This window comes from Falco biarmicus, chromosome Z, assembly GCF_023638135.1.
Source record: "Falco biarmicus isolate bFalBia1 chromosome Z, bFalBia1.pri, whole genome shotgun sequence".
NCBI classification, from domain to species: Eukaryota; Metazoa; Chordata; class Aves; order Falconiformes; family Falconidae; genus Falco; species Falco biarmicus.
In genome coordinates this window covers 55,308,222-55,427,151 of record NC_079311.1, presented here as the reverse complement: position 1 = coordinate 55,427,151, position 118,930 = coordinate 55,308,222, and the positions used below count along the sequence as shown (strand labels likewise).

The 118,930-nt window shown below is 39.0% G+C and overlaps 2 protein-coding genes across 16 annotated transcripts; one reads left to right on the top strand and one right to left on the bottom strand.

The window, feature by feature from the left end:
• The first annotated feature begins 3,994 nt into the window (after nt 1-3,994).
• Nucleotides 3,995-95,695, top strand: JAK2 (Janus kinase 2). 15 transcript variants are annotated; one of them, XR_008819442.1, is made up of 28 exons: nt 3,996-4,154; nt 4,875-4,941; nt 16,420-16,502; nt 39,379-39,523; nt 44,233-44,483; nt 53,674-53,797; nt 54,573-54,690; nt 55,261-55,406; nt 56,752-57,073; nt 59,393-59,512; nt 62,935-63,092; nt 64,473-64,584; nt 66,289-66,475; nt 67,923-68,050; nt 68,597-68,731; nt 70,232-70,319; nt 72,385-72,512; nt 73,324-73,462; nt 74,748-74,899; nt 75,948-76,098; nt 76,783-76,919; nt 78,095-78,284; nt 79,210-79,334; nt 83,724-83,896; nt 85,083-85,200; nt 86,989-87,102; nt 91,545-91,760; nt 94,969-95,695. XR_008819442.1 is itself a non-coding variant. In XM_056324713.1 (28 exons), the coding sequence occupies exons 6-28, from the start codon at nt 44,264-44,266 to the stop codon at nt 91,650-91,652; spliced, it is 3,393 nt and encodes a 1,130-aa protein (XP_056180688.1). In that variant the 5' UTR covers nt 3,996-4,154; nt 4,875-4,941; nt 10,012-12,059; nt 16,420-16,502; nt 39,379-39,523; nt 44,233-44,263; the 3' UTR covers nt 91,653-95,695. The 15 variants fall into 15 exon arrangements, 14 of the variants coding, with proteins under 14 accessions (XP_056180697.1, XP_056180698.1, XP_056180688.1 ...); XM_056324713.1 differs by adding an exon at nt 10,012-12,059 and having other exon boundaries at nt 91,545-95,695; XM_056324722.1 differs by having other exon boundaries at nt 3,995-4,154; nt 39,379-39,427; nt 91,545-95,695.
• A 14,537-nt stretch (nt 95,696-110,232) lies between these two features.
• Nucleotides 110,233-113,225, bottom strand: LOC130142562 (relaxin-3-like). The gene is made up of 2 exons (XM_056324751.1): nt 112,943-113,225; nt 110,233-110,772 (listed from the first exon to the last, which is right to left on the bottom strand). Exons 1-2 carry the CDS (start codon nt 113,172-113,174, stop codon nt 110,405-110,407), a joined length of 600 nt encoding a protein of 199 aa, XP_056180726.1. The 5' UTR covers nt 113,175-113,225; the 3' UTR covers nt 110,233-110,404.
• Between the last annotated feature and the right edge of the window lie 5,705 nt (nt 113,226-118,930).

Sequence of the window (118,930 nt, the reverse complement as noted above, 5' to 3'; positions counted from 1 at the left end):
AATAGTGACAAAGTTTCCTTCAAGGGTGTTCCTTATTACATGTATTCAACGAAAAAGCATGGGTTTTCAACCAAAATACATTTTCCTCTAAGGCTGGGTGTACACAGAGAAGGAGAAAACCCACCACAACATATGTACTTAAGCATTAAGTATTTTACGCCCAAAAGTAGAAAGAAAAGTGAAATACATGCAGACAGTCAGATTTCACTGATTTTACTTAAAATAAGTAACTTCCTTAGCCTAATTTATGAAGGTTTTACAGATAACTCCCCCATCCTGAATACAGAATGTGCTTTGATTTTAATTTCAGCTGAAAATGATAGATCTAAATCCAACTATGAGAATTCTTCAAGCAACTACAACAAAACTGCTTCTATCTTTTTAGCTGTTTGAATATGGAAATAAAACAAAATCTATTTCCTGGTTTGTAAGCAAATCTCAAAGTTGGAACACAGGAGTACTCAAGAAACAAAACTAAGCCTTTTGCACATGTGGCAAGTTTTAAAATTTGCCTTGAAAAGCAAACCAACTCTGAAAGGAAGTTATTTCAACAGTTGTAAAAATCACATTTTGTGTATAATTAGTAGTATTTCTGTCCATTATTTGGGGATATGTTTACTAAATTTAGTGTTTTACACTATGTTTACAATGTTGTTTAATTTAGGATTCTGTGGGTATGCCTGTGTTAACTACATTGTTCACATATCTGTGTTTCACCTGACATGAATATGTGAAATGAAATGTGCAAACAGGATGACATTTCAATCCCTTTAATTTCCCACCTCACAGGCTGACAGTTCTACATAAGTGCATTGACATTCAAACGTATGGAGACTGTGTATGGTCATTTAGCAAAGAAAAAGGAAAGTGGGATGCTTAAATGGTAATAAAATGCAAATCTGAGACACTGACAGTTTTTGGGTGCAAGCTGCCTTTGAAAGGACTTGTTAAAAAAATAACAGAGTAGCAGGAACACTGCTGAAAGTAATGAACAACCCTGAACAGACTAAGGGTATTTCGTAGGACAATAATGTTCCTTGCTATACTATGCTAAAATGTGTTTAATTATTACAGAAGACAAACAAAAGTAAAAATGCCTGGTATCAGTAGATAAGCTGTAATGTTTGGAGTCCCAACACAGATAGGTCTTTTACAGCCTTGCCAACTGATAGCGTCCTTTACCAGTTAAGATTTTAGGAAGTTTTGTGAGTACAAGTAAACCTGAACCTATCAAAACATTGAAACTTAATCATATAAGGATTTCCCATCAATTTCAGCAGAATTCTTTGCATTTGCAGGGTTCTGTCCACAGAGATCTTTATGAGCAGAGTCTTAGATATGCAGTGAGCACAACCAACCTAGTACACTGCTCTTCTAGTCTTTTAAGTGGTCTGGATAGTGGTGGTATAGTAAGTGATCCTATTTCGGAAGATTCAGGACACTTTTATTTTGCAGTTTATTTCCTTTCCCTGTTTGCAAGTTTTCAGTGTCACTGCAGTACATGCTTGTGTAAGTTTTCCACATTGCAGCCTGGAGAGACATTAGAAACTAAAATCAAATCATTAGAGGATGTAATACTATGGAAAATGTTCAGTGAGATCAGGGTCTAGATATCCTAGAAGAAAACATGCTGTAATTGACTTTATTTCAAAATCACCAGGTGTCCTTTTGTAGTGGGTTTTCATGGCAGGGCTTCGGTAGCAGCAGGGCTTTCCAGGTGGCTTCTGTGAGAAGCTGTCAGGAGCATCCCCTATGACCGATAAAGCCAACGCCAGCCAGCTCCAAGATGGACCCACCGCTGGCCAAGGCCAAGTCCATCAGCGACAGTGGTGGTGCCTCCGGGATAATGTATTTAAGAAGGGGGAAAAAAACCTGCTGCGCAACAGCAGCCAGAACAGAGAAGTGAGGCTGTATAACAGAGAAGTGAGGCTGTATGAGAGCAACAGCTCTGCAGACCCCAAGGTCAGTGAAGAAGGAGGGGGAGGAGGTGCTCCAGGCACCTGAGCAGAGATTCCCCTGCAGCCTGTGGTGAAGACCATGGTGAGGCAGGCTGTGCCCTGCAGCCCATGGAGGAATTCACACAGGACCAGGTGGATGCCTGAAGGAGGCTGTGACCCTGTGTAGAGTCTGCTTCTGGCAGGATCTGTGACCCTGCTGGGGACCCACGCTGGAGCAGTCTGTTCCTGAAGGACTGCATCCCATGGAAGGGACCCCATACTGGAACAAGGCCAGAGCATGAGGAAGGAAGTGCAGTAAAAACAATGTGTTATAAACCAACTGTTAACTCCCCTTCCCTGTCCCCCTGCTCCACTTAGGGGGAGGAGACAGAGAAGTTGGGACTGAAGTTGAGCCCTGGAAGAAGGGAGGGGTGGCGGGAAGGGAAGGTATTTTAAGTTTTTGGTTCTCATTATCCTACTCTGATTAGAATGGTAATAAATTAAACTGATTTCCCTAAGTGGAGTCTGTTTTGCCCATGACAGTAATTGCTGAGTGATCTCCCTGTCCTCATCTCGACCCAAGAGCTGTTTGTTAGATTTTTCTCTCCCCTGTTCAGGAGTTCAGGAGGGGAGTGATAAGAGTAGCTTGGTGGGCAGCTGACATCCAGCTGGGGTCGAAAACCACCACACCTTTAAACTGCATGTTCAAGAAAACCAAATATGCAAAGCAGTGTATGCACTGCATTAAATTCTAGTTTTGAATTGGCATAGATTTTGTTTTCTGTAAGATGATGTTATGGAACACAGATATACTCTTTTTGTGTGTAAAAAACCCGCATGTTAAGACTGCAGAGATGACAGTGATTAGCTTGTCCTTGAAGAATGATATGACAGCACCAATTTGTTAGCTGACAGCAGCTTGCTTTTGCATGACTTAAAGTTACAAGCCTGAGTCTGTTGGTAGTTTTGAGACTCATCTATCAAACTTTTACATGACCTTTTAGTTCTTCCCTGTCCCACCTTCTGTTCTTCCTTTGTCTCTGGATAAAGACTTCACAGTATGTATTTGTAGCTCAAGTCCTCTGACTCTGGCGTTCTTTCCTTAACCCTCATTTCTTCACGTCAGCAGTCAAGCTGTTTTCTCTTTTTGTTTGTAACAGACAGCCTAGGTCCAGAGCCTTCAGATGAAGCATGTTTATTTGGCATGGACAAGAAGATAAGGAACAAACTCATCCCGTAGGAAGTTACCAGAAAAGTGGGTATCTGCAAGGTTAATACTGTGCAATACATCCTAGGAGCTGGGTCAGAACTAGCACACATATGCGTTGTTTCAAAAGAAAAAAACAAAACCAGAACAAAACAAAAAACCCCCCAAACCCTGTGCATTTTTCCTTTGGCCCAGATAACACACGCACTACTGTAAACGCAGACCACAGCAAAGATGCGCTGCTTTTGTTTAGCACAGCTGAACAAGGCAAGGTCTGTCCCTCAAACTTGCGCTTGCTGGTCCAAGGCCCTCTGCCTCACTGCAGCTCGGGTTTTACCTCACAGCGGCTCCTACCGGTGAGGACAGACCGCAACTCGGGAGAGAGAGGGCGCCCTTGCTCCCCACAGGGCGGGGGGGCGGCAGGCAGCAACCGCCCGCGGGGAGATCCCCCCTCCCGCACCGCCCAGCCCCGCTGCCCCTCCAGCGCCCGCGAGGGAGGCCGCCGCCTGCGCGGGCCAGCTGCTCTCGGCTTGACCTGTGGTGGCGGCGCTGCCGGCAGCCGGCGGGGCTGACAACCGGCCCCAGGTCGGTTTTCCCCGGGGCGAGTGACACCGCGCCGATGGCCGGCAGGGCGCGGCGGCCGCAGTAGGCGAGACTCGTCGTGCGCCCCCCCCCGGCGCCGCCGCGCCTTTCCGGCAGGGGCGGGCAGCGCCGCCCCCAGCCCCGCCCCGCCCAGGCCCCGCGCCGCGCCGCGCGCCGCCCTGCCCCTGCGTGCTGACGGAGCGGCGGGGAGCGCGGCGCCCCGCCCAGCGGGAGGGCGGATGCCCCGCCCATCCCTCCCCGTCCGCTCCCCGGCGCGGCAGGGCGGGGCGGGGGGGCCGCGCGGAGGCAGCGGGCAGAGCGCGGCGCGGTTCGGCTGGGCTGGGCGCCGCCGCCGCCGCGCATGGAGAGCGAGCGGGCGCCGACGGGGGAGCTGCCTGCGCGCGCCGGTCTGCCCAGCCGCCGCCGGGGTGAGTGGGGCCAGCGCCGCCCGGCGGCCGTTGCCCGCTACCCGCGGCGGCCGGCGAGGGGGGCGAGTAGGCGGGGGGCCGGGGCGGCGGTTACGGCTCGTCGCCCTCCGCGCCCCGTCCCGCTGCTGGGCGGCCCCGGCGCCGCGTGTGGCGGCTGCCGCTGCCCGTACTGCGCGGCGCCCGGGGGCGGGGGCCCGGGGGGGCGGGGGCGCGCGGCGGGGCCGGCGCTAGGCAACGCGGCGGCGGGGCCCCGCGGGGGGCGGCACCTGGGGAGGCGGCGGGGCGGGGGGTCGCGGCCGGCGCGGAAGGCCCTGCGTGCCTGGCGGCGCGGGCGCGGGGCGCCGCCGCGTGCCCCCTGCCCCACGTCAGCACGGCCGCTCCCGGCTGACCCGGCCCGTGTGCGGGACCTGGAAGCCGCCCCGTCGCCGCTGGGCGCCGCACCTCCGCCAAGGTGCCGTGCTTGGCTGGCGAGCCTCCTCCGGAACCCGTACCGGTGCCGTTGGTGGGGGGTGGTCGTCCTTGCAAACAGTCACAGAAGCATCTGTGGTTTGTCTTTATATGTCTGTATTGAATTTGCTTCTGGGTGGGGAGGTGTTCTGTTAGCTGTGGGTTATGAATTAATGAATTTCACTTATTTTTGCAAGAGATTTTTTCTTTTTTTTTTTTTTAGAAGAGAATTGCAGATAAAACTTCTTCAGTTTAGTGTTTTTTGTTCTGCAGCTGAAGTCTAATTAGAACCTGATTGGCTCTGTCTTCAAGTTTTCCCTTCTAACCTCTGCTGTGACAGGTGAGAAAGTAACACTTTGCTTCAGTTATTCGTAGATTATTTGTCACCAGAGGGACACAGACTGTATTCTTTTTCATTGTTGGGCAGAGGGAAATATAACTAGGATGACTGTGATGGCTACTTACAGTTTCAAGTGTGATTTTTGCACTTGAGATTTGCTTAATGATCAATGTTTCTGACATCTTAGCCCTGTACAGCTTTCCAGTTTATCATGTACTAATCCATTGGTTATATTGTTAGTCAAATTTAATATATATGTAGTTTAGGTTAGAGAGAAATATTTCTAAATTTTGTGTTTTGTGAAAAATCAATACTGACTGGAGATTGTGGAGAGGTTATGTGCACTGTTGAAAAGGGTAGTTTGGATCAGTTGCATGGATTGACTTTTTTTGTCTCCTCCCTGCCCAATCTTCTTAGTAATTGCTATGGGAGTAACATTGTAGTGATGTTCCTTGGGCATGCACATTTATCGTGCCTTCTTAGGGTTGGTGCCTGAGGATTCAGTAGGAACACAGTAGCTTCACTGTCTTCTGCTTGATGACAATAAGTCCCAAGTGACTTAAGTGGTGTAAATGGAGAATTTTGTAGTAAACAGCTTCACTATTATAGTGTGAAACGATAGAGATCTTAAGCAGTGGTGCACTTTCCAGAGAAGCCTTATAACTGAGCTATTTACAGAGTCTTTCATTTTCATAAGTGCCTACAACAGCAACATAAGGAAGTAGTATTTGCTGCTGGGAGGGGAAGTTTAATGAGCAAGGAGTTCACAGAATGCAAAAAATGGTTTGACATTCTTGTTGATCAAATCAGATTGACTGGAACTGCAGAATGGAAAACGAAAGGAGGCTGCTGCTGCTTCTCACATGTAGCTGTTAAGAGTGGTGATTGGGCTAATAAAACCCAAAGTTCCTATCTCTTTAGAATAACCATTTCCAGACTATGTTGAGTTAATGTTGTGCATGACCACATAGTACTACTAAAGCGAATGTCACTGTCATCTTGTACTAGCAGTAGCGTGTTCTTCCTGAAGTTGTAAGAAAAGCAGTTGCTGAACAACAGGGTTGTCATTTTTGCTATTGGTCTTTTATCTCAGCCCTGGGGCACTTTTACAATATGACCTTAGGTGAACAAAAGCTAAGTGATGATGTTTGCAGTTACAGGAAATAACCTAGCATCTTGGCTGAAAGAACCTTTAGAGGGAAATAAACAAGATTCGGAAATACAGTAATATTAAACAGATACATGAATTAAACGCTGTTAGTTATGTATAAAAGGAAACTACTATCAAAAGTCACAAAACTTTCATTAAAAAGCAGATTAACATAATTAAACATGCAATATAAAAAATATTTGTTTTAATACGGTGTTTTGAAAAAACAACCAATGTGGAAGAAGGCAGCCAAAACCTCGTGGCTTTTTAATAAAAATTAACTGGAGCTTTGAGTAGGAGGTTGAAGTAGATGACCTCCTGAGGTGCCTTTCATCCCAAATTATGCTATCCTAGTGCTACTATGCTATTATAGGCTAACATTTCTGTTGCAACACACGCGCCACACACCAGACCCCCCTTCTTTTTACCTAGGCTTATATGCAAAACAACATTTTTAGGCAATGCACAGTTACATGTTTTCCATTTAACTTCATAGAGCTGCTTTTTGAAAGCCTCTGACCCTGTCTGTGCACTGATTTCAGTAGGTTCCCTATGAATTCATATGTCCACCCACAGGGTTCTCAGCATGAGCACAGCAGGATGACTGATATGAGTAAGAGTAGCATGATCTGAGTCAACATTTGAGCTCATGCTTGCATTTGTGTTTCTCTTAACTTGTTTCAGATGTGATTTCTTTATCAGAAGGTAAATGAGGAACTTTATGAATTTCTGGATAGAAGGTTTTGGAGATTATTCCATAAGGTAGATACGTTTTTATGGAGGCTTGAAAAAGAAAACCAAAAATGTGTATATACAATGAATTTTTTTCACAGCAGTTCCCCTGGAAGAACTGTAATCAGTTCTATTTGACACATACAAGTAGGTGCTTTTTGCTGCATGCTGTATTGGTTAGGGTGTACATTGTATCTCTCACTTGAATGGGCTGTAGGCCTTGCAATAATATAAATAAAGTGAGAGCTACAAGGTACAAGTATAAGGTGTCTTGTGTAAGAAACCTGTGAGATGCTGGGAGAAAAAAAGTGATGCTTCAGTCCAGTATTAAGCTCTCTGGGTTATGCATTACTGAATGCAGAGAGGTCTGATGCATGTTGACAATGATAGAATCCCCTTGAGTTTTTGTGGGTATTGAGGTACAGCTGATTTGATCTTTTAAAAGAAATTCCTAGCTTTTGTTCTGCCCTGTTGGCCTGTACTAGAAAGCAGTTTTCTATGGAGGAAAATCTTAAGTACTTCCTGAGTAGACAAGGAGAATGACTTGCCTGGAAGATAATTGTCAATATTAGTTATGCAGTCACTGTATCACTCAGTCAAACATGAATATTTAAATCTGATTTGTAAAAAAAAATATTCTGATGTAATGCAGCCAGCTATTGATTTTAAATCAATACAAGCATTGTCCTTTTGTGGTGTCAGTTGTCTCTGCATCTGTGTCTTTGACAGTCACTTCCAGATTAGTATTATGCAGTTCCTTTTGTTGTTAGTAGGTTGCTTTTTAGTCATGGTCAAACATTTCCTTGTATTGGGAGGAGAGGCATCAGCTGTTGATATTTCAATTTTCTGTACCTCTGTCCTTTCTTCTGGGCTTTCTTCTGGTTTTTGTTGGTTTGCTGGTTTGTTTTTGTGTTTTTTTCCCCACTAGTATCTTTAGTATTTGTCCATGGTTTTCAGTTTTTTCCTGTGATGTCACAAAAGACAATATTCCAGCTGAAATGAGACTGGTTTTGATCCTATTCTTTGCTCATTGGAACACTTTTTGTTTCTTATCTTCTGTATGCCTGTATTAAGCCAGAGATTCTTTTGACCTGCACAACCTGTGCATGGTTATTTTGTTTATCTGCTTACATTAGTCTTAAAATTCAATCCTGTGTGGGAATAGGTGCAAGTTATTCTTCCAGTAGTTTATTATTTTTATTTATTGATGCCAAATGTTATCTGTCTTCTGTTTTTTTTTTCCTTGGCTAGCTCTCCATTTTGATCCTGCTCAAGTCTCATGTTAACCAGTTATCACCAAAATTGGTTTTGGATTGTTTTTCAATACTCACTAGAAAGCTGAAACACATTTTCAATGCCAAGCCTAGGAAATAGAGCTGGAGCATTTTACAGACTTACCAAACTGAAGATTGGTTACTTACGCTGGGACTTTAAAATTGCTTATATGCTTGCATAAGTATGTATAGTGTAGTATTTCTTGCTCTGTGTGCACACCCATGGAGGAACTTTTCTAGTATTTACTTCAGTTCTTGAGCTCTGTGTTGTTCATAATGTAAAATTTTCTATTGACAGTCTAGTGAAGGTATCTTAGCTGATATTCCTGTTATCAGTTTGCTTATGTGCTCAGGCAGTTGCAGTAGATTTCAAAGTTTAAGTCTTTTACAGGCATTTTAAATAAATGTGTTCAAAGTGATGTGATTAAAACGATTTGTGTGCATAATTAAGAATTTTAAAATGTTTCTTCATGTGACTATTGGTCTTAATGATTTCTTTTTTTTAGCCTTTAATAAGAATAATTATTGAATCAGTTGAAATCAGTTTGTGAGACGTTTTCCTGCAAATACAAAGTCATCCTGTTTCCCAAAAACAGAGTATGAGGACAAGAACTTTGAGGGGTTTTTTTTGGTTTAATATATTAGAGGAATAGTGTTAACATTTCTTTGTCTAGCATTGACACTTTGCGTATATAAAATGAATCTTTAAGAACATGTCTAGTATGCCTTACATGAGTATTTTCAGTCTTTGTTCTACATTAGTCTTGGTTGACTACTAGGATTTTGTAGGTATGAGCAAGATGTTTGTCATTCTTTAATGTGTTGTCCTACAGCCTGGGTTTCCAGCACTGTGAGGTATTTTTAAAGTAAGAAGAACATTGACTTCTAAATGTGTAACATTTTTGATGTCTAAAACTCTTGATACGTATAGCTATACAGTAAATTTGGTACCTGTATTTCTTAGTTTTTAGAGGCCTCAGTTGTTCAAGTGCATTTAGATTGCTAGCCCTGTTAACTTCAACATAAGATGATGGGATTGCTTGCATGGATTCAGTTACAGAGATAGGGCCACAGGTGGTGTCTGAGTTGTACTGAACCTATTAGGTAAAACTTGTCTAGGAGGCTAATGCAAGGGCACCTGAGGACAAAGACTGTTGGAAAACAACCATTAAGTCTTAGTAAAAGAGAGGGTTTTGTGCCTTGAAAAGGTGCTTTGGAAACCTATTAAGATAGTCAAATAACATAGGAGGCTCTGAGGTTATAGAGACAAAAGCCTCTTAAAAATGCAGCTTTCAAGTGAGGGTTAATGTTGGAGCATGATGTTCAGAAAAAAAATGTAAGGTCTGTTATATGTGGTATAGTTGGTATACTGCATACTACAGTAGGCAGTGTAAGCCAGCAAAATTTTTCTCTTCGTAGTGTTTCCCATTTGTGAGGGATTCTGACATTCTGTAATGTCTGGTACTGGTTCTGCAAAATGTAACAATGTTGTGTTATGTTTGTTCATAATTTAACTACAATATGGTTGCAAGGGACAGCAATACCCAGCTTGCTCTATACTTCTTTCTGAAGCAAAGGAGCAAAAGGTTGCAAAAAATGCAGAGGGGAGGAAAAAAGGCTGCTTACATGATTGTTGCCTCCCATCTGTATGAAGGAGTACTCCCATGGTGCTCAGAAATGAGGAGCTGGAGCCAAATAGTGACTGGTCTGTATGAAGGGGCATCCCCTCAGGGACAAGCAAAATCAAAACCATTCTTCCAGTCCTGTAATCTACAAAGGTAAAGAAGGCAAAATGTTATCCTCAGAAAATGGAGGGAGTAAAAGGAGTTGAATTAAGTGAAACCTTTAAAACCCTTTCCTTGTTGTCGAAGGACTCAAATTTGGACACAAAGCCAAACTATTTCCATTTTATAGGTTATGTGAAGACTGCCAAGAGGATTGGTGAACCTGAAAGCTTGCATGTTTTTCAGCTTTATCATCAAACTACTAAAGACACTTCCTCACTATGAAATGTATCTCACATGGAGAAAATTGCTTCTTGTACAGACTGGTTTTGGAAACTTTAGCTGGCATTTCTGATCTTATTACTGACACTAGTTTGCCATACTTTGCAGCACTGGCACTACAGGTTCTCGGGATTCTTTTTTGAACCACTAGAAGTTTCATTTTAATATAGACTATTTTATAGTCATATAACAATATGTACATAGAAATGCCTTCAGTTTTTACTGTCTTGTAAAATCAGATTTAAGCCAGTTCTACAAGGTTTTACTATTTAGAGTCTCAGATTAGTTGTGAGATTGGAATGTCTGCTTCTGTGTGTTAAGGATAGTGTTAATATGCAGCTTTTAAGCAACAGATTTATTTTCATTATATTGACAAATTATCTGCTATGCATAGTTTTCAGATTTCTGCACTGAGTAGACCGGAGACATGCTTTTGGGTTTTACTATATTTTGATGCCTTGAGGTTTTGCTCTTGGGAGCAGTAGAAAGCAGGCTCTACCTACTTAGCGACCGATGGCTGAGGGACAGAATTCCTAAAGCTGGGGAAAATGAGTAGCAATCGAAGCAGAGAAAGAGTTTTGGCCTTTCTGTCAGGGTTTATAAACCATGAAGTTGCTGTACTGTAAACTGTGTCACAACTGTGACCCAAATTAAAATAATTTTTTTTTCTCTCTCTTGGAACAAGTGGCAGGAGGGAAGGGGAGCGGACAGGATAGCTTCTTAAGCTGGCCTGCAGTGCCAGAGAAAATGTTGTGTAACCACATCCTGGATAACCCCAAAGATGGACTGAGCTACAAAAGAAATTTTGGGTTCCCAGTGGGATCTGAGGACATGGGATTGCACAAGACCCAGATCCTCAGCTGTGGGCAATAAAGCATGTGTCAAGCCAACAGCTGGCTCCCAAAAGGTTGAGACTTTGGAACTGTTCTAACAACTGTGTAAATAGGTGCATGGTTATCTTTTAATTGCTCTATACCTGGGTCTTCATAAACCTTTGTAACTGTGCTGTCTATGAGGGATTTTGTGAACATGAACTATTTTGTGAACAAATACTTCTGGTTGCTTTTATCTTAACCTGGCTTCAGTTAAAGGTGGTTTCAAGGTAGCTGGCTAACATTAGGACATTCTGTTCTTGTGAGTCTTTTGACCCTTAGAACTGGAGCCTAGCACACTAAAGTGGTGGTTTGGGCATGGAAAGGATGATGGAGCTGCAATGAGTTCCAATGAGTATTTTGGAAGCATGCTTGCAGAAGCTGGGGAGAAGCATGTCAGGCTTAAGTATGTGATAATGAGAATGCTAAATTGTTAGGACTTAAGAGCCCTGTGCAAGGTGGGTGTAAAAAAATGAGCTGGAATTTTCACTTCTCATTGTTACACCCTGGCAGACTTAAAAGCAGTGTGATGAAATAGATGCAGGTCAAAGTGGCGAATAAATAAACCAGGACATTTTGGTTAAGGTTAATGAGATTACAGAGTCGGAACCAAATCAGTTTGAAGCTGTGTCTGCAATGTAGTTGCATGTAGGGTTGTAACACACATGGATGTACCTGAATGAGCTTGTATTTCAGCAACTGGAACCCACAGCAGTTTAAATTGCATTGGACACCAAAAATGTCATGTTGCTTTTGCTACTCAAGCTAGCTGAGGTATATTAACAGTGTTTAGAAGGATATCTTTAGGTTGCAGCAGACTAAAGCCATACCATAATTTTCTTGGGCTTTGGTACTTTTCCAAGTCTGTTTTCTAAGAGCTCTGCCACTTGCTCAGACTGATAGCTTATCAATATTTTTGCCTGTAAACTCTCAAAACTGAGTTTCAAATTAACTTTGCTAAATGTTTAAATGTTTTTACTTTGTTTTGTAAAAAAAGATTGTAATACTTGACAATTTCGTGGTGGTTCTCCTAAGTTTTGACACAATTTTTTTGGACTCTTGAACCTGAGATAAAAATTTTTGGGTAAGTTGATAATACGTGATGTCTGTTTTTATCATTGAAGATATTATGCCGTGATTAGAATACTGTGCAAGGTGGTGAAATAACATTTTTTACAGTCAGACTTTTTAGAAGGAAGTTTGAAGTTTGCCATTACCAGATATTACAGCAAGTTTGCTACGTGCCATAATATGGTAGAAGGTATTGTCTGTCTGGTTTCTCATTCCTGCAGTAGCCTTGTGGACTGCTGTGACTTCTATGAATTGTCTTTGAGCAGCTTTATATTTAGATTACTTGAAGCCGTTTCTGGAAATGCAGAAAAGCTTTACTTTTAAACAGCATGTAGGGCTTTGTGTTAATGTGTCAAACTACTTTTCTCCTTCCACATCTGAAGTCTGTCTTGGCTAAGAAACCTGGTATTGTTTTGACTTGCCACAGTGTAGCTGAAGTATTTCTGGCTGACTGTGCCTAAGCGGAAGTGACCTCAAATGCCCTTCATCATACTGTTAAAACAATAGGTTAAATGCATGTGAATCGTGGAAAAGTGGTGGTCTCTTTTCACGCTAAGGGGACCTGCTGATGGAAAACAAGAAAATACCATCCCTGATCTTGGGTGGACAGGCAGTTAATTTAGATAAACAGTAATTTCAGAAATCCTTTCGTTTTCGAGAAAACAGTTGGCAGTTATTATACAATTCTGCTAAGGCCTAAATTTAGTCAAATAATGTAATTTTTCATTAAACAGAGATACTGTGTTCATAGAATCACAGAATAATTTAGTGTGGAGAGAACCTCTGTAGGTTTCTGGTCCAAACTCCTGCCAAAAGCAGGGTCAGTAGTGGTGTCAGAATGGATATCGAAGCTGTATCCAGTCAGGTCACAAAAACCTCCAGAGACAGCACATCCAGTACTGGGCTGTCCTCAGGATGACAGTCTTTCTCCGTATATCCTCTCTGAACCTCTTGAGTTTCAATTTATGCCTGTTGTCTCCCACCCTGTAGAGAGCCTGGCTCTGTCTTCTGAATAGCCTCCTTGTTGGTACTGGGGGCTGCTGTTAGGTTGCCCCAGAGTCTTCTCTTCTCCAGGTGGGACAGGCCACACTCTCCAGTCTGTCCTCACAGGGTCTGTGTGACAGTCCCCAGCTACGCTGGTGGCCTTTGCTGTGAACTTGTTCCTGCTTGTCAGTGTTTTTTATGTACTGGAGGGAGGAGATGGGGTAGGCCTGGACACGGAAGTTTAAATTCAAGTAAGATCTGAATACTGGCAGAGTTCTGCAGAAAAGCCAGGACAGTAGGTGGTCAGAGACTTTTTAACAACAAAACTGGGAACATTTTCCTCTCCCAGTTTATGTACAGAAATAACCATAAGATGATGAGACACCTTGGTTTTAAACCCTTGAAGGACATTGTGACCAGAAAAGATCTGTTCAATTCAGATAATTATAGTGCTTCCCTTCGTTAATGAACTGCTCACTGTAATGAACTGTAAAATGTGTTCTGATAAATTTATTTGGTTATGTAGCGTTTCTTCACAAGTGTTGTATTTAATAATGTGAACTGTAGATTTTTTCTTTAGTTTTGTACATGATTTTGTTACATTTCAATTTTCTAAATGCAGCATGCCAGAAATAAGTTTAAAATTACTGTCTTGAAAACCATAACCAATGTGCTTGTTAGCATAATTTAATTAATTAAAACTCAAAGTCTAGATAGAACACATTAAGTTCTGTTGCTTCTTACATAAAAAGGCAACATAATATATCTTGTTTAATTAAAAAAAATAGTACAAAGAACTATTTGGCTGCTTCAGGGATTAAATATGCAGAACAACAGCTTAAAAAATAAACGTGCAAAAAGTGATTTATATTAAATGTTCTCTTAAATCTCAATTATAACTTAAAGAAGCTATTTTAAATTTATTTGAATAAATCAATTTGTCTTCCCCTCTGATTTCTGAGTACTTAATTATACATAGCTTATATGCATGTGATACTTCCCCCTGCCCCTGCTTTGGTTCTGTAAGATTCATGGACGGTTAAACTAGCTGGAACTTTTGGAGTCATTAAACTTCAACCAGTTGAGACCAATGCATTCTGTTGTGCTGAAATGTCTTCTAGAGCTAGTTGCTAGGGTATGCTGACGGTATTTGGTTCCTTTATCAAGCCTGGCTTCTTGAGTACAAGTTCACAAGTCAAGTTAGTTTTAATGTTTGCCTTTCTTAAAGTTGCTCTGTAAACCTTTTTGCTTACAAATAAAGTTAATTGTGGAATGTAAGTTTCTTCTGTTGGGGAACATCAATGGATGAAAAATCAGTATGCCATCTTTTGCATCATGTAATGATATCTAAAGTTGTTTAATAAAAGCTTGTACTATTGATATTATTTATTCCTAAAATTATTTGATTTCTTACTGATATTTACTCTTGTGCTTGAGAAGCTAGTTATATCTGTAATGTTAGTACACTTGCCCTCTGTTTCCACTTTTTTATATTGCTTTTTAAATTTCATTTTGCTGCCTCTGTCATCAAATTAAGTTGAGCTAAAATATTGAGCTGTTTGCTTGATTATTTAAGATTAGTTTAAAAGGCAAAAGAAGAATTTTTAAGAAATCCCTAATTAAGCAAAATATCTTTGTCTTAATTATTTTCCTCTCTCTGAGAAATATATATGTTCAGAAGCAGTAAGTATGCATGTATTACCTCCACAGTGTTATTAGTTGAAGCTGTCTTTTTTTTTTTTTTCCCCTCTGGCTCAAAATCAAATAGAGAGTCTCATCTAATAGTTAATTTGTTACAATCCATTACAATGAATTTAGCATACTTGTCTATTGTTTGGTGCAGTCTCTGTCTCATCTTGACATAACATCTAGTTACTCACTGAGCCTTTGAAGAAGGAAACAAAGCAAACAGAACTGATGGACATCCGTTTGCCATCAAAGAAATAAGAGAGGAAATCATCCTCCCTGATAACACCTTAAGGAGAAGAAAGAGAGAATAGGGGAACAAGAACAATATAAAAGCCTCCCTGGCAAAAATATACACCATGCAGCAACAGAGTTAAATGAATTTGTAGAGTCATTTCATAAGTTTACACAGAAGATGATAGAAAAAAATAAAAGTTTTTAAAAATTGTAAAAGTGGACTTTTTAATGTGAATGATAGAACACCACACACAAGATAACTCTTTTGAATCTGCAAATAGAAAAAGATGGTCTCAGTCAAAGGCACTGTCGGGAGAGCATAATATGTCCTTAATGCTTCTGAACGGTTGTTTCCTGTGCTGTAAGAAAAGGAATTGTCTTTTCCCACCATGGCAGAAATGGTGTTGGTTTCCTTCCTGAAAGTAGTAAAGCAAGAGATGAGTTTACAGGCAGAAGCTGGAACTCAATAGGATTCTGGAAATAAAATGGCTTAAAGTAAGGAGGGAACAAGTATGTAAACAGCTTTGTCTCTTCATCCCTCCAGATGCCTCTCTTGTTTACCTTCTTACCATCTCTTGACTCTTTTTGGTTTTTTTTTTCTTCCCCTCCAGAACTTTTCTGTCATGTTCCATCACAAGTCTCCTATTGTGGGTTTGTTGCTTTCTTACATTGCTTTCTTCAGTCCCATTAATAAAAGAGTCAAGTAGGTTTTAAGATCACTTCCTGATCTTGACAGTAGTCAAGGTCTGACCTACTTGGAACCAAACTTGAGGGCCCAGATCCAGCTAAGTATTTGGTCTTTCAGTTTACACTGGTGAAACAACCTTTTGTCTTTCTGGATCCATTGTCATCCTTAGAGTTGCTAGAGCAAGCTCCCCAGTCAAGTTTTTAGCATCTCTGGATGGGAAAATGGGAAGAAAATAAAATAACCAAAAAGCACATGACATAAAAGAAATACTAAGGTCAGAAACTATATGGTGGATACATTTGCAAGCTGGGATAAACTATATTAATATTGTCTGGGAGGTTGGGAAATTGATTTTCAATTGAAGGAGAGCTGTTGCTGGTTTTGAAGAGGAAATTAGTTTTGATTTGTTAGTGGAAGAAACAAATCGCTTGTGAAAAATTGTGAGAAGAGTCAGTTCTGTTCACCTCAGTGGGCAAGGGCGTGGTGGTGTGATTAGAATTTATTTTGAAATGTAGGGAGTGAGAAGAATCTGTTGTCTGGAAGGAAGAGAGACTGGCTTGGCAGTAGACTGGATGAGAACTGATGTGTAGTCTGAAGTACAGGGATAATGGGAAGAAGTTGAAATGTATTATAAATGAGGGGGGAAAAAATCCCGGAGGGCAAATGGGTAAAAAGGTGCAAGAAAATGTGTGGTTCTCTACTGGAGGTGCAGACAGTGCAAGTCCTTGTATGTGTCTTTTTAACCTTAACTGCTAATGTATATGTTCCATTATTCCAGCAGGTACAGCTTTTGGAAACTACTGTGTAATTTCAAATCTCAGTGAGGCTGATGTGTTGAGAACACAGAAGTCCTTTCTTGTGGTAAGACTTTGGAAATCTTTTGTAACCTCGGTATAGACAACTGGTGTATGAAAATATCTTCGTAGGCTTTTAGGCCTGCTGTTCATGCTGTGTTCAGAGTGTCTTGCTCACTTGATTCACCATGGTTGAGGGCCAGACACTCTGTTCTATATGCGAGCATTAAAAATTCATAACTTGAACTAAAATTATCTCTAAAATAAACTAGTATTAATTTCCCCAGCAAATTATGTATCTAACACATGTGTGCACACATTCATTAAACATTTTTCACCAATAGCTTTTTAGTTTCTTAATGGTGGAATGAGCAGAAATACCTATTTCAGATTGTGGTCCTTTCCTTATTTAGACTGTGTGGTGGAATAAAGTAGCAGTTTTAAGAAACCTTTTTGTTTATCACATTTCTGTTTTATTCTCACAGGTGGTGTACAGGATTAGTTTGCAATCATAATTTGTGATCTCTCCTTTCTTGTTTGTTCCTACATACTTTTATTTCCTTTTATTTTATCTGTGTAATGGGTCACGTCCTTTTGAAGGCATAATTATAATATCAGATTAATAACAGTACTAACAATGGGTAGTGAATTGTTACATAAGGCTAGGACTGTTTTAAGTTACTGAAACAGTTTTATATTTATAGATACCTAATTGTACATGCATTTTTTACAGTAAAATGTTATAAAATTATGATGTTTTATATGAGACAGAATCTTTAGTAGAGTATCATTGCATGCATTTATTAGTAGTTAGAATTGTAACATGGCTCTTGGTTATAGAATGTGAGAGTTAATCTAGGTCATGATTAGAATATTTCATATGCTTTCAAAATTGAATTAGAGCGTTGCAAATTTATTATTACTAATGTGACTGTTTCTGCTGGTTTCAAAACATCTGAAAAGTATTGAAACAGGCTGCCCAGGGAGGTGGTGGAAATACCATCCTTGGAGGTGTTTAAAAAACTCATAGATGCAGTACTTAGGGACATGGTTTAGTGATGAACTTGGCAGTCGTGGGTTAATGGTTGGACTTGATGATCTTAAAGGTCTTTTCCAACTTAAATGATTCTATGATTCTATTCTTGGTGTTTAGCAAGTAGATCATCAAAATGCTACTGTTGGACTAGTTCATGCAAAGTCTGGCTTTAGCAAATCTCATTATATGATTACAGCCATACTTAAAGTGTTAAATGGTGTGTACAAGTAATGAAAGAAATGGAAGGTCAGCTGTGGATTACACAGACTGTATGTAGGAGTGTCAGTTTGTTAATTTTTCTGGTTTTTCGGTTTTGCCCTTGTAACCTGTAACCTGTAAACCTGTAACACTGATGAGTAAAGAACATCATACTTACTGTCAAAACTACTGTGATAGACTATTTATTTGGAACATGCATGGTATCTAGACTCAGTATCAGTAACATCATTTGACATGTGCAGTTGTGTGTTTCTTTCACACAAAACAGAAGATGAAAGAACTTACGTGATTTTTAGCTTACTAATAGTGCTGGAAGTAATGAAAGTAACACTGTAATCTGAACTTGATCATGGTTTGGTAGAAATGAAATAATTTGCAGCATAGGAACATGAAAATTTTGGCAATGCTACCCCTTGATAGCATTAAAATGAGTTTTCTGGAACCTCTTTCTAGATATGTTTTCTATATATATATTTCTAGGCTTTGCATAAATTTCTGTGATAACTTATTTTCCCACTGGAAGTCAGTCTCTGAGAGCAGCCTGTTGGCAGATAATCCTGTCTTGTGAAGTACAGTGGTCACATGAATAGCCTGATCAATAATTTATACTTTTAATGGATTATTTCTAGTTACTGACTTGACAGCCGTTACACAAGAAGACATTGCAGATTATCAACTCCAAAAGCAACTTGTATGCTCTTGAGTGATAAGAAAATTAAATACTAGGGAGAGCTGGCTTCTTTTGTCTTCTGCAGAAAGACAAAAAAATCCAAAAAACCTCAAACCTCTCAAAGGGGCAAAATGATCTCCTTTGAGGAGTCCCGCTGCTAGGGGAGGAGGGAGGGAACGGAGAATGCCCAAAATAAACAAAGGAAAAGAAAGTTAAAGTGGGGAACTTTTACAAAATATAGAGTAGAGCAGGTGTATAGATTAAAGTGGAAAGAACAGAAGAGGGTGTGGGGTTTCTCCCTGCTGCACAACCCCCACCCCCCCACCCCCCCCATTCCCCTCGTTTTTTCCTTTTGTCTTTTTGAGGGTGCGGACAGGTTTATGATGTATGAAAGAGAAGGGAAGAACATAAAACCAGCAGAAAAAGTTAAAGGGGTTTAGCTGCCAGCATGGTTATAGTACTGCTGGACTGGAGGATCAGCTTGAGAAGCATTTTGAGCCTTGCAGGCCCAGTGTAGGCAGTATATATGCATTTGTCTGGTAAAGGGAGAAATATTTAGTCACTTGTCATGCTAACACACTGGAAAAGCTTGTGAAATGATGGGCCAGTAAAGAGGGGTCCTCAGCAGCTGAGGAAAGGTAATATGGGAAGGACTGATTTGAGAGCAACTGCAGCTCTTGGAAGATAGTTCAACTACATATGGGACAGCTTTGGGTTTGTAAAAGGAAGAAGATGTAATGACATTTCAGCTGTTTCAGCCATAGTGGAAAATACACTTGTTTCAATGAGTGTATTGTCCATTCACCAGTCTCTGGGCACTGGCATTGAAGCTTTTGACTGTCTAGCTCATCTAGTGGTGAGGCAGAAGTTGCCCTTCCAATATGTCAGCTACTCACAAACACATAAAGGCAAAGTGTAAACAGCCACAGGTGTTTACTGGTGGGTTTTTTTTGTTTGCTTATAGAGTAGAATTGCTAATAAGGTGAGGTAGGCAGTGTTGGGGGGGAAGGGTTTTGACAAAGCCAGGATGAGAAGGTAGGTCACCATTGTCACCACAAGCCTGATAAACAAGAGGAGTGACATCCTTCAGCAGAAAGCACTGAGATGAGAGGGGAAAAAAAAGAGAAAGGGTTAAATGTTTTGAGTGCTGACGCTTCCTTCCATGTCGGGCCTAGCAGACAGGTAAGGCTGTGCTGCTTCAGCTGTGCCTGAAGAGCTCCACAAGATGGGGGGTTCAGTGCTGCAAGGATCCTCTATTGATTGAGTGAAAGGACAACTGAATTAACTAGCGTTGAGTAGCATAGATGGAGAAGGCTAGTGGGTTTGTATTTAGTCATTGTTTTGTTTCTACTACTGCTACAGTGATGAAGGGTAGGCATTAAGCTGACAAAATCCTTGCACCTATTTTAGAAATATATTAGAAAGCACTAAATACTACAGTATTGTAGTATTTAAAAGAACTCAAAGAAATACCATTTTAGAGTTGCATATAGGATTTCATTAAAGCACTGATTCTGTTATTTGATTGCATTCAGTATAAAATAAGGTCCATAAAATGTTAAGAACAAAAGAACAGTCATAACTGCATATCTGATTACAGCCTTTGAAGCAGAATTTTAACTGCCTTTAAAGAGGGTCTGCAGCCAGATTGTATTTTTTTGCTCCTATGTATTTAAAAATAACCAAACACCTCTATTCAAAAGGTTCTGTATTATCACTAGAAACCTAGCTTCTGATGTTTGCGTAGTTTAAACTATGCAGCTCTTGGGACTCAAACTGAAAAATGCATTAGTTTAATATGCAAAAAACAAGTCACCAGACAAATGTTAGGCTCCTTAATCTGACTATACTGCTGCTTGTTTAATTTGATTTCTAATTTTTTTGCTGTCATGATTCAAGTATTGTTTCATTGCTTGGGCTTTCAGTCAAAGCCTTATGAAATCAAAATGAATTTGAATGCTTCTCCATTTTCTTTTCAAGCTATGTGGACATAAAGTATTTGAGTAAGATGTGACTCAGCTAGTAGCCAAATAAATCTAAGCAAGTTTTATGTAGCAAGAGTTTCATTTTTAATTAAGATTGGCTTCTGAGTAACTGCTGAGGTGATTAAAAGATGATGGCTCTAGACAGAAGGTACAGCCTTCTGGAGGCAATGACCAGTACATTTAGCACCCACAGGACTTGTTACTGTGGGAACATTTCTGTGTATCAGCTCTTGTTTATTATTAAAGCCTTGAAGTTCTTGGTGTAAGTTTTAACAAGCGTCCAGGTCCCAGATCTTTCTTGCGGTGTAAGCTGAGTGTTGTGAGGAGGTGTGGGAGAACTCTCATACCGATTTCCACTTGACTTGAACATTTCAAAGGTAACAGAGGGCTAGGGGCAGGAGGGCACAGAATAGACAGCATGAAGCAGGTGATAGTCTTTGCTTGTATTTACTGAGAGACTAGATTGCAGAGACAGACGAATACTTTGTTGTAGTTGCAAAGGGAAGAGAAGAATTTAATCTCCAAGCATTTTACAATTGGGAATGTCTCTCACTAAAATGAATTTTCTATGAGATGATTTCATTTTATTGAGAGTACTTACTTGCTGGCTGATGTAACCATCACATGACCTGTCCTGGTGAAAACAGTGTTTTTGAATCCTCTTCTACCTTTATGTAGAATCCAAAATGGTACTGTGCATTTTCAGGGGTCAGTCTGTTGCTATGTTAACTTTTTTGCCATGTACAGATTGAATTTGCTGGCCATTGGTGTTACATGGAACAAAATACAGGTTTCTGTCATGTAGTCTAGCTAAGCGTATTGTAGAGTACTATGAAACATCCTTTGCATTTGAAGAAAGGGATTGTCTCATTATAAAGTTTGGTCTGCCCTGCTTAAAAAAAATAATTATTAAATCATATGAGCCCAAAGACAGTTTTAAAAGTGAACCAGCCATTTGGTGTTTGTTTTTGTTGCATAGCAATGTTCCTGTGTAAGAGCAGAATTACGGGTTACTGTTCCTTCCTTCTCATGCAGGTCTTGCAATTGTTTTGCAGACTTCTGTGAGTCAGAAGCTCCTCCACCAAGTTCAGTGATTGTCAAGTGTGTACTTCAGCAGTAACAACAAATGTTTATGAACTAGTTTTATTCTTTGATGTAGTCTTGAATTTTTGCAAGTGTTAAGCATTTTAATATTTGTAACTTATTGTCTAATCTTCAAATTAGAATAATCTTAAACAAAATGTCTCTCCTGCAGGGACTATAGAACTGTATTTCTGTTTTGGATTTCAGCCAGGCAAAAATTGTCTTGATGTGTGATGACTAAGCCCCTTGGTTTAGATATATACTTTTTTATATATGAAGTATATAAGTAAAATTGAGTGTGCAGAATATTATACATGTTTGTGTATAAAGAAGACATAATTTGATCCATATGTATGGGTGGTGCTTATAAAATGTTTAGTGCTGAATTATATAGAAAATTTGTATTGAATTCATTCTGACTATATCAGTAGTTATTATAACTACTACTTTTCAGGGCATACTCAGTTATTTCTTAGGTGTAGCCTGCATTTTTCTTGGGTATCTAACTTTTCATTTGTGTCATTAAAATAAATCTATTTTGAAAGAACATTTTGTTTGAAAGGGCAGTTATTTTGTCTAATTGTGCTATTCCAGACCAGAGCTTCGTAGTACTAGGTCAATACTGGCATGCTGGAATGAGTCTAGTGAAGGAACTCCCAGAGATTAATAGGGATGGAGTACATGATGTATGAGGGGCTGAGAGAACTGTGTGCTTCCATTTAGAGGAGTCTGAGGGGACATCTATCTGTTGTCTTCAGCTACCTGATGGGAGGCTATAAAGAATATGGAGCTGGACTTTGTGTCAGGATGAGAGAAAACAGACACAAGTGAAAACATTGGAAATTTTTGTTAGGTATTAAGGAAATTTTTTTCAGTAAGAGGGTGGTCAAACACTGGAAGAAGCTGTTCAGAGGGGTTCTGAAATATCCAGCTTTGAAGATGGTAAAAATTTCAGGCTGCATTAACCTTCATATTTGAGACACTTTTTAAGTAAATTTGGTCCTAGAGTTAGTTAATAGTTAAATAATTAGAGTAATCTTAAGTTTTGGTGATGATAAAAAAGGAGTGTGGTTGGTTTTGCAGGCTTTCAAAATCACTTGAGCTGCTGGTTCAACCTAAAAGGTAGCTGTCTCTTGCAGGTAAATTTGCCTGTAAATGCATTTGGTTCAGTGGATTTTTATTTCTGTGGCATGTTTATACAACAGGTATCTCAAAGGAGGGTGTAGCTTATTAAACCCTTTAGAGTAGGAGAAAAAGCAGGCTAGTATGGATGTTGCTGCCATTTGTAGTTTTGTGTTGGTCTGTGATTAATGTCTGCTCTTGGCTCCTGCAGTTCTAAATAGTTCCGTAATTTGCGATTGAAATCGTGAATATCTGCAGTCAACATACACAATTCTTTTAGTGATAAATCCTTATATTTGAGTATATGCTTGCTTCTATTAATTTAAAGTTTCTTTGCTTTTTCATGGGGTTTAAAAGGTTAAATGGATCTGTTTATGTACTGAAAAGCTACCATATAGAAGAGTTAATCAGGGACACATCCTGAAAGATAGAGATTCCTTTGAACTTCATAAATTACATGTTGTTCCCCCATGTCTTCAAAAGATTTCATTTGAAGTTACGATAATGGTAACACTCGCCTCCCCTGCTTCCACAGCTTTGCCAACAGCTCACTTATGTCAGTACTGTAAATTGTGTTGCTGATTTTGAGAACACCATTTTATGTAAGAACTTCTTCAGAACTCTGACTCTTCAGAACTGTCTGCATCTTCTCATATGTCAGCAAGATGTGTAGCATTTGTATATGTGTTTTTGTGGGTTCAGTTTTGTTCTGGTCTATTTGTGTGTGTACCACATATGCATACCTAATATCCTTAAGTGCTGTCCCTACTGCTGTTCCTGTAAGTGCGCGTTGACTAGTGCCCTATTTGAGATGCAGACTTTCCAGTTCATGCAGCTCTCTCTGCTGGTCAACCTGTATAATCAGATGTGCTTTAGTAAAAGCACAACCAGGATTTTTCCTTTAGTATATGCCTGTCTTTTCCTGCTTAAGGGTCAGGAGGCCTTATTGGAGATCAGGTGCCTTCCTCTTCAAGTTCTTTCAAGATCTCTGAATACTTAAGTTGTATAATTCTGCCTCACCTCATGTTGTGTTTCACGGTGAGTCATTGTTCTTGCCAAATGGATTTGCAGTCCTGTCTAATCTCGCTGCCATGTTCTGTGCCTTCCTTTGAGAGGGAGGTGGCCTGCTTGCTTTCTTTTCCTTTCTTGCCCTACTTACCTAGTTATTTTAGAATGGAGTTGTTATTTTATAATGGCTTGCCTTACAAGATGCAAAGACTGCTCATGGTAGGTATTTTCTTGATGTCTGAAAGCATCTGTCAGATGTGCCACTTTGAGTTTGATTTCATGACTTGGAAGTGGACTTTTTGCGTGGCTGATAATGATTATGTGTTTTCTAAGTAGGATAAGTTACTATGATTCTCTTTGCCTTTTGGGTCACACAAAAAGCAGATTGCCTACCCAATAGGGTGCGAGAATAACATGCAGAAAGTTTTTTTCCTTCAGAGAAGATATGAGGGAGGTAACAGTAGAAGAGAAAGAGAAAATTATATGGGAATTGGGAACAATGTGGGATCTTAAGGTTAATCGTTTTGGGGGGGAAAGATAGCTCTAACTTAATGCTAGAGCTCAAATATGTTCCTGTCTAATGATTTCAATGTTTGAAGGCCAGAGGGATTTTCAGAACTGTCAGACATGCTTAACACCCATTGAAATAAATTAATCTTTGAGTGATTTTTATATTTTAATTCAGCTAAGTGCATGCTTGTAAACTTTTGCAAACATGGCAGAAGTTGGCCAGAACATTAAGCAGCCCAAATCTGTACTACACAATTTACAAGATAGATTAATATCTACCTGGAACATTAATCTAGCATAACAATGCCTGTCTGCATATTCCTGCAAAACATATTACTGAGATTTTTTTGTTCCCATCAACGTACCTTAGTGATTATTTCAATACAGAGTCATCTTTATCCTGAGTCTAATACTAGCCTTGTGTGAGAAATAAACACGGAATTGATCTGACAGCGTCGACAGAGGCCTGGAATCTTGCAGGTATAAAACCCCCTACAATACAGTTTTTCTCTTTTAGCATAGTACCACATAGGATTTCTAAAAGTGTAACCTTTTGTATGTCGTCATTATTATAAAAGCAGATGATCAAAATCAGTCCCATTCCATGTACTTCACTGTGCATGTTTTGTTTATTTTAGTTTACTTCTATTTGAATTGTATGCTTAGTTTGCCAAATGCTGTAATTCTCTTGTATCGGGAAAATGGATGAAAAAGTTGAATCTACTTTGCAGATTTTAAGTATCCCAATAGGAGTGTATTAGCTCTTGTTTTCTCCCTGTCTTCATTCTTCGTAGGCAGGGAAAACACATTTGTGGAAACTTAGTAGTGCTTAGATTTGTATTACTGGTCTCAAAAGGCCAGTGATTATCATCTGCCTTAGAAATTAGAACTGAATGTTTCATGCAGTTAGTTTTGTTTCAACTTGCATGAGAGAGAAAAAAAAAAAAAGAACGTGGTTGGTAGGAAATTGAAATATTGTCAGGGTGCTGTAGAAGTAAATGACATGTGGCAATTCATACATGTTTGGAACAAAAGTAAGAGTCATTTTAAATGTTCATATAAAAATGTCCAGTTCATCTTGGTGTTAGCATTTATCACTTAGCAGGGAAGCATATTTTTAAAGTTAAATAATTAAGGGAATGGGTTGATATATATGTGATTCATCCACCAATCTGTTGTGACAAATGAATCTAAGACTTAACAAATGTACTTACCTAGGAGAAAGCAGTAACTCTCATTTTGCTGCTCTCAAGCAGTTATATCTGTCCTACAAGAATTCCCTGAGCTTATTAGGTAGCTTTAATTCTGCAGTATTTTCCTTATAATGTATTTTTCTGGGTATAATCTGGTTTTGTCCAACTTCTCAAAAGCTCTAAACTTGCCTGAGGACTCTGCTGCATAGGTGATACACAAATCCAGAACAGAAAAATTGACCTAGACTCTACACACAAAACAGTATACAGCAAATATAGCTAGATGAGGAGGAAGGGCAAGGGGTCAGTAATGGTCAAGTTGGCAGGCAGCATTTAACATCTTTTTAGGTTTTTGGTGGTTTTGGTTTTGTGGTTTTTTTGGTTTCACAAGTGTTTGGAGACACAAGTTCGTGGAGATGCTGAAGTGAGGTGAGAGAAAGGTAAGAGTGAGAGCAGATGCTCATAATCATTCGTAGTTTGGCTGATTGTATGTTCCAGGTGATAGCAACACCGCTACTTTCCTGTCTCTCTGTTCCGCTTGAGAATGGCAGATCACAGAGTACCTGGCTGGAACCACAGGCATTAGAGCTGCTTTGCAGTTCTGGAGGAGCATGTTGCTACAAGTATTAACCATTCTTGTTTCTTTCATTAAGACTCTTTGGCCCTGGAACAGGTAACGTTTGTCAGTAGTTGAGACTCTAAATGCTCTTTATTTTGTCATTGGGAATATGCATAGCATATCCTCTTGTGCCGTGCTGGCTCAAGTTTATTGAGGAATAATAGTCACTTTTACTGGTAGTTTTACGAATGGCACAAACAGAAGGTTCAAAAGGTAATTTGGACATCTGTGTTAACTTGGTCTTTCTCAGGTGCTCTACTGAAAGACTCCTTAAGCCTCCTTTTTCCTCTCATGAGTCACCCCAATGGTCCATAATTTCCCGTAAAGATCTTTTCTTCCAATTCTTCTCATTTTCTGTCTAACATATGATTTTTAAAATGTTTCCTTTATTCTACCTTCATAAGAAAAAAGTCTGCAAATGTCAGCAACAGGAGGGCAGCACTTGTAATTTCAATGCTCAAAGGCATTAGCTGCCTTTGAGGTGTCTCCTGTTTACTCCCCATGCTTAAAGAGCAAGAAATGACTGAAATCCTTGGCTTAAAGATCCTACTCGCCACCCCTGAGGCTCAGCAATGTGAGCAAATCCTTTTCCATCAGCTTTTTCCAGCACCCTTAAGGGATTAAGTAGATGTTGCTTGGAGAATGATGGAAGAACTAAAGAAATATTTGATAAGGATTCAAATAATAATTTCTCATTCCCTCCAGAAAGGAGAGGGGGGAAAACCCTACCCAACCACCTGTGGTATTGTTAACAGCAGCTATTCCTGGTTCTTATTTCTGCTTACATGTAGTTGTGATTTGGATACCATGGGAATGGAAAATTAATGAATTTTTTACCCTGTGGTGTGGGATATGATCCTTACTGTATGCTCTGCAGTATGCGATTTGGTAGCCTGGGGATGCTGGGCAGACTCAGAGAACCTAAGGGAACTGGGAGAGTCCTTGGTGGGGAGTCAACATAGGATTCGTTTACTTGAGTGAGTTTGGGACCTGACTGAGGGGACCATATCAGTCAGAGATGGGAGGGGAATGAAAGAGTAATATATACTTGTTCTTACAAGTATGTAGATGTGCAGGAGATAAAGTACGACAAATACCTACCCTTTTCCTAGTTTTCTTGATTTCTGTCCCACATATGACTCAATGTGCAATCTCTATCTTCCACTTGAACTGAGGCTCCTGCTTTTACTTGACTCCTTTCCCATCATAGAGTATGTCATCCCTCTGGTGTCTGTTCCTGCCTCCTAGCAAATAATTGCTATGAGAAGGTATTTTCTTTCAGTAGTAGTTTAAACTTCTTACCAAGTTTTCATTTGTGTTCAATTACATTTCCAAAGGTTAAAACAGAATGCTTTGGCAGAAGTCGATTGTGGCAGGATGCCTTCATTTCCTTCCTCTTTTTTGATTTTTCTAAGAATCAAATGGAGTCCAGAGTTTTGGTCATTTTCAGTAGTTACTATGTATTTTCCTGTACTTTCTAAGATCAAGCAGGTCCCAGCCTGCTAGTTTTTTTTCATTTGCCTGTATAGAATCATCTGTTTCACCTTGCATGTATTAAGATTATGCCTGTCTAGCAGTCTGCTAACTTCTAGTAGTTTTAAACAAGTTTCATTAGTTTTTAATTAGTTTTAAACAAGGTGGATTAAATGCTAAGTGACTGAGGTTATTTCAGTTAAAATTCAAACATAGTCCTGTACCCAGTTATGCGATGGTTTGGGAGAGTTTCTATTAAAGAAGCTTGGCAGAGAGGAGGAATTGGAATGGGGAAAGAGGAGAAGCAGCTGTACTTTGAGATGTTTGGGCTCAGACTTGGCATACTAATCTATGCTTTTGACCTAATAATGCATTCCAAACTTGAGGACGTTCAAGCAACATTCAGGTTTTAGAGTAAGGGATTCTCAAGTCTTTGTAGAAGATTTCATGTTCTGCTGTAACTGTCAGTTTCTGATACCTGTCATCCTGTCCTCTTTTCTCTCTTGATTTCCCACCCCCTGCCAAGGATTTGCTTGTTTTTCTTGTTGCCCACTCTTTTTCTTCTTTCTGGCAGAAACTGTACAACACATAAAATGGGCTGAAGTGTCCAGGTGTGACTCAGCTGCTGTGCTTAACAAGATATAGTCTGAGAGAAGGATAATTTGACTTCAGGAAGTTTCCACATCGTATGTGGTGGAGTCCTTCACCAGGGGAGGAATCCTTCCATCACACTGTCTTGCTGTCCACAGAAGCATGCGGCTGGTAAAAAGAAGTGCAACGGAAGATTGTGTTATGCTTTACCAGTTCTTATATTATTTTGGCTTTAGGGGTCTCTAATGTAAGTCTTTGTCAATTATAAGTCATCAGACTACCTTAACTTCTTAAATTCTCAAAAAGAAACCGCTATACCATTTCTTCCAACTCTGACTGTGTCTGACTGTAGTGACTGACAGGATCTGTCTCAGCTTATATACTATCCATACATGTGGTCATGGTGACATATGCTGCTTATGTCAGTGGGTTGATGAGGTCAAGTGTTAAATGGTGATACTGTCTATGAACAGTTTTCAGGGGAGTGGGAGGGGAAGCATCTGGTAAATGAGATAAACTTAACTTCTTTTAGAAACCATCAGTCCTGAATGGGGGTGGAAGAATAGCAAGAGCCCATTTCTGTGACCTTGTTTTATTTACTGCTTGGAGTAATGCAGAAGCATTAAGTCTACATAGTAATGGCATTTAGACTGGGTCAGTACCACAGAGCCACTAAGAATCCTGTTTCTGTTGAAGGCATATCTTGGTCACCTATGCGGTACTGAACAATAAATACACTCATAGGTTTTGATATAGATGTTCATAGTAGTGTCACGTTTGTTACCTAATTCTCTTTTTACTGAACTCTAAAGAGTAAATGGGAATGTAAATCTTAGGCAGGATCATGGTGTTGTGTTACTCTGAGACGTGTTAAATATATTGCATCTGTGTCTTTCAGTCTTAAAGCTTTTTTTTTCCTTGGTGTGTTTTGTTTTTTTCTTACACATGCCCCTTGTATTGAACTCTGTGTTCAGAAGAGTTTCTTTTTCTTTCCCCTGCCTGAGGTTTCCTCTATACACTAAAACTGAAAAATGAAACTGGGACACTGTGTATTGGGGAGAGTTCAGTAAGGGTTGAGTTTTAAAATGGATTTTCTTTTGCAGTGTTTAAGCAGTTTGGAGATTTCAACAGCACTTCCTTTATGGTGTTGCTTAATATTTCAACTATTTACCTTCCTTGAAAGGAATTATGAGGCAGTTCTTTCTTACAATGAAATTTGTTCTATTTATTATTTTGTGAAACAAAGAATTGTGTGTATATCTGATCTACCAGCAGCTCACAGCATGGACTTGGGCAAATAGTTTAGGCCCTTGTCTTACGTCTGGAAAACAAGAAAGGTGACAAATGTCTTATATAAAGCACCATAGTACTGAAGTACAATGCAAACTGAAAATACGAAGATTACTATGCATTTGTTATGGGATTGTGCAAATAGGTAAAGATTACCTAGAATAGTGGAAGTGATCTGGTGGCACTGAGGCTAAGTTTGTTGCTGACAGAAGTATGCTCTGCCTTCTGCAGCCAAAAGCTGCATTGTAGGGTTTTGTTTTTAAACAAATTTGATACCAAAGAATGCTATCAGTGATCTAACAAATTAAGGCTATGGTCTGGTTTCTCCTGTTATTTGGCTGGGGTTTTTTTACATTTTCTTTATGTCTGTGTGCCAGTCAGAGGGGTGTAATTGCTCTGTGACCTTATTTGCTTTAACAAAATGAAACTCAATTCAGTTAATTGATGAGTTGGCAGACAAATATCTTGATGTTTAGTTTGGATGTAGGTGTGGGTGGACTATTTCTTGCATGTACTAGTGGTCAAAGTCCTTGCTATGTACCAATTAAGAAAAAAAACCCCATCTATTTAAAAGGTTGTTTATTGGTAGGTGAGCAGATGTGGCAAGTGCTTAAGGGCAGCAGAGTGTAGAGGGATATCCATTTATAGGTACTGGAATGCTTTGTCAGAAGTGGTCTGTTCAGGCATTTTTAATTCCTGCTTAGAATTTTAAACTGGATTTAGTTTGCTAATTGGAATATACATTTAATAAATCCAATAACTAGTAGTATTTATAGTAATCTGTAGTTGGTTAGGGTTTATCTTCAGGAGCTGAAAGCACACATAAAGAGAAGAAAGACCATTGTCAATTTTAAACTTCTAGTTGGTTTTAGCAGATCTCAGCAATTTATCTTACACCTGAAAATGTATGCACAAAAATCTCTTTTAGAGTGGCTAGTTCAGCTGGAGACATCTTATTCATTGTAGTTTGCAAGTTACAAAAAACCATGGCTGTCATACATTGTATTTCAATTCTATTCTAGACTTAGTTCCAGTTTATCTGATTAAAAGTGATTTTATTCAGTAAAATAATATCAGTGAGCCTGCAGTATCTTTACAGGCCTTTTGGGAGAGGCTAGCTGTGGTTTTTATTGCATCAGGGTCATAGCTTGGTTTTGTCATCTCTTCGTTAGCCACATGTTGTGTGGCATACACTAATATTTTTCTGCTTTGCCTTAGAAGTGGTTCTTGAGGTCCATGAAAATCTACTCCTTTGCAGCAGCTTATATCAAGCCCTGGCAGAGAGGTCTGAAATTCTTAGTTTGGCAGAGCTGAGGTGAAGCTGCAAATAAGTATGTGTAATAAGCTGAAAAGTTCTGTAGGAAACTGAAGTGGTTTGTGAGTTTGAGATTGATCTAGGAAAAAGCCCGTCTTGTTCTGTTATTTAGAAAATAGCATATCCTAAATTTTGAATAGATGACCTTAGGTAGCTTTGAATTTTCCATCCAAAAGTGGGTGGGAAAATACCACCTTTAGGCAAGACTGAAACAGTATGATTTCAGACTTGGAGTGGCATCTAGCAGGGAGAATTAATGTGTCTTGGTTTGCGTTACTGAGTTGATATATCTGCAGAACTTGCTGTAGAGTCTGGGAACTCATCAGAGATTGAAATGTACATGAAAGCCCTAGACATAAGGGCTCAGAAGCAAAGCTTATGTTGGAATTTGATTTATGTACTGAGAGACTTGAGTGTTCTAAAGTTTTTTCTGGTTTTCTGTCATCAGATAGACTTTTAAAACTAGTTGAGTAATTGTTCAGTAGGCATTTTGTAATGAAACTTTTTATAAACAACTTATCAATGTAAAAATACTGTCATTCTATAAATGTGTCATCTTTATTTTATAATGCCTTCTCATAGAGGAACTGATACTAGCGCAATCTATAGCAGCAGATTCTGAAATCCAAAAGAGAACACAGTCGTCATCTTCTCTGATCTTCTGTGTATCATAGACCAGTTACATTTCAGCTTTCTTCTGCCACCAAGTTCAGTAACATGAGTTTATCTAAAGGCTCTTTTGTAATAGTGCATCTAACCATGACGTTTTAAAATCAAGAAATACAGAATTTACTGCTTTCTTGACTGTTTGTTCTGGTAGTTTGATATTCTTGTTTCTGAGAGAGAGGGAAAAAATGTTTGTTTCAAATTTGTATTTATTCTACAACCATTATATCCCCTATTTAAATCATTATTTGCTTTTCCATTATGTTTTTTTCTTGAATCCATGTCAGATAGTGTGTTGGAGACTTTTGATCTATTGGGTCACAATTCTCATGTTCTTGCTTTCTGCAATTTCCATGTGCTTTTTTCAGATAAAATATCAAGAATAATGAAAAAAGTTTTGTGTCATTCTTATTTCAGAACTTGGGGAAATATGCAATATGAGTATAGGGAGCTCTTTCTAAGTGTGTCTTAATTGGGAATATTTCCTTTCTCATTAAAAGTAAAGCATACAATTGAACTGCATAATCCTACTTAAAACAGTTCTGTAACTACTGGACACATGACAATATGACTTCTCTTTAGGGAGGGGAAGCACCAGTCTATTTACTTTCTTTTTTTCTTCCTCCCCCCCCCCCCCTTTTTTTTTTTTATTTCCCCCCCCAAAAATGACAAGAAACCACACAATATTTGAAATATTACATTGTGAAGATATGGTTGTCTTAACTGAACTTTTCTTTTTCCCTGTGATTTTCATTAGCGTTTTGCAGAATCTCTGCTAATGGTACATTTTATGATGAACTTTTGTTTACTTTCAGAGCCCTGGGGTTTTTTGCTTTCATTTTTTTCTGACAGTCTGTGTTTATGGAGATAACGTGATCTTGGCACAGCATGTAGTGCTATATCTTTGCAAAAGCTGGCTGGTATTTCAGATAGGGAACAAGTGGAGAGCTCTCACGCCATTGATGATTAAGGAAGCATTAAGTAAGCTATCAGGCAAGTACATTTTCCTGAATTAAAAAGATAAAATGTCAACATTGCTATCATAAATTATTCAACAATATGAAACATTAAAATAGGGTTTAAAAAAAGAATGTATTCCTTTTTTGAAAATACTTCAACCCTTCTATCAAAGAATAGCATGAACTGCAATATTTATATATATGGTAATTGAATTCTAAATCATTATTTGATAGGCTTGTTAATGCCTTTGTGTAGTTTTGGGTTTTAGAGTATTAGTATTTAAACTTCCATTAACAGAAATCGGTTGATTCCAAATATTTCTGTGGCACTGTCTCACAAGATTATTGCTTGGATGTCTCAGAGGGTCTTTTTTATGTTTTGTTGTATCATGTTATGCGACCAGGCCATTGTTCTGTAAGGGTTTGTAAGTGTGGTTCAGTTCGTGCACAATGCCCTTTTGTAGCTAGCTGTGTTGAATCTGTATGGGATCTAAGTTGGGGGGCAAGGAGGGAGGTGTTGTGGTTTTGGTGGGTTTTGGTGGTTTGGTTTTTTCTTGGTTTCTGGGGGTTTTTTAAGGCAGTTTTTTTATTAGCTGTTTAAGAGCTTCAGGCTCTAATCTGGCCTAGGTTTTGAGCTGCTTCTGCAATACTTAAATAAAGAAAACTTTAAAAGTGCAAGACTTTATATATAGATTACATTGTATGGAATTATGTTTTCTACAAAGGAACATTATTTAAGGTTAAACTCTTATAAATAGTATTAGTGTTCCAGGTTTTTGTAACTGGTGTGACATTGTGAAGAGCTAGCTTTGCTTCCTCTTCACAGCTTCAAGCACTTTTCCAAACTGAGCAGGCGGGGAGGGGAAACCATACCAAAACCCCCTAGAAACCCTACACCTTGAGGAGGGAATTTGTATGTTAAATTAGCATCAGGTCTGACATATTGATACACAGTTTCTAAACTGGAAGCTGAAAATGAAGAGAGTCTTTCTGGAGAGTCCAAAGGAGACACTGGCACCTACTGCCCTTGGCTGTTCAGTAGAGATTGCTGGTTAACCCTGACTTAAAGGTTATCCTGTTTGCATGCTGACAGTTATTTCAGCAAAGGGCTAATTTGCTGTGTTTTCGGATTCGCTTCAGATAGTGTAAAAGCTGGGACAGAAGGAAGGGAATAACTTCATTTATCCAGATGTTTTCACATTTTTGATGACTCACATATACTAGCCTTGCCTTCCCCCACATTTTTCACTGGAAAATGTTAGAGGAAGCAGGGTCGTGCGTGTTTTATCATGCAGCATATTATGCAGTGTTCCTTTCCAAGACCACTTTACCCTTTGCTTTTGTCAGGTGGTGAAAACTGAGAGAGGAAAGAAAACAAAGAACACAGAGAACAGCAGGGTGGACATCACAAATATTGTGAGGAACGTAGTGGATCTTTTTTTGTTTTCTCTTTTTGGAGGCAGAAAAGGTAGTTGGGGTTGTGATTATAATCTCCATGGTACTTTAGCCTGTATGGTAAATTGTAAAGTGTACTTTTAATCTCTAAAGGTAGATGTTTGGAAGTTTGACAGAGAGGAGTAGTCTCTGTCAGATGTTCTGGTTGCTGAAACTGGAGACACCTTTTTATGTAGAGTAATATGGCAAAGAGACATAGAGATACTGTTCTGTGCAATTATTTCTCACTATACATAAGGTGACTGCAAATTTCTTTAATCCATCTTTGAGGTTTGGGTAACAGGGTTTTTTTAAGCTCTTCTGATACTCGGCCAGTAATCAGGATCTTTCTATATTTAATTCATTCCTGTTTTGCACCCCCCATCCCCCACCCCCCCTTTTTTTTTTTCCTGATGATATTAAATTCAAGCTGTGTTGGAAGAGAATGAGCCACAAAAGTGGCTTAACCCATGGAGGGGAAAGGTGGTTTTTAAGTGTTGTTTTGACACTTTGTCTTGTCTTTGGTTCTTCATCCTCCTGTGCACCTCCTCCTTGCCTGCAGGAGACTAGTAGTGTCACTGCCCTTCCTTCTGCCACATAATTACTCCTGGTTTTGGGGAAGAAAATTCTAGCTCTTCAGCCCTCGTGAGTTTCTGCAAACAGTGTAAACACCACATGACAGTTACTGTAGGGGCAGTAGTTTTATTAACCTCTGAGGAGGGAAGTTGCCAGACTGGGGAAGTGAGATAAGAGGGCAAGAAAACAGAGATGACAGAATTCAGAGGGAAAGTCCAAATGGGTTTAACTTTTTAAAATCCACGTCTCAGGAAAACTTCCTGAACAACCACAAACTGGGCAATTTATCCTAATAGCCAATGGCAACTGGAAAGAGTTATGTTTGTTTTCCCTCACAGAAACATTTGCTGTGAGAAACCCTTTATCTTCTGCAAAGGAAGAGAACCTTGTATTTTCTACCAGGATATAACTCCACTTGATTAAACTGTTGCGTTGTTATTTGCCTGGAAGATACCTTTTTTTATAGACTCGGCTCTAGCGCACTCCCATAGCTGAAGAGGATAAAGAACTTAATTGAAGGTCTGACACCCTTCAGAAGTACCAAACTATGGCAAGTGGTGGGTCTTGGCTGTTCTCTTTCTTCCACAGTTAAAGCTGTTGAGAGCAGACATTTACCTGAGAGATCCCTGCCTGCCACAAGAAAAATGACAGGTCTTTGGAGGCTGAGAGACAAGTAACAGTTTTGAAGCCTTTTCCATTGTGATACAGCTGGTGTCTGCTGTGCTGCTGTTCAGCGCTCTGACTGCAACATGGAGCATGTATGACTTCTGATAGCTTCGTGTAGCCTGCTTGACAGCATCTACTAAACTGGCATCTGTTTTGCATCTGTTGGGCGCTATTTGTTGGCCGTGCAGTACTGTAGCAACAACTGTTGGTTCATGTTTTGGTTGTGGTACTGGGAATTGCATTTGGAAAAGGATACCTTGCTTTTTCAAAAGTGTCTTTTAGCATGGCGTCCCCACTATCTCAGTCTTGCAATGTTTAAGAAAGCCAAGCAATTTGACAGACTGCTTTGCTGACGTTGCTGTTGTACTTTTGCTTTTGTTTACACTTTCGATATTTATTTTAACTTAATGGAGTATAGCTATAACTGTCATACATATTCTCTAGAGTTCATTGAAGAGGTTTTTGCCTAGATGGTGTTTTCAACAAAAATGCCTTTTAATAGAATTTTTTTTTCTGTTTCAGTGGTGAGTTAGAATATATTTTATATTTCAAAATGTGATTTTTTTAACCCATTTTTATTGTCTTTTAGTGTCTTGTCAATTCACTGGTAGTTGTTTTTAAATAGAAACCAGTGCTTGGATTGTTCAATGTAGGGCAGTGGTTCTGCGTTTTCTGTAACCAAAAGCCAAAGGCAGAATGAGACAAGTAATGAGCAATCCTCAGAAACACTTTTTACGTTGACTTAATTCATTCCATGCACACATGAGCATTGGAAACTCCTTTTTTAGGTCTTTTTGAAAGAAATCAAATAATCAATTTAGGAAGACCTATGTGCTACTAATTAACCCTTATTTATGGTCTGAGTTATAAAGCAGAATTCAGTTTTCACTACAGTTCACAAAACAAAGTCTAGTATGATGTGGCATATTTGTGAAAATATCGCTTAGTCCTAATTTTGCTGTTGTCATCTTTTATTACATCACTTTACAAGAATTTGAGATATACCAGTAAAGGAATCATGGAAAATCGGTGACATTTTTCATGCTTTATACAAAAGGTCTTTCTAACCCATAGTGGCTACTTTTCCTATGTCCTCTGTGCATACAAGGCTGTGCAGAATAATAGTGGCCCTGAATGGACTGAGGATCCTCACATGCCACTGTCTTGGGAGATAATCTTTGCCAAAACAATTGGGCAACCATTTGAATTGCTTGGAAATTTTCTGATGAAATAGTCTTTTGCTGAAATTTATCAGCATGGTGAAATTGAAATGTTTTGCAGATATGGACCAACTTGTCAAAGTTCTGATGGAACCTAAGCAGAGCTGTTGCTTGGTCTTTCATTTTATTGCTTTTCTGGCAACTTACCTACTTGGCAGGTTACTGTGGTTCTGCGGCTTCTATGATACATTGTCCTTTCCCAACAGCACCCCCAATTAGTGTTCTTCCTGCGATAAGCTAGAGCAAGGGCTTCATTCTGTTATGAAGAAGTAAGAAATCATACTATTTTTTTTATTTCTAATCAGAATGAAGAGATTACAATCCTTATATTAACAGCTTCTATCCACTTAGTCCCTGTGTATTGTGCAAGTGGATCAAGCCAGGATCATTACTCTTTCCTTGTGCAGAAGTTTATGGACTCTTGCTGAACTGCTGATACACGCAGTGGTTTGCCAAGTGAAAACTGTAAGCAAACGTTATCTTTACCTCTCCAGGTTTTTTAGCATATGTTTTGTCATTGATATGTTAGTCTGTCATCTTGCTATTGTATCTGCTTGCTACCATGTGCATTCAAATTTTGATATATTAAAAATCCTTGTGTGATACTAATGTATGGTTGATAAAATGGGAAAATTCTTTTGGAGTCTTTTTGCAGTTTTTTGTTTTTTGTCTCTGTAGAACTTGGTGATATTCTCCCATGACTACTGACTACTGTAAGACCTGTTAGCACTTTTTGTGAGTCTTTACTAGACTCTTACCTACAATCTTAACCATCTACCTACCATTACTTACGAAGGCTTTTGTAATTGATCTTTACAACGTTGATTCAAATTCCTTGAAAGAAGGATGGAAGCAGATGGCAAGTGCACATTTTTGTCACCTTCAATTTACTCAAGATGTCCTAGTCTACTGGCAACAAACATGTTGAGTTGTTGGGAGACAACCTATATCTTCAGGGCCTTACTTGTCAACAGAAAATGCTTTTATGGTCTTTCTCCTCTCGCTAGTAAATAGAGTATTCAAGATGGTGACACAGGCACAATAAACACTCACTGTATAGGAATTCTGAAGGCTTGCTGAGATGTGACTGTTTCGGGTTTTAGAGCCTCCTCTGCGTAACATTCTGTATTGTGTATTTTGCAGGTAATGGCAACTTGGAGAAGACTGACTAATTTATTTTGACAGAGTTTCATTAGACTTAGTTCATTTTGAAATTGGTCATTTAAATGCTTGCAGCTGCCAGAAACGTAAGGTGGTGTAGACTTGAACAAATAGGAGGGAAAGAGGTAGTGGGGGAGCTAGGTTGCTGGCAAGATAGTGCACTGTCAGGTTGGTACAGCTAGGAATGTAGGTAATGGTTTGTATATGAACTGAATGGTTTTATAAGGTATTGATCCAGATCCTATAAATACATATGTCTATAAATGTGTGCAGAAGAAAAAGTGGTTGACTCTCAAAAAAACCCAACCAACCAACCAAAAAAAAAAAAGTAGGGAGATGTTACTATAACCACTGTGAGCCTGTTCAGCTTGGAGTTTTTAATATCCAAATTGCCTTGCTTTTTGTCCAGAGCTATAAGCTGCTCTTTCATAAGCAAGTGATCATTGATCCATTTGTCATGTGAAGAAGAATAGACTTGATACTAGACTGCTTTATCCACTTTTTGCATTTGAAATGCAAGCTGTAGTGTCACTGAGCTTATTCAAAATATCGTGACCCTTATTCCACTGGGCTCTGCTAAGCAGAGAATAGAAGTGATTTGCGTCCTTAGCTTAACCTGCTTTGTCTCATAAGTTCAGTAGCAGCTGTCTCATATAGCTAATGATGCTACACAGTTGATCTGGGGTTTATGGAAAAACTACATAATTAACTACAGTCAGGTAAATCTTCATGCAGTTTTGTTCAAAGTCAGGAGCCTGACTGGCAATGATGAATGCAAGGCAGTTCTGAGCATGGAACAGTATGTTTAAAATAGAAGATAATTTGATTTAGAATACCCAGCAATGCCTCTTAATCTAAAACCTGCATGTGCAGGTGGTTGGTTCTGTGCTTCGTTTGAAGCTGGTGCTCTCGGATCAGTGTGCATACGATGTGTGCTCATAGGTCAGCAATGGACTGCTCTGCCCCAAACAAACCCCTCTCCGGCCCTCCAGTGCTTGAATACAGGTCTGGAAAACTTGCATTGATTGTACTGGGCTTTGGATCAGATCTTAATTAGCTGGCTAGACAGCATTTGAAGGAGAATCCCTGGAGGTGCATACAAAATACACAGCTGTCCAAACAAGGCAAACCTGATTACTCTAAAGCCAGTATTGCAAGGGGAGAAACACTAATCATTGCTGTAACAGTCAGACTTCTGTGGGAAGAGAAGCTGAATTTACTGCTCATTGAGATGGGTCGCTTTTTCTTGGGGAATTGATGATATGCTCAGTAGACACAGCACATGGTGCTGAGGAAACTGTTGATTTCCTTCTCTCCTACCCAGGGAGGTTTCTGTCCAATACAAAACTCGCAGAGCTCTCCCTGTCTGAATTCTGCCTCCTTTGAACTTCCATTTTATTTTTTTTCAACTCTGTTGACTTTTAAGGTTCATTTTTGCTTCTCTAGTGGGCCCTTTTCAATGTTGAGAGGGTCAAAACATAGAATTTATCATTTTTTTTGCTGGTACAGGAAGCTGCTGTTGTGTTATAAGTGCTTTCAAATGGTGTTTCTTGCAACCACGGAAATATTGTGCAAAGTGAGCAGGGGTGGGCGTGCCCTTGTTCCTGCTATCAGACAGTTGCTGTTAACTTCCACATGAATTGAAGTGGGTGCCTGTTGTCAGTTTTCAAATAGAGTAATTGTTCTGCCTAAAGGGAGTGTTCCTACATGAAGTAAACATACCATGTCTCTTTTTGTAAATACTTTTTCTTTTTTGTTTCTCTTTTCTTCATGTAATGCCATCAGCAGTTTTCTTAAACTGATACTGTATTTACAGAAAAGAAAAACATGGTGAGTGCAAAACAGTATTGGTAATTATATTTCAAGTCAGTATGTCTGACTTGTCTGACATACACCAGCTTCTTGCCAGAACTGAAGAGCAGTGTCAGTACCAAAAAAATGTGTGGGTTTTTTTTTTTTTTAATGAACTTTGTATTTAAAAAAAAAATTCAAAAAGTTATTGGCAAAGACGATGGGAATTTGGGCAAATCAGGAGTGGATCATTCTGTCTGTACTTAAACACAGATTTGAATTCTTCAGTAATGATGCATTATGTATTGGTCACAGCCTTTAACTTTTTTTTAATGTTAAGTATGTTTTTATTACAGGTACACTATGTTCCACCACTGCTTGTGTGCCTGCTTTGTCTGACCTCCTGTGAGTACCAGCAGCAAGTGGGTGACTTGTGATGTGCTTATTTAAAGGGCTTCATCACACTCATGTTTCATACAGAGATTTCTCAAGTGATAAAAGGTAATTAACAGTTGGGGATTTATCTGTAGTGAGACAATGCTCTGATGTTTGAACCTCCAAAGTTGCATGTTTGAAGTGGTATGGGTTAAAAACAAAAACAAAAACAAAAACCAAACCCCAACTAAAGGTGGTGGAGGATTATTTTCAAGAAGAGAGTTTAGATTTTACAAAACTGGTAGACACCATAGCTCAAATTGTCCGCAAGAACAACAACAAAAAAATTGTTCTGAATGGGGCTGTGAATGCTGTGTATTATTAAATCATCAGGATTTTGTATGTCCTTCACATTTTAATGAAATTTCTTGCATAAGTGGTAGGTTTCAGTCTCATTAATTTCTTCCTGGTTGACTTGAAAAGAACCATATGAACTAGTACAGTCTGATGTGGCTGGTAAAATTAGTCCTCAGATGCATTGGAGATACAGACAGTGACAATACAAACATGTTGCGTTGTAGGTGCTGGTGATTGTGCTTAGAGCAATACGGGGAATGATTAATCTCATCCTTTAGAAGCTGTAACTTGAAATATTATCCAGATTAGGGACATTAAAATAATCCTATTGGATCAAATACTCTGTTCATTAGCATCAGAATCAGAGCTTTTATAGTTAATAGCTTTGATCTCTAGATCAAGATGTATATGTTCCAGATTTTATTACACATTCTTGTTAATGTGGATAAATGGACAGGCCATTTTTCACTTTCACTGAGTCTTGATTATGTCAAACATTGACCTTCAGATTTGTGTAGGCCTAGCTCCTTTTTGGCAGACAATACCTCTGTGGTACTGTGGGTAACTTGCTATTCTGGATGTATTAAATTCATTTATACAACTATGGGAATTCTTTACGTGAATGTTTACATTGTTTACACAAACAGAAATTCTTTTGAATTACAGTATGATGACAAATATGTTCTGTATACCCCAGAAAATGATAGTCAAATATGTTCTGGGAACAGGTAGATTAATGTCTTCCCGGTATATTTAGTCTCAAATTGCTCAACTTTTACAATGGTCAAAAGAATAGGTCATATTTTAAATACTCTGGATGAGCAGAAATTACGTTTTTTTTGCCACGTGTAATGTTTCTGTTGTGCTGGGGCAATGGTCTCTGGATGGAGCAAAGAAAGGAATACACAGCGTGTCCAGCTGAAGGCTTGTCTGCTAAGAAGTACAGGTGAAGGCAGTTTTGTTGATGGTGAGCTCTTTCACACCGCTGCTGAGTGGTGATTGTGTGTTGCAGTTATTGCACATGTGAAGCTATACTTGGATGTATAGGGCAAAGGCCAAGAAAATATGTTTTCTGGTTTTCAGTCAAGCAACTGATTTAGGGGATATTTCTTGCTCTCACCTATCAATTTCATCAGCACTTTGACATAAAAGATGAACTTGAAACTTGAAAATTATTTAGATTGAGGTGGTAATACAATTATATAAATAGTGTCTCTGGAGATTATTCTCATTGTCTCATGGAACCTTTGAAATTAGTGCAACAAAAAGAGTTGAGTATTCTGTTGCAGTATTTACTTTGCTTTTTTTACTGCACTTTGTTGATACTTCACATTCTTAGGTATGATAAAGGTTCCCTGCTTAGTTTATGGAGTTTTTTATATAGCAACTAGGTGGGAATGGTGAGGGTTTTCTGATACGGCAAATGTATTTGGAAGTACACAAGCTTTATGAAGGAGAGCTAGGCACAAGCATGTCTGTTGAGTTCGCTTTTGAAGTTGGCCAGGTTTTCACTTAGGTTCTGTAAGCAGTATTTCTGCTTGGATAAGACATAATACCAAGTGACCAAGATGAAAGGTGTGTTGGGTCTGTCTGAGATGGAGTTAATTTTCCCACAGCAGTATGAGGGCTGCTGTGCTTTGTATTGGTAGCCAGAAAGGTGGTGATAACACACCAATGGTTTGGCTGTCCCTGAGCAGTGCTCACACAGCATCAGGGATGTCTAACATTCCCCACCTCACCAGGAGGCTGGGGGTTGGCAAGGTCTTGAGAGGGGATGTAGCTAGGACAGCTGACCCAAACTGGCCAAAGGGGTATTCCATACCATATGGTGTCTGCTCAGCAATAAAGCTAAAAGAAAGGAGGAGAAAGGGGGGCATTTGTTATTTGTGACATTTGCCTTCCAAAGCAACTGTTATGCTTACTGAAGCCCTGCTTCCTGGGAGGTGGCTGAACATTGCTGATGGGAAGCATTATCTTGGCCCACAAGTTTTTTCATCTTATTTTCTCCCCCACTCCCTATCCTGCGGAGGAGGGTAGCGATAGAGCAGCTTGGTCAAACCACCACAAAGGATCTCTCGGTTCAGGTGAAGGTTGTATTCTACAAAGGGTTAATGTTAGAGTATTTTAGAAAAATTACTGTGGTAATTAAAGAAGCCTTCCTCTGGGCATTAGAGCTGTGAATGTTTTGTATAAGTAAGTGGTAAAGCACAAACATTACATCTTGCATATTGTTGAGGTAGTGAGAAATCTTTTAAATACAGTGTCTCTAGGGAGGTAGTGGTTATTTTATTTGAAGAAAATACTTGTTACCTGTGTGTTGCTTTTTGCAGCTGAAAGCACAGATTTTCTCATTTAAAGGTGGCTGGCTGTATAAACGAGTCATAGGGAATCCATATACCCCCCTAGATCAGAGCCCAGGGAATCGTGTGAGTGACGCTTGCACCTCGAAATTCAGATTTGTAGGTCTGTGATACACTGGCTCTTTGTGTTGCTTAGTTTGGAAAATAACATGATGCGCCTTTCTCATGGTGATGGTAGTTGGTTTTTTTCTTTCTCCCAGAATTACCGTCATGGTAGCATAGTTTTATACTCATGTATGTGTAATTGATTATTTTTGTCTATCATGTAGCTCATTAAGTTAATGTTTTCCTCCTTTAAGGCGTTTAGCCTTTGCTGACTTAACTGTTGTGATCCATTTCTTTAGCACAAATCATCTTTAGCCCACAGAAATGTGTAGTCACACACTTACCCCTTCCTCAGTAATTGTAGTTAAGAGCAGAAAAACAACTCAAGTTCTGAACAGCTCTTTCATGATAAAGCGACATAGTTCAATATAAACAAAAGCTGTTGAAAAATGCACTTAGAGACTATAACACCCATCTGCCTATGCAAAACAAACATATTTATGAGTTAAACCATAGTTTGAGTTAAACCATAGCATTTTCATGTTCAGTGTCTTTATTATCTGTTCAATATCTTCATCAACAACACATAGTAGGATTGAGTGCACCCTCAGCAATTTTGAGGATGACACCAAGCTGAGCAGTGCAGCTGATGAGCTTGAGCAAAGGAATGCCATTCAAAGGAACCTTGACAGGCTTGAGAAGTGGGCCCATGTGAACTTTGTGGAGTCTGGCAAGGCTAAGTGCAAAGTCTGCACCTGGGATGGAGTAATCCCCAGTATCAGTAAGACTGGGAGATGAGTGGGTTGAGAGCAGCTCTGCAGAGAAGGACTTGGGAATACTGGTAGATGAAAAATGAGACATGAGCTGGCAATGTGTGCTTGCAGCCCAGAAAGCCAATTGTATCATATAAAAAGAAGTATGGCCAGCAGGTCAAGAGATGTGATTCTGCTCTTGTGAGACTCCACTTGGAGTCCTGCATCCAGCTCTTGGGTCCCCAGCACAAGGAAGGTGCGGACAATTAAAAGCGAGTCCAGAGGTGGGCCACAAAAATGATTCAGTGGGCTGGAACACCTCTCCTCTGAGGAAGGACTGATAGAGTTGAGGTTGTTCAGCCTGGAGAAAATGCAGCCCTGGGGAGACTTTATTGCAGCCCAAAACACTGAATCAAATCAGTGATCAAATCTTTATAACTGATGTCTTGTTTAGACCTGTTCCGCTTTTTTCAAAATATGAAATGCTGAATTCCAAGTAGTAGTTACTTGCTATCAATTTTAGTAAAAGCAAGCCTTATAGACCATGGTCAAAACTTTTATTTTAAGCATGGATTATACTGACTAAAATTATGATGGAGTCACACTAAAGACAGTCTTCAGCTGACATGTGGAATATGCTGTCAGTCTCACTTGTTAAAAAAACCTGGTGGTGTTTTTGCATTATCAAATATATATGGTAATATATTGGGGTTTTAGTCTCTTCTTTTCTTTGATTACATTTATCAGAGAAGAGGTCTTAGAAGTCCTCCCATTTGTAGATACAAAACAAGTCTGCTTACTTAAGAGTCTCACCTCAGCACGTTTTCTTTTAAGTGTCTGCTTAAGACTAAAACTCAGCTGAGAGGTGCTATTCCTACCCTTATTTTCATCGGCACCAGTTTGTGACCTAGGCAGTTCTGTCTTGTATGTTCTTGGTGCAGCTTTTGCTTTTAGACTGGGAATATAAAGAGTTACACAGATGTCACTGAAGGGATTATTTTGACTTTCAGTTTTCATTAACATGTTTCAATTGGGCAGGTGAGCACATGGTGTCTAAAATCCAGTTAAAGGTAATAAATCCTCTAGCTGGACTCCCAGTTAGTATCTTCTTTTTCCTGTCTGTGGAGTCTGTTACTTTTCAGACTAGGGCTGTGTAGTAAACAAAAGAAAAACTCAACTTTTAGTAAACATTCTAAGCCATTCTCCTGTTGTCAGCTTACCATTTTTACTGTGTCCGAACAGTACTATCATTAAATAGCAGTATTACAAGCAAACCCAGCAGATACAGTTAGTCAAGAAGTACTCCTTACGTTTCTTCTAGGCAAATGCTCTGAAAAGAACCAAACCAAACAATGGCCTGTCTTACAATGACAAATATGGAAGGTACAGCAACTTCTACTGTCCACCAGAATGGTGACATCCATGGGAATACCAATGCACCCAAGCAGACAGAACCATTACTTCAAGTGTACCTTTATCATTCTCCTGGGAAGACAGGAGGAGATTACCTTCAGTTTCCTGCTGGAGAATATGTTGCAGAAGAGATTTGTGCTGTTGCCTGTAAAGCCTGTGGTAAGTATGTATGCACCTAATTGTTTTCCTAATGAAGGAGTGAAATTCAACTTAATGCAAGAAAGTTTTTAATAATTCAGAGCTCATCAAAATGGTGCCATTTTAACTGAAATGCTAACCTGTCCATTCTTTCAGAAGTACAGCAGCAGGCTGCAAAACTGTCCCTTGTCAGAATGGTAGTGAAACTGAGATTATAATTGGGTGACTGCCATCTTTTTTCAAATAATTTAAGGGTATACTATCCTTTACCTGGAATTTTTCTTTCATTGAGCTGAGGTATAGTTTGGATAGTTAAATCACAGCAGAAGGAAATAGCTTGAGTTACATTCTGATGTGAGCCTGCAAACACAGATTGATCCTGGAGATTATGCATGTATTGTATATTATACATGCTTAATCATTTTGCACATGGAAACTCTTCTATTAAATACAACATGACTGCTTGTGACTGTGTGGTCAATGCTTTTTGTAATCATTTAAGAAATAAAGTGAGTGACAAGGTAGTATATTTGAAATAGAGAAGCCGTATTTATATGTAACAATGCCTTTGAATTGTTACATTTACTCAAAGTTTAACATGAACAGGTGGTGAAACCCATAGTAAAATAATTCAAATATTCTTTTTGTGAAGGTGTCTTTCTTTCATTGGAAAAGCAAGTTTAATTTGTGCCTTAAAAAAAAAATCAATTCCAATAAATTAAAGCAGTTCTTTTCTTGTTTCTCATGCATATATGCACACAAGCATATGTACACAGAGTCACCCTATATCTTATTTTGAACTGTCAGTGGTACAAAGCTGGATTTGGCTTTTAGCTTTCCAAATGCCGCATTTCAGGTATAAATGAATTTAAAAGAAAGGCTTGTAATTCCAAATCTTTATTTTTCAGTGGATCACAAATATGAAGCTGCTGACTCTGTACATTTTGTTATCTCCAAACATCTTATATCTTAGTGATTTTGTCCTTTGATTGCTATACTGTTACAAAATATGGTTTTAATACTTCTGTGAGCAATCTGTCAGTTTTTTCTGTGCTGTTGAATGTCTTCTACTGACTGAATTGCATTCTGTGAGTTGATAATTTGCTTGTATATGCTAGTTTCACAAAGATTCCTCTGGGTTTAAGCTGTGTTTGTTGGAGTTCTTTAGGCATGGCAGAGTCTAAGATCCAAGTCTTGCAGAGCTGCTTTTCATGTAATATTAGATCTTTATGGAGATAAGCACATACGCATTCAGCAGAAGCACTGCCTGGGATTAATTCTGGGGGACCATGAGGAAGCGGGTATGGTATTCAGAGGTCTGCAAAGTTCCAGCCATGTGAGATTTTGCTGCTGTAATTAACTTGTAGGTCTGAGTTTGACAGATGGACCTGGGAGTGTTCTTCAAGTTAACGTTATCTTTCACTGTGTCCCCAAGGTTCTATAGTGTCTTTTCTCCAGTTGAAGGAAAAAAAAGAGAAGTATTGTCTCTCTGCTTTAGAAAATATGCCCGTACTCATTTCTGTAATAAAGACCGATTTCTTAGCACTGGTGCCCATGATTTTGGGGCTTCAGTTTTGCCTCTGTTAGGTTTGTCTTAGTTCAGACTTTCAGGTACAGCATGTAAAGGTGTATAAGGCTTGGGGCATGGCAGGAAGTGAAGGTTCTTCACTTCCTGAGTGTTAAAGTGGTACTGCATTTTTATGTTAGGTGATAGTTAAATATGTACTTAATGAAAATAAATACTGTTGTAATCACTGAGGATATTGCTGAGGGAGTGAAACCAGAGACCAGTTTTACTAGATAGTAATGGGAAAACTTGCTTCTTTAACTTAGAAGTTCATATACTGACTTGCCAGAATATTAAACTGATGAGAGCTTCAGTATTTTCAAAATAATGGGGTCTTTGAACGAACATACTGTATCGTCAACCATGATCTCATGTGCCTTGCTTCCTTTGCTTCCTATCTGACTAGATTATTTTTTTGTGTGATAGGGCAATAACAAGTCATCTGAACACTAACTGAAAATATTTCAGTTAGTCTTCTAATGAATCAGTTAGTTAAAGCTCACCTTCCAGAAAATCTCCCAATCTAGTCTGAGTTCACTGGAATAGTAACTACCTTGGTAGTTGTATTAGCCGTTTCTACTGTTATTGCTGGTCTGTCCACGTTTTTCCTTCCTTTTTCTCTATTCTAAATATTCCTTACTTCAGTTTTCAGAAGTTTGTTCAATTTATGTTTTTCTTCTCCTTTCCCCATCCCCATCCTTTCCCCATCAACCTTAGGGAGATATTTATATGCTATAATCAAATTACCTTTAGGTTGTCTTTTTGTTAAAACCTGATTAAATAGGTTGATTCCTTTAGCTTGAATGTTGTTAACTGTTTTAATTTTTTGGCTGCCTTCTGCACTATCACCAGTTTCCCAGGAAAATGTGCCGCCTGGATGATACTGTTCTCACCCACATCAGAGACATACAAGATCCAGTCCTTGCTAATGCACAAATCCAGTTAGTCTTGTTTCCTGTGACATAATCTGAAGACTTCATACTCTATTGCTTTTTGTCTGACCTCACCAATCCTTCTCAAGTCTTCTGCCTCTTTAGGGTACCAGTTTCTGTTTTGCTTTTATGGCTAGTACCTAGCTCTTAGATGCATCCTCTTATACTTGACTGTTTTAAAAATAATTTTCTATGAATGGTACTCCTTATCGAGTTCTTATATTTTTCTATTGTTTCAGCATTCTTCACCAGGGTTTCTAAAGTATATCAGTAGTGACTTTGTATATTTGATTATTTGTATAAATAAAATAATTTATGAAGTTGGGCCTTTATCCTTCTAGAGCTGAGGTAGACAAAGTCTGCTGAAGAGTGATTTCTTAGCAGCTACTATGACAGTATTATAAAACCTTTTTTTCAAAGGAATTTTTAACTTCATTTCTTTCTAAGTTGGTGGATAAGGCTGAAATGGCTGCAAGTTTTTGTTCCCTTTTGTGAAAGTTGTTAGTGCTTAAATCATGAAGTATCACTTCTTATTTTCTGGTTTTTCTAGGAGGTTTTGTGGATGTACAGCAGAAATGTAGGTCTGCAAAGCTTGTACAGTCAAGTAATGTTTATGTTGGCAAGACTCCTCTTTATGAAGTATTCTTATTCATAGAAAGAGGAGAGTGGTTCAGATAGTAGGCATGTCTGAAATATAACAACTTGGTAATTGTTAATGAACTTTCTCTCTGGTCTGACTGTTGATAGCGAAGCTGGTTGCATTGAATTATGACTGGATGTTACGAGTGGCAAGCAGGACTGGATCTAGGCAATATTGGCAGTCAGAGAGACAGTATTGTTATGATCCTTTTGCACAGTTCAAACGATTGAAGGATTTCCAGTCTGTGCCGACTTGACTTTAGATCTCTTGTATATGGCATGTATTGGCTATATAAATAGTAGTCTGTCTAAATATTATTCTGTAATTGCATGCCAGTTTGAGGTATGCATGCAGAAGCTAAGCAGTTTCTTACTTTATTTAAAAATAACTTTCCGGTTTTGGAAAAATATAATAAATACAAAATTTTTTGTAGGTTCATGTTTTTATATAGAAAACTGTCTGAACATGAAACTGAATATCACGTTTTCTAAATAGAAATGCAAGAATGAAGTGTCTTGAAATTAAGTTTAAATTGACTAGTCACTGTCATTGTTGAGCTCTTGTATGCTAATCAGTATGTTAATTGTCATATAAAAAAATTACAAATGTCACACCAAAACCAGGGGAAGCATTTGTGCTCAGCCAAAGAGAGAAAGTGGTGTTAGAGGAGCTAACTGATGGTGGAAGTGAAATATGATGGAGAAATTGTTCTGGAGGTTACAGAACCATTGTGTTAGATGTGTCTTTTAAACTCAGTATCTGCGACTTATTTTCCTAAATCGTGGTTTTAAACCCTTTTATTTTCTCCACTCTTTCAAATAATCTTAAATGAAATTTTAAGCTGTTTCCTATGTGTTTACAATCTGTCTATAAAACTATCAAGCACTGAAGGCCATTTGAATGCAAGTAGTAGCTCAGGAAAGCCACTAGAGCTGGTGCGAAAGAGTGATAATGAAAGCTTGATGTGGTATTTTAGAGAACTAATAAATGACTATAAACTTTGTTTATAATTTTGGTTTTACTCAGTGTAAGTTATGAAGAAAATGTAGAAATCTGTGTTTAAAAATTAGCAGATGTAATTGAAAATAACATGAGCTGATTTTTGTTGTGGTATAGGTAAATCAGATACAGACCAATGGGAACATCTGAAAACTTTTTAACAATTTTTTGATTTATTCATCAGTTGAATAGTATGAGTAAAAAGTATGTGCAACACTTGTCTGTATAATCCAAATTGTTACTGAATTTAAGTTAACAAAGTTAAAAAAGAAGATATTTTTCTATTACATAGATAAGTGATTTGGTAAATGTTTTAACTGTGATTTACATTTATAAGTAAAGCATTGCTTTGGTGTTAGCCAAATAAATTTGTTCCGTGTTCTTGAAAATCTTAATAAATTAGAAAGTATGCAGAGCTGGTGACTTTAAATGAAACTGTAACATTTAAATAGCACACTGAAAAATGTTTTGGCAAAGGCAACCAAGGAGCATAGTTTTGTTTAGCACCTTGCATTTCTGTCATTACTTGTCCCCCTGGTGTATATGAACCCTAAATTTCTGTAGGATGTTTCTGACTTGATTAATCTCCTTCGACAGCTTTGTTTTCTGCTTTCGCCCCTCCCGCTCTGTTAAGACCATTAAACCCTGAACTCATAACTTCTAAGGGAACTGGAATCCCAAAAGGGAACCAGTTTGATAATCGTGACTGGGTTGCTGAGTTACAGGTGGCTACAAGTTAATAAAACACTTGAATCTGTTGGCTTCAGTATGTGTTAGTTCTGTTCGTTGGTTTTTGTTGTTTTTTTTTTTTTTACTGTTGATAACCTGAAACTCTGCTTTGGAACCTTTTCATTCCCACCCATCTGCTTTGCAAATAGATTGAAAGTTCCACGGTACTTTCCTTGAAGACTGTTGGTGCCACCCAGAAAGCCCTAAGACCACAGAGATTTTTAATTATACCGAAGTAAAAACACTGTTTCAAAACACTCAGCGTGACTAACCACTGACAGTGTCTGCAAACATTTTCAAGGGAGCAACTGTGTTGCATAATGTGATGATTGTGGTGATGGTAGTACCTCTTCGCTTGTGTGGTTCAGAGGAGTTTCCTTGTTAGTAGCTGAATGATTTTAAGCAGACTTATACTTAACATGTGGAATTTCCAGAATACATGTGGCTTAGAGTTATTGTTGATTCTAACTGCCCATTGTGGGGGCTTGGTGTGTGTGTGTGTGTGTTTTGTTTTTTTCTGAAGTGTTGGCTTTCCTGAAAATCTGCACACAACACACTGCTGGCTCCCCTCCCCGCCCCAAGGTGAGGAATTAATTAGTCAGAATTATGGGCAATTCTGCTTTGCCAAGAAAGGAAACACGTGCTTTGATGAACTGCGCAGAAAACACTTTGTTGATAGGATAAATACATTGAATGTGGTGTCAGAGTTCAGTAAGTCTCCAGTTTGTATGAAAGATGAGGGAAAGTAATATTTTTATGTAAAAAACCAAGCAGTTTTCTATCTGGTATGTGCAAGACTTTTTAAGTGTTAGATAGTTTACTTGACAGGTATGTGTGAGTACTGACTAATGTTTGTATTAGACTTTGAAAATTGTTTTTAATCATCAACTCCATGCATCTAATTGCTTTCATATGTATGTGTCTAATGACTTTTTATATGCTTGAACTGACAATTTCATAGGAGTATTTCTACTGCAGACTGTGCATGGCTTCGACATTTCATAATAGCTTTTTGTGATGCACAGTTTCTGGTTGTTTTTTTTCTTTAGAGGGACTTCACATAATGAAAGCATATTGTATAGGTGAGAGGGTACATAATGTCATTGAAGGAAGAAGTACAGAAAAACTTCAACTGCTTCAGGGTGAATGAAGTAGTGCAACTTGTCTGGACGTGGAGCTCTAAAATCACAATGAGGAAAAGAAGAAACTATGCACCTCATTCTTTTTTTAGGCTTGAAGTAGAAGTTTGAGGAATAAACTTCTGTGTTACAGCCTTTCATAATGTTACTTGACTGTCTGTGTAGCATTATGAGGCTCCCTTGTTTAGCCTTACATACTAAATAAAACGATTGCCAATAGATTGTCATGTTTTTGTCTTTTCAGTAGTGCAGGAAATTTATTCACTAGCTCTTGCTTAGAGAAGCAAAATGTAGAACAATTCTGCTTTTATTACGTCTTGAGTCACTCTCCTCTCCTAATTAATTATTGATTGATTGGATAGCATGGTTAATGCAGTGCAGAAATCCAGGGGAGGCTTTTTAGTACCTGTGTGAACAGCTTTTCTGATTTCACTTGTGTGGAAAATACATTTCTCAGAAATTTTCACTATTGTTGACAGGTCAGGGCTTCATCAGAAGACTTTGATTCCTCATCAGTCCCACCCCCAGTCTTGGTTTTCATTGCTTCCAAAGAAAACACTTAAATACTGCAATTATCATTCACTTGAAAAGTCCCTGCAATTAATAGTGCTAGTAAGAATTACATGAAAAGAGACATTTCTGGCCTCTCTGCTTTCATCAGATCTTTGAGGACAATTTTTAAGACTCTTATAAGGGTGTTTGCTCTGTATGTATAATTGTTGAACTTTTTGAAATGTAGCAATATTCTGGCACAAATGCATAATTCTTAAGGGGGAGAAAAAAAAGGGTAACTCCTTTTCTTGAAAAACCCTTTATGATTTATATGTCACGGAGCACTGGCAGTGAAAGGTAAAAGCTACCATTTGGAATTACATGTGCTAAAGTATGAGGGATGGATGAGTGCACAGTTTACGTTTCATACATAGGAAGACAGACAGCAAAGAGGATTTTTTCTTTTTTTCCCTTAATGCCAACATTTCTGATTTGTAGGTGTAATTCCAAAGTCATGTTCCTTGCTTAGTTAAAAGTTTCAAAATGGCAATGATATGATTTGCATATGAGTTTTTTGGTTTGTTTTTCTTGAGAGGGGGGTGGTGGGTTGGGGTGGGTCTGTAATGTATTTGGTGAAATATTATAACATTTGGATTTAAGAATATGACTTGGAAATTTTCTCTTGTTCAGTGTGCTTACATGGGTTTGTTAATACTTAGGGGAAGTGTGTCAGGGAGACTAGGTATTTAAATATTCAGCATTGTCTAGAATGGTGTTTAGCACCTAGTTAGAATCCTGAAATGGGCTGGTGAATTGTGTGCATAACACTGAATTGATCTGAAATTATTTGGGATACAAACACAACAGCCTTAAAACTGCTAAGTCAGTTGCTACTGATTTATAGACAACTGATCTGTAATGTAATCTAGTTGATCCCACTTCACATAGCAAATGAGAACCATGTTTGGTTGCATGGGGTTGGTTTCTTTTTAACTCCATAAAATGGAGTTAATTTGATATTTCTCAAAACCCTGATGGATCAAGTATGTCTTACTGCACCATAAATTTGCAATATCTAGATTTACAGCCAATCCTTCAGTTACTAATCCCTTAAGAGTTACTCATTTGGGGGAGTTTCTCTAGGTTTTGTTTTGCTTTGGTTACTTTATATAATGCTTTCCATTTCTGTAGTCTCCTGTAAATCTATGATTCCTTTCCATAGAAAATCATGTGTCAGCACCTATAGTTCTGGTGTATTTTGATGAGCTTAAGTTTAAACAAGTGTCAGATGATAGGCCTATAGATTTCAGCATTTTAATCTGACATATGCACAATAAGCCTCTTGTTTTTAGCCCTCTTACTGACTCCTTACAGAGAGAACTCCCATTTTGTAATGAATTTAAGCTATTTGTTATTTAACACTGCATTACTCTTTGTTCCACAAAATTATGCTGGTTTATATGTGGAGTTGATGGGGGTTTTCTAACTGATTGTCTTACATGCACTTTAGACGTGATGAAACAAATTTGGGTCTGCACCCTTCAGAAGTTACCTAGATGTTGGTCAGAGCAGGAAGAAAGGGTGTGGGTGTTGTCCCCCCACCCCCCTTGGTTTCTTGTGTGTATTTCAGTGATTTCATTCTGACTCTTTTGAGCAGGGTTGTGGGTACTTTGCATTTTCCCAGAATTCTTTTGTCTCTTAAGGTCATTTAAAGTTATTTTTGTTGTCTTTGTGTTATGTTTTCAGTATTTTTTGCCTTCTTTCCCTAGTATCTTGCATTAATGTGAACATAGTTTTCTTTCATTATGGCCTGCTGTGACTTTAACGCCACCCTTTTCATCCTACTCTCTGACCTCTAGACCTGTTATCTTTTCCTGTCTTCAAAGTATGTTTGTCAGTGGTTGAACTTCATCCTTTTGTGCTGTCAATTCTTGGGCATGTAACCTGTTTTCAAAATAGTAGCACTGGCATTGCATGGATGCGTAACACTACAGAAAATACAATGCTGTGGCATCTGTCTTATGTTAGGCTGTACTGTCAGCTTGGAGCCCAAAAGCCAAGGTAAAAATCTGGTGCTGCTGAAGAGTGGATGCTCAACCAATGTCCATAGTTTGTGATTAAGTGGGATTGCTTGTCAATTCTCATTACAACAATCCTGAATTGGGGGGGGGGGGGGGCGCAATATCTCCCAGTTTTGTTTAAGAATATATGTTTGGGTTTGTTCTCAACTGAGCTATGAAAATGTAAATGGCGGGTCGTTGTCCTAGTCATCATGACAACTTCCTTTGTATTGCTTTACTTCTTAATTTTTCATCTAAAATCTTAAAATCAATGCCCAGATCTGTTTTTTGAAAAAGTAAGGAAAAAGGTTATATAGCTGTTACTAAACTGAGATGCTAAGAATCCATTGTATTAAATGCTATACAGAGAAAATATTGTAGTCTAACAGTGAAGTACAGGATAACAGGTGAACACAGTCTGCAGTCAGAGAACATAAAGGAAGAATGAGAAAATAAAGCAGCAAAAACAGTCTGCAGGTTATGGGATGGTGATTTGCAATGCTGTTGATAGTGATAGAGTAGTGCAATGCATAGTTCGAGAACGTATGCCAATCTACTACTTGATCATCTACCATGATATTTTTTTTAAAATACGGTGGACTCTTTGTGAAAACCATTTCCTATAAACATTTATTTCTCTGTTCTTTGTTTAGGTATCATGCCAGTGTATCATAACATGTTTGCACTTATGAGTGAAACTGAGAGAATGTGGTATCCTCCAAATCACATCTTCCATATAGATGAAGCAACCAGACTCATCCTAATTTACCGGATAAGGTAATCTAAAACAAATATTAAGTACTTTTCATGGTAAAACAATACTATGTGAGGAAACACAACCAACAAGATACTTAGTTGAACTATAGTTTCTCTAAGAAGTTATGGACAGATGTTGGTGATACTGGGTAAGAGATAGATAGAAGTATCAAAATTATTGGAGTAGGTTTGAATGGCATTTTATCAATTGTCTATATACTATGTTTTCAATGTCAGACTGAAGAAACAAAAATGAAAAATACAGCAGAAGTAAAAATAACATTTTTCTTAGTAATGATACCTCTTACCTCCTCTGTGCTTGCCTATTTGAAGTTCGTGGTAGTTCTGAAGTGCAGAGTAATTATCCTGTGTAGCCAGGCAGATGACTGCAATAGAATCATTTTTCTCTAACCTGATTTTTGAATATGGACATCTAAAGCTACAGTCACAGTTTTGTTCGTTTACCTTGCGTAGTGTGGCCTGAATGTTTCTTTAGGAACTCTCTCAAAGGAAACTGGAAGACAGTAACACAAAATTCTCTATATTCTGATTGAGGAGGATAAGTTTGCAGAGCTCCTTATCCTTACCAGTATAGCTTATCACCCTTCTTAATTGCTGTAGTACTTTTAGACACCAAGAACTGGATCCAAAGCCTTTAGTTGGCTAACTGTGGCTTTATATTGATCCTCCAAACCAGCCAGCATGAATTAGATATCTGTCTATGAAAGCGATAATGTCTGGTGCTGGTAAGCGAAAGAATCTGTTCATTGATGTTTGCTTAAATATTTCCTAACAGGTTTTATTTTCCCCACTGGTATTGCAATGGCAGCAGCAGAGCATATCGGTATGGCGTCCTTCGAGGTGCAGAAAGCCCTGTTCTTGATGATCTTGTCATGTCTTACCTGTTTGCACAGGTATGATTTGCTTGTTTATTTTTTAATGCAGATTGGTAAAGCTTGTTAGTATTTATTCCCTTCCATGTCTTCTGATAGTAGCTGTGTATGCTCTTTGACAGCTTGAAGCCCACTCAAGATGAAAAATAAATTCCATGTCATATTGTGTATTTGGAGAGATGAAGCTTTAATAGCACTTGTGGGGGGGGGGGGAGTGTGTTGCTCCTTTCTTGTGCCACTACATTGTGGAAGTCTTTTCAGCGTGACTTGCATTTGGAACTGGCACAGGGTAGAACATCCTCTCCATATTGACCTTTTTGAGATTTAAAACGAAAATGCTTTGAAAACTGTTTCTAAACATGATGGTAGCTGATACCTATTATGAATATGTGCAGCTTTTTGTGGATGAAGGGGTTCATTCAGAAGAATGCTGTCATTACAAAAAAAACCCCAACAAAACAACCAACCACAAAAAAACCAAACCCAAACAAAACAAAAAGCCAAAACAAACAAAAAATGCCACACCACAAAAAAAACCTTTGAGCAGAATGCTGCAGTTTTAATTTGCTTTCTTGCCTTCTTGTTTCACAGTGGCGAGATGATTTTTTGGATGGATGGATACAGATGCCTGTTACTCATGAAACACAGGAAGAATGCCTTGGAATGGCTGTTCTGGATATGATGAGAGTGGCCAAAGAAAAGGACCAAACCCCACTGGCTATTTACAATTCAGTCAGGTGACTCCGTAATTCATAGTTATGACACCTATCTGATACCTAAACCAGTATTTTTGCATGTTAGCATCTAGGAGGAGATGTACAGCTGTTGACAATTGATTTATTCTGGTGCAACGATTCCATAAATTTACCTATAGTGTAAACTATAAATTAGTAGGAAAATTGTATCATGGTTGCCATTCATGTTTTTGGCTACCAGGATTTGATTCTCTTAATGAGAGGTAAGGCAGCAGCTACTCAAGTGGGAAAGGTTGTAAGCAATTGTTTGAGCTGGGAGACAGCTCTGGAAGTTATCAGATCCCACCTGTGTTCAAATCAGGACCTACTTCAAAGTCAGATGAAGTTACTCAAGGCTTGTCCAGTGAAGTTCTGAAGGTGTCCAGAAATGGCGATTCCACCGCATCTCTGGGCAGCTTTATCCTGTGTGTGATCACGCTTGCTGAGGAAGATTTTCTCTCTATCTAATAATCTCTCAGCTATGATATTGACTCTCCTCTTGTTGCCTCTTGTCCTTTCACTGTGCATATGTGAGAAGAGTCTAAGTCTTCTCCATAACCACCTGTTAGTTCAAGACAATTAGTAGAACACCATACTTGAGCCTTCTTTTCTCTGGGCTGAACAAATCAAGCTCCCTTATGCCTCTTCTGTCATGTCGCGTGGCTCTTGACCATCTTGGACCAATGTCTGCTAAACTTGCTTGAGTTTATCAGTTCACTTTGGTTAATCAACCTAATTGGTTTCCTCTCCAGCTGAGTTAATTCTGTCCCTGATTAGTACTTAATGCTTGATGTTTGTCTTTTAATGAAACCTAGCAAAAGTGAAAAACAGAATGAGACAACAACTTGGCCAGCTCATTGAAGGTGACAAAGTACTCTTTTGCCCTCTTCATGTAGAATACAGACTGTGATATAGGAACTTCAGTGAGAACCAACCACAAGTTCCACCTGCTGTATTTTCAGCCAGGAAATTTGTCCTATATCCATGTAGTTGTCTCTATCCATGTGGTATCCTCTTTCCAGCTTCTACATCAAAGCAAGCAACTGTGTAACTTCTGCTGCTTTACCTCAGTACTTCAGCAAAGACTAGAACAGACATGTCTGGATTTATGGAAAATGCATTATGTAATATATATTGAAACTTGAGTGAGGGGGAAAAATGGAAAATGGAAGAAGACAGGGCTGTATTTTAAAGAACATACAACAGATTGAATAAAGGATACTTGTTATCCTACAGTTCAAAGAATAAGGTTACATTTAGAGGAAAAGATGTTTTCATATTGACTTGTTTAGAGCAGAACTAATTATCTTTGCTGGGTTTAATTTTTTTGCTGATTATGTATTCACAGCTACAAAATGTTTTTGCCTAAATGTGTGCGAGCAAAAATCCAAGACTATCACATTTTGACGCGAAAAAGAATAAGGTACAGGTTCCGCAAATTTATACAGCAGTTTGGCCAATGCAAAGCTACTGCCAGAAACTTGAAACTTAAGTATCTTATAAATCTGGAAACCCTTCAGTCTGCCTTCTATTCAGAGGTTTTTGAAGTAAAAGAACCTGGTGGAGATCCTTCTGGAGAGGAACGTTTTGCAACCATTGTAATAACTGGAAATGGTGGTATTCAGTGCTCAAGAGGAAAACTTAAAGACTGTGAGACACTAGCAGAGCAGGTAATTTCTTTTATTATTTTAATAATGGTGCAGTTTATCATGTAGCAGAGTGATTAGCTTATATTGGAAATTCTGATTTACCCCTAGTAAATTTGGTAGGTAAATTTTACTTCACAGTGATGATCCAATTTGTGTTTGACTGAGGCTCACAGTAATGTACTGACTTAAACAGGGTAGGATTTCGAAATTATTTTTTATTGAAGTATTAGAAGAAAGTCAGTACTTGAACTTGTAATACGTCTGTGCTTGACAAATGAAACAGTGTTGCAACTTTGTTACTGTAAAAAAATGATTGCCAAAAAGTAATGACCATGTCTCCAGGTGTAGGTAAAATGCACAAATTCCTCAAATTCTCTTTGAAAGCAAGGTTTTAAGGACTCCAAAGCCCAGGTAAATTTCCCTATACCTATTTCCTGCTGCAGTTAGACTCCTACCAGTGTCTGAGCTAGCAAATTTAAAGTGACATTTCTGTGACTGCAGAGTCCATGTACTCTTTGTTCAGGAATTAAATGCTAAAATTATTTGAGTAAGTGCCAGTAACGGTGTGCTGATGCATTTTTATTCATCAGTATTACTTCTTTTGTGTGTGATTTACCAGCATAACTATTCATGTTGTTGAATTCACCAGAATCTGATATATGTTGAGAGTGGGAGTTTTCCAAAGGTAAAATTAAAGGCAAAATGGAGCATGTCAGTTTTCCAAAATACTTGTGTCCATTATTTTGGTAGTTTTGATTCATAATATATAGCAGTCAAGACCAAACTACCTGTAACAATTTGTAAAAATACTATTTTTTTTTTTAATACTAAAAATCCAATTACATACCCAGATGCTTTGAGTGTGCTGTTCTTAGAATATTTGTAGATTGACATTAGGTCCACTTACCTCATTCATAGTTGTTATTTATCAGCCCTCTACCTTTCCTAATTTGCATGTAAATGCCAGTTATTCTGGCGGAGCTAACATAAATGTCACATTTTGCAATTTCTAGTTTTATTTGTACAAAATTGATGCATGCAATGCTTTTTGGGCCTGGCAACCAAGCCTGTAGTAAGAGTAGTATTTAAAATGATCGTATTTCCTATAGAGAATGCCAAATTATTTTTTTCATAATTAACAGTGTTATCATCCCACTTACAGAGACGCAGTGTAGGCTGCATTTATTTTCATTGGTGCAGAAACTGTTTATAAAATCGGTTATGAAAATTTAGTAAATTAATAAGGCTGCTTGAAATATGATCATAACTCTTATTTCAACAAACTGTAGTGATGTATCTTCATTAAGATACTGAATTGAAACAAAATTTTCATTTTTTTTGAAGGCAGGAATGACATATGTATGGTAGATTGTGAAGAAATTTGTTTGCCAGTTCACATCTCCAGCAACTAGATGGCCAAATACAGCTTCAGGGTCTTCAGTGCATTTGAGCTGATTTATTCTAACTGATACCCACTGAGTCTTACGACCTTGATTATTACACCTGTTTGTTTTAGGATAGGATATGCTTGCAGCCATATAAATGGGTATTCTGACTTGAATAAAATCTAGTTGCTTTGGAACAGTAGTTTTAGATAGCTAAATCTGCCTTCATTTAAGGATGTTAAGTTCTATTGAAAACAAAACAGTGTACGATTTATAAGATATTGTAATTTGGCTTGTGAATGACTGAAGGAAGTGCTACAGATCATCACAGTATCAAAGACTACCTGAACTTCTTATGAAAAGTAAAACGTGTCATGGATTTCCCATGTAATTAGGATTGATGCTTCAAGCTGCCTAGTCAGTGACAACCATGGCTGGTGGGACAGCCTTTTCTTAGACCCTTTCTCCATTCGTACTACATCCATCTCTTTGGTAGCAGATTCTGCAGCTTGTATCACTCTGATGAAGCTATGACATTTTGGATTGTTAACAAACTTTCTAAGCCTCTTTAATCAGGATGTTAATAACAAGTTCTCAATTTAAAAAACAAAAACACCATACAACAAAAAAACCTCCCCAAAGATTAATCATCATGTTCCAATGTTAATCCTCACAGAATACTACAGAACAATGAAGTATCTACAATAAAAAAAACCCTAACCCATAAATGAGTATTTCCATTCATGGTTCCTGATCTTTGTGCATTTTTTAATTGATGCTTCTAGTGATGGTCCCATAAACACAAGACTTTGTAATAGTGTATTTAAGGTTTTATAATCCTCTTTGTTGCTAGTTTATAAATTGAGATTTGTAGGAATTCTGATGCTGCAGATAGGTTGGGGGTCTTTAGTTGCTATTTATGTTATTACTGACATGTAACCAATATTTATTGCAGGATTTACAAACATACTGTGATTTTCCTGATATCATTGATGTCAGCATTAAACAAGCAAGCCAAGAAGGCTCCAGTGAGAGCAGAATTGTCACCATTCACAAACAAGATAGCAAGAATCTGGTCTGTTTACTTTGCTTGCAGTTTTTTCAAATACATTGTTGTTTTGAGCAGACTGTGTGGTTGCTGTGGTATTTATACTGTCGTATAAGCAATTAGCATGTTAATTAACCATGAAGTAAAACTACATGCATTTCATCAGTATAAACAGTGTATTGGAACACCAAGGGTCTTTTGCATTCAAAGCTCTGTGCATGAACTGAAATAAAAATAGATTTTATAGCTGAGGGTAATTTCTGATACACAGATTGCTTCTTCTCTTTCTTGGAGTCTTAAATCTGAGTCTGTGGTTTGATCTATTGAACATACTGTTTCCTTACTGTCATGGTAAGCTGTCTGCCAGTGACCAACACATTGAGAAAGGCTTCAAAATACGCTGAAAGTATGATGATACACAGAAAATGAGTATTGGCGAATTTAATGCCATTCTGATAATGTCATTGGCAAAATTAATGTAGTTGCTTTTACAAAGTATTTTATACATGAATGTAAAAAGTAAAGTTGTTTCAGTTTGAACTCCAGCGTTACACTCGAGTCAGACTTTCCAACAGGTATAATTCACATAGTCATGTGGTGGATTGACTTTGGCTGGGCACCAGGTGCTTGACAAGCTGCTCTATCACTCCCCTCCTCAACTGGGCAGGGGGAGAAAACATGACAAAAGGCTTGGGGGTTGAGATAAGAACAGGGAGAGATCACTCGCCAATTACCATCACAGGCAAACCAGACTTGACTTGGGGAAATTAGTTTAATTTATTGACGTTCAAATCGGAGTAGGATAATGAGAATTAAACCCATATGCTAAAAAACCTTCCCCCCACCCTTCACTTCTTCCTGGGCTCAACTTCACTCCCTAGTTCCTCTGCCTCCCCCACCAGCAGTGCAGGGAGATGGGGAATGAAGATTGTGGTCATTTCATCTCCTGTTGTCTCTACTGCTACTTCTTCCTCACACTCTTCCCCTGCTCCAGCCTGGGGCCCTTCCCATGGGAGACACCCCTCCATGAACTTCTCCAATGTGGGTCCTTCCCATGGGCTGCAGTTCTTCATGAACTGCTCCAGCATGGGTTCCCTATGGGTCCACAGGTCTGTGGGCAAACCTGCTCCAGCGTAGGCTCTCCACAGGGTCACAGCCTCCTTCAGGCATCCACCTGGTCCAGCGTGGGGTCCTCCATGGGCTACAGGTGGAGACCTCCATGGGCTGCAGGGCACAGCCTGCCTCACCATGGTCTTCACCACAGGCTGCAGGGGAATCTCTGCTCGGGTGCCTGGAGCACCTCCTCCCCCTCCTTCTTCACTGACCTTGGGGTCTGCAGAGCTGTTGCTCTCATACAGCCTCACTTCTCTGTTATACAGCCTCACTTCTCTGTTCTGGCTGCTGTTGCGCAGCAGGTTTTTTTCCCCCTTCTTAAATACATTATCCCGGAGGCACCACCACTGTCGCTGATGGACTTGGCCTTGGCCAGCGGTGGGTCCATCTTGGAGCTGGCTGGCGTTGGCTTTATCGGACATAGGGGACGCTCCTAACAGCTTCTCACAGAAGCCACCCATGTTAGCCCCCCAGCTACCAAAACGTTGCCACTCAAACGCAGTACAAGTTGTTGCTTCCTTTATCTCCATGACTGATCTGTGAGCCTTCAGGGCTCCCCAGCTCAGGCATTTGTGTGATAGGAGAGCTTCCTTCTTGTGTGTGTTTGAAAAAACTGTGTAGAGTTTAACTACTACTTTTCTGCAAAAATATTTTTTAAAATTCAAAAAATATTTCAATAAGCCGTTACGTATTATTGTCTAATGGTGCTTTGAAAGAAAAAGGCATATGGTTTACTTTCATTTATATAAGAATTATAATTCACTTTCATTTCCTGCATTAATAGCACAGGCCTGTTAGGAATTTGAATCTTTTTCAAGGCTTTTTACTGAAACATAAGAGTAGCTGGAGTATCTGCGATGCAGGTCGGTGGTGCTGAGAGCGTATTTCAGATTGGTGGAGGAGGCTTCCTTAATCTTGAGCCATTAGAATTCTCTTCAAAAATTTCAAATAGCAGTAGTTAGGTACTTGGCTGCATATTCTTTTGAGGCTAAAAGTGGCTTTCTAGGAGCTTGTCTAAAAACTGCTGAAGAGTATGGCAGACTAGGAAAAAGCACAGTAGCTGCTGGTTTGCTTGTGACTTATTTGTGTGTGGACACTTACATACCAGAAATAGCTGATGTGTTAATTAGAATTTGTGATTTAGTTCAATCTGTTACACAGCAACTAGAACTCATGATAGAAATGTACTTTAAGACTTTTAGGATACATGGATTGATTAAAATGGCTGGATTTTTAGGTCTGTGGTTTGTGTGGGTTTTCTGAATATGTCGAAACAACTGGAAAGAGAGTTGTTTCCAGGTCCTCTTTTAATAAGGAGTTCGAAGACTCCAGACAAATTCTTGGCATGTAATCAAATGCACCAGCTTTTTTATTGCTGTCTAGCAAAGAACTTGCCAAGGAATTGTGTTCAGGTACTAGGCATGTCCCAATTGTCATGAGCAAGCTTGTACAGCATGTACTGAAGCCTGTTCTGTTGTGCTGTGCTACCGAATGAAATCTAGTGTGACTCTGTAGATGGTGAACACTTCTCTGTTGAAGTGGACAGCTTTTTATGTTCTGATGCAACTGTCAAAATACTAAGAAAATATAGATAGCTAGATAAAAATAGACTGTCTTCCTTTATTGGCAGTAATAAGTATGTTATGTAATTTTGTCCTGCTCTTACCTGTTCAGTGTATTCTGCATAGACGTTTTCCACACACCGTTTTCCTTTGACCACATTATTCTTCTCCCCATTTCCATCCATTGCATCTCTCTTCATAGCAGTTAAAGGTTAGCTTCTATCTAGTCCAGCTCAGGATGTCAGGTTCTTCTAACTACTAATTAATTTTTTAGGCAGATCCTTTTCTAGAGACTTTTCTTTGCTACTTGAATGTAGCCCCTTAGATAAGTGAAGGCTTATCTATAGGATATCTATAGATAAACCTTAGATAAGCAAAGGCTTTCCTATCAGAAAAAAATAACACTGTTTCCAGTGCAGTAGGGTCTGCCACAGTGTGTGGTATCTACTCAGTTTGTCCATTCAGATGTTCCCTTTTGTCAGCATTCCTCTGCTGTTTGATGTATTTAGAGTAAGGGGGTTTTATGGAAGATTTGTTTAATTTGGATTTACTTTTGAACACTGAAGATTGCTAACAAGTTTTGGATGACACCAGGAAGGTAGAACTATACAAACAGTAGTTAAAAACTATTTTTATATCTTTACTGTATGTATATATGTTTGTAGCTTTTATACCATTACCATATCCAGGAATTTTGTGTTGCCTGCTAAAAATGGAAATTCTCTCTCTTTCTCTCCCCCCACCCCACACCTTTTTCCCCTGACAATTTAACAGGAGGCTGAATTTCAGTCATTAAGAGAAGCTCTCTCCTTTGTGTCGTTGATTGATGGATATTACAGATTAACTGCGGATGCCCACCATTATCTCTGTAAAGAAGTAGCACCACCATCAGTCCTTGAAAACATCCAAAGCAATTGCCATGGACCAATTTTGTAAGCAATTTTTTAGCAATATAGCAAGGTGATATATTTTTGAAAGATGAACTTTAGTTGACCGTGAACCATGATGGACATCTTGAATTGTGTATTTATTTCATTTACGTAACATAAAATGTTTTACATTTTTCCTCTTCTTTTTCACTTTGCAAAATAAAATACCTTCTCGACATAATTTTAAAAATAAATTAAAAGCTTCTGGTTTTAATTTTCTTCCCTTAGAATTCTTTTTGAGTGAGATGGGCAGCAAAGTCTTGATGCTGTATTTACCGAATTGTAGTTACTACCATGGCAGCAACATACAGTGTCCTAGACAGAGGATCTCATGCTGTCACTGCAGCCCCTCTAGCAGTTTATATTATCTAAGCTGTCAAAGAGAAAAAGGCAAATTCAGACAATACGATACTTGAGCAAGGATTGCGAGCCATATAAATTGGAGAGTTGTTTTGTTTTTAAAGGATGTTGTCTCTTTGTCTGCTTTCTTTGTTACTTGGGGTTTGTTTAAAGGAAGGTTCGTATCTTCACTGAATTTTTAAAAAATCTTTTTAATTGTTCATATGGTATTATTTATTGTTTGCAGATAGAAGTGTTTTTGTTAGGCAGAATAAAAAGGGTATTTGCTTTAGCTACAGAAAGCTCGAAAGCTGATACATGTATGAAACTAGTGTACTCTACTTGGCTACTACAGAATACTTCTGTAAATTTCCCAATGTCTGAAAGAGGGTAGGTGCTATAACCTTCAGAAAAAGGACGACGACGACAGGGATGGAAACCTATACAGTTCTAATCACATTTCTTGCACTAATGACTAATGCTGTACATAAACTGTTTTTTAGGGCTGTTTAGAAGGATGTGCAGTGAGTCTAGATCTTTCCAAGCCATTCTGTTCCTCATTCCCTGAGATAAATAGAAATAGTTATCTAGCAAGACTTGTTTAAAGGGAAATTGGTTCTTATAATAAAAAATGCACCACTTTATCTCAGCACCACTTTCTTATTAGCCCTTTCCCAAGTTAAACCCACCTACACAGATATTTTGTCAATTTTAGCTTCTTTTAAGCTGGTTTATTACGGCTTCTTCCATAATGGATGTTTAAAGTCATATCATAAGCCATGGGGAATGTAGTTCTTTAGGCTGTAGGATTTCTCATTACATAAATAATTGTGGTGTTCTCAGTATTAAGAATTTTTAATATACTGCTGTCTGCATAAGCAGCCACCCTGAACGCTGGAATATAAAAGGGAAAAAATATTAACTTAGCTGTAAAAAGTTGGGAGTTTCAATTGTTGCTGTATTAGAGATTGGCATTATTATCAGATATCTAATGTTCCTGGATGTTGAAATTTTGCAATATTAAATATTTTATTTTTACTATAGCATGGACTTTGCTATCAGTAAACTGAAGAAAGCGGGTAATCAGACTGGTTTCTACGTTCTTCGTTGCAGTCCTAAAGATTTTAAAAAATACTTCCTCACCTTTGCTATAGAGGTTTGTATTCTACCTTAGATAGTACCTGTATAATCCTTATTGCTTTATGATGATGAGCCTGGGAAGTTCAGTAAATTATTCTGAGAATTCTTCAGAATGTTTGTCTGATGTGTATTCTGTAGCTACTTCTGTCAGATTAGCCAGCTTTGAGGGTCTTGCGGGAAACATCAGAATACTTGTATGGTAAAGAATCACTAATGATACATACCGTATGCTTATGAGAACAAGACAAGTAGAGGGAAGAGAGCTTGAGAGTTCTGGGAGTGGTGACATGGCTTTTGGGACTGTAGTAAATGTTTGGGTGGTGGACCAGTTTGGGGTGTTTTTTCTTTTTATTTTTAAGTCTGAGGATTTTTTCACTTGGATTTTTTTCCTGGGATTTCTGCCTACCTCCCCGCTCTGGAGCGGGGCTTGGTTAGGCTGAGATTCAGTTCTTGGCTATCTGAGAGTGGCACTCCTTCATAAGTTCTTCTGGGTTTGGGTTCTGTCCACATCCCCTGTACTGGGCCAGCCACAGTATTTGGCAGATGTTACATCAGCACAGATAATCAGGTGGATATCTGGTGTTAGATAGAGTGGGAGCCACCCTCAAAATGCCTGCAATTCTCGTGCAGCTAAAGAACCAGATGTACCTCTTCTCTGTGAGATTGCAGTTAGTGATAATACAGTACCTTAATACGGGTGTTAAATCATTGTATGATCTTGTTCTGAGAATGGCCTTCTCTTTAATTAAATTAACACAGCTGCCTTCGGGTTTTTAACTAGGAAAGGTAATACCTGGGTTTTCCTGCTGGTTTGCAGCAAGCTAGTATGTTTGCTAAATAATGTCAGAGATATGTGCATCTCTGAAAACAATAAAATAACGTTGATATGTGGATGGAGAAGTAAACGGCCATTTTAAGATCAGTTTCACAAAAAATGTGACATCGGGTCAGTGAAGTACGTCTGATAGGGAATTTTTTAGTCTAAGTCCCTGTCTTAGTCTAAAGTCTAAGAGTCAAGCTTGTCAGTTAAGCCTGCTGTTAAGTGACCTAGCCATATTTGGATGTATTTCTTTCTTTTTCTGAGTCTTTCTGGGCAAGCAACTAAAAGGTGTTTGAGAATCAGAATTTCTTGAAACATTTTCTGTAGTGTTGATGTGAAAGACCATTGAAAGTACTATTAAGAGCTCCTCTGGTTTAAAAATGTTTAATGAGATATTTTCAAGACTCATTGTAAAAATAACTCAGTGTATATTGAAGATCTGCCCTAGGAACTAATTGCTTAGAATTGTACTGTAGACAACAGAAAAATAGAAATACAGATGAGACGTCCAAATGCTTGTCAAAATAACGTGGAGCATGAGCATTTGTGCTATTACTTTCAGCAAAATTTTGTTTTGACGTTGCCCCTTGTAATGGTGAAGAAGCTTTCATAACTAGCTCTGAAGGATTTTTTCCTAGGATCTGTTATCTGTTTTTTGAGCTCCATCTTTGCAGGTTTCATAACATTCGTTTTTCTTAGCATCAACATGCTAATTCCAGTGATCGGGGTAGAATCATGTTTTCTCAGTATCAGTATTACATAGTGAGAACAAAATAACAAATTATGGTAATGTTTTGCTGAAGCATTCATTCTTTATTTAGTAGAGTGCTATACATTTAAATAAGCTTTCAAATACTAAATATTGATCAATTTTATTTTTAATGGAAAAAAACTTCACAGCGTGAGAACACCACTGATTATAAGCACTGCTTAATTACGAAGAATGAGAATGGAGAATATAATCTTAGTGGAACCAAGAGGAGTTTTGGTAATCTTAAGGATCTGTTGACATGCTACCAGACAGAAACGGTCCGTTCAGACAGCATAATTTTCCAGTTCGTCAAATGCTGTCCTCCAAAACCAAAAGGTAAGAGAAAGATTATTTCTAAGCAGAGGGGTTTCCAACTTCTAAAGATTTAAAAATAAATTAACACTAAATGACTCTCAGCTAGGTAGAGATATATGTTTATGTGGGATTTTATAAATTTCACTGACCTATTTGTTCATCTTCTTAGTCATAGTTTTCAGCCCTAGTGTCTGCCAAATTTTACTTCTCAGATGGTCTTCCAGAAAGAATCATGGTAGCTGGTTTCCTGATTAGAAGCAAAACTGGTTTCTTAATTGCAATAGATTGTGTGCAGCAGCATTTCTTCTTCAATCAAGTGTTTTCATGTCTTGAAAAGGAAAGAGCTACTAAATGATACATTTCTCTCTGAGGATAGTTCCATGAGCAATGGAACCAGCAATGCCAGTGAATTCTTTCATTGTTTGTTGGCATCTTAGTCAAATTATGCCAAGGCTGCCGTGTGATTTCAGATCCTCTTCAACACTGAAAAATACACAGAGAGTAGAGCTTCTGACTGGGGACTGGATTTTTCTTAAATTTGTGTTAAAGGTCCTAGCTTTGGTATTCATAAAATCTTTCTCTTTTATGAATTCTGATGTCTGCCCTTTTTGCTTATGGTAAGTAGTACTACTTACAGTCAATATTAGTCTTTGTATCCAAGTCCCTCTTTAAACAAAAACTTTAGATGACAGACTGATATCACTTTTACCTCTCTCAAATTTGATTGAAATTAGCCACGGATTCAAAAGCTTAGACAAGATTTGACAACTGAATACATATGCACATTACAGAGAACAGTTTTGTAACCTCATTTCCATTGAAACAAAAAATTATACCTGTATCAGAATTATAAATTATTGAATAAATATAATTGCACATGCATACACACAGATATCCACAAATACGTACTGATCAGCTTCAGTTTTACTAACAGACCTTCACTACTTTGTGGAGAGTCTTTTTGCAAAATCACTCTAAGAATTACTCTGGTAAACATAAGGCAATAAGGATCACTAAAGTGTTGGCTAGGGCAAAAATATGTAAAACCTTTTAAGAGACATCAGAAAGATGCATGTCCTTAACAGAATGACTTCGTAATTTAAAAGAAGAAGGTGATTTATGTCCCCTTTTTCCATCCCTGATTGTTATTACAAATACAGCAGAAGTTAAAATATGAAAGGAGGCAGGAGTAGTTTCAGAATGTTTGTCAAAAGCAGGATTACTTCAGAAACTTAAAATAGTAGAGTGAACCCAAATGCTTTTGCTGATTAAAAAAAAAAAAAAGCAGACATTTGAATTTGTTTAATGAAATTTTGTGTGGGTTTTTGAACAAACTGATCTTGATATGATACCTTCTTGCTGGGTTAACATCTTCTCATTAATAATCCTTCTGAAATAATACTGTTTGAGTTTTATATTTTACAAATTTACTTAGTTTTTCTTTTCCCCACCCTCTTTCTTCTCCCAGATAAATCAAATCTCCTGGTTTTCAGAAGCAATAGTGTTTCTGATGTACCTTCATCACCTGCGCTACAGAGACACAATAATGTCAACCAGATGGTCTTTCACAAAATCCGGAATGAAGATTTGATATTTGTAAGTGCATTGGTTGCTTCTTCCATTGCAGATAGTTGGTTTAATACACACTAAATTTTAAACTCAGTATATGTTTAAAAGAGCTTACCTGAACGAGACTTTGCTGTAATCAACCTTCCCTTAGTTAAAGTTGTGAGAGAGAAGACTTTTTAAAAAAAATTTCCATTAACACAAATAATTGTGGTGTGTTTTTTTTTTTTTTAAATAAGAAGCGTCCTTTTGACTGCAATAGGAGTTGTTTTCTTTACTTCTGTACTTCTGGGGATGCTTAAATATATCTTTAATAGCAATTCCTTCCTCTCTGGTTCTTGCAGCAAGTTATTTTCTGAGATCCTTGAGAACTCAATAGAAAATAAGCAAGGATTTAAGCTGTTTCTCATATAGTTGCTTCTTTGTCTGCTCAGTCTGACTCTAGAGGTGTGATAGCTGTCAAGATTTGCATATGTGTTACTTAGGGTGGTTGTTTAAGAAGTCTTTTGCAAAACAGGCAGAGATTTTATTTCACACACACACACACCCCCCATCTGTATCCTTCCTTTCTTTTAGGAGGAAAGTCTTGGACAGGGCACGTTTACTAAGATTTTCAAAGGTGTAAGAAAAGAAGTGGGAGACTATGGCCAGCTCCATCAAACTGAAGTTCTTTTAAAGGTGCTGGATAAAGTGCATAGAAACTACTCAGAGGTTGGTGTGATTGTTGACCGCGGTATGATGCTTGTCCATGCTATGTTGAGCCTTGCTTTTCTTACAGTAAACAAGTATTTGTTACATGGTAGAGAGTGGTATATTGAACTGAGCTTATTCTTGGCCTTGTGACACTGAGAGCATGTATTTGGGACAGGTCTACTTCCCAAAGCTGATGTACATTATTTCCCCTCTCCCCACCACCCATCAGAGAATTTGGGGCTACCTACTGAGAGCCAGAGAACAGTTTCTTCATACAAGAACCACAGAATTGCCTTTAGCGGTAAATTATATACAGATGAGTGACCAACATTTATGAGAAATTACTGTTTTGGTGGACTGTCATCAATGTTTTGGAGTCATACTGATTTTCCAGTAGAATCAACAGTTCACATCAAGTCATAAAAAATTATAAGCGTTTAGGTGTGAGAAACACTTGCCATATGTAGAATCATCCATAGTCATTTAGACTTTCACTGTTTGAGAGAAGCTGCAAGCAAACCTGAAATGTCTTTTTGCAAAACCTAATACAATGGTAATATAATTGAGCCCTGGATTGTATATGTGAGAATTTAATTTTAAAGACTTCAACAAGATGTAGTAGTGGTTAATATATTAATGTAACTTTCTATGGTTGTTTATGTTGTATATATAATTGTATCACATTCCTAATTAATCTAGCTGTATTTATAGCAAGCCAAGAGAATCAGTGCATTGTTCACGGAATTTTTCAGTTACTTAAGACAAATCTGTATGAAAATGTGAGTAAAAAAGGAAAGGACATTTTGAATAGCTAATATTTATAAGCAATGTAGGCATACATGTTCGACAATTGAAAACAATAAAAAACTGAACCTCATATTTTAATTTTAATAAACTGGGTAATATACTTACATTCAGTGTTAAAAGGGCTAAGAGTACGGAAACACAAGTATAATCACCTGAAGGAAAATTTGCTATTTTTGACCTTGTTGCATTTGGTGAATAATCAGTACACAAGCAAGCATAGCTGGAGATGCCACTGAAGGGAACAAAATATTGCTATAGAAATAAAAGCATCTGAAACCTTCCTGACAAGGTTGGGTAAGGTCTCATAGTAGTGGATGAGTTATATAATACTTTTAACTTAATGATGTGCTTTGAGGAAAAAGTTGGAAAGAGAATAATTAATTATGAATTCACAGTTTACTTTTATTCCACGTCAGTTAACTTAGTAAAGATTCTTTTTAAAATGTTGAGATACACCTGCCTGCAGAAAAAGGGATTGCTGACCTCTCTGGAGTGTGGATTATCAATTATTTAAATTAAAAAATACAACTCATATCTACAACAACCACAATGTAATATATGTTACACAGAGTCTTTGCAATGAGATAGAAGCTGAGACATTTTTAAAAATACACATGGTTTTAATGAATTTATTAGAAATTCTGTGTTGGGTGGAGGAGGGCTTGTGTTTTCACTGATACTTACTCTCTCAATCTCTCTTGTTTCTCAAAGTCCTTCTTTGAGGCAGCAAGCATGATGAGCCAGCTTTCTTACAAACATTTGGTGTTAAATTATGGAGTCTGTGTATGTGGAGAGGAGAGTAAGTAGAAATTATATTTTTATACTAATTTTATACAGCTGTCATTAGAGTTTGTCATTGGTACTGGGGAAAAAAGGGGGGAAAAACTAAACAAAACAACTTGTCACACCAGCTGGAGACCCAATATGTGTTCACATTGCAGAGATATTAGTCCTGGCGTCTGAGAACTGGTTAATATGGTCATAACAAAGAAAACAGAAAAACTGTAAATACAGTCAGTGTGAACAGTAACCTCTGTAAATGATTCTGTCATGTCTGTTCAGAAGTGAGATTTTCTGATGTTTTGCTATATTTCTGGAACAAGCTTTTGAAATGCCAGAAAAATTGTACCCTTAACATTGTATCGATGGTGGTTAGCTAGAAAGGGAATTGCTTGGCTACCCAAGAAAATCTTTGTTTACTGTGATCAGGAACACAGAAACTGCCACCCTTTCCCACCCACTTGCTGACTTCGTGAGCACAAATATAGCCTTGGGAAGTTTGGTTTAGAGATCCCATTATTTCAACAAAACCACCACAGAATATTAACAAAGGTGGAATCTTTGCATTGTGTACAGAAGTAGAATGTGTTTTCAGTTTGGGTTACTGCATTGTGGCTATGTATTAATAAGTTTTTTTAAGAATGCCTGAAATACATTTATAACAACTTGTAATGACATCTTAAATTTGGATGGGTATCATATGCTTATGTGTGCTATCTTCGAATATTTGCTGTCTCGCTTTGGCAGTTTTTCCTCTTCATTCAGTATTTAGGCAGAAATGTCATTTTGCCCTAAAACATTTTTTTTGTGTATGTTTGTAGCAAAAGGAAGTGTTTTATAATAACAGTAAAAGCATATTAGGTAGATGGTTGCCTGTTTCAGAGTAGGAATTTGCAAAAGGGAGGGTGAAGTCTGTATCAGGAATTGCTTCTTAGGAAGATGGAAAAGGCACAACGCATTTGGCCAAGAACTTGTTATGCCATTAACACATTAGTGTTACTCGTGTTACACCCATGAGTGTTTTTTGCCTAGTTTATTCATTGTACCAAGCTTGGGGACTATATATAAAATTTCAGGTAGATCAGGTATATAATTAAAAAAAAAAAAAGTAAAGGTGTGTATGGTTACTTGTTTCTTCTTTAGGTCAGTTACCCTCTATAGACAGTTCTATTTCTGAAGGCAAGAGACTTATTACAGCTTAGTAAGAGGCAGTTACTAAGAAATCAGAAGACAGGCTGTTATTTTTTCTGTGGGTTACATACTTGATGTACAGATTTGATGAAAATAGCTTCGCATAATTGTAAAAAACCAGTTTGCTGTCTATAAAGTAAGTTTGTTATAGAAACCAGTTTATTTGTTATACCCAAATATAATACCAGTAGTTTCCAGTATCTTTACAGTCTAAACGGGATCATTGCAATGTGAGCGAGCATCTTGTAGCTGAAGGCAAGAGTTCAGTCATGCAGTGTGAAATCATTGTATTAAAACTGATGAAGACTGTGCAGTACTACAAAATGGGTCTTGTTTCTTAGGTTATTCACTGAACAACTGCATGGAGTCATATGTATACACAATTTTTTTTTTTTTAGTGGAGATATTAGCCTGTTTTCAAGAAGCCTGTTTCCTTTGTCAGCAAAGCACCATATTTTTCACTGGTAATATAGATTGTAAACTACTATGTAGTGAATGACTTGAATGTTATTTGACTCACTACATTGATATTGCTGTTACATTACTGTATCAGAAGTTAAAGTTACTTATTGTGCCTTTCAAGTGATGGTGGAAAGATGCTCACTGGATTTATTAAGGTGGAAAGCTATTCTGTATAAAAACCTATTAAATCTAGTAATTTTGCATATGAGAAGAAATTAGGTGTGCTTCCACACCATGACAAAGCATAAAGAACATAGAATAGTTGTGGGAATACTGAGATGTCATACAGATTTGAATTTAGTTAGATCACCAGCAAGGTATCAGAAAGATAAAGAAAGAGATGGGTATTACCAGAGTAATGAAGCTGTCCTGAAATTCCTTTATTTGTTGTTGGTTTTTAATTGTTAACTCCTGTTACTACTTCAAATCAGACATCCTTGTACAAGAATATGTAAAATTTGGATCCTTGGACACGTACTTGAAAAAGAACAAAAATGTTATCAATATCTTGTGGAAGCTGGAAGTAGCCAAACAGTTGGCATTAGCCATGCATTTTCTGGTAAGTAGTTTGTTCTTCAGTTTTGTTCATGACTGAATTGAAGTGTTTCAGGCTAATAGATGTAGAATGGCTGAGCTTATTACCCTATTTCCTGAAACTCTGGAGGGTATTTGTAAACAGACTGGTCATATACCAGATAGTGGATATGCAAGGACAGACCTTTGTATCTTGCACAAAGTGTAATTTAATTCCCAATTCTTTTTTAATGCTTTGTGTTTCAATGTGAAATAAAAACACATTTCCAGTAAAAATTCTTCCCTCCCCACCTCCCCAGGAATCAGTCCTCCTTGATTTTTCCATGTCAGCTCGTGATGCTGAACATAATCTATTTCCTGGTAGTGGTAGTAGTTAACCACTGGGAAAACATTGTACTTTTCAAACTGCTAGTACATTCTTTTTGTGCATTAGGTCCCAACCTTACAGTCTGTTTAATTGTATATAAAGGCCATTATTCAAGACAGGATATGTGATTACATGAATCTTCCCTTTTTTTTTCCCTTTAACAGTTTAAATGTTTTTATATTACGTTTTAAGTGGATCATACTGATGGATCAGTATTCCTCTGAGTTAACATACATCAAATATTTTTTAACTCAAACTTTAGTTAGATGCATAAAATGAACGAAAATTGGCTAGAAACTGTAACTCTTCAGAGGAACTGATGAAATGTCTGAGGTCTGATCAATATAATCTATGATCATTATTTTGTCTGCTTGATGTTTCCATCATGCTGTGTAAAGTTTGTTTTTAAATACCTCTTCAACCATAAGATTTTTTTGTCAGTATGCAAAATATACATTTTTATTCATAGGAGGATAAAGGCCTTGTTCATGGGAATGTCTGTGCAAAAAACATATTGCTTATCAGAGAGGAAGACAGGAAGTCTGGAAACCTTCCATTTATAAAACTAAGTGATCCTGGCATCAGTATTACAGTTTTGCCAAGAGACAGTAAGTCTGTGTATCAGCTTTCTTGTTTAATGCTTCTGACTTGAAAAACAAGTTTGGGTTTGGTTTTTGGTTTTTTTTCTGGCCACTGTCTAAGGTACTTCTGTTACATAAGTTCCTTCATCTGTCTTTCACGTTAGAATAACCTCTGCAGTCCTAGTCAGAAGTTTTATGTATATTTTATATCAGTGAATAGCTACAGAAGAATTCTCTGTTGTGTGAGGGGTTTTTTTCCTGCTGTTCTAATTCTCAACTTTTTTTCATTGGTAGTACATTTAGTATTCTATAATGTACAGCATGTAAGTGCTGCATCTGCAGGTAGCTGCTGGACTTGGCATCGTATGATTGGTCAAGGTTGAATTGTTGTATCTTATGGTTTGGAGAATCTTCAGAGCTGAAAGGAAATGCACTGTTGAAAATGATGCCGAAACAGTTGAAAATCATCTTCACTGCTTTTCTTGGTGAACACCTGAAGCCACTTGTGGCTAAAAATACTGGATTGTCATCTGCCATTGGAGCCATTCTGATGCTTTATAAACAGCAGAATTAATTACATGAAAAGAAATGGAAGTGTAAGATTGTTACACTGATGAAACTGAAGTAACCTTACTATTCTTTATCTAGTCCTTTTAATCATTTTGGAAAAGTGAACACACTCTATGCTTGGTAATTTTATACATGTCAAATAACACATCTAAGAGACATTGCAGTATCATTATTTTCCAATAAACTGTTTAAACTCAATGAGAAGCCTACATTAATCTTACGAGATCTCATTTTAAGGAGCTTTAAATCAAATCACTACAATACTATCTTTTAATTTGTTACTAATCAATATCAAAGGTTTTAAAATAAGGTAGTATGAAATTCCTTGTTATGGCACCTTTTGCTGTGCCACTGTCCCAGAATGTGCCAACCACTAACAAAGTACTTTTTACCCTTTGCCATCTAGTTCCTTTGTGGTAGCTGCTAAATCTTGGTAACACAGAGGGAAATAAAGAAGTTAGAGTGAAAATATGATGTGGGAATGATGTTAAGGCAGTTTTATAACATAAGATTTATTTTACAACATAACTAATGGTCGTCTGGTCTGGCGCATAAATATTATTTTTGTATATATTCTGTAGCTTTTTTTTAGGCAGGAGCAAAACTTGGAAAGGATTTAAAAGCACATTACAGAATGAAATAACCTGTGTATACTGAAGTAATTTTTACTAAATCAAATGTCATAGAATTTTCTTGTTTTATTATTCATCTTAACATGATTCATCTTGGCATGATTGCACAGTTCTTCTTGAGAGAATACCATGGGTTCCACCTGAATGTATTGAGAATCCCAAACAATTAAGCCTGGCCACAGACAAGTGGAGTTTTGGTACTACTTTGTGGGAAATCTGCAGTGGAGGAGACAAACCTCTGAGTGCACTGGATTGTTCAAGGGTAAGTATTGTTTTGCAGTCAAAGTGTCCAAAGAACTGTTACAATGTAAAACATCAGCTGTTGTCACTGTATCAGCATGTAAAGTGGTGTGTCTATGACCACTGTAGGTAAAGGGCACTTTCACTGGAAGATGATGATCAGAAGTGATGATTTGAGGGTTTTTTTTATCTTGGTTTTGATTTTTATGGGGGCAAGGTAAGTTGCCAGTATTACCTTGTTCATGTTGTTGTTGCTTTGTTGCAACACATTATCATTTTAAGCAAAAAGTATTCCTAACAATGTATATGGATTTTAATTGGCATTATTCTAGCCATTGAACTTCTTAGATGCTGTAAGACTTTGTTGCAGACAGTTCTACTGTTTTAGCTAACCAGAAATGTTAACTTGGTCTCAACTAGGGGCAAGGGAAACACATTCCATAAAAATATTACTTCTTATATACTTGCTTCCTTAGTTGGAAGCAAAAAGATCATCTTCTTTACTGCACTACCAAAAGACTTGTAGTATCATTTTTATAAACAGACTGTTACCTTCTCACAAAACCTGATCTGATTTCTCAGGTGTTTTAATCAGCTCTTACAGTAAGCTACAAGGTCTATCTAGATCTACCTTATAGATACCTGGGTATTTCAGAAGCTGCCCACATCTACTGTACTAATCCGCATTCTTTCATAATATTTATGAAGCTTTTTACAGTCGGAGGCGCTCAGCCAGCGCATAGGTAGATAGAATTTTCTGCTGGGCCAATCCAGTTGAATTTTTATGAAATCATCAGTAAAGGGGAGACAGTCTTTCTCATTCTCTTTCTCTATCTTGTTATCTTCCACCAGTAGCTGACTCTGAATTTCTGAACTGATTACTCTAAATTATGCCAGTCTTGCTACATTGTCACCTTTGGCTTTCAGTGTAAATTGGTCAGGTGTACATTCTGTGAGGTAACAAGTCTAGGTTGAGAGCTGTATTTTTTGGCTGCTATGGTGAAAATATTAAGGCTTCTGCAGCTCTTCATGGTTGTATATTAAAATGGCTTTTATCTATTTAATTCCAGAAACTACAGTTTTATGAAGATAGGCACCAACTTCCTGCCCCCAACTGGACAGAACTAGCAAACCTTATAAACAACTGTATGGATTATGAGCCAGATTTCAGGCCTTCATTTAGAGCAATTATACGTGACTTGAATAGCCTGTTCACTCCAGGTGAGTGTGATAGAAGAACTCACTAGACAAAAAGAACTCTGATTCAATTGGTTCATTTTCATCTGGTACCTTCCTTTATGGTATGTTGACCCACAACCACCCTCTACAGCAGCCCCAGAAGTCTTAAGTTCATAAGGACCCTATATTACTGCTTCTTAGCTTGTTCTAAAATAGAGCACATTAAAAGTGAACATTATCATTCAAAGCAGTTTTCAGGTTTGATTGACATCTTTCCCAAACATTCTAGCCTCTTAATCAAGTATGTTAATGTCTTCCTTTCTTTCTTTTTCTTAATAAAATAAAGAGGTATCTATCTTTTTTCTGAGTGGAAGACGCATGTTATCACAAGCATTTGTGAAGTTTACTTTTCTCCCCCCTGCAGTAGTGGAGCTGTTGCACAATAGTTGCTAAATTTGAAGTACAGTAGGTCTGCAAAAAAGAAAATCGGGAAATTAAAGTAAGACTTGCTATGAGTCAAGACAAATAATTTGACTTTTCCGTAGTACTACTTTGTCTTTGCAGATTACTGTATGGAAGTTAAGGTGGTTGTTAATATTCTACTGAATTTGGGGTATGCCAAGCAAAGGTAGACTATGCCATGATTGTAATAAGTTTCTTCATTCTCCTGTTTGCTTCTCTGTGCCTTCTGTTCCCTTTCTCTCTTCCTTTCCTCCTACCTGTCAGATTATGAGCTATTGACAGAAAGTGATATGTTGCCAAATATGAGAATTGGAGCACTTGGATTTTCTGGTGCTTTTGAAGATCGGGACCCAACACAATTTGAAGAAAGACATCTTAAATTTTTACAGCAGCTTGGCAAGGTAGGATGTTTCAAAATTCTCTAATTGCCTAGAAAAATAACTGTCCTTTTTCAGTTATCTTCCCATGACCCCTTATAAATTATTCACTTTGAAACTTCTATTACAGAAACTAATACGTATCTGACCTCAACATGCAGTTCCTTTTAGATCTCTTTCTTAGTTTCACAATGTCATTAGCTGAAAGAAAGCTAGCTGACCTCCACAGTGAATCCAGTAACAACAAAAAGCTAAAATCTTTCTTAGTAATTCAAAGTAATGCAGAGAATGGTATTAATTTTAAAATTTTCCAGAGCAGTCTTGCATAGAACTAGTGGGGTTGGGGTTTTTTTGTGCATGACCATTCTGAGAAGTCTGTATATGCCGTCCCTAAATTCAGTAATGTCTTTTAGAGATATATGTAGGCCTTGAACTTTTTTGGCTTTAGAAATCAGCATTTGGTTACTAGTTTTGCAAGTCATTGCAGCCTGGCTGTGTGAAAGCATGCCTAGACAGAAGACCAAGCGCAGCTGGCAGATCTTAACCAAGTAGCGTTTTTCCAGAGCGGTTCTGTGCGGTGTTATGTTTTTTTATTGTCATGATAGCTATATATTGCTTTGTCTTCAAGTACTAGTGAAAGCAAGCCTGAAAGTGAAGTAGCAGAACTATTTCTATTTGCAGAGGGTTGGTTGTTGACTGTAAATGGTAGCATAGCATAGAGGGAGTGAGGACTGCATAAAGGAAGATAAAGCAAATACAAATAGAGAAAGGGAAGGTAGAACACTGAAACGAGTGGGGGAAGAACTGCCAAGGAACAGAGAATTAAGAGCCAAAAGCAGCCTAAATGAAGGGATCTTAGCAAGTGCAGGCAAAGGAGTATGTCAACTGACAGTTTGCAAGTACGTGTGGAAATATGTGAAGAAGGGAGAGAAAATGAATGGACATTGCCCCTTCTCATTGTCTTCTTTTCCTCTTGTGCTGTTTGCTTTCTTTCATAAAACATGTTTCTTACTCTTTTAGAACTGTTACTTATGATCCCCTGCACTCTTTTTTTTCTTCTCAGGGAGGTTTTGTGGCATTTTACTTAATTGTGGTCACCTTAATGATGCAGTAAGCACTGAGGCGGTATGAACAAGCACTAAGAAAAAGACAATGTTGTGGACTTGTTTTTAATTCAAGTATTTCCATTTGTCATATAGGGAAATTTTGGCAGTGTTGAGATGTGCCGGTATGATCCACTGCAGGATAATACGGGGGAGGTGGTGGCTGTGAAAAAGCTGCAACATAGCACAGAAGAGCACCTTAGGGACTTTGAAAGAGAAATTGAAATCCTTAAATCTCTGCAGCATGATAACATCGTTAAATACAAAGGAGTATGCTACAGCGCAGGTACGTGCTATATTGAATGCACCTTCAGGTGTCCACCTAAGTTTGCACACTTAAGACATTCAGAGAGGTAAGTGTGTTCGCGAACCTCACTGACTTGTCCTAACTTCCCCAGGACTTAGTACAAATCAAAGGAGGGTAGTGTCTGTCATATACTACTTCTCAGTACAAGGTGGACATTTTATTCAGTCAGCTCATCGCATTATCTGATTGATTTAGAGAAAGTACTATTTTGGCCAGTTACCCAGTTTCTTTATCTTAAAGCATAAAAGTCTTCCTAGGGAAAGAATGTAGAGTTCAGCGGGAAAATGCAACCATTTTATAACCCTTGGTTTTTGCTCAGTGTAATGTCTTACAGTGGATATTGCCAATTCTTGTACAGCTTATAGAGTAAAAGACTAGACAGGAGAAGATTTCAGAAATGATGCATTTAAGTGAATTGCTGATGTTATTGAAGTTGAATGAAAGCGTGTGTTCTGCTCAAAATCTTACTGTAAAAAGAAAAAGATTGTGTTCAAAATCGTACTGAGTTTTTATAGTTGGTAAAACTGCTGACCAGTTGATGTCAGTTGCCATTCTGGATTTCATTTCAGCAACAAGGAGGAATTACTTAAACACAGATACACACGTGTGGCACTTCTGCTTTGCTTTAGCAATGGTAGCTAAGTATTGATGAAATCATCTTGATTAGTGATGCTCTGTATGTCAAACATATCCGCGTTATTGTTGTATTTAAATAAATAGCAAGTTAACTAATATATGAAAAATTGTATGGTGATGTACATACAATAAATTAGGGGTTTGGTATTAAGACTATTTTATATAACTGTAATTCATAGACGTTTGTAAATATTTACATTTCAAAACTTGTCATTGGGAAATGACAGAAAAACTAAGTGTGATTTTTTTGTTGATGTTGTTGTCAAAGGTCGTAGGAATCTAAGATTAATTATGGAATATTTACCATATGGAAGTTTACGAGATTATCTGCAGAAACACAAGGAGAGGCTGGACCACAAGAAGCTTTTGCTGTATGCGTCTCAGATATGCAAGGTAGGAAATCTCAGGTGATCGGTATTTTTCAGCAAATTTTTGTCTCTTTGGTCTTGTCTCATTTGTCTCAAAACAACCAATGATGGTTTGGTTTATCTTTTATAATACTGTTGGGCTGCTAGCACCACATAACCCTAAAAAAAGTAGCAATACATATTGATGTGCTCTGAACACACCCAACAAACTTCTGAGTAGCTTTAACAAAGGGTGATGAGATTGGCCTATCTGCTGATGGGGGCAGAATATACGCTATTTATTTTTCTGTATTTTACTGTTTGCTTAGCTTGTAGTTTGTTAAGAAGAATTAAACTCTCTTTTCTCCCTAGGGAAAGCTGAAATAAAATTTTGCAGGAGTTAATACACTCACTCAGGCAAATTGTTTGTGACGTACCATAACTTATTTTTAAGAACATGGATATTCAAATCTAAAATTACTGTAACAGCATCTGTATGTTTAAGAATTTGCTTTAAACTGTAAATAATATTAGCTTGTTTAGCAGAAAGAGCAGACAGAGGTAATTTCTCTATGAAGAACTATAGGCCATAGATGTGACCAGAGCTGTAGTAAATGATTTGCTAGTCTCAGTGGCTGGTACTGAACATCCTTCATAAAACTCTGAAAAAAGGGGGCAATCATCTGATCTTTATTGTGATACCCAATTTCCTCAGAAAGAGGTCTTATGCCTACCTTAGTTTTATTTTGTCATTATGCTTTAGATACAAGAAACTGCAGACACTTCAGTTTTTGTGGCATGTTTGGTAGTTTGGGGAAAGGGGAAAAAAAAACCAGGGAGGGGTGTAGGAGGAAGAGACAAAAAAACCACCCCCACACACACTCCCCCCCCCCCCCCCCTCAAGGCATGTACTGCAAATATTCTTAAATTCCTTTCCCCAGTACCCAAATTCCTTTCCCCAGTACCCACATCAAAGACATGGAAACAATAATTTACTTAAAATTAGTGAGTATACTTTGGAGTATGTAGCCCGCATGTCTGGTAATGTGTGCCCTGCCACATTCGGAGCAGAACCCTTTCCTTCTGCAATACCCACAGAAGAGGCCTGACAAGAGTCAGGCAGGAGAGTCTGTGCCAGAGCCAAGATCTTCTCCAGGCATTCACCTGGTGAATAGAGCTTGATAGTTCCCTGCTTGAAATTTGACTGGCTCAGTAAACCTTTTAGCTACTGAACCTGGGGCAGGTACAGAAGGATGCTGCATGCACCTTTAGCAACTGATCTCACCTACTCATGTGCTTCACTGAAGCAGAGCTAGGTGAGTAGCCTCCAGCAAAACTCCTTGATGGGCAAGCAGTGTGCACTGAGGTTGGAAAACGGAAAACATTCACAAGTCTGTGGGAAGTGTCAGTCCTTTCACAGAGAGGAATAGTTGAACACGTGACCACCCACTCAAGGAGGGTTAAAAAGCCCTAAAGCCCTCTGAGCTATGTCTCCAGAAAAAGAAGTCATTCTCCATAACAGGCATAAGAAAATATCTCAATCTTATATTATTATTAGTGCTGGTAAGTCCCTAAAAACAATGTTCCTTCAAGCAAAGAGCTGGAAGAGTCTCATGCTCCGCACCACCTCAGAGGACAGTGACAGAGAATCTTGGATGGAATAAAGATGCAACAGGGATTTTTGGAATGCGCAAAGGCTGCAACCACTTAGCTGTTTTATTGTGTGGCCATCTCAGCCTGTTACCTGAAGGATTGTAAGGTACCTGCCCTGTTCACTCTTATAAGCAGCTGCGAAGCTTGCACGTGTAAGTCTTCAGGCCTTATCCAAAGCCTGAAGGAACAACAGTGGCAATGTATCTCACGGTCCTGGTCTGTGAGAGAGGTATCTGGTGGGAGGACTGGAAGGTGAATTTTGGCCTTTGCAGGCAGTGCAAGTATGGCAGGAAGCTTTAGGAAAGGAACTGTATTCAGAAGGTATAAAGAAAAAGGTCCTTAATGTGTGTGTGTGCTTGCACATTTATAAAAGAAGCCTCAAAATATTACAGGTCTTCAGGATGGTGATGAAAAATCAAAATAGCAGATGAAATGACTGCTTCCTAAGTACCAAGAACCACCCAAGAGGAAGGGAGCTAGAATATGTATTCTGCAGATAATTAAGTGGGAAAACATTGCTTTCATGTGACAAAGCCATGGGTACACAAGAGTAGGAGAGTAAGGGAAGTCCACACATAGACTTGCTCTTAAAGAAGTATCTTTTCTTCGCTTCTAAGGGAACCAAAGTGTATGTCTGTTGCTTTGCACTGTTGTTGCTGTGCAACCTGCAAAGCAGAGGTTGTACTGATCATTTTAAGATCTCACTCTAATCTGCAGTATTCTGTTACCTCAAAACAACTTAACTAAAAACATAGTATCTAATAATTATGAAAATGCAATCTGAGTGCTTTTCCTTCCTCTTTCAGCTGATCATGTTTCCCTCTTTCCTTTAGGTGCTTTTGCTTCTCTTGCGATGTTTGCTCTTTCAGCGTCTCACATCTTTCTGCTGTGCATTTTTATCACTGTTACTTTGAGTTTTCAGTCAAAAATCTTTCTCCCTCTGCCTTGCTGCTCTTCTCTCAAATGTGTGAAAGAAATGAAGGCATGCCCATACCTGAGTGTTAAGATAAGTGTGCTTGCTTGCTTGCTTGCTTGCTGTGTTTTGATTCCTTGCTGCTATACTGGGAAAGGGTTCCTGACTTAACCGTGACATTTTTTGTGCATATCTCATGCTGTGAAAAGCAGCATTTTCAGAGATGGCATTTGCTAATGATGTTTCTGTGGATCCAAAGTAGTGCAGCTGGTGCAGCATGGGGCTGATAGTACAGCTTGTCTGGTGGCAAGCAACAGAACTCTGTATTAAACTTTGAAGAATCCTGGCAACAGAATGGCAAATAAGGAAGTTAACATCCCCATGCATCTGATTTTTTGGGATGTTATTTTTTGGCCCTGCATTTTGTTAATGCTGGCTGGTAGGAGAGATGGCTAAGAATAAATTTACTTTTCCATCTCTTAATGCTTAGAGTGCTTCAGGTGTCCTTGCTGGAGAGCCCAACTCGAATGAGAAGAACATTCAAAATGACATAATTAAACTCAGCTCCATTGTTGGAGTAATGCTACAGGATTACGCTTCCCACTTAGAATTTGCGTGATTTCAATTGAGTAGCTCTGTGTTTTCCAGGCTAACAGAAAAATTACTATCATCCGAGAAACTTCAGGACTGTTTTCACTACAGTATGTAGTAGCAGTAAAAAGTTACGGCATTTAGATAGACTGGTTGTAGCAGAAACCCAGGAGTCTTCCTCTGGAAAAGCTATAGGTTTGGTATTTTTCAGGGTTGCAGGGGTAAGTGGAGTGGGCTATGAGCAAACAGCGGTGCCACCTAGCGGTGCTAGGAGGTAACAGGAGGGTGAGAGGAAGGCTTCGGAGTCCACCTATTTCAGGTGTTTCTCAAAAAAACAGAAAGAAAACAGAGAGAGAGAAAAAGAAATCTTCTGGCATTAATAGTATAACATTGGTGTTCAGAACCTTTGAGGTCAAAGATGCCTCTAGCATAATGTATTGCTCTTCGGTTGTGTTGAAGGAGTGAGATGCTTTCTTACGAAACTCAAACTGGTAGCCTGCTTTGTGTTTCCTTTCATGTACAAGTTGGGTGCCTCTTGGTGTTGTGCAGTGTCCACTTATGTCCACCACTTATTGCTGTGTAAGCAAGACTTTCTTTTTTGAGTAATGCCACTACACACACTGGTTTCTTCCACATTTTCTTGTTAGCAAAAAGGTTAATGTGTAAGAATAATTGTGCTGCAGCAGCAGCAAAAGACAAAATGGCTTCAGACCCGTGTTTTTTGTTACAACAGCCAATGGAAATTTAACAATAAGCAGAACTGTGTTGGCGAGTAATGGTCCATACAGAAGAGAAACAAGACACACATGGGAATACAGTCAGAGAACAGCTGTCAGATTCAAGGAATCATAATATAAAGTTTCATAAAGCAATCATGGAAGCAGATGTATGAAGTGAACAAAAGATTAAATGAAATGGGTAAATAGGACAGTCTTTTCATCCACCCGGGATTGTATAGCTTTGCCCAAATTTTGTTTTCCTTCCATCACCAGTAAACTGCATTTGGCCACAGAAAGGAACTGTAGCAGCTATCCAGCTACATAATCAAAAAACATTTGGCTCTGGCACATGTTCAGTCTGTCTCCCTTCAGTTAAGGGAGGTCCCTGCACTTGGAAAAAGTAACTCCTCAGAAAAGAAAAATGTTCAAGAACACTGGTTTTGGCAACAGTCTGTGTTTGATTTTAACTTTGAGATTAATTTCTACCTTTAGGGAAAGTACAGCTGCTTAATGGTAAAAATAACTCTTTTCCTGTTACGTTTGTGAACTTTACACCTAGGGCATGGAGTATCTGGGTACAAAAAGATATGTTCATCGGGATTTAGCAACAAGAAATATCTTAGTGGAGAATGAGAACAGAGTTAAAATTGGAGATTTTGGATTGACAAAAGTCTTGCCACAAGACAAAGAATACTACAAAGTAAAAGAACCTGGTGAAAGCCCTATATTTTGGTAAGTCTGATACTGGATATATGAAATTGTGGCATATTTTCAGTTTTTGCAGCTTCAGCCAATTGTTTTGCATATTGTGGAAATTTTAAGTGTGGACTCCAACTAAGATGCTCAGCATCGTGAAAGTCACATGTATGATGTTTGAATTTACAGAACAGCATGTAGGACTTTTCAACATATTTTCTAGAAAAAGCCTCTAAAAATTACTAAAACATTTAAAAGAAATAGTACACAACAGGAAAGATATTCAAAAAGAAAAGAAATCTAGAAGGACTGATTCCCCAGGATGCTTTCAGAGTTTTGAATCTTTTGGTTCCCTAAACACTGGTGGTTCATATCTTCTAGCTGAGATCTGTTGGATGGACCCTCTGTTGACCAAGTGGATTTATGTCCCATAGACTGTAATAAGCAAGGCTAAATGCTGGGTTGAATAGTCGGGTAGATGCCTGTATTCGGGCATTGACCTTCCAGAGAAGGGCAGTTGTTCCAAAATACAGTAATGCTCCAAAGAGCTACACTTTGCTTGGAAAGGAGAACGCTCTGTAGCCTGGGGGAGACTGAAGGATTATGAAATGGAAATTGGTAGACTGTATTCAGAATGCAAAATATATGCTTCAGTTCTGTTCTGTGAAGACGTAGAAGTACCTTAGAAAATATGCTGGCAGATAACTGTGATTAAAAAGCATTTTATGTTTTAACAGCAAAAGAAAATGCTATTCCAGATGTGATTTTAGTCTACACTTTAGGCTGCCTTAGGCACTTGTAAAAATATCATATCTAAAAGATAAATAATACAAGATGGCGTCTTAGTAGATGTTACTGGGACACAGTTTAAGGCTCACTGAAAGTGATGGGAGGATGCTTACTAGCTATAATTGTCTTTCTTGCCAGGTCTTATCAAATTCTTGTTTACTTGCACCACAGATAAAAAATACCTACAACTTCAGGGAAAAAAACAAACTTGGATATAGTTATCACTAACTGCGTTTAAAGTGTTTGTGTTTTCAACATCAATTAACTATTATTCAAAAAACAATTACTAGTGAAGGTAGAGGAAGGAAAAGAGAATGTGCTAATCCCTATGAATAGAAAAGTATCATGAAAAGAATGTCTTATTAAAAGAAGTGTCTTCAAACCGAAAAAGACACATTACACAGAAAAATATTCTCTTTACCATGTGTTGCAGGTATGCTCCAGAATCTCTGACAGAAAGCAAATTTTCTGTGGCCTCAGATGTGTGGAGTTTTGGTGTGGTGTTGTATGAACTCTTCACATATATTGACAAGAACAAAAGCCCACCAGCTGTAAGTATGTAGTTAATGGTTTTCAGAGGGTTTTTGTTTATTTAGATTTTTTTAAAGGTATATGTTGTTCCTATACCTAAATAGGTTGATATTTACTGATCCTTTTCTGGAGATACCATAATGTTTATTGAGTCAGCATCCAATCAGAAGCATTAACATGCTAAAAAGTATTAGTATCAAGCTGTAAGAAGGAAAGGAGATCTGAAAATTACCTGGTAGTCTGTGCAGATCTCATCCATCCTGTAGCTCCTACCTGTTTGAAAAAGGTTTTAAAATTTCTCATCATAGTTTGTCCTTTCTCATCCTTCGTGGACAATAATCCCAAATGCAACTGTTCCATTGCAACACAATGTGTATTTTTAATGTTATTCCACATCTGAGACTGAGCCAAACAAATATGTAAGCATTAAGTTGATTTAAATAAGGTAACTTAAAGGGTTTTTGTTATGTTACCAGAACTCAAGTTATTGAAGTTCAAGAAAGAAAGGGAGAGGCTTTTTGCAGAGTGTTGACAGGCACCTTTAAAGACAGATTTACAGTGGACAGAGAAGAATACTACTTGTATGCTGAATTATAGTTCTCCAGTTGGAAATAAGATTCACAAAGTTACTTATACCTAGCCATCCTCTGCAGACATAACAGGAGAGTTAAACCTTACATATTTACTGGAGCTGTCCGCACCCTTGGCCAGTGTGTCAGTGCTGGCAAATGTAGTTTTGATAGCTGGACAGTGATGCAAAGGCAGAAATGCACTTGACAGTTCTCTGCATTGGCCTCAGTGGATCTCTTAGTAATTTGGTACAATGACTAAGCTGTCAAGGAAGAACTCAAGGCAGTGGCAGTACTTCCTGCATAATAACGAACATTGCAGACACCTGGAGTTCTTCTTCAGAAGGATTATGAAATGGAAAGTGGTAGAGTAAGCCACGGGCTCTGGTGGAACATACTTAGAATAAATCAAATCTACATGTGCATTCACCACTTAATCAGGTGGTTATCGTATTGGTATGTATAAAAAAAAAATAAATTCTACCAAGTAGCCAAAGTGGTCTGTTTAACTGTCACAGTCTTTATAGCTACACATTGTTTGCCCAACTTTAGCCTTTTGCACATTCTGCCAACATTTTCAAGTTCCACATTTTCAAGTCAAGGATCATTGAAGGAATTTATGTAGCATTGGAGGAAAAATAATTCCCTTGTGTTGCGCTTGGAAATTATTTTCAGTTAGTAGTGCTTCCTCATCTATTTTTTGATCTCTAGCAATCTGAGTGACATTTTAATCTACTTTTTGGATTATGTTTGAGTTTTGGATAACAAGATCTATCCAGTCCATTTTTGCTGGCTTTAATTATGCTACTGTTTCTGGCCTGTAGTTACTGATTAATCTTGTTAATCTTTGGCTTATACATCAGTATGTTATTGTCTGTTTTCTGTTTGACTGGGATTTTTGAAAGCACAAAGATCTTGTTTTAATGTTTCAGGGAGCAATTTAGAATTAGCTGTGAGTTTTATCCCTTTAAAACTAGTTAATCATCAGATAATTGACATTTTTTAAGAAGATTCTTCACTTACTGATTTAAATTGTATATGTATCATCCTATTTTTGTACACATACAAAAAATTATTAGTATATTCTCTGGACTTGTAATTTATAATTTTATCATTGTTACATACTATTCTATTTGTTCTTATTATTTAATCTTCTTACAAAGAATTTTCCCTCAGTAAGAATGTTGCAGCATCTTTTCTTCCTTCAAAATTTATTTGACAGTCAGCCTTCTGTTTCAGGAATTCATGCGCATGATTGGCAATGATAAACAAGGGCAGATGATTGTATTTCATTTGATAGAGCTTTTGAAGAATAACGGACGACTGCCAAGACCAGACGGATGTCCTGATGAGGTGCAGTATTGTATTAATATGTTACTATAGTCTGAAAGGTGCTCTGTCAGGGTGAGTACCTGGTAAATGCAAAACTTGTGTTTCGTTCTGCTTGGATTCCTGAAGTATTTGCACAAGTGGAATGGTTGTGCTGTTACTTTATCAATTGCATGATGAGTATAATCACATTTATTTTCTGATTCTTTAGAGTGGATTCCTTCAGGAGCCTAGAATGTAGTCTTTCTAAATATATGAAGTAGGACTATTATGACTGCTGTACTGGGGCACTCAGGCTTCTATTTCAAAAACATAAATTTATTAAGGCAATGAGGTTAGCATATAGAACTTTTTCCATGGAAGTCTCATATAGATATTTTTGTTCAAAACTGTGAACTGTGGATTCTTCTGAAGTCTGTAACATTTAACAGAAGTATCTTAATATCTACATAAGGTTTTTCACATTTAATTCCAAGATCTAAATAACTCCTTATCTTGATTATTTTCCTTTTTTTGCTTTTCCATCCTTAAGCATGGGAATACCCATGTTTATTATGTGTACAAATCGCTGTCAAGCACTCTCAGCCAAGAGCTACCTGCAGACTGTAGGCACAGTTAAACATGAATCAGATTTTGTATGTTCAGGGCCTTCAGATCTGTATGTATGTTCTTTATAGATACACTGAAGTGTGTATCTATGTAAAGCCACCCTCAGAGCACACAAAGTAATTCAGTGTTCTTTTGGTTTTGCTAATACTCTAGATGTTTTACAAATATACTTTCATACTGCTTCTAAGTCTTGTAGTTCTCTGTTATTCAGAGCAGGGTGCACTTGTCAAACTGGTAGGGTTGGGTAGATGAATCAGCAGGGAAAGAATGTAAGTGAAATAGTTACGCTTTTTAACAGGTATAACTTTCAGCTCAGATTAATTGCTGCATCCCTTTAAAATCAAGCATACTTGGCAATAAGCCAAGAAATATTCCATTCAAAACTGGAGACAGATGAGCGATCAGAGTCAAGTGGTCTAGCAGAGAAGAGAAAAAATGGTACAGGTGGGTCAGGGGAGCCACGAGGCAAAGAGATAGTCTATAGAGAATCAAAAGAGAAGTTTATGAAGTAAACTTTCTTGCATTATATGTATGAATACAGCAATTCTTGAATTGCAGAGGTTTGGCTTTTTGTAGATAACCAGAATGTCATATGTATACGATAATACATAATCTGTTTTACTGAAGCTGTATCCAAACTAATGGAAAGATTTCAGTGTCTTTGACATTTCTTCAGATACCAAAGCACAATGGAAATGTCTCTCTCGTCAGAAAATGTGCTCTTCTCATTTTGATCCTGAGACACCAGTCATAACTGATACTAAATCTTCCAGATGTCTGTAGCTTACAAGCTGCTTGAGACTTGGGTCTAAAGCAGCTTGGTCAATGCACACATTTGAACTGCTGAAAAATAAGGAACTGCTGCTGCTTTTCTTCCTGGGAACAGTGCAGATTGTTCTTAAGCAACACGTAAAAAATTCTTGGAAGTATAAAAAGTTGGTAATAATGATCCGGGTTAAATTCTGTGGGGAATGTGAAGGCCAAGGGCAGCCTTGGCTGCAGTGACCATGAAATGGTGGAGTTCCAAGATCCTGAGGACAGCAAAAGAGGGCACATGGCAAGACCACTACCCTGGGCTTCAGTCGAGCAGACTCTGGCCTCCTCAGGGGTCTGCTTGGTACAGTACCATGGGATAGAGCCCTGGAAGGAGGAGGGGCCCGAGAAAACTGGTTAATATTCCAGGATCACCTCCTCTGGGCTCAGGGGTAATGCATCTCAACAAAGAGGAAGTCAGGCAGAAATGCCAGGCAGCCTGATGGATGAACACAGAGCTCATGGACAAACTTAGACACAGAAAGGAAGCCTGCAGAGGACGGAAGCAAGGACAGGTAGCCTGGGTAGAATACAGAGAAATTGTCTGAGCAGCCAGGGTTCAGGTTAGGAAAGCTAAAGCCCTGATAGAATAAAGTCTGGCAAGGGACGTCAAGGGCAACACGAAAAGCTTTTGTAAGTATGTAAGTGATAAAAGGAAGACTAAGGAAAATGTGGGTGCTCTCCGGAAGGAATTGGGATACCTGGTTACCTGGAATATGGAGAAGGCAGAGGTACTCAACAACTTCTTTGTCTCAGTCTTCACTGGCGAGTGCTCCAGCCACACGGTTCAAGGCATATAAGGCAAAGGCAGGGGCTGGGAGAATGAAGAACCAGCTGCTGTAGGGGAATATCAGGTTCAAGACTATCTAAGGAACCTGAAGGTGCAGAAGTCCAGGGGAGCTAATGAGATCTATCTGCATGTCTGAGGGAACTGGCAGATGAAGTGGCGAAGCCACTGTCCATCATATTTGAGAAGTTGTGGCAGTCCAGTGATGTTCCCACTGACTAGAAAAGGGGAAGTGTAACCCCATATTTTAAAGGGGAAATAAAGAAGACCCAGGAAACTGCAGGCTGGTAAGTCTCACTTCTGCCCAGCAAGATTAGTGAGCAGAACCTCCTCGAAACTACGCTAAGGCAAATGGAAAATAAGGTGACTGTTGACAGCCAGCATGGCTTCACTAAGGGTGAATCATGCCTAACAAACTTGGTGGCCTTCTACAACCGGGTTGCAGCACTGATGGGTGAGGGTTGAGCAACTGATGTAATCTGCCTGGACTTGTGTAAAGCTTTTGACACTGTCTCACACAACACCCTTGTCTCTAAACTGGAGACACATAGGATTTGACAGTTGGGCCACTCGGTGGATTGGGTGCACTCAGAGGATTGTGGACAACAGCTCGATGTCCAAGTGGAGACTGGTGATGAGTGACGTTTCTCAAAGATCTATACTGGGACCAGCACTTTTCAACATCTTTATTGGTGAGATGGACTCTGGGATTCAGTGCACCCTCAGGAACTTTGGCAACAGCACCAAGCTGAGTGGTGCGGTTGACGTGCTGGAGGGAAGAGGGGGACATCCAGAGGGACCTTGACAGGCTGGAAAGGCGGGCCCATGTGAACCTCATGACATTCAACAACTGCAAGGTCCTGCATGTGGGTAGGGGCAATCCCAAGCACAAATACAGTCTGGGCAGAGAATGGATTGAGAGCAGCCCTGAGGAAAAGGGCTTGGGGGTGTTGTGGACAAGAAGCTCAACGTGAACCGGCAATGTGCGCTTGCAGCCCAGAAAGCCAACCATATCCTGGGCTGCATGAAAGGAAGCGCGGCCAGCAGGCTGAGGGAGGTGATTCTACCCCTGTACTCTGCTCCTGTGAGAGCCCACCTGGAGTGCCGCTTTCGGATCTCGGCCACCCAACATAAGGAGGACATGGACCTGTTGGAGTGAGTCCAGAGGAGGGCCACAAAGATGACCACAAGGCTGGAGCACCTCTGCTATGAAGACAGGCTGGGAGAGTTGGGGTGGTTTAGGCTGGAGAAGAGAAGAGAAGGCTCCAGGGAGACCTTGTAGCAGCCTTCCAGTGCTTGAAGGGGGCCTGCAAGAAAGCTGGAGAGTGACATTTTAGTAGGGCTTGTAGCGATAGGACAAGGGTAACGGTTTGAAGCTGAAAGAGAGGAGGTTTAGATGAAATACTAGGAAGAAATTCTTCTCTATGCGTGTGGTCAGGCAGTGGAACAGGCTGCCCAGAGGAGCGGTGGATGCCCCATCCCTGGAAGTGTTCAAGGCCAGGCTGGATGGGGCTTTGAGCAACCTCTCAGCCAGTGGAACATGTCCCTACTGATAGTCCCTATGAGGTTGGACCTGGATGATCTTTAAGGTCCCTTCCAACACAAACCATTCTATTATAGGATTCTATGATACAAATTAGTGAGAAGAGTACAGGTGAAGAGATTAGTAAATTGGTTTGTGACCAGGTATTGGGTACACGTTTGAAAAAGAGAAAACTGTTGCCAAATGCCTATTGTAGTGAAAATCGTTTAAATTTACTTCTTCTAGAAGTGGGTTCAGTTTGCACAGTAACTTTTCTGGCTTATATGAAGAATAATTAAGAATTTAATATACAAATGTGGAGAAGTATATGTTAGTGTTGCAGGGAAGACTGAATTTAGAATCTGATTTTTGGTCAGACTTGTAAAGCATTTGTCATTTTAAACATTTTTTGAGCTTTCCAAAATGCAAAAGGTAAAAGCCTAGCAAAATAACATGTCTCTTAACAGTTTCAAAAACTAGCTGTGTGAATTTCTATACTAACTTTAAAAAAGAAATCTTTTATTATAAGGGCTTTTGCAGACCTAGCTATCCTCGCTTCTTTCTGTTACTGGGATCAAGCAGGTAAAGTGATTGATATAGAAAGACTAGGTGGTACACTTGTGCCACTGTTGCTTGCAAGCATAAATTTGTTAGGTGTTCTTTGAACCAGTTCAATGTAACTATTAACTATTTGTAACGTCTGTTGACTACCAATTTTCTTTGTTTCTTCTCCAGATTTATGCTATCATGAAAGAGTGCTGGAACAATAATGTTACCCAGCGCCCCACCTTTAGGGATCTGGCTCAACGAGTGGATCATATAAGGGACAACATGGGTGGATGAGAAAACTGTCCCTCCATCAAAGGATGCGTTGGAATGCAGAACAAGATGTACTTGGTCCGCTGTGTATAATTGACATACGTACACATCTGCATCTTACCTTTGCTGAAAGTAAAATCTGTGTGGCAAATTTCCTATCTCACTCTGTATACTGAGGAATCCTGCTGGTTTTCTTTTTCAGGATATATTTGTTACTATTAGAACATGCTGAAATTCTCAATAGGGAGAGAAATTATTTTTCTAAGTAAAATAATCTAATATATGGTCAGTCTACAACACCATTGTTTGCCTTACTTGGCAATGCAAAAAAGAGGTGATTTAAATTGTGGTGAGATTGAGATGAAAAGACAGTGTATTTCCTTGTTGAAATGGAGATGCACAGAAAAGACTTTTAGAAGTCTTTCCACACTGGGTATATAGTGACTTGGCACCCTGTTTTGTGTGTAGCACAAGGACTTGTGTGTGTTAATACAGGTTTATGATTTTTTTGTTGTTGATGCAGAAATGGCTTCTCTGTATAACAAAATATAAGTGGTTATGAAACCCAGAAACTTAATGTGCCTGTCTGAATAAGTTATCAGCCAGCAATACATGCAAAGAGATACAATAGGCTCTGTAATGTACTGTAAGTATTTTTAGGGAAAGGGAGCAAATCGTTCTTAATTTGGAGAGCCAGAAAACCTATTTATCAATATGAAATTTTTAATTTTAAATCAAAAAGCAAACATCCAGTTTTTCCTACCCTTCTTTTCCTTTGTTGAGTATTAGATTCCCCGTATATAATTGAAAACATAATGATAACAAGTAAAAATTAAGCCATTTTGTACAAGGCAGTGTCTTCAGTTTGTTTCTGAATGCGAAAAAGCTAAACATAACTGCTTTAAAATGCTGCTCTTTCATTCTTCCCATCTTTGTAATTATTGTGCAGTCATAACTGTATTTATAAATCGGGAACTTTTGAAAGCAGAATTAAAAATGTAGAAAATGCCTTCCATTTCACAGTTCCTCACTTTGCTGTTAAGATGATCACCTTATACCTTCCTTCCAGTACACAAAAAAGAATGCTTATGGCTCAGCTTCTGATGCAGCCAGTCACAACCACATCAAGTTTATTTTGTAATGAAGTAGCCCAAGTCACCTCTCATTTCTTTCTGTGGTAATACCCAACATAAGACTCTTTGGAAGGAGGAATTACAAGTGCAATTGCTTCACACTCAGTGGGTGGCCAGGACATGATCCCAGTTACTGAGAACTGGAAGGAGATCAGAGCTACCTGAACAGATTATTTATGCTGTATGATTCAGCTTTTGAACTAAGTCTAACAAAAATTTGTGGACAAGACAGCTCTTCGGTTTTGCCGCCAGGCATAAAACTTGGGGATAATCTCATATCTCAATGCAGTAAAGTTGCAGGTTTTGTATATTTTTAGTTCAAATATTTTTTTCTGTTTTGTTTTTACTTATTATTAAGCATTATTGTTTGCGAAGTACAATGCTTGTTCTTCTTGGACTTTTGCTGAGAGGAGTTCAATTAAGGGGATATACAACTTGGCAAACTGACCTGACATCCAGATTTGTTTTTAAAATGAAGTGCTCATTTTTAAAATCTGTGGCAGTGAGTCAGTGAAGCTGAGGAGTTACTTTCACTGTAGGGCCTCCTGAAGTTTTCTGGTTAACTACATCCATCTTAACAGAATTTTAAGTACCTCAGCTTTAAAAAAAAGTAAAAAATAAATCATGATGTAGTGCAACATAGTGCCAGTATAGCAATCTTGTAGCACTATGATGTTTCTCTCCCACAAAATTATGATTTTGTAATATGGGAGACTGCTAACCAGGGAGTGTAGCGTCAGCCCTCTTTCTGCCCATTGCATTTCATAATATTTCTGTTGGTTTTCTTGCCACTGGGCACTTGCATAGATAATTTTTAAAACTAGTTTCACAGTCAGTTTTTAAGCTGCAAAGAACTTTAAAGTGCTTTGTTCAACTTAATGTGTTCTCTCCATTTCTATACATTGCTTTGAAGATTCAAAATTTTGTGCAAAAAAGTCTTTGCATTTGTAGTCTGTTGTGTGTATGTGGTTTTTGTAACAAAAGAAAATAAAGCTTTAATGTATTGAAACAGCATTTTAGCTGGAAAACATGCAGGAGTTATGTAAAATTTGCACTGTATGACACTCAGTAGGTTTCCAGTATATAGTAGACTCAGCATAATTTATCTACAAATCTCAGGGAAGTTTGTGTAATGCAATGAAGAAATCTTCTAGTCTGCTATTTTATCAGTAAATACGAAGTCTTTTTCTTGTTCTACTATGCTATGACTGATTACATAGTCTATTTGATTTGCATAAATATAGTGTTGAACTCAAGGATCTTTTTTAAGTGTCTTGTGGAATTTTTTATTTTTTTTTTTTGCTTTAATGCTTTATATTTTTAGAGAAAGCCATACCTTTACACTGCAGTATACTTTTGTGCTGTTGGTCAGGAACATACAGTCTTTTGTAACAAGTCTGTCGGTGCAAAGGGCTTATCATTCAGGATGAGTGTTCTCAGCTGGGAGAACAGGACCAAGTAGTGCTTAGGACTCTGGGGCAGATGTGTGATCATCTGCAGTGTCAATGCTTAGGTCCTGGAACAGGCAAAATGGTTTTCTCAAAAAGCTGTTGAGGATGTTAATACAGTGATTTTGCTGAATTTGCTACTGCCAATTGTAGTAACCTACTTAAACAACAAACAGAAAACACTGTGTTTTGAAAGCTCTCAGATCTATAGAAGCGCTGCACAATGCCGTATTTTTATATAGCCTTTGTATTAATGGGTTCAGTTCTTTGTTTTAGAAACTTCCTTAAGTTGGCATTGCATTTGTCATACATTAATGTAATCACTATGCTACCCAAAATGCTGTGATTTTTTTTTTCTTTTTTTTTAAGAAAAAGTGCTGGTTTATGTATACATGACTGCTGCTATGATGTAGAATTAACAACTACTGCTTTGCACTTACCTTTGAAGTGAAAGAATTTTTCTGTAAGTGCACAATATATCTTATAGAATCTCTGCAAACAAGCATTGTCTAGTATAATATTGGTTTGTTGTCTATCAGTATAAATGTGTTAAGTTGCAAAATTCGTTTTTAAATATATTCCATAATCTTGCAACAGTCGTGTAATAAGCCAGAGAGAGAATGAATTTTCAGGAAAAGAAAACCCTATTCTTGTCAAGTCCTAGATTAAAAGCCTCCATAGTTGAGATAATTGTTACTAAATATAGATGAATATAACTGTAAAAAGATATGTAAAGATCATTTTAACTTTTTTTTCCAGAGATTAAGGTTTTGTTTCATTTAGTTGAGAAGTTGACCAACTGCCTTGAAATGTATGGGAAGAGGTGTTATTGTATGAAGTATGAAGAAGTGTAACTCTTGTGTGAAGAAAGCAAGCTTTTCAGGAATGTATGTTCACAGACACCTGGAGGATAGGATTCTGAGAGCAAAAGCAGAAGCACAGAAGAACAAGACTGATGGGAAAAGGCTGATGTTCAACACTGAAGAAGCTTTCTGAAATGTGAAATTCATAATGATTTATGAAAAACTGATGTCTACTGAAAATGCCATACCATGACAAATATGTGCTAATATATTTCTAAACTGTGTATTGTCTGTCTTAAATCTAAAATACTCACAGAGACCTAACCTGACTGAAAAATGCAAGAATTACTATACCAAAAGAAACTGCTGAAGGTTGTGTCGTATCAGACAGCAATTTTGAAAAGGCGTTTGGCTGAGAAGTTTTTTCTGCGTTACGCTTTTTGAATAAGAGGTTTACAGTACTTTATATTAAAGTAGAAACAGGTCTGGGGGGTGGGAGTGAGGAAGCACAAGACGGAGATGCCTGCTACTTATGGTTGGACTGCAAGCATTTGAACACATGGTTTCTTGGAGAGAACATGAAAGGGATATTTTTTTCGAGAGCTGTGTATTGATACCCGAAACTTAACTGTGCATTTCTTTTGAGTTTGGATAGTGAAAATAAAATAACTAAATACAATGAATGGCACATGCCTGCCAAGGTTTTCTTTTATATGTAATACGTAAAATTAGTTACGGGTGGTTTGAGTTGCTACTGAAGAGAGCTGGTCTGTTTAAAGGGGTAGAATCAGCACATACAACCTTGTGACCTTCCCAGAACAGCCATAAGTAGTGTTTATCTTTTGAAAGGAACTTAAATGTATGAAAGTAGTGGTGATACATTGGGTGCTCCCAAACAATAAGACAGTTTTGTTTGTTGGGGTTTTTTTTAAGTTTTCATTAAGCTAATTATTTTGGGATAAAGAAGCACTTCCCTTTACTCTCAGTATTTAGAGAGAAGCAAGTGTGTAAGACAGGGACCACTAACAGATCGGCTGTTGCCGGACTGCAGTTCTTCAGAATTTCTGACACAAGCTCTTAGGAAACCACTTCTTGAATTGCGTTACTTGTACTCTTTTCGTATGACTTTTCTGTAACTTCACATTAAAATTACCGCCAAATACCTTGAACAGAGTTGAATGCTGCTGCTAATTTTTGAGAAGTACAATGGCAAAATTGAAAATATGCATACAAATACAAGTATGCAAATATATACTTAAGCTACTGTGGTGGAAGTAAAAACTAAGCTAGTTCAAGTTACTCCTTCCCACACATGAAAGGCTTCTTATTCTCAGAGCCTGAAGATTTTATTTTATGTGACAAAATACCATCCCAATGAAGCTTAAAGGATGTTGTAGGTAGTGTTGCTGCTGTTCATCCCAACACCTACTGACATAATTGGGAATCCTTAATTTTTCTAGAGAATAAATTTTTGGGAAAATGAAAAAGTTTAAAGAAGAAAATGCTGTAGGAGAATATATAATGTCATGAAGCATGTTGTCCCCGTGTCATGGTGTGGGACAATACAGCCTTCAATTCATTCTCATGTTATGCAGTGGCGGGTGTTCTGCTTGTACTTTGTGATACATATTCGTAGTGGTTTTAATGAATTCTGAAATTCCAGTTTAGAAACCTTTCAAACTGCAGTCGGACTAAGTGAAACATTCTTTGTGGGTAGTAGTAAGAAAAGAAAGAAGAATGTTTAGTATTTGCAAGGTTTACCCCAAAACATTATGTCATAACTTCAGGAAGGATTCAGGAAGGCATTGAAAAGAAAAATAGAAACTGATTATGTTAATTGTATAACGCAATCAAGGCAGCACATAAGATATTTGTCTGTTACCGAGTACTGACACAGTGAGTCTGCCCTAGAAATTCAGACAAATTAACAGGTATTCTCAACACCAATCACTAGGAACAAGTGCAGAAACATTAAATATGGTTATAGCTAAGTAATACTAATAAAAGCAGAGCAACAAGGTAAGGCTTAAAATGCTTCAAGTTTTATTTGACTGATTATTTTGAGCAATACAGAAACACCCAGGAGTGCAAAGAATTCAAGAACTTTTAGCTAAATTAATCCTGCAGCACAGCAATGAACTGTGTTGGATTTGGGTTTTTTGGTTTTGTTGGGGTTTTTTTTCAGGGTGCGAGAAGTACTGGGTAACATCTAAACTGAATTACCTTAAACTTCTGCAAGACTACAAAAGCTAATTTTATGTGTATCTGGTTTTTTGTGTATTCAGTTGCATTTTACATGTGGAGCTCTGCTATAAAACCTCAGCTCATTGAAGAGTATCAGTCAAAAAACCCAAAGCAACTCACGTATAAAAACAACTGTGCAATCACTTATGTTTAAGTATTTTCCCTTTCACGTTATAAAGATGTGAAACTTCTAGTAAACAATAAAAAAAAGATCACATCTGTGTAAGCTTACTTTAAGAAGTCAAATAGTGGTCTCTGCAACAAAATAAGACCACTTACTGAAAGTCAGGGTGGTAACAGAGCTGTTCTGCCCAAGCCTTACCTGAGACATGATTTTTTGGTCTTTTGTTTTCTTTTTGTTTGTTTTGTTTTGTAAAGCAACTTACTTCTCTGAATTACACCAGTTGTCTAGAGGAAGATTCAACTTCATAGGATTCTTCAGCCAATGTGACTTTATAGCCTTTGTCAAGTTTGTTCTGAGACTCTGGAAAAGAGGCTGAGCAGCCTGGCAGGCTTGAAACCCTGTAGGGTAGTATGTCCTGTTCTGGAATTAAACCAGTTAAGGTACTGGTTTGGGGAGGTGCATGCACATGTGAGTTGCCATATATTTTCCAGAGTTTCTCATCTGAAATGTATAAAGGGACTGTGTAGCACAGGAGTTACAAGCTTGGTGCTACAGGAGCAAACACAATTTCTGTTAGCGCCTGTGTTTGTACAGGAGGTGGCTGGTCTCAGAAAGCCATACAGACTTTGTGGCTGCACCGCACATCTGACTGGCACTCATGTGAAGCAGGCCATACGCTACACAGCGTTACCTCTAGAAGGCAAACAGCAGCCTAGAAAGCAAAAATTCTCATAGTAAAGCCAAACAAAATTGGACTGAAAGGTAAAACTTGGGGAAATCCAGGTGTATAATAGGTCCGTGCATGCAGTTCACAGAGCCAGATACTGATGGTGCAAACAGGTTGAAAGAAACAGGACTGGAAGAATGAAATCTGGAAAACATTACAAGCAGTAAGGTCTGAAAGACATGCCCCAGTCATAAACCAGGTCATTTTTTTAACTCCTTCCTTAGGTATCTGTAAAGCTGTAGTGCTGCTGAAACACCTTCAGAAAAGTGCTGGAGCTGCATTTGAAGTAATGGTAACTCAGAAGCTTCACAGCACCCAAGAGACACCAAATGGAAGAAAGGGGATCTGGGCAGCTCGATGCTTGCTGGCGCTGCCGGGTCATACCTGAGTGCTGGTGCCCTGCGTGGTGGGGACCTGCTGCTGTGCAGCACCCACCCACACCACTGCACTGGAGCTGCAGGATGCTCTTGTTGGGGGTGGTCCCTGGGGTGGCAGAAATGCTGGTTGCCACAGCAGGCAAAAGCAAGAGCCGTGTGCTTCAAGGTGGTTTTGAAGGGAGTTCGCATAGCTGGCAGTTCTGGTTTGTAGTTACCGCTGGGTCACTGCATGCACAGATCCCAAGGCATGTACAAATGAGCTCTGGGAGCAAGGCTAGACTGCTCTGTCAGGCACAGCTGGAGGTCTAAGGGGAGGTGGATCCTCCCCTTAGAAGGGGAGGGAGGAGGGGGACATCCAGAGGGACCTTGACAGGCTGGAAAGGCGGGCCCATGTGAACCTCATGACATTCAACAACTGCAAGGTCCTGCATGTGGGTAGGGGCAATCCCAAGCACAAATACAGTCTGGGCAGAGAATGGATTGAGAGCAGCCCTGAGGAAAAGGGCTTGGGGGTGTTGTGGACAAGAAGCTCAACGTGAACCGGCAATGTGCGCTTGCAGCCCAGAAAGCCAACCATATCCTGGGCTGCATGAAAGGAAGCGCGGCCAGCAGGCTGAGGGAGGTGATTCTACCCCTGTACTCTGCTCCTGTGAGAGCCCACCTGGAGTGCCGCTTTCGGATCTCGGCCACCCAACATAAGGAGGACATGGACCTGTTGGAGTGAGTCCAGAGGAGGGCCACAAAGATGACCACAAGGCTGGAGCACCTCTGCTATGAAGACAGGCTGGGAGAGTTGGGGTGGTTTAGGCTGGAGAAGAGAAGAGAAGGCTCCAGGGAGACCTTGTAGCAGCCTTCCAGTGCTTGAAGGGGGCCTGCAAGAAAGCTGGAGAGTGACGTTTTAGTAGGGCTTGTAGCGATAGGACAAGGGGTAATGGTTTGAAGCTGAAAGAGAGGAGGTTTAGATGAAATACTAGGAAGAAATTCTTCTCTGTGCGTGTGGTCAGGCAGTGGAACAGGTTTCCCAGAGGAGCGGTGGATGCCCCATCCCTGGAAGTGTTCAAGGCCAGGCTGGACGGGGCTTTGAGCAACCTCAGCCAGTGGAACATGTCCCTACTGATAGCAGCGAGGTTGGACCTGGATGATCTTTAAGGTCTCTTCTGACCAAACCATTCCATGATTCTGTGATTAAGCTTAGCAGTGTCAAAAGGTTTGATGTTACCTCCATCACCCGAACAGAAGTGTACTGTTGCTTCAGTGTGTGCTTAGCATTACCAACCTCATCCACCAGCCTGAGAGCCTAAGGCAGACCCATCAGGTGCCAGGTAGGAAAACAAACACTTCCCTGGCGTTGAACCGAGCTTTACCATATGAAACAGCCACGAAGCCACTCACTAATAAAAGGCTTTTGGGCATCAACAAAAGCCATGGGAGTGCACAGGAGCTTAAGAAATAGGAATGTCTATGAAACTGAGATTGCTTTAAAACTGAGGCTTAACTAAGAACCAATTTCAAGGATTTTAAGTTTAGAATTAAAGTGTTAACAATCTTTTTAACCTTTCCCTTAGGCATCTAGGCAGAACTTTTGGATCTCTGCAAAACAACTTTTAATTCAAATTATCAACTTTGCTTTATTTTGTCTCTATTTTCAGATTTTCAAATTGCATGATTGAACAGAGAGGAAGATGTCAAACATACTCTCACAAATGATGGAACGAAAAACAAAATTTTCAGTCTATCTTGGGTCTTGAGTAGTGCATCTGTGAAGACAAATCTGATTATACAGACAAGAAGTTTCAAATAATTTATTTGTAATAATAAGAATGTAATTATGTTAGGTGACTTCAATAAATACACCCACCACCTTGTAAAAGACTTTCAGAACAACCAGAAATGAGGACAACTGAAAGCTGTATTAAGTATGCCAAAAGAAAAAAAGTTGCAGAGTTGTATCAGAATTGCAGTTGTATCAGACTACCTAAACAAGGATAGCAAAAAAATCCTGTTTGAGTTCAAAATCTGTGATCAGTAGATATTTTAGGTACACACAATCAATTTTAGCTGGGTGGTGTGTGAGAAAATTAACATCGTATTTCATTGCCTCTGTAATACAGCTGCTATTATATTACTGATTTCTTAAAGAGAAAAAAATAAATCCTACAAGTGTAATCTATTCGTGTTGCTTTACTGTAATAATCGTCTACTGTTTTACTGAACCTAGGCAACTAATTTTTGTAAAATTTTATTAAGAAGTTAAATATTAACAAATGAAATATTTAACTTAGTTAAATATAAGAGTATATAGCTCAAGTGTATTGCAATTCATTTAAAATTGCAGTAATTTCCCCGCAACAGGAATTCCTGTTAGCAGTCCACCAGTGTGTTACTGAGTATATCTAACCTGAACGATGAAACAACAAAAGCTAAACAACTACATCATGAGGAGTTGAAAAGAACAGCTTTTAAATGTGAACGCTTGATGTGTTGCCTGAGCTACAGCTGATTGAGCTCTAATCAGATCAATGGGCTTTTCTAACTATGTTATTAAAAACTCTTGGTCAGGTCACTATTAGAAGTGGCTTCTCCTCAGAAATACTGGTTTATCAATTAAAAAGGTAAATCAAACTTAAAGGTAAATCAAACTTAACATCTTGTCCATGTACAGCAGGTTCTGAATGGGAAGTGTGGAGCTTACAAACAAGCACATGCAGGTTCGTACCTCCGAAAAGGCCTAAAATAAAATTTAAGCTTGCCTTCAGCCTTCAACAGAAGAGCATCTGACATAAGGGCATGAATCCCTCTACTTAGGCAAATATATTGCTATTTAAAGGGATGTTTTGCTAGCAAATGAAAAGAAAAAAAAAAAAAAAAAGGTGTCCAAAGGCTAAAAGAACTTTTCCATTAAGGAATTAAGGAACAGGTTGGAATCCTACTGCAAACTGAATTCCTAAACAGGGGAGAGGAGACAAAAGTTTGGCAAATCTTTCAGAAATCACAAGAGAGTTCCCAAGATGAGACAATGCCAAATTCCTTAGATGTGAGGACTGTCAAGTGGATTTTAAAGAAACTAGCATGTGTCTTTTCAGTATACATGTATGGTTTAGACTAGTGACAACGGAGATTAAATCAGGTTGTCATAATTAAGTTCTTTTATTATACCACATACCACTTACTAAGTACCCCAAACTGATAGTTTTCTGCTATTTATAAAGAAGTCATAATTATGAGATCCTGTAAAACAGACTAGGAGGGGTTTATATCTTTGTTGATCTATCTCTCCTGCCATATCTAAGTTATTCTTGATAGATATTTATCCAATATGCAGTGAGGATCCCATAACATCTATGGTAAGTCTATTCCAGTGATTAATTTTCCTTGATCTTGAAAAGTCTTTCTGGATTCTAAAATACATTTTTATAGTCTAAACACATTGCTTTTTGTCCTGCATTGGTTGTGTAAAGATTTCTTTTTTTTCTACATAGCTGAAGAATTCTGAGAGTTCTTACCTCAGTCATTTTTGCTCTGTGTAAAACAACTGCCAGTTCTACATTCTTTCTTTATAAGCTGTATTTTCTAGATCTTTGATAATTCTTGTTATTGTTTTACATAATTCCTCCTTCCTGAATTATGGCGTCCAAAACTGGGCATGGTACCGTGGGCCTTATTTGTTCTCAGCAGCAGAAATATTTCACATATCTTACAGGTAAAATTCTCACTGTATGATGTTTGCCTGTTTGTACGACATTATATTGTTATCTCATTCTGTGATCATCTACAACCCCTAATTCTTCTGTATAGCCAGACATCCCTTGTATGTACACTTTGGATTACCCCTAAATATATGAAATAATTTCCCTCATTTTTGAAGACCAGTCTGAACTCTTCCAAAGTAATTCCAGTCCCTTCCTCCTTAATGCCATCTGCAAATTCCTCTGCATATTTTCTTTAGTTTTTTCTGCATCTTCATTTCCTCTCTACCTTCATGCAAGCAATTAATGAAAATGTGAAATAGTACTAGACCAAAAAGAGGGTGCTCTGAACTCAGTTTGGTCTGTCCTCCTTGACAGCACACCCTGTATAAACGGCTGGAACACCATACTAATAGGCTCTGGCAGTACTCCCCAGTTCTGTTCGTTTTGTGTTACCCTGTATTATTTGCCAGGATTGTCAGTTTTGATGCCAAGATATATAACATCTTACCCAACAAAAAGATCTGAATTATTTTATTTTTATTCCATGAGAGTGTTGTTCATCATCTTCTGAGTACCTGCATATTGTTTGTTTGACTGTTTGCTACATTTCCTCTTGCCCCCTGAGTTACAGTTGGACTGACTGATCTGTAATTCTCTGCCCACTTTTTAAACAGTGTTTATATCTTTTTTTCCTACTGCCTGAAAGCTCTCTGTGCTCTTTGGATTCTCACAAGCAACTGTCAATGGATGATTCTGCAGTCTCAGCCTGGTTGCTGCAAACTCCCAGCTGAACAAGCCCACCCGGGATCACTCTTTCCAGAGCCCTGGCAGAGACACTTCGCCCCTGGCCAAGCTTTGGTTCAGGCTAAAGAGCAATGGTCCTCAGGCCTGTGGTGGACTGGTCAGCTGGAAAGCTCCTGGCTCACATACAAGGGACTGAAGGTGCTGTGGAAAAATATTTTGAAAGGCGGTTTTGAAACCCAAAAATGCAAGATAGCCATTGTATAGAACAAGATAATGAGAGCTGAAATGAAGATATCTATCTTGCCTATGCTATTGACCAGCAGCCAGCTACTTAACCCTATAAATATGACCGTCAGGATGGGCCCAGCTGGAGCCCTCTGCAAACTGCAGCAGGACTGCAGGACAGGTGAGTCTCCCCTTGAGCAGGGATGCGTCTCCAGGTTTGGGATTCCTTACCCGAGACCAAGAGATCCTTCCTTACCCAAGGTGAAGAGATCCCTTACCCATGACAGGTCCTCAGTAAGTAACTAATAGCATGCTGAATTAATACTAATGAAACATTACTAATCCATGTAGCTACCCAACGTTATTATTAAACACTGTATAGATAACCCCATTAGGCATAAACTGTTGTGCAAGCCTGAGACCAAGATCAGACCTAGCAACACCCAGGCTCCATGAGGAGTTTAGAAAGCAAATAGGTACACTCTGAACCGCGTGACTCAACAGGAGGGTCTTCACGCTTTTCATCTCCTGTGTCTGTATGAATTATTCTAACTCGATTCTACTGAATTTTCCTTTTTATGTTCCTTCCATGCAGTAATTAATAAGGTGAACCTTGCCATCAAACTCACTGAACCTTGTCAAACCACTGTTAAACTTTGTTAAATTCCATCAAATTTATTGAACCCTGACAAATTATTATTTTATCTCAGTAAAACATATTGCTGCTTCTCTCTTTTGAGGTGCATTCCACTCATCCCTGACATTAGCCTAGTCTCAATTCTCAGTCCTAGATCACTGGTGCAGCTGTGCTAGTTGATTGCACTTGGTAATTTCAGTAAACACTGGATCATGGAGAGAGACATTAAATACTTTTCCCCCCTTCTCTATGTCATGACTTGTTTTAATGCTCCTTTCTTTTCTAAAAATGATGACTATATCATGATCATTCTTTCTTATGATGCCCGTGATGTTCACATTCTCAGCCACAGCAGCTTTTGTAGCAGTTGTAATGAAATAGCACATTCCCCTCCATTTGTTTTCTCCGCCTTCTACAGAGTGCTTCCACACCTTTCCAGAGTTTTCTGCGTAGTCTGTGTCCTTCTGCATTGCTTTCTCATCAAAATGATAATTTCCCATTGGTATGAAGTTTTTGAAGACGCATCTCCATTATCTTCTTTATTTACAGCCTACAATAATCTCCTATGTGCCAGTAACATTGCTTTTACTGAGAAATATTTAGTCACTCTAGGCTCCAATAAACCTTCTAGATTAAGTGTACACATCCTTGAAACAGCTTTTTAGTTTTAGATAACTTTCCTGAACAGACCATACATGTCTGCATGAACTATCCAACCAAATCTCTATCGTGCCAGTTAAGACACAAATTTGAATATTATTTAAGACTTCTAGCCATTCCTGTTTCCTATCCTCTTGCATTACTACATAACAAACTATTCAGTGTGTGTGTGTGTGTGTGTGTGTGTGTATGGTAGTTATCTATTAGTATATAATGAGCATATAATAAATATGTATTTGTATATAATGAACTAAGATGTTTCTGCTTACCCCTCTCAGTACCAGATCAGGAAAATACTTCCTTCCACATCTGTGTCTTCATACCAATTGCTGTCTTGTATGGAGCTCCTTGGTTCACATGCTTTAGCTGTTGCCGACTGCAGCCCTGCAGCGGAATCCCAGGGGAGCACAGGCTGGCGGTCAGTGTTCAAGGAACGTTTGGATGACCCGCCTAGTCATATGGCTTAGTTTTAGGTAGTCCTGTGAGGAGCTGGGAGTTGGTCTCAATGGTCCTTATGGGTCCTTTCCAACTCCAACAAGATATTCTGTGGCTCTGTGACCTCAGCAGGGCTCCTGTCCCACACCCTGCCCACAGCAGGCTCAGCTGCAGGCTCTGACCAGGCTCCTCAAGGCATTCCCCAGCCAGGACTTGAAAACTCTCCAAGGCTGGAGGCAGCACAGCTTCCCTGTATCCTGGCCCCACTGCCAGGCTGTTCCTGTGGGCAAAAGGCTGCTTCTTATCTCTGGCCTGATCCTCTGGTGTTTCACTTTATCACTGTTGTCCCTCACCCTTTCACCACATACTGATGTGAAAAGCCTGGCTCTTCGTAGATAGCAGGGAGCTGTGTTATGGGGGTTTTGGGGGTCCTCCAAATACCTACTCAGGTCAGCTAATTTAGTTTACCTGTAATCTAAGTTTATGGTTAAATTTAGGCTCAAAGGAAAAATGGATGCTGCAAGTCTGAAAGAGAGCATAGTTAAGCCAAGTTAGGAATACTAGTGAAAGTCCTCTTACATACACTTCCATGCAAAAGGATTACACTGTGAGTGGGAAGGTGCTTTTCTGAAGCCCAAGCCACTGTGATTTAACAAGGCTTGAATTTAGAACAGGTACACAGCTCTGATCATCACTGGAGTCTATTTCTTAGCAGACTCTCTCCTGATTGATTAATGGTCCTTAGCTTCCAGTGCAGCCTTTCTGTGTGGCCTGGGACCCTATGCAAACTCAAACCCAGCTCGCTGACAAATTTTGAGATGGACAACATTGCCCAAGTAAAGTTTGGACAAGTTTGGAACCACAATAAGAGAAAAAATCTTGTGTGTGCTCGCAGGTGGATTAACAAAGCTGTAATTACTGAGGGTCTGCCAAAAGGGGAGTCTGAGGTAGACAGCAAGAAATTGGAAGGTGTTCTTCCTCATATAAATTTTGGAAAGATTCTCAGGACCACCCCCCGTACACTGTGATCCCTTGCTCAGTTGCAGAACGTGCCTGCTCTACAGCTGATCGCTTCAACGAGTGATTGTTGGTGGTGCTTACACCACGTTGAAATTGTCCCAGTGTTGTGAGACCAAATGAAAAAAGCACAGGAGCAAAAAGCATATCATCACACTGTGCTGCTGTATGGGAAACCCCTCAAGACACTCCATCTCTTGGCACAGGTACAAAAAGACGCAAAACCACAAAGACAGAGAAGCACTTCAACAGTGGCCTTTGGTGCCAAGACCAAAGTCTGAGCTCAATATTGGTGCTGAGCTCAATAACTTCTGCAGCGCCAGAAGCATATAGTCACAGGCAAACTCTTTACATCAGGTTGCTGACATGGGGAACAACATGGTAGCAATGAATAAGCCACTGAAGAATGATACCAGGATTGCTGAGACCATGGTGATACAGTTCTGGTGCAGAGGCAGAAAGTGTGGTCTTACTGCATTTTGCTTTCAGCTTGTCTGGACAAAACAGCTCCTGAAGAGGCACTCCTCAGTGCCAGAAGGGCTGAGATTTCACAGAAACTGCAGGGACCTGGAAAGTCTCTGGTCAAACAGTATAATCCAGAGTGCTGTATCTAATAGCTATCTAACAGTCCCCAAAGTCATAGATAAACATCTGGCTTTCCACACTTTAAAACATGAGCATAGGCTGCAGTTGTGGAACCTTTAGGAACTTCCAGGAAAAATGTACATAGCAGGGAGGGTTACATGGAGGAAAAGGAAAAGAGGCTGATGCACAGACTATCAAATTTGTTTTCCTTCCTATTAGTGCTGGTTCTGTAGAGTATATAGGTAGAAAATAGTACTGGACAAGCACACTGTGATGGTGCGGTAATTGATATCAAGACCTGACCACAAAGCAGGTGGCACAAAGCGGTCAGAGTGACCATCAAGTAACTCTGCTGGAGCTAAAATCAAGGGAAAGGCTCCAACAGCTCAGCTGTTTGTTCCCAACATACAGAAAAGCTGTGCACTGAAAAAATTCATTCCACATGTGATGGCAACACAGCACAAATGAGAAAGGGATCCTCTTGCAGCTACTGGTGGTGACTGCAGAGCAGCAACAGATGGGTTACAAATCCATTCAGGTTCTGTTCTGCTGAGTTGGAAAGGAGTTTGCATTTTCTTTTGAGTCTGCTGCCTGCTGAGGAGGAATGACGTAGTCTCAGAAAGTCTTCAGTGTTAACTCTAGGTCTATCTTTGGCTTTGCCAGAATGTAGAGATAAAGATAACTTTTTCCCTGCCTGTCATCATTGGATAAAAAAAAAGAAAAAAAAAAAGATAACACATCTACCCCAATAATTACAGAATCTTGATTTTTCCTGCATGGTTTAAACAACTGGCAAAGTAAGCAACTGACCAGACAGAACTAGACATAGAAGGCAGCCATGTCCTCTAGGTCTCTGGGACCTAGTTCTGTGCTCTGTAGCATGTCTAGCATTCTATGTATTCATTTGAGGTACTTGGCTCTAGCTATATCACAGGCTTCACGTAGCTTAATGATTCCAGCTCAGAGCTGGAAAATCTGTCATATATACTGCTGTGGATTATGTTCAAGGAGTTCATAGTCAGACCTGAATCAGACTACACCCACAGTGAAAAAAAAAAATCCCCAAACCATCCAGAATAATAAACTCTTGCAGACACAAATAGCAGTTCTAATATGGAAATGTGCTGATGTACCATTTTCTACTCACAAACTCACAGTAACTGTTCCGAAGATGGCTCACACATCTTAACAGATTATCCAGGAATTGGACACTTTCTGTGGGTTAAGACTGCACCAATGGGACTGCAATTTCTATAAGCAGCAAACTGCGAAAACAATGCTTTTCTTGATAGCTAATTCTCTGTGAATGAAATGAGTGAAAACAAAAGGCTTATTTCTTGGGAAAAAGTATGTTTCTGAAGAGTTGTCATGGTAAGCACAGTGTGTTGCTTTGAACTGCTGCACTCATGTCTATGCTGCTATATACATATGGCAGTATGGCCAGAGGAGCTTTCAGCAGAGAAATGTCCTTTTGGTCTGCTATTTGAACCAATATGCCAACTCAGTAATTATTTTACATTTTGAGAGTCTGCTCTAAAACATGTTTGCTTCCCCCGTGTAACTAGTCAGACACCTCATTTTGCATAACAGGTTCGTTTCCAGTCTTAAAAAAAGAATTTGGACACTGAGTCATGTGAACAGGATGGCATCCTCTAGACCTGTTACAACTGAGTGACACATAACTGCCACCTTTGGCTACATTGCAAAGAAACCATTATAAAATATGGCCTACCCACACAGCAAACTTCAGTCTTTGAAAACTCAATTTGCTTTAAAACAAAGAAAACTTTTGCATGCTCTGGTGTATGCACAAATACTTCCCTACTCTAAAATACAGACTGAATTTCTGTCTGTGCCATGGCTTACCTGCTGAAGCTGTTACAGACTACAATGAAGCCTATCAAGAAACCAGCCTGTTAAGAAACCACATGAAACCAGATTTCACCATACCTCTGGGTTATGCATGCTGACGTATCTTGACTCATACCTCTGAAAAAAAGACTGATTTTTCTATTTATAATTCAGTCTCAGTATGAAACAGTTCATCTTGAACTCTAATTTCCACCCAAATTATTTCTAGTTTTACCAGTGGGTTACATCTAACCTGGCAAGTTAAACTCCAGATTTTTCTATTCAAGACCGAAGCTCAGAAATTTAAGGTTTTAACTGCATCTTTGTTTCGCTTAGGATATAAGAAAGCCTGCTCCTTGTGTATGAAGCTTTGTACCTTGACAAACCAAGGCTACTGGAGCAAGCAAGCAGAATATACACCATATTTGCCTTTCCCAATATTCCTTTTTAAAAGCTTTGTGGAAAGTTTTCTAGCAAAATGGATCAGGCATACAAGATAATTTTCAGTTTCATCAAGCACTGCATTTTCGTATTTTCCCTTTTCTCAGGGATTCTATGTATCGTTTAGTCTTCTCCTTACTAATGAATCCTAACACCCAAACCTCTGGGTCCTACTCAAAAACAGGGAATACTTCCCCTCAGACTACTCCTGTATTATTCTAGGAAATCCTGATCTAAATTAGGAGTCTCCAAATCCAAAATTATATCTGAGGTGAAGTTTCTGGAAGCTAAGCTGTAGAAGCTCAGCTAGCCTGTCGTAAAGAAAACTGTAGCAGAACTTTACACAGCTCTTCACTGGAGAGTGACACCTTAACAGTCACTGCAACAACCACATGGAAGAAGGTAACTCATTTCTTGCCAAACATTGTTACAACAGAAGAGATGGTGCTTTTCAGCTAGAAGGTAACAGTATCCATCTTGAATGCCCATTCTGCCCTGAGTCTACTGAATAAAACTGACGTGGCTTAAAAAAAAATAAAAAAAAAAGATAGATGCCTAATTGACAGAATAATAATATCATTTTAGGAAAAGGAATGCAGAAGTGCTGCAATAATCTCACTAAGCACTAGTTCAATCAAAGAGCACTTTTCAAAACAGAATTTGAAGAATGAAGCCAAAGGTAACAACTGTGCGAAGCCATCAAGTATACTCTGAATAAGCTACTGCTACAAAGCTAAGTTACCGTGAGCATTGTGTCAGGAAAAAAAACCCCAAAACCTCAAGTCATGAACAACGACTTGTTACAGCTAGGAAAAACAGCCAGGGAGGCATAAAGCTTAGAAACTACAAAAATTAAATTAACAATTTATAACTACAGAAGCAATTAGTAATTTAGAAATACAGCTGAAGTAGTGTGGACCAGCATACCATAAGAACACACAGGAAGATGTCTGAGTGTTTGCAGAATTAGTTACTTGAAGCACATCCAACATCAGTTTGCAGTAGCAGGGAAATGGGGCAAGTATGGTAAACAAGGGAAGTATTAATACTTCACCCGCAAACTATTTAAGCCCATACATGAATATAATGAAATATTTAGGCTGCAAGTGTTGTACTGTGGTTAAGTTTCTAGGAAGATGATATCACATAAACCAATTCAGCAATTACAAGGAAAAAGTGCAAAGCAGTCAGCAAGCAGAGTCAGTGTTGAGTGGAGTTTCAACTAGCAAAATATCCTTTCTGTACAGCTTTGTACCATGATTCTCATTTCAAGAACATCACTGGATGTTCTTTCTGTTGACAAGGAACAGTTCGGTAACACTTAGTATAATTACACTTTAATGAAACATTAAAGTTCTTCCTAAAATGTTATAAAGATATAATACATTTGTAATATAATGTAAAGGCTCTACATGAAAATGAAATGTCTTGGTAAAAAATACAGATTAAATGTTACTGCAGCAAAACAAAGTCATTACAATTACATTTGTGGATTTATTTTTTTTTTTAAATAAAACCAGCACTACTGACTGGCACATACAGACAAAATACAGAGAGAGTTTTCTTCCTTGGTACAGTATTCAATCAAGTAGCACTGCAACAAACATTGATTTCATGCATAAGTGCAGACAGGATTTTAAACTCTGCATATAGTACTAATTTCAGCTTTTGTACAGCCCCATTTGCAACACATTCCTGCCAAACCCAGAGATTCTCGTTTTCTTCTGGGATACGTAGCCCAAAGATAACTGTTTGACCCCATGGGGTTTGCAGTTCCTGTTCCTCCCCTGTCCTTCTGAACAGCTTCCTCCAGCTGGTGAACAAGTTCTTTGAAGTCATCTGCCGCAGGTACATATTCATTATAGTAATTTAAACTATACAAGTCCTTAAACATCTCCCATCCAAGAAGCAGGCTGCTTCTCTGCAACTGCTCCACTTCAGGACCCAAAATTGATTGCAGCTTTAAGTTTCCCAGTAGTTTGTTACTTGCTGTTTGTGTAGACTCTGTTTAAAGAGAAGACTTTTGTTACTGCAGGACTATCAAGAGGAGCATGGAGCTTTAAGAAATAGCAACAAAACAAAGCACTGTTATCTGGCAGAACTGTCAGTACTGCATAGTCTCCACTCCATGATTTACTTACAGCTTACTTTTAGGGGAATCTGTGTTTTAAAGGCCACACTGCCTGTCAAACATGGAGAGCACATGGCTGCAACTGTACATCCTATCACATCTGCAGTGCGACTGATACAGAAGTGTCAAAAATGCTATAAAAATAAAATTTTGTTGTAAAGACGTACCCAGAAACCACACAGACCTATGTCATGTAGCTCATGAATTGGGTTAGATCACTCCTCTCCCATGCACAATCACACAAGTAGCATCATATGAAGAACAAACATAGGGAGGACTAAATAAGCAAATATTCTATGTAAACTGCTTCTTACAGATTGTATATTTCTATAGCTATATTCAGCTGATACTTTCCACTCATTTCTTTCATTTCTCAAGGTCTCAAGGTATAGACCAGAGGCTTGTAGAATTTACTTAAACACCCTGCACCTTGCTGACTGAAGTGTTCTCAAAAATCCAGCAACTTCCTTTCACCCTATGCGTTTCTCTTGCTTTTACTTATGCAAGGCAATTAGCATTGCTTATTTCAGCTAATGTGAAGAAAAGAAGCTACTTCAAATCCTTAAGTTTAAAAAAATCCAAAGTGTTTGTCTTGTGGTCTTAATGCTGTTAATAAGAGGGGTTTTGTTTCAGAAAGCTGAAAGAACTTGAGAACATCTGGTAAATGTTATATTAATATGGCTAATTAATATACAGAAGCTAACTTTCAGATTGAACAGCTGCCTGAATATGTACAAAACCAGAAGTGGCTGTAGCTACTTTACTAATTAGACAGCAACTGCTACTTAGTAGTCTTTCAGGGCAGGTAGGACTTTTAGTTAGACAGCAAGGCAGCACAGTGGGGGCTCCCCATGACAGTGACTGATGCTCTCAGAAACGACTGTTAACAAAAAGGAAAACAAAGTTGGCTGGGAAAGAACACAATCTCAGCAGCGGCTGTACATACATAATTTCTTGTAAGTACAAAGGTGATTTATTTTCTACTCAACCTGTTGCGAGGAAAAGCAAAAAAAAACCACTCTCCAAGAAATCCAAAATACCAGCTTCATTAACCGCCTGAGGTTAACAGCCCGTTTGAACAAGAAAAAAAGCAGTTCTTCCATTACGCATTTTACATCTAAATCCAATTTTTGTCCTTGTCAAAAACGTCATTTTCACCATTCAAAATACCGACATGAATCAGAGTCATCACTTAAAATAACTGTTAACATTACTGTAGCTTGACAACAAAGCCCAGAAAACATCAGCTTACACTTTCTTAATATACTGGACTTGGAACACGTGACACTATTATCTGAGAAATATTTCACCAACCAGCCGTTTCACCGAGTAACCCTAAAGCAGTTCTTGCCGTTTCAGCTGTTACTGAAGCACCAGAGCCCCATCCACGCTCCAAGGTGCCAACTCCTGCACGGAGCAGCGCAGGCGAGTAATAAAACAACCCCGAACGACCCCGCACCCTGTAACGGCCCCAGCACAGCCCGCCGAGAGGGGCACAGCTCCCAGCCCCGGGCCCCCCAGCCCGCGCCGCACCTCCCCGCACGGCCACAAAGGCGGCGGGGGGGGGGGGGGGGCGGGGAAAGGTGTGGTTTTTCGTAGTTTTTTTTTCAAATAGAGAGTTCAGCGAGCCTCGGGCGCCGCAGGGCTGCTCGGGGCAGAGCAACGTCTCCGAACAGACCGAAAACTTCGCAGGTTGCCCCGGCTAACAACGCCCCACCGACGGCCGCGTCTTTTCCTCCGATTTTGCGGGTCTCCCTTCGCAAGTCGCGGGAGCGCGGCCCGCAGCGACAAGGGGAGGGACGGGGACGCTCCCGCCGCGGCTCGGGGGGGGAGAGGCGGGAAGCGCCGCGGGGCGCTCGCCCTTCCCCGCCGCCCCTCACCGCAGCTGTCCCGGGCGAGGCCAGAGGCGCCCCGAGACCACCTCCGCCCGGGGCTTGGGCGGGCGGCGCCGCGCCCCACGGCCGCCTGGCAGGGCTGAGCCCTCAGGCCCAGCCACCGCCCGCGCCCCGTCCGTCCCCGCCCGCTCCGCGGACACTCACTCACCGGCCGCGGGCGCCGGCTCCATGGCCAGCAGGGAGAGCCGCTTCCAGCGGGACCCGCCGCAGGTGAAGATGACGGCGCGGATGAACTCCCTGCCGCACAGCTTCACCCCGTACCCGTCCCCCTCGCCCGCGGGGAACGCGGCGGCCGCCACGCCCCGGCCGCGGAGCTGCCCCGGGGGCGCCGCGCAGAGCAGCACCGCCGCGGCGCAGAGGAGTCGCAGGCTGGCCCCCATGGCGCGCGCCGCCCGTGCCGTGCCCGTGCCGGTGCCCGTGCCCGTCCCGCCCGGCGGCTGCCCGCGCTCACGGCCTCGAGGCCAACCGCCGCCGCCCCGCGTGCCGCGCGCGCTGCCGCGGCCGCCGCCGCCTCCCGCCTTTTATGCGCTGAGGGCGGCGCTGAGTCACCGCCCCCGGCTCGGACGCCCCGCTGCTGGCCCCGGCTCCCTGGCCGGGCAGTCCCTGTGCCTGAAACGGGCGTCGAGGCACCCTCGGGCACAGCTCCCTCCTCTGTCCGCCCGTTGCTGGCTGTCGCGGCTCCTCACGCCCCGGTGAAGATGTACCCACCTTCGGCCGCCCTCCTCGGGCTCCCGGCTACCCACCGACCTGGAGACATACTCCAGCCCCTCCGCCGCACCACTCCCTCTCCATCTTTGCTTTTCCTGGCGGCGGTCATGTACCAGTTGCCAATGCCCTCTCAAATGACCCTTAAAATGTGAAAAACTTTTTTGCTCCTCTGTTACTTTCCCTTGCAGATCCAGAATCTGCATAACTACTGCTATCTCCTAAAAAAGCTGGCTGAAGCAAAAAGACAGAAGCAAGTAAGGTAAAATAAACATGCTTCTGCAGAACACAAGCTGTGGACCCCTGAGGTGGGATTTAATAGCCTGAATTCCTCTCCAGTTTGTTTTTCTCGAAACCCACGTTCAGTGGCAGCCATGGGCACCCAGGCATCAAGAGATGCCCCGGCTGACATGCGTGTCCTGCGGCTGTGGAGCTCCATGCCTGTGTTTCACCAGCAGCCCACAGCAGGCTCTCACTGACACAAGTGGCATTCTTTGCACTCACCAAGCAGAACTATGCACCCTCTGAAAGTAAACTTTGCTTTTGTTTGTTTGTTTGTTTGTTTTCCAGAACAATAGCAAGAAGGGGATGCTGTTCCCTTTTATAAACAGTCACACTGTGGAAAAGCAGAAAAGTTAATCTCTAAAACTGCAACAAATCTGTTGTCTATAGATCCTTTTGCATGAGGGCTATGCATTCTATCCCTTGAATACTGTTAGTGTACAGAGAAAAACCCTCAAAAGTCAATTTAGAAGGAGAGCACAAAGCAGACAAGCATCCACAGCCTAGTGTACAAAGGTGAATGATTCACCTGTGCTGGCAGAGAAGACATAAGACTCCAATCACATTTTCAAGGACTTGGGTGTTTTACACTGAACTGGATCTGGAAAGAGGCCGTGGAGAGCTAAAATAGTGAGCAACCTGCAAAGGTATCTACAGTTGGACTTTCTTTTTGGCCCAGTCTTAAATCTTTTAGACTGTAGTACCACTTCAACAGTAGACAGTATCATCCAGACTGTTACTAGGATGCAATCCACGTAAGTGGAGGCTGCCAGTCCAAAAATCCCGGAGAACAAAACCTTGATCTGTTTCTCCCTCAGTTAAAGTCTTAACTGCTATTCTGTCACAGACAAGTTCTGCAGGATCACAACTTGTACTTTTAAGGAGAGCAACAGCAGCTTGATCTTGTTAACATCGCAGACTTTTTCTGAAAATACCCATCGTATCAGGTGAACTTACTCGTAGACTGTAAGTAGTCTTATAGGCAAGGGAATTGTTTTCAGTGACTGGAGAGCAGTAGTTGTGTGCAATAGCACTACCAGGACTTTCAGGGCAATAAGGAAGGTTCCTCTGCCTCAGGCAGTGACTGACCTGGTGACTTACTTAGCTTGTAAACTAATGTATTTTATACCCCACTTTGATGCCCATACCCAATACTGGATCCAGTCTTTAAAAGCAGCAAAATGTCAGGTATGTCTTTCTCAGAGTTTTTACCAGGGATTTCTGAGAGAGGTCCCCAAACAGCAGGCTGATTTGTCAATCTAGCTGGAAAACTCCTGATCCTCCCCATGCTTTACTTTCCAAGTTATCCGGACCATCAGTTACTGTGGTGCCACATCTAACTCTCCCTAAGCAAAGGCTGGCATTATGGTGGCCTTTAGGTTTTTGGTAAGAACCTCATTTTTACAACCGTCAGAAGTACATAACCTCTGACTACAGCTGCTACATGGCAAGCCCTCAAGACTGGAAAGCAAATTGTTCAAAACATTTTCTCTGACCTCGTCTGCTTTTTTGTCAGGGCTACTGAATGTGAAAAACAATACTTTCCATGCTTTCCATTGTGCTTGTTGGTAGGTGATAAAGCACAAGTTGCCAAAGAGGCCTTGGAGAGAATGTCTTCTCAAGACATTCATAACTCCTCAGGGGAACCCACACCGCAGCGCCCTCCATCACTCTTCTTGTTGAAAAGCATTGGCTACAAATGCTCTTTTGCTAGGATTAAAGACTGCGACAACAGGCAGCAGGTTAATGAGTTTTATTAAGGATCATATCTGAATGACTTGGCAGTAGTTTGACGTTGCTTAATGTCACTATGCTTAATGCTGTTTCACTAGTAGGATATATTGCTCAGTATTTTATCTTCCAGCCATATTTTAGTAACATTGCCTTTGCATCTAGGTCTTTCGATTACGTCTACTATGATTTGAACTTACTATATTAGTCACATAACTTTCAACCATACAGGATTTTATACAAATATACAATCTCTCAGTAATATGTCATGAATTTAAATCAAGTCAGAGGTTAGGTTTATCTGTTCATCATAGCTAGAAAAACTATTTCTATTCAAAACAATGCACGCAGAAGAAAATTAATTTAAATACAACCAATATGAATTAACTGTCCACATTCTTACTCTTTGTATTATAAAGTAGAACAGACAACAGCAAAGAAAAGCATTTTGATTCATGATTTGTAGGGTCTTGCAGGGTAAGTACATCCAGTGTACTGTCTCAATGCAAGTATTTTGTATTTTTAAGTTTCGTAAAATAAGGTAAAGGTAATTGTACCATTTCTCTCCCTTGCACTAGATTTTGAATCTGCTGGCCAATAGCAATCAAAGTTTGTTAGAGGGTAGAGGATGTTTCATGAGAACAAATGGCTAAATAGAAAAGACACCCTTTAACAATACCTTGATAGCCTTGAATACCTTGAGTGAAAGGCATATTCACATGTTAAATGTCAATCTACACAGATGATCAGAAGTAGGACAGAAATGCACAGACTTCAGTAGTCTTTGTTTTCAGAGACTTTATTTCAAATTCATACAATTCACAGCTGCACAAACTGCTCAGTTTTTGAAAGCTGCCCAAACCTGAATTTAAAATATTTTTTAATATTTTAAGTTTGCTTAGTACCAGACAGAATTCTGCAAGACGTGAAATACAGCTGCATGTATGTGATTGGTGATGAAGTACCCAGCTGTCTTCATTACATGTGAGTTTTAGAAAGCAGTTCACCTTTAATAAAGCTAACAGTTAAAAAACGAAGAAATCCAAGCATTGTTATATGTATGTGTAAGTGCTTTCCCCTTCTACTTTTAAAAGTAGTGATATGCAGTCATAGTCATAAGACAACTTCAAAACATTTAGGAAGGGGCTGTAAGAATCAAATTTCCCCATTGCAAGGAAGGGTTCAGAAAAGTTACATCATTCATCCCAGCAATGAAGGAAGGAGCCCAAACTGGACCCCCAAAGTGACTTTGCTTGTTTCTCAACAATACTCATGTCCTATCAAAACCAGATTAAAAAGTGTGGGGCAGGCAGTTCATGGCTCACAAGTAGTGTGCAGTTTCTTGGATTCTAAATGAGTCATATCCATAATGAGAACATGAAGAGTTTAATTTTGACATCCTAATCAAGACTTAGCTCTTGCTTTCCTGGAAGAATCCTGCTCTGAGTGACATTGATTCAGGATACATGGCTATCAGACATTACAACCAGAAAAACCGACAGGATTAATGTAAGAATAGTGCCCTCAGGTCAGAACAAGCTCCCCCTGCAGTTACTCTTCTCTTCCACAGTGATTCATGAAAACAAAGACTGTTGCGGTTAAGTCTTACAGCTGAAGCCAGGTGAGCACCAATGACAGAAGGCAGCAGGATGTTTTAGGTGTTTTATTTATTTCCATGAGTACAACTGGTATGATGATTACAGACAACTTGTGCTGTAAGCATCTATTTCCCTGAAGCAGACCCTGTCAAAGGTAAGCTTTCCTGCTTTCTTTCATTGTTCTCTGAAGGAAATCACACAGTTCAACCACTCTGCGGCTGGATATCTGTGTGACAGATATGACTGGGCTTGGCACATGCAAGCAGTAGAATAAATACTCTGTAACAAAGAATGACCATCTTCAAATAAAAAACATGTATTTATCAAGAAAAAAGTAAAGCTAACAGTAAAAAATAAAGGCAGTAAATATGACTAACCTTTAATTTGTTGACAACCTTTGGCACATTCTACATAGCCTGTTCAAATCCATTTCTGGGTTTGGCATTAGACTGTCCTGCTTAAAGCCTGTTACTTTTCCCTTATAAATTTGGTAACTTTCACTGATACTTGCTGTGTAACACTGAATTAAATTTGCCCCATTTCCATCACTTTTTAGTGTAGACTCTTGCAATGGTTTAAAACTACTGATCTAAGTTTAACCTTTGGGAGAAAAAAAATCTCAAATTTAGCTAGGATGGAGTCATAAATGGCTATTCTATTATCTCTTAAAACTCCTGTATAGGTCATTATTTTGCTTAAGTCTGCTTGCTTTAACACCGCTTGCCTTTTGATCCAACACCATAGCCAGCAATCTATTGCAAACACACAGATACCAATTCCTAATTCACAGTGAATAGGACTACGGTATTTCTTAATTTTCTAGGACTTGTAAGTAAAACTGCTGTATGGACTTATTACAAACGCTCTCTTGTAAAACTGTCTTTCATAGGATTAAAAGGTAGGTTAAAAGGCACAGGTGGAGACACACACAAATACCAAAGCAAACTGGAGATATACAAATACCAAAACAAGCTGGCTTATTGTTTTTCTTTCTTGGAAGAAAGAATATCAATAGATGACAGAGATTGAAACTTAAAAGGCTGTTAAAACTTCTTCAAAATTAAAGCAAGGTGGACTTCAGAACTTGAAGGAAAGGTAGCAGATGATCTGTTGCTCAAAACAAAATAAAAACAAAACAAGTAAGCAGGGATACATATGCCCTAATGGTAGTACGTAATATAGCAGCAAGTGGTGAGGAGTTACACTACAGGACAGGCAGAAAATGTGAGGTGGTCTTGGGCTGCGTTTTGTGAGCTTAAGAACATGTGTAGTACCATAGGCTGAGTTAAGGCATGCCTTCCAAGACAATTAAAATCATTGCCTTAAATCCTAACCAGCCAAATTTTAGACCAAGCTATTGTAACCAAACAAGCTATTACAACCCGTATTTCACTCTGCATGTTAAAATGCATCACATTTGATACAGACTGAACGCATTGTTAACACGCAGAGGACAGAATCAATTACAGCAGTGATTGTATGCAGAAGTGAAAGCACTTTCAGAAATCAATTGTACACAGTTATGGAAACTCTGCTATTAATTTCTTCTATGTTGAGAACCTTTTGTTTTATTACATATTCACCTGCCTTACTGTAACAATATTCTAATTTTAGTCAACTAGTCCTCAAAAACTGATTTGGGGCATTATATCCAGCTGGAATTTAATGTTTGACTCAACAGATTGCCAGTGCAAACTTAGTTCATTACTGGATGTTTTTTGAGCATCTGTGTGTTGATGAATGATGTTTTTCATTTCACAGTTAGACTATTGCTAGAAGAGTTTCCATGCAAAACACAAAATAATCTGTTTTTAAACAAG

Bases quoted from the DNA above. Each gene is read 5' to 3' on its own strand.
- JAK2 (XM_056324723.1), top strand. From the start codon at position 44,264: ATGGCCTGTCTTACAATGACAAATATGGAAGGTACAGCAACTTCTACT. The intron at 44,484-53,673 runs GTAAGTATGTAT...TTCTTTGTTTAG, and splicing joins TGTTGCCTGTAAAGCCTGTG to GTATCATGCCAGTGTATCAT. The intron at 74,900-75,947 runs GTAAGTATTGTT...ATTTAATTCCAG, and splicing joins GTGCACTGGATTGTTCAAGG to AAACTACAGTTTTATGAAGA.
- LOC130142562 (XM_056324751.1), bottom strand. From the start codon at position 113,174: ATGGGGGCCAGCCTGCGACTCCTCTGCGCCGCGGCGGTGCTGCTCTGC. The intron at 110,773-112,942 runs GTGAGTGAGTGT...CTCTTTAAACAG, and splicing joins GGAGCCGGCGCCCGCGGCCG to AGTCTACACAAACAGCAAGT.